This window comes from Copidosoma floridanum, unplaced genomic scaffold (assembly GCF_036245765.1).
Source record: "Copidosoma floridanum isolate Cflo_tuat_1 unplaced genomic scaffold, Cflo_Japanese_pri ptg000014l, whole genome shotgun sequence".
Taxonomy (NCBI): Eukaryota; Metazoa; Arthropoda; class Insecta; order Hymenoptera; family Encyrtidae; genus Copidosoma; species Copidosoma floridanum.
Window position 1 is genome coordinate 8222594 of NW_028321891.1, and position 103248 is coordinate 8325841.

The following is a 103248-nucleotide window of genomic DNA, read 5'->3' on the forward strand; positions in this document are numbered from 1 at the left end:
CGTTCAAAACAAAACGAGAAAAAAAAGAAAAAAAAAATCGAACTGTCAAAATTATCGTGAGCTGCATCATTCGCTCCACGTACACACATTTTGTGTACATAATGATATTTGCGACACTTCTTCGGACGCTATCGCTCTTCCCCTTCTGCTCGGAAGCTTTTTAAAGTCGTTTCCCCCCCCCCCTGGCTGACCTGGTTGTGTGTTTTTCTTCCCCCGTACATATATATGTATATACAGGACACATACCTACATACACCCGCGTATACATCTCTCCTCCACCTAGTTCTTTTATTCCCTTCTTTTTTTTTATACCCCCTCCCACCCTACCCTCGTTTCATCGGAAGAAGAGCACGGATGTGCAGGCTTTTTCTGTGCGAACTACCACTTCTTGCAGCAATCCGATGACACCTGTCGTGGGGTCACGCGGTGCTGGTGGTATAGTAGCGTTTAAACCACCCCCCCCCCCCGCCCCCAAGTTCATTTACCGCGTGTGTCGCCTTTTCAGACATTTATTTTCTTTTACTTTCCATTTGTTGGAGGATTACGCGAGGTCTCTTGTACATACTTTTCTTTCTTTTACAAATAAGTTGCGGCCGTCAATGGTACTGTGGTACGCGAATATATGATGGACGTTGTTTTTTTTTTTTTTTTTTTTTTTTTTTGCCATATAAGTATACTATTGGTGATTCTAGGGGGGTGGAGGTGTAAAAACACCCTTTTCATTAGCAAAGAGACAACAGTACAGTATGTCGGTCGTTCAATTCCAAAGGTATATAATAACAAGGGGTGCTATCACTCGTCTCGTGCGCCAAATTATATCGCAGAATAGAGTATAAGTACACGCACGCGTGACTCGGCCGCGCCTTGTAATAAATACACTTTCGGGGGAGTTTGTGTCTCGGTGACGCATGTGTATACACGTACATGCCTTTTTACCCTAATGGCCTCCCTTGACGACTTGACCTTCCTACCCCCGAAAAAAAAAACACACACACGCACACAAAAATGATTCCCCATCTTTTATTCCACTTCTGATAACGAAACAATCGAAGCTTCGTGCCTTGCATATTCTTTGCGTGGGTTAATACAAAAAATAATAATAATAATAATAATAATAATAATAATAATAAGTCTCTTTGAGTTTATTCCACGCGTCAATTTATCGATGTAACTTATGTATTACGTATACAATTTCGATGCGACGATACGGGTTATTTGGCCTATCTGCGGTGCGAGTGAAGGGAACAGGTGCGTTGTATCGTATTGATTTATTTACTCGCGCTATACATCGCGTATTGTATTATTGTGGATGGAAAAAAGGAAAAAAAAAAAAAAAAACTTTTGCCAATGAATTTGAAAAACGATTTACGAATTTCAGTGCTTCGACGAGATAAACGAGATCAAAAGCTCCGGAGATCGTCAAGTGGACGTTGCGTTGAAAAAAAAAAAAAAATAAATTCCGGATGAGCAAAAAAATATTTGGTAGAACAAACTCGCGAGACGAAATTGTACTTGAAGAAAAGAAAGTTCTTGAAAGGTCAATCATACATGTGATTGATCGAAACTACCGTGTTACACTTTACAACCCTATACTTATAACCCGTGAGATCAAGTTCTCTCCCCTATTTTCAAAATTACATTTCCCCGATAAGACCGAATATTGTCCACTCGTATTCCCCAAATCCAGTCCATATAGTACGAAACAAAAAATTATTTTGAAATCCCAAAAATGGAAAAAAAACCACGCGGATTTGTTTTATGTTTCAGAAGCGGCCGTTGCCAAAGTGGTGGTAATAACAATAAAAGTAGTAATCAGCACTAATAGTAAAGAAAACCAGGAAATCACGACGGACGGCCACGCGGAGGATGACTCGAGGCTCGTGATCTCGGCCTGGGAGATCGGCAGGGCAATCGGCACCTGTACCAGAAGCAACAGTAGCAGCAGCCTCGGTAGCCGTAGTCGTAGCAGCCTCGGCGCGGGCAGTAGTCGGGAGAGCAGCAGCTGTAAGATCGTCGCCGAGAAAAAAGAGGAGAAGCGGAAGAAGCGGGGAAGGAGAAAAGCCGGGCAGTACTACCGGTTGCAGCGTAGGCGAGCTCGATCGGGCGTCGCATCGGGGGGCTCATTCGCGGGGCCAGGAGGAGCCGTGGAACGACTCGGGGACAGCTGCAGCAGCAGTGGCAGCAGCAGCAGCGTCGCCGCCTGCATCACCAGGCCCCGGCGAGGCTGCACCGCTGGGCCTACGGGCGCGCGCTGGTGGCGGGGCAGACGCCGCAAACGCAGACGACTCGCCTACCACGAGGGTAACGAGCCTTTGCATATCTCTCTCTCTCTCTTTTTTACCCAGTCCAATATGACGTATTTATATTCATGTCGAGTCATTAAAATGTATTTGCCGTGGCCTGATTCCACATAAAATTTGTTTACCGATGATGATTTTGTCATTGACTATTTAATTGAAGTTTGTAGTCACCGGTCGCGTGCGAGAGAAAAATATCAAGGTCACAAAAGTTGTAGGTAAAAATTACCCCTGGGCTTGGGTGCAGAGCAAAGAGAGTGTCCATATGTAGGAAAAAAAAAAAGGGAAAAACGTGTACTGTTTGACGCAGGCAAGCGCAGGTGACGCGGATTGACGGTCGGTGGTGGCGCAGGCGGCGGAAAAGGAGCCGGCGAAAGGGTCGAGGGAGTCAGGATGTTCAGCGGGGCGATATGCAGGCGGGCCAATTGGCTGCTGAGGCTGTCGATAGTGTTGAACGTGTGCGTGGTGCTGTTGTTCGTGGGCACGCACTTTAGGTCGTCGGGGCCGTGGGTCGAGGAGCCGCCGGCAGGTTGGGCCGGCTCGACCCAGGACGCGCTCCTGGGCACGGCCATGAGGCCCGGCGCCACGGGCACCAGCGGCAGTAGCGTCACGGCCGAGACGAGCAAGACCGAGGGCGCCAGGACCAAGACCTCGCTGTCCTCCTTGGCGACGTCCTCCTCCTTGGCATCATCCTCGTCGTCCTTGGCTGCCCAGGTCGAAGCTAACAGGACCAAACTCGCGTCCGCAGAGACTGCCAGCGAGGTGGACCGAGCGAAAGCCAACCAGACGGTGAGGAAAGAGTTTTTTTTTTTTTTTTCGTTAAAGCTCGTGATTGCATATACCTATACTTTTGGCATGAAAAAAAAAAAAAAAAAAAAGTTGGCGCCGTATACGCACACGGTATTTGAATAATGTAAAATTGTTCGGCACGAGTTTCCTCGTACACACACGGGAGCATTGCACTCGCTTGTTGTTTGTAAATAACAAAAAGAAGTTTCTGCAAACGTGGTCTTCCAAAACTGGGCGTGTTCGGTTAATAAGTACACCAATATAATATATTCCTCTCGAAATAGTAAAAACAAAAAAGGTTTCTCTTGTAAATGACTCCTCGTTTCAAACTGTGCGGTGCGTGCAAATTTATACAAAATTTACGAAAATGCGTCACCGAGCGCTCAATAAACAATCAAATCGATCGACTATTTGGCCAAGCTTATATGATGGATGAAAATTTGAACAGAACGAAAAGAATGGCCATTGCAGTAGACGAGAAATATGAAAATTCATTAGATTGTTAAATTTGTTGGAAATGTAATGTGTAAAAGAAACCATATCTGACGAGAACGATTGTGGATTATTCCGTCGCAGGCGAACCAGAAACCCGAGCTCACGCTGCAAGAGGCGATTGAGTGCAACGACAAGCCCTTGAATCGGAAAACGTCCCAGCGCGGCGACTACTGGGTGCTCTACAACTACGTGCCGATGAGCGAAAAGGTACGCACACCGACGTTCTTCCATTATCTTTTTTTTTTTTTATATAACCCATCCAGAGACGTTAAAAAAAAAAAAAAAAAAAAAATTTTCAGCCTCACTGCTGGGAAAGCGTCACGTACACGACGCACGCCGACTACACGTTTCTGGACAACCTGGAGCCATTGCTGGACAGGTGGCGGGCACCGATCTCCATAGCCCTCCACGCGCCCGGCGGCGATTTCCCGCCCACCATCGAGGCTATCAAGTACGCGCGTACCTGCGCCGGTCCGCTCGTCTCGCGCTACGTCACCTTTCACGTCTACTTCAGCAGCAAGCACATGCCCAAATACGTGAGCATACGCATTACTATCATTACTTTATCATGTGCCTGTGTGTATATATATATGTATAATATTTATGGGCGCGGAAACACACCCCCCTACAATCAGCGACAAAGCAAGTGTACGCCTTCAATTCCATATTTTCTCGGTCGACCTCTATATACTTGGTCAATGGATTACACGCAGGGGCTATTATACACTGCTGGTATAAACAACGCACTTAAACTCGCGGTCCATGCCCGTTTGTTTGTATATATTTCACGTGTGATTAATTATATAGATATGAGAGAAGGAGAGCTTTTGTAACGCGTATACGTAAATTTATGCAGTGAGAGAGAGAGAGAGATGTATGTAGCGCGCGATCGAGGTCGACGATCTCGCTCGCTCTTCCCCCGATCCCCCGTGTTATCGTATCATCTGCAGTCCGTCTTGATTTGTTGTTTCGTTGCCATGTACATTATAGGCACTTGCTCGTCTCTCGCGCGTGTGTGCAAGTACTATGTGGATCAGAGTGTTAATTGAACGCTTTTTGCGCGCTCTGCTTGTTTTTAGGAAAAGACGAGACAAATTTCCTCTTTTTTTTTTTTTTTTTTTTTCCTCCAATCAGGATGTATACGTGTACGTATACGCATACGGAAAATGTGTGTCGTTACGCTCGTCTCTTTGGGCTTGACGATTCCTTCCAAAGTTTCGACAGTGTGTATATAATATGAGCCCGTCAAATTAAACGTACGTGTAGGTATACATCTCTTTCAAAATATATAGTATATAATACGTAGTATTCGTGTTAAATGTGATGCTTCAAGTATGAAAAACCTCCATCTCAAACTTATGGTCCTTCTCCCGTCACGTCGTCAGAGTCACTCCTCTACTCCCGCAATTTTGGCCCTTGTGATATTATTGTGTCGAGGACACGTCTCGATTTCTCGATCATCCGAAGAGCGCGTCTCGTCGCCGGAACATTTCATGCACTTTAACTGTTATAAAGTAAGCGTGTGTGTAAAAGGGTGATTGTCAAGCAAACGGCTCCTCCTCTCTTTTATCCATATGTGCGTAAGTACAGGCACACGAGAGAGCGCCTACTTTTACTTATAGGTGTACTCTCTCGCGGGGAAGAATGTGTATATATATCAGCTGTATAGGTACATTGAGGTGAGATGATAACGTGGAGTATACATTTACGAGGCAATTAGTCCACATCCGCGTCCCAACGAGACAATGGAGGAGAGATTTCTCTCGTAGAGGGAAAAGAGGATAAAATATGGCTTTATTGATTTATGGGACGATCATCTTGGAGGAGAAAGAAACATTATCCTGTATTATTACGAGCACTACTTTCCTCCCATATGTATATATATTTTACCAAGTTTTTCACCCCTTTTTCCAAAAAGTGATGGATCAATGAAGATACATAGAATCGTTTGTCAGCTCGCAATGAATGATTTAAAATGAATTAGGTACTTTGTCGATTTATCGGCCGATTCAGGAAAACCGATCGCGTCTCGCGTCTTCTCGACGTAAAAGCCGATCAGAAAATCGTGGGCTCTTTTCTCTCCATAAACGCCATCAGAGGGAGATCGAGTCGGGGCACCAAGTGCTGCCGATCCAGTTTCCCCGTCACCTGTACTTATATGTATACACCCACTTCCCTTTTATGCTACACTTGTAGAAATAAAGTCGTAAAGGACGAGCAACTCCGTTAAAAAAAAAAAAAAAAAAAAAAAAAGGTCAATCGCACGCACGTGGAGGATGATGGGAGATGAGGTGGGGGGAGGTTCGTTTTTCCATGACCTCGATCATCGATCCAACGCGAACAAATAGTCGGAGAGAAACTGCAGATGCTGTCGTGATTTTTTTTTTCAATGCATAGGATACTCGTGCGTCATACGGACGACTGAAACGTTAAAATACTTGGTTTGGCTGTTTTGTAATTATGAATGTCGTTGCTTTTTTTTTTTTTTTTTTTTAAATCATGCATATCAGTCAATTAATGCAAAAAGTTGCCCATTAGATCTTTTTATCAATATTTCTTAAAATACGAATTGTAAACAAAAAAAAATTTTAATATATTAATGGCTGTTATTAAAAAAAACAAAAAAAAAACATCTTTGAATTTGTATTTTGATATTATATTATGTTTACCGAATCAGTGGCAGAAGTAATAATTTATGTCCTTCGCCTCCTTTTCCCTCGGATGTTCACAAAAGTGCAGATATATCATTTTATCGAGGTATCTATTGTTCTTTCTACCGCACAGTAGGTCAACTCTGTTATTATTCCCCTCTGGTGCTCTTTTTCTTTTTCATTCGCATAGCAAACCCAAAATATATATGTATATACATAATTGGGAGGATCAAGTACGCTCGCACGGCGTGAAATTCTTTTTTTTTTTTTTTTTTTTTTCACGAGTTTGTCTTTTTTTTTCTTCTCATAAGCATTATGATTGGCACGTACGGAATTTGAGATGTAAAATGTCTATTGTAGTTAATTTAAAAAAAAATCCTTTTGCGCGTACTGTTGGAACAATAGCGTTAAAAAAAAAAAAAAAAAAAAAAACAGAGCCACAGATAAACCACACAGTCCCTTGCATTGTTTCTCGCGAAACTGGGTTGAAAAAAAAAAAAAAAATGTGCATACGTATAATATATACACTCTGATTAACGCGTTTGTCGCTAAACGGGAGTATTATGCCCTTTTCAACGGTGCTGTATTTCTAGAATTACGTAATAATCCGTGGAAAAAAAACATTTGTTCTTTCCATCGAGACAGAAGGGGAAAGTTTATTCCTGACTCTCGTTGAGGAAAGAAAGAAAGAGGGTGTAAAACGGCACTTGTACCAAGTGAAAATTGAATGTTTCACCACGTCGCTAATTGTTGTTTTCGCAGCGCCGAATAACTCTCACTTCGCCTCACCGGTGCTTTTGACATTTTGTAACGAGCGCGTTTGCGCACCCTTTGGGAGTATTTGGAGAGTCTCTGAAACTCTGCTAGGAAGTTTTAAATAATCGCACGTTGTAAATGCTCTTATTATCGAACAATAATCATGTAACGGAGGATTTAATATCTCGTTTGTTAAAAAACGGAAGAGAAAATAAAATAAATTGTTTCACACGTTTGGTCAATTTTATTCGTCATGCGATTTTTTTTTTTCATTACAGTTCTTCAAATTATCATTGATTTTATCATGAATCGACTGTTTTGTTTGAAAAAAAATTCATCTCGATGATCTGTCCTTATTTTGGTTAACCGATGTAATTCATCTGTACGCAAAAGTGCGTAACTAAACAGAGGCAATAAGTCATCTTTAAATTATGTATCAATCATTGTCACAATACAAAGTATACTCGTGCACTTTTTTCAAGCAAAATACAACATTGTACAAGACGAACAAACAACGAAACATCAAATCGGTTCAGCGCGAAATTTTCAGTCAATTTTGCAATGTTAGGCAGTGACTCGGCAAAGCCGATTATTAAAGTTGCATCAGCACGAAATCGGTGCCTCCTGCAAACGATGACGAGAAAACTCAAATCTATACGTACATATAATAAGTGTGTGTGCAATATTGCATGGGGAAGACATTCGCAACAATGACTGTATACCCAACGGGAGCCAACGACGACAATTTTTTCCGTAATCGTCGATCGTTATATATATGTTAAGTAACGCCGATCGTAATTCATCGAACGGGCTCCACGTGAAATTTTTTTGCTCTTGCGGTTGGAATAACGATTTTTTTTTTTTTTTTTTTTTTTTTTTTTTTTAACCGGTAGTTTTGATGCGTAATACGGTCGGACTTGAGAGTAATAAATCCACTTTATTCGTTGGCATAACAGCCTTATTTTTATTTACGTAACAATACAAGCCCACAGTCTTTGTTCGACGCACGTACGGGTACGAGATCGGTAATTTACAAAATCCGATCTGTACAAGAGATCGTTTTATCGGGTTTAGTGTGATTCGCGGCAATTATATGGTTATGGAAACAGTGATTTTATTCTTCATTTAGTTATAACAACGTACAGCTGGGGAAAAAAAAAAAAATATTACACTGCAGTAGGTGATTCTTTGGAATGTCACTTTTGCCGTGTGCCCCCAATTACTTTTCCAAAACGATCGCACGATATACTTCAAACTTGATTCATGTATCATGTACAAATGGAATGGAAAACGTTTAAAAATAAATACACACCATATCCGCTCCACTAACCTGTCTCTCTTCCTTCCAAAAATGAACCATCGTCCGGAAATCGGTCAAGTAGAAAAACTCCACAAGCTCGACTTTCCCGAGTCCTCGTAGTCGTAGTGCAGCAATAAAACACGTCCCTCTCGGGGAACGTTACTTTCATCACAAATCTGCGCCGCGGATCTCTTCCGTATACTTTATTTAGTCTCATCGCGTAATTAACGATACTGACTTTTCTTATATTATTCTCATTCCACAACCATACCCTACAAAATGTATTCCAATCACCTCGAGATTCGACTTGAATAGACATTGAAAACACATGGATGTTTCATCATTTTGAAAGTTGTTTTTTTTTTTGTCCCCCAAAATGCAACGTAAAGAAAACAAACGAAAAAAATTAATTTCCAGATCCCATCCGGCGACAGGGTGTCGAACGATCGGGCCAACTGCAGCAAACCGGCGCCCTGGGCGAACGTGAGCGTCGCCTCGATGTACAAGACCGAGCGCAAGCTCCTCTACCCGGTCAACGTCGGCCGCAACGTGGCCCGCGAATCGGCGAGCACCCGCTACGTCCTCGCCAGCGACATCGAGCTCTACCCGAGTCCCGAGCTCCCGGCCAACTTCCTCGAGATGGTCAGGCGCAAGGCGCACCCGGCCCTGAGCCGACCCAACCCCAAGGTCTTTGTCCTCTCGATCTTCGAGGTTGACGAGAAGAGCCAACCGCCCAGAAACAAGACCGCACTGGTGAGTTGACTTTTCCTCCCCAGCTCTTACCGATGTGGCTTGTACATCTGATCTCTTTGGGGGCGGGCAGATGCAAATGCTGAAGACGGGCTCGCTGATACCGTTCCACAAGAAGCTGTGCTCGGGCTGCCACAACGTCCCAAGGGCCAAAGAGTGGCAGGAGGCCAAGGAGACCAGGAGCCTCAGCGTCTTCCACATCGGCAAGCGCACGGGCTCGTTCGTCCACTGGGAGCCGATCTACATCGGCACCAACGACGACCCTCTCTACGACGAGCGGCTCAGCTGGGAGGGCAAAAGCGACAAGATGACCCAGGTATATTTGTTTGTCCCTTTCCCCTCTTCTTGAATTTTACCAATTTTTTCACCACCAAATGATGCAACTTGCAGGGTTACGCGTTGTGCGTCCTGAACTACGACTTTTTGATCTTGGACAACGCGTTCCTGGTGCACAGGCCGGGCATCAAGGTCTACAAGAAGGACGCCTACAGGGACACCCTCACCGCGAAGACGAACGTCCTCATCAAGAAGATCATCACGCCCGAGCTGAAGGTGCTCTACGGCACCAAAAAGGGCTGCGCCGTCTAGTTGACGGGGGGGAGGAGGAGGAAACGAAAAAATAATCATGTGTGCCAAACTCTCCGCCCCTCTTTTTTTTTTTCTTTTTTTTTTTTTTTTTTTCCTTACCATACGTCATTATCGTTGTTATTGTTGCTCTTGTTGTTGATTGTGCCCCTTCGCGCGGCCACGCTTCTTTGTATATTCCCCGCTCGCAAGTGGCGAGGATTTTTTTTTTTCCAATACGTATGCGTATACCACATAGGAAGGCTGGCTCAGGTGATTGTCTTTCTGGCGATACCGAGGGGATCTTGGCCGTTAGATTATTTCCTTGCACCGCACTTTGTTCTCGTTGTTGGTGTTGTTCGTTTTAATTGGCACGTCTTGGAACACACAGTACAATCAAATTTGTACTTGGCGTACGTAAGTTGAAGGCTTTTCAAAAAAAAAAAAAAAAAAAAAAAAAAACAAAGAAATGCGGAACGTCACGTAATTCAATACGTGCACTTCTAAAAAGTTTGACAGTGCATTGGAGGAGTAAGAAATCGTGGGTGATTATTTTTGGAAAATACTATAGGATGTAAGGCGCTTGGAGGTGAACAAAAACAAAAACAAAAAAAGTTTGCGAGAACGTGCGACTTGGGTTCGATGAAATGAGGAGCACACGCATGGATACATATATATTTTTCTACATCTGCCGAGGAAAGAAAAATCGCGTTCCAGGATATACAATCGGCGAGGGATAAAGTCACGAAGAAGCCGTTCGATTTTCTTTTACGTTCCACGAGTTTAAAAGAGTGAAAGACAAGTACGAAGATTCAAACGAACTTTTCCCCTATACCGACAACTTTCCACTTTCGACTTTACATACATACACATATGCATTAGGTCGTCGCACTGTATATCTATCTACTTCTCTATTACCGTGTAGATTCTTAACTAGACTTAGGTATATATCGACGCATGAAGTAGGTGGCAATCGATTGAGTTTTTTTTTAATTTTTTTATTATTATTATATTGCCTTTGCGGAGTGTACTAGTTTTTTCACGTATGGCGAATAAGCGATTCATCGCAGCATTTGTTCGTTTGTAAGATTAACTAGAGAATCATGAAAAAAAAAAAAAAAAAAAATTACACGCATACTCGCTAAGAAATATTGTTGAATCTTGATACGTAAATTAACACTTTTCCTTTCAAGTATCGTCAGCGCATAGAATAGAGGAATTTATTTTTCAAGAAATTTCAATGATTCAAGACATTTCTTTTATCGCTGCTGTAGCATCTCTGAAAGAGATGTGAAAATGTGGATGATCAATTATACACCAAGTGAGCAAACACTACGAATAATATATTGTGCAATGGAAGTGATGGCATTGTAAATGCACGATATATATCATGTTTTTTCCAAGTTACGAGGCGTCTGTGACGCGATGGGAGTTTAGTCGTTCAATAGCATGTTAGCGTGTATCTATATACATGAATATGAATATTTTTTTAATAACTACGAAACGAAAATGTGTACATTGTAATATACATCACGTCTTTTCCCCTTAGGGTTTGTATTTTATTTGTCGATTGGGTGTACATTTTTTTTATATGTAAAAACGATACAAACGCGAGCGGAGACATTACTTTTGAAAGTATTTTTATAGAACCCGACGGTCTGACGATCGTATGTAGATGAAAAAAAAAAAAACCAAAAAAAAAACAAAAAAAACAAAAAAAAAACTAGAGAACAAAACAGGTCCCAGTTGAAATTATTTACTTGTACTTTCAATGACTATATCGAGTAGGTAAACACACCACTGAGCACCAACGCGATTATTATTCTCGATCGGATCGCGAGTTCCTAGTGGGTGACCCTTTTCGTTTAAAAAATATCGACACAGACATATTCGGCTGTGCAAAGCTGAATCATGTTTCAACTGCTGTTAAACAAAAGTAAGTGTAACTGAACAAAAAAAAAAAGAGTATACGATGATTGTGTACAATAAAGAAAAAAAAAGGGAATAAAAGTATGACGTGTAAATATTCTGTGTGCCTTACGAGAGACAAAAAAATCTCAAAGCTTTAGAAGACGTGTTTTAAATACCTACGTATTAAGCCGTTGCCGCGATCGCGTATCATCGCACTAGTTGTTTGCACTTCTTTCATTATTACTGTTCGCGTAACCATAATGCGCCACCTGCTCCTACGAAAAAAAAAAAAAAGTCCCTTTCTTCTCGAATTTTTGACGAATGAGTAGACATTGTTTTAGAGACGACCTTACATTCGTAATCTGTTGATTATTTAAGACACTTATCGTTTAAGCGGTTATTTTTTTAATGTTTAAGACATACCTACTTTGTATACTGTTTAATTATGCTAAGGAAAAAAAAAAATAGTATCAGTTTGGCTTTAAGCTTGGTGGATCGGATACTGCGTTCCGAGGATCCCGGTTGTTTAAACAATCATGAGTAAGACTCACTTTTTTCCCCGTGTATAGGTATTATCAAACTGCGGACACGAATAATTCGTCGTATACTTAATTATTAGTATTTTTTTTTTTTCTTTTCCATGATTTGCCATTTATATGATACGTATAAAACTACACAACAAACTACGAGATTTCTCGGAAAATTTTTGTAATCACTGGTCAATAATACTTTTATCTAATTTTCTAAGTATGCTGTAGGTATATTTGAACATAACACGTAATATGTTTGATTCGATTTTCTGAGAAATCTCTTTGCCAAAGTAACTTACCATTTACTTTTTCATGGTATATGTATCTCTAAAAACAATCAAAATGTAGAAAAATTTTTCTGAAAAATACGTTGCAAGTTCCGTTAACAGAGCTGAATACATTATGATTGGTTTTTTTTTTTTTTTTTTTTTAATCTCTGGCACTACTGTATTACATCCGTGTGTACGTAAGTTTTGTAAATGGCTATAATTGGCTAATCGACTGACCAGTATATGTAATATAATCACAAAAGAGTTGGCTTTAGAACGAAAAAAGAGAAAAAAAGTAGTATTTGTAGATGAACGACAAAGAGAAGATATACAAATATGATAAATATTAAAATCAGAGACGTACTTGGTAGACTTAATTATTATTATTATTATTATTATCATTATTGTTTCTTATTATTATATGCGTGCTCTTATCAATGTGCCACACTCACGCGAGAGTCCCGTAAACACGATGAACAAAAAAAACCATTTTATGTACATGTATATTACATTTTTTATAAACGAAGGACTGTTTTGAGAAAAAAGTGAAAGCAAAACTAATAAAGTTTACACCATTTTGTCATTGTATTTTTATCCGAATGAAATTATAATTAATTGCGTATTGAAACCTAAGCTGTCTCAAGTGACGTTATTATTGGGTTTTTTTTTTTTTAATATTTCAAAACTTTGAATTGAAAAATTCTATTTTATTTAAAACTTTGATAATGAAAACAATGCCATAAAACTATAATTAGGTCTTGTTATTGAAAACTGAGTTGCAAGGATTGTTGTATGGTCTTAAAAAAATCATTACTTTTTTTTTATAAATTCAGGTGTCTAAAGGAAAAGCTCATGTTTACAATTCAATAGTTTTTACGAAAAAAGTGATGATGTATATGTATTTTTTTTTATAATTTAATTTAAGTTGCCTGTAAACTACGTAATAATGTAAGAAAAAAAAAAAAAACAATGTAATGGGGTACCGAAATATTGAACTTCTTGTGTAAGTAGGAAAAGGTGCGAATTAAATAAGATTTATTTGGAGCTACGATCGCTATAAATACAAAAATGTCTCATTGTTGTTTCTATCTTTTGAAAGAAAAAGAAAAAAAAAATAGGGCACTCACATTTTAGATGTATCATTTTTACCATTGTGCTTCACCCGTGAGGTGTAATGGAAAATAAGTGCGGCAGAATAGAAAAAAAAAAAAAAAAAAAAGTGCAGGTGATAGACAAAGAACGAAATTTTTTTACTGTTGAAACTGATAAAACTGATCAAGCACTGTCTTTATTGAAAATTCATAATCGTTGTAAGAGAAAATAATGCTCTTAATGATTATCGTGATTAATACAAGTGATGACGAATACAATGATGATCATGAGCCTGTGAGGTGGCAACTTAATTCAAATGAAACTATTGAAAAATATAGAGATTATCAAAGATAAAACTATCGTTTCAATTGATATTTGACCTCCCATCATTCATCAAAATCCTGCTACTTATATTCGTCTACACAAATTTTACTTTTCAGCTTAAATCACATATACTATCTAGCCTACTGAAATATCATTCGAGCTCCTGGTTTCACATTGTTTATCACTTTGACTCTCTTGACGTAATCAACCAAGTTGTCCACGTCTCTGGTTTCACCTTTGACTATGAGCCGGTGTTTTTTCTGAATCGTTTTATAAGCACTCGTGAGAAGATAGCTGGCAACGACGATCCTGTAACGTTTCTGAAGATCCAAAATCTCAAATTCCTCCGTACATTGGGAACACCTGGGCAAAGGAAAATAATCGCGTTGACACAAAAGTTTACCCTACACGTATACGTTTAAACAAAATTGTGCCCATATACCTGACTTTCACATCGACAACCTTAGAATTCGTGTTCTTCAGATTGTACGTGACTTTCAAGCCAGACCAGTGCAGTAGCTTGTAATTGACAAAACTAGTGTTGCTCACGCTGGCTGCAACGTTTTCTTCGAGGACCTGACAACAGTTTTAATTATTAATATATAAATATTGTACTTGATGCGTGTGAGTCAAGAGAGTAAACAAATCCAACAACCTTCAGCAAGTCCGATCCTGCGAGTTCGATCAAATCCCAGGTATTGTTGTACGGCAGAGTCATGTAAATGTCCTCGTAAACGATTTCACCCGCGGGTATGCTGTTCTGGATGTTGAGCGCACTATTTAGACTGATGTTTGCACTACCTGCGTACTGTGTGAGTGTAAAAATAAATGCAATCGAAAATCCATCACAAGCAAGTGATTGATACGTGTATGTACCTTGTCGACCATAACATCCGTGATAAAATCGGCAAAACTACAATCGCCCGTAGAGCAGGTGCCGTTCAAAAAAACCCTCGTTTCGCCGACGTGGACTTTGCCGACTTTGTCGACGCCGATTTTCCACGGTCGCAATTTCTCGAGGATCGCGGGATCTTCAATACAAGGAAATAAGATTTTTTTTTTTTTTACGCATGATTATCACGAGTTAAGCATTTGGATGACGTGCACCTTCTTTGACTGCCCTGTCCAAATATATGGGATTCCCGGACCAAGTAACGATTTCGTTTCTCTCGTTGAATACCACTTTAAGGTCGCCCACGTATCTGCAATGATTGGCGAATTTATATCGATTCGTTACCGTTTTACCATAAATTGTACATACTTGGTGTAGGCACCAGCGTGAACGATAAGGACCGTTTTATTGGTGTTATCCCTTTGGGTGACAGCGATCGGATACTTGTCGTAGGCGAGCTCGCCCGAGGGTGGTGAATCTGTATAACAAAACAATCGAGGTGTGACACTGTATACTATATATATATATTTACAGATGAGTCTACAGGTACATGGGAACAACTCACTGGCGCCGGACCACAAGAGAATGTGAGAGTGTCCACCGACAATGACGTTTATGTCCGGGCACTCTTTGGCCATTAATTTGTCCCGGTCTATGCCGCAGTGACTCAACACGACTACTATGTCCACCCCCTGGGCTTTGAGCTTTTTCGCTTCGGCGTTGACGGTCTCGACTTCGTCCAGGAATTTCAACTTCCCCGTTGTCTTTGATATTTTCTGAGGGAAAAGTAAACGCGTCCAACACGACGTTTACAATATTTATAAGTACAGAGTGTTTTAATCGCCCTCGCACGCGCGTATGTATATACACGTACGTCTGTGTCGGAGAATATGACGCCGATGATACCGATGCGCTTGCCGCCCTTGACGATTGTCGTGCTGTTGGTGTAGACGTTCTATAGAAATCATCATTCCACATCGTCAGTTTTGTGTTGAATCAGATTTTTTTTTTCTTTACCTTCATCGACGGCTCTTTGCTGGTGTCAATGTTGGCGACGACCACGGGTGCTCTCAGTTGCCTCGCGAACGACGCAAAACCCGACACTCCGTCGTCGAAATCGTGATTACCGATGGTCTGCAAAGTGAAAACGTGACGGATCACGGAAGAAAAAAACAAATGGTTGCATGCATATTACCATGGCATCGTGGGGCAGGTCGTTCATGAAGGGCGCCGTGATGTTGCCGCGGTACAGGTCGTAGTAGAGCGTACCCTGGAAGTTATCCCCGGCGTTGAGAAACAGGGCGTTCGGCTGGTTTTCCTTGTACCGCTTGACGATCCGCGCGACCCTGGCTATGCCACCCACGCACTTGTCCGCGTCGTAGCACAGGCTACCACTTGGCGGTGAGACTGGCTCGTATCTGCAAACGCGGACATATACATTATACATATGGAGATACGTACAATATATCTTTCGACGAATTTTCAATGCGAGGTAGTACCTGGAATGAAAATCGCTCAGGTGGACGATGGACAGCTCGTATAAATCGGGCTTCTCGACGACCGCAGCACCGGATTGTGCTGTTACGGTGCAGAGTACTGTGAGGATGGCGAGCGAAGATTTTTTGGGAAACTTCATACTTCCGGACCTTTTTTTTTTTTTCTTTTTAAATGCAAGGGGGTCGTCTGAATTTTACGTTAGAGATCGGTACAACTGAGCTTTTAGATGTAATCGGTTCGAGAGTCGACACGGCAGTGCTCGAAATAAAACTGCTCCGCACGTGCAACCACCAGTATCAGTATGAACTTTAGAAAGTTTCCCTATAGTGTTTTTGTTGTGTCGACGGGGGGAACATTATCTCTACGCCGATGCAGCATGAGTACTTGCGTTACCATGCCTGATTAATTTATAAAATTATTGCTGTCGTGAGCTGAACAATAAATGTTTCGAGACATTTTTTTTTTTTTTTTTTTAGTTAAACAAATGGAGCTGTTAAATGTTTGAAAGTAACGTACTTACTTCGATGAGCTAAGGTGACATTGTATGATTTTCGATACTTCTAGTACGTACTTACACCAGAGATAAGTAGTTCGTCGAATCGGCCAAAATAGTAAATAAACGCGAAAGTCATCAAAACTTGGACTGTGTATTAGAAATACAAAGGGAATGGGGGAACAATCAGTTGAAGGGTGTACGTGAATAATAAGACCACAAACATTGTTTTATGAACAAATCCAAGGAAAAAGAGAACTAAAAAAGTTTTTTTTTTTATTCATATTTTATTTAAAAAATGGAAAATCTTAGAAAAATTAAAAATTTACCTTTTCCTTGTTTTTCAGTTTATTGTATTAACCTTCTTTCATTATAAAATATAATGTAAATACGCTTTATTCAATATCTCACTTTAAATTAACCCATTTGTAATCGTACTCCAACCCGTAATATATATATATACTTGATTCGCGCGGTACAACTCGGTTTCCTCGTTACAAAAATATTCATTTCAGAGGCGAGTGGACAATAAGGATACAATTTTCTTTTCTTTTAAATCCTTTTGCAATTATGTACACGAATAAACTATACATCAAAGCATGTAACTATACTCTTTGTAACATAGTACTTTCCCAACAATGCTTTACTTGGTTTTAATCAAGATTCATGAAATACAAAAGTTCATCTTTAACTTAATTCAAATATTTATATTTATTTGAAATTTAGATTTAAATTAATAATGTATACATATATTTGTATATAAAAATATCTTTCATCTGATCTTTCACATCAGTAATGCACAAAGGATCTTTGTATTTCATGTGAATTAAATACATCATACATATGTTTATCACAATGTTCAATTTTTTTTTTTTTTTTTTTATATTTCTTACATCTTTTAAAACAGTACAATGTAGTCAGTTTTTTTAAAACTGTTATTGCTTATACTATAATTGATTTCATACAAAAAAAGAATACTATCTACAGTTAAGACAATTTTAAAACTAAAGACTACAGTATAATAAAGATATTCATCTCTTGTGCTATTAATTCTGATGGATTATCTTGATCAATGCTTAAAATGAAACCAAGTGAAATATACTAACATTTGCGCAACAGTTTACGCAAAGTTATTTTAACTTTCATGTACAATAATTTAATATTAATTTCATACTTATTTTTAAAAGTCGAGCATGTATTTGAATGCCGTTAAAGTACATGCACGATTTCTTTGAATTCCATAGCGCCTGCATCAAACACATCCATAGCTTTGATTAGCAAAAGAACTACTACACGTCTTAAATTCGAGATGGCTTTCAACGAGGTCGCATATCAAACAGTTAAGCGAGTGAGGAAGATTAACATATTTTACGAAATAATGATTAACAGGGTACAAAAAGAATTACTGTTTACGTTTGTGGTGGTCACAACGTTCCAGTGTCACATACAAATGTAGATAAAACCATAACAAATTATGATCAGCTTCGATCAATTCGTTCCTGTAAAGTGTGAACATAGCAAACAAGTATCCACTCGCAAAGCGTAACGTGTGTTAGGATATAGAATTACTATTCTAAATTTTGCGAGTAAAATTTAATTTAAAATTAAGTTTAGTTATTATTTAAAAATAACGTGTATAGGAAGATAAGAAAAACTCTTGGAAGATGTCTGTACTAAGTTTATGTAGCGACGTTTTAAAATTTTAGAGGAATATTTGTCTTGTTAATTTTTTTCATTTAATTTTACCGAGTAATTCGACACATGTTATTTTTTAGCCTTCAATATAAAAATAACTTTGAATTATTAGTACATAAAAGTTAAATAACTGGGCAAAAATCGTTGAGAACACTAGTATACATTTTCTTTTTTACCTTTGCAACAACTGTAGTAAGGATAATAGAAATTTGAATATTTTTATTTTCACAAGGTATTTTCTAATAGCGAGACTTTTGCTGCGCATACCGACCAGAGTTTTGTGGATTGCACGGTATCGCAGTTAATAGAATACTCTCGTTCAGCACAGGTTGTTTACTGAGTTTTTGCGCCTGCATGAGTATCCTATTCGATTTCATAACGTCATACTGCCTAGCAATGGGAGCCGGCACTGTATGCCCCGCGATGTCGACATTTCTCGATCTCAGAGTCTTTATTGGCGTCGCTGCTATCGTGTCAGACCTGAGCCAACGTTTGGGCGTCGACGACGATGATTTCGTCGACGTGGACTCCGAGGCATATTCAATCATACTCATAACCGATTGTCTATGGCTGGTCGCGCAACTTACTCCTGTTCTGCTGGCACGACCCTGGTCCCAAAAGCTGTCACGCGTAATTTGAATACGACTCGTTGATCGATTAAAAGATGGACGTCTGATGGTTTTTACGGGAGTCGACTTCTTTTCCAGACTGCGACGTTTAAACGAGTTGGGCGAAGAGTGGCGTCTCTCCCGAATTCCATTTGTACTGGGATTCAGTACTCCATCTAACAATTAATAATTGAAAGTTAAAGCAAAATCCAAATCAATACTATACATGTATGCCTTATTACGACTTACTTGTTCTGGATGTAGACGCATCGCCGACGGACCACCGCATTTTATTGCGCAACTGATTCTCGACCTTCTGATTCGTTGGGTTGTTCTCGTCTTGCGTATTTCTCTGATCTTCAGATCTTGTTTTCCTCTTAAGACATAGTTCCCCGCTAACGCTATTTTTGGTTTCGTACTTGCAACTACTCGCGCTTTGCGTTCTAACACCAACTCTAAGATCTCCAGGTTCATTTCCCAACATAACTCTGCAACTTCTTTTCAAAGATTTGCTAACGTTTGTAACAGACAGACAGGACGTCGCCTTGGACGTAAGAGATTTTCTCTGTTGTCTCTGATTGTTTTGCGATACGTCAGTGCTGTGACGCCGCTTACGACCAGTTTGACGCATAATAGCGCTACCACTGTAGTTTTTCGAGACATACACTCTCTTTGTCAGTAGGCTATTGGTCGTAGTTTCATTTACGCAACTTCGTCTTAGCCTTGGACCATGAGGTTGAGGCTCGTTACATGTGATCGACTGTAAATCCTCATGGCTTAGATCGCTGGAAAATTGCTCGGCTTTCGGTACCTCTTGCAACCAACTCTTACGCTCCAGCAGGAACTTAGTATCTGATGCGTCAGATTCTTCGGATGCAATATTTGAGTCATCCTCTTTGCAAATGCTGCTTTCAACAATACTATGATCCAAATCAATTATCGACTCATTCAACATACCCGTGGAGGAATTATTGAGCTCATCGCTCACATTACTGGACGATATTTCGGCTACTTGGATGCTTTCTCCCACTACTGTGTCAACTTGGCTTAGATTTGACGTGTCTTTGGCTGGACTGGTCGTATTTTTGTTAATTTTTTCGCTTGAATGCTCTTTTGGTTCAGTAACGTTTTGATTAGAAGAGTCTGGATACTTGTGAACATCAAGGTTTGTGGCAGAAGAGATTTTTGGTTCAACAGATGCACAAGAAATAATTGGAGACTGACGAGTAGGACTTGGCGATGTAGATTTGTGGGTAGTTCGCACCATAGGCGTGTACTGAGATTCTGACACTGGTCGAGAGACTTGATTTGATTGCATTTGTTCTCGCTTTTGACTTAGTAGGATCTAAAAGTATGAACAAAATATTTTCTTAGTCATGATGTTTTAACGTACTTAAAAAATATAATCAAAGTATGCGTATTTATGATGCAATTTTCTATTAAATTAATGAAATATGATCACTTTGTAAGCTTAACGAAAAAAAAAAAAAAAAAAAAACAATTCCAAGGTCAGATAAAAAAGATTTTCTGCAATCACCTCACTGTGAGTTGGTCCTGGTGGATCAAGCATAAGGGTAACAACACTGGTATTATCAGCTCTCAATCTGGTAGAGGACCACTTGTCAAGAGCGCGATCTACTAAGCTTTTTGATGGGTTGATCCACATTTGTGCTTCTCCTTGCTGGAATTGTAGTGAATGGAAAACAATTTTTAATTCAAGTCATATTAAGTATTTCATATGCAAAAATTTTAACTTTACCTCATTTCCTGTCTGTTGCGAAGCAATTAAATGCTTTTCATTATGCTTTTCAGCTGCTTGGGCAATGGCTACTGCAGCTTGTGCAGAAAGCATGTTCCATAAGCCATCAGTACCAAAGATAAGACATCTATGTGTCTTGACATCAATTTCAATAACCTTAACATCAGGTTCTGGTGAGACCACAAATGTATTTTTGTCGGAATTATAGCTCCACAAGTCACCTTAAGCCATGTATGAGACGAAAATTAGTTTTCTTTGTATAAATTATACATAATGTACAAATAATATACAAAAGAAAGACGCTATTCACCTAGAGATCGAGCTACAGCTAAAAATGGAATTTCATCTATTTGAGTTGATCTACGAACAGGACCCTTGTGACCTAGCCTGGGCCTGTTCCATACGACTCTTGGAACTCCAGACTTGCTGACAACCTTTCCCCCAGACTCCTGAATCCTACTCATTTCAATTCCACACTCTGGCTTGTGATCTCTAGTCAGAGCTTTCGACTTCCATACTTGATCATCATTATCCTGGTATCCCAGAATTATAGCAGAGTCACCAACATGACCGATATAAATTTTGCCTTTGCGTATGAAAGCTATGCTGGCAGTCGTACCAGCGGTCGATGGCAGACCAGAAGCTGTTCTTGGCCACTTTTCTGTGGAAAATTGTTGTCATGAGTAAAAAAAAAAAAATTCCTCACTTTTTACAAATATCGATTAATTTATGTTTTAACTTTGACGTCAGTTCCAATTATACTTTGGTCTTGACAATTATTTGGTAGCAACAAAAGCTTAAAAAAGACAAGAAAGATGGCACATTTTACATTTCTTCCCAACCAAAACAAAACTTAAAAAATCCCGCTTTTCGATAGAGCAGTAGACGACGTTTTTTTCCACAGCGCGCAAGAATACATATTTATATATATATAGCAGAGAGACAGAGACACTAAACTAGACAGTTTTGCTCTGTCGGAGGTGTTACATAACCTAGATTAATTTACTGGACCAATAGGTGGGAGATAATAAAAAAAAAAAAGATAACTTGGACAATCGAAGGAGCAGCCTACACTTGAGCTTTCTATCTCTTGAAGTGTCTCCCTGCTGCAGAAGCGCTCGCGCGTGAACCGTTATATGAAGACGGAAGATCACCCACACACATGCAAACGTTACACTTGACGTGCGCGCCTTGCTGGCGACGGAAAATACGCGGGACACACGGAGTACGTGGACATTATATCTATACCTATACGTGTGCATTCTTTCGTTCGTCTCTCCGTTATTTCATGTTCTCGCTGAAAACAGAGAAATCTGTGTTGTGTGCATTGTAGGCTGGCTCTGTTTTTATTCCCAAAAACGATAACAGAAGGGTGGAGCTCTTAGCTCTTATCTATAGAAGCCACGAGTACTCGCCAATAACAATCGAGTATAGGAAAACAAGGAGTATTACCCGAAGCATAATAGAAGAAAAGACGTACCAAGCTCCTTCCACATAGCGTAGTGCGTGTTGACATAGCCGTCGCGAATGGCTTTGAGGACGTCCTCGTCGTTGTCGCTCCAAAAATTTTTCTGTTTTATGATGATATCCATGAGATTCTCCTTGGCGAAGGTCGCGGCCTCGCCACCACCGTGTCCATCGAATATGCCGAAAAAGGCGTACTCGAGCTCCCGGTCGTTCGACGACTGCTGGTACGCCACGCTGAACGTGTCCTCCATGTATTTGCGGCCACCCTGGTTACAGTGGCCCGTAACTCGCAGATTCACTCCGATACCCATCGGCATTTTTAACGGGCTTGATTTACTCCTCCGTTGTTCTAACCCACTTTGTTCGCGCTTCTAATTGATTGTACCTTTTTAACAACTTTTGAACTTTCAACGAACGCAACGGCAAACTTTGGCGTGACACACAGGCAGGCGTTAACCTGCGCTCTTGTTCGTTCGAGGTTCGGGTCTAGAACTGACGACTGCGTTGTGTGTATGACGATCTTGTGACGTCTCTCCGTGAGACGCGCAGCTGCCACTGATCAACTGATGTTACGATTCAAGATTCAAGATAATCAAGATTGCCTCTCTTGAGTCTCACACACAAAGTGTATGAGGAATACTCAAGGATCCAGGCTCCAGGCAGGATCTATACTGAGTTCATCAAACGATCAATGTCCAATGATGATACTTGTGTATTTTTTTTACGCACACACGCACAACAGCAGCAGAAGCCTCGCGTTATACGTTAATTCAGCATTCAGCATAATATATATGATGCGGTTGCTCTAAGTATTATATACATCTCTGAATGCTATACGACTTTCTATATGCTTTGCGCTCCTCGAACTGGCAAGGTTTGTGGGAGAGCGAACAAGTACAGACTCGAATGGAAGATCGAAGTATATATAGGTATACCTACTTTGTGTGTCCGCACCGCACTGTCCAGTGTCCACAATGTGGACTGTGGACTGCACACTCGTCCATCACGTCCGCATGGCAAGTATATTGCACACGAGATATGTGCGCGCAGCTATAAATCACATTATTTTCGATTTTCGAATGAAATAAAACGAATTTCAGGTTTTTCGTGAAAATCGTGAAACATGCGCAGACGTATAGTAAACGAAGTGAATGGAAATTAACGTAATAGTATTAAATAAGTATTGTATAATTAGTAGAATAATAGTGTTACTATTACAGGTGGCAAAAAAACAAATTAAAACTAAATGTATTGTAATGAAATGATCCATATGTTATATATATATATATATATATATATATATATATATATACTAGCAGCTAAGTGTACCCATGGAGTACCCTACCATACCAACAACAGATACTCTTCATAGCCTGCCGTATCGACGGCTAACAATGGACACAGTTTTTTTTAGGGATTTTTTAATTTGAAACCACCTGCGCGAGATGGCGCTGACTCTGAGTTAAATGAAATTCAGTCAAATTATTGGATTCAAGATTCAAGGTAATAATCGGAATAATCCGTCCTTTATTAATGCCCTTAAAAGAGCCTTTATTTATATTACCAACGTAAATATTTAAACATGTATTCTCCGCTGCGTCAAAAGTTTGATAGATATATTTTTGTCAATAAACTATCAAACATAAGAAATACTTATTATAAGTATCAATGTATTACATGTGAAATATTGTATGTGTATATATCTAACTCCAGTATTATATACTGACAAATGCAATATCTCGAATAAAAGGCCTACAAATTAAATTAAATTAATACGTCAAATTCTATTAATTGAAAATTGAAATATTGAATATAGCACTATCGACGGGGGACAGGATCCGACTGCGTCCCCGAGACGAAAGAAAAGCGTCCCAACTGTCCCAAGTCCCAAGCCTCCGGTAAACCCGCGCACGGAGTCACAATTATGAATCCTCGAGGTTTCCCGCAAAAGAGGCTATACTTATTGATTTTAATTTACGGTAATTCACACGTGCATTGTGGGCCCAGTACTTAATAGTATTAGCTAGGTGTTTTGCCATCACAACATTTGAATGTATTTATGTGACAAAACATCACAAACAACAGTTGTAACTTATTAAATGAAAAGGTACTTTGGCAAATCGGTAACTAGAATTTTTTGGTGGAGTTCTTGGAAAACACAAGTAGTTTTTTTCTTGGATACTCATTGATGTAAAAATTTGAGTAACTTTATCAATATTTCCATTTGTTTATTCACTTATCCACTACATGTACACATACACCACACATGCAAACATTCAATGCCAGGCCCTTAACATTGTAGCGCGAGATAAACCGAATAATACACAATGGGACCTCCTCGTTTCTTTGTCCCGCTATAGTTTGCAATGCCCCGTTCATCAGGGCTTAATGGCTCTTTTATAATCGAACGACGTGCAGCGGCAGCGACGACGTCGAGGATTAAATTTTTCTCTCGTCTCCTTTTTTTTTTTTTTTTTCTGTCTCTCCGTCGATGTTCGGGTCACGGGCGCGCTTCATTGTTGTATATTATATGGGCTTCGTTCGGATCCCATCGGTGATCGCAGAGGCTGGGGCGGAGCTCTGAAAATTTTCAAGTGCGGCCTTTTACTTTATTACCTATATTATTATTGTTATTATTATTACTATTATTATTGCATCGGTGCTCGTTCGTCCGCGCCGGGTCGCTAATGAGCCCGTGAATATGCGCGTGATGGTACATACAATATAATATGTTATGCTCTTATTGAGCCTTGGTCATGACTATCATTGTTATTTTATTGTTATTTCGTGGGAGTTTATGAGTAAAGTACAAAATGCACGAATCGTTTTATTATTCAACTTTATACAAATTTGATCTTTTCATTGCATCACTTTGTGATGTATGTAAGTAGTTTTTTTAAGAAGCTATACTTTATATTTGGCAAATTAGCGTGATGATGTTTTGTTGGTGCTTAATGATTTTTCCTTACTTTGGCTAAGAGTGCACTTCAAGTCCATTAGATGAGTAAAAAGTCTGAGATTCATAATGGCCTTTGGGCATTTGGAATAAAAAATTATTAAACATGCTATATGTATGCCTATGTATGTAAATCGACGACGGCACTCACAACCGCACGTTAGCTGATGAAATTTAAATTGGAGTTTCAGCACTCATTTTGAAGTTCCAAGTTGATTTTGAATTTGTATCGTAAATATTTTTTGAATTTTAAAGTTCGTGAAACCGTATAAAGATGTATTTATTGTACGTCTCTTAAATGTTAAAATTCTATCACTCTATTTTTTAACAAGTCTTATTTCAGTTCAACATATGTTAATTTATCATTATAGTTCAAGCCATACTAATTCGGAATAAAAAATGCAATGCTAGCAAGTTGAAAAATATGCAGAATTCAGCATCAAACGTAGTGTTGTGCAGTAGAAGTAAAAATGGCACCTAAAAAGTAATCACTGGATTAGCACTGACCTAATTTCAATCTAGATTTAGATTATTAGCTTCACTAAAAACTCAGTGCATAACACGTTTAATTGGCAAAAAAAACTCCAAGTCGCTGCATTTTAAAATTCAATTCACATCCACACGTAAATGTAGCTGATCAAATGCTACACATGCTAATTCAATGTTATTTGCATAATATCCCGCGTTACATGAAAATCATCTGGATCTAAAAATCCAAGTGGACGATGTGTATTTTTTGTTCCTTATAATAGACACACATCAGCCTCTCTATTAATATCTTCTCGCATCACCCGTGCGTAATTTTATCATAAAATCGCGTGGTACATTTTTAAATAGCCCTGATAGGCCAAAACCTTTCAAAAACTTTATTTTTACTACTTGATATATAATTTCTGGACTCACTTATGGTGATGCCATCCAAGTGCCACAAAACGTAGCATGTATAGTTCCACATTTAAATGAAAAGAATCCAGAAGTGATTTTTTACAACAAAAAAAAGTATCAGGATTTACTGCACTTTTTTTAACATTTCAAACTTTTTGAAAACAGGGTTTTTTTTTGTAACATTACGCGCTAAGAGAGAGACGGCTCAAGCAACAGTAATAGCCATGCCCAAGCCAACAGCCGAGAATCCCCGACGTATCCAACATTTTCAATAGAAGAAGAAAAAAAAAAAAAAAAAAATCCTAATTAAGTACCCGGAAACATATATACCCTGCAAAAAAGGCCCCCACGCTCCGCGCATAGCGTTTTTTCCACCCTCCCTTTGTTTTAACGATCGAAAAATCTCTTCCGTGTATACATACTCTTAGCTGTACTCGTAAAGAGCGAGTCTACGGGCAAAGTACACCCGGGATTCTTAAAGAAGCCACGGAACCTCGTAAACTCAGCTCAGCCGGAGACAAAGTTCCGTGGATGCCTTATCCTCTCCCGAAGCTGCAAGCCCTCAGGGGGAGGATTTGCGACTCGAGTTTGTCTCGCGCCCGCCGCTCTTTCTCCTTGTCCCTTGCGCAGCAGCGTTGGAGCTTCTTTTTCCCTATTCTTACTTACTCCTTCTCCTCTTTCGCTCCGATCCTCTGTCTCTCGATTTCCTTCGCTCCTGCATGTACTTACCCACTTGTGATTACTCATTCGTCGTCTTTCGCAATAATTGCCAGTACAACGTTGACGAGAAAATTTTGCGCATTAACAAGTACTGAAAACCAATCATTGGCATGAGCAATGTTATAATGCTCATTAGTTTACATAAATATATTGGTATGTAAGAAAGATATCATGGCAAGTTTGTGCGTTTATCCCACCGATATTACTTACTATCGGTAAATCGGTTTCTTCCAGTGCACGGAATAATTCGTTCTGTGTGCTGTATATAATATAAATATACATCAGCTGCAAAAATGCTGACCGCATCTGGCTTATTGATTTTTTTCGAAATGACACGAGGGTGGACATATCATCGTTATTTCACGTTATATACATATACATATAAGAGCCGCGTGTAGCGTTACGTCCCGCTCATCTGATTACACGCCCCTCCCTCCCTCTTTGCTCACCCTTGCCACGAACACGACACTTTTCCACCGTCTCCTTTTAGGGTTTTATGTGTCCATTATATCGTACAATGGCACGTGCACCCGGACTGTCGGTCACCAACAACCGCACGATGATTAGTTGAAAAACATTTGTAACCCATCGCAATGACTATCAACGCCACAATTATAAACAATAATAATCGTTGCTCTTCCTCGGTGTGACTCAAAAAAGGTTTTCCGGCGATACCGTGGCTTTGTTGTGCGTCAGATGCTTGTTTAGTTTTACAAGGCAAAAACGAACAAACCCCCGTGAATAATTATATATCATGTGTACCTATATGGCGCTTCTGCGCGGGCTCCAAAAGTGTATCGAGACTTTTCCCGTAGGCATCAGTATATAGGGACGGGACCCAAGTTTGATGTGTGATGTAAATAATTATGAGGTTTCGGGTTGTGCGAGCGATTCTTGCGTATACGCGACGGCGATTGTTCAGTTCCCGGTCCAAGTGGAGGATTTTTCGTGTTTCGTATACGCATTTGTGTATTGGCGGGGAGGGGGAAGAAGAAAAAGAAGAAGAAAAACAAACTATGTCGGTTTCGGCCGGATTTCTTGCGCAACTACCTCCCGATGGGGCTCCGAACGAGGGACAAATTTATGAGAAGCTCTTGCGTCTAGGTTTCTTTTTTTTTTTTTTTTTTTCATTCTCAAATACCAGTCAAACACTCGGTGAAACAACAATGAGATAAATAATTTATAAGCGCAGTAAAACACAGAGAGAGACGTACCATTGTCCAACGCTCTCTTTCCCGCAGCATCATCCTTTTTTCGTACACACACAAAGAGACAATTATGTTAATTTTACCCACATCCACGCGAAATTATTCATGCACTTGTGTGTTTATCCAATCGTGTGTACATGTGTGTGTGTTATGTTAATCGCCGGTGGTAAATATATATCATTTAAACGCGCTGTGAGAGACAAAAAAAAAAACTGTCAAATATAACGTCTCTTACATCAGGTATAAATAAAGTATAATAAGGGCATTAATATACGAGTCTTTGAGACGATGTTTTTTTTTTTTTTTTTTTCATTCATCGAGGATCACGATATTGTCTCGAAATCCATAGATGTTTATAAATACGCATAGTACGAGAAGCGCCTGTCGTAATATTTATCATTAGAGCGTATTCGATTTCGCACAGTGAAAAAAAAAAAAAAAAAAAAAAAAAAAAAAAAAAAAAAAAAAAACAACTAACGCACTATCAATTATACTATACGTACGAACAAATGGTAATGAAACTAATCATCGTTTGCTATGTACATTTTTATACCATAGGCGCCTCGATCACTAAATCACTTCCAAATCGTTGGCAGAGAGGAAACCATCGTGACATCATCACTTTGAAGGACTATTAATTTGGTGCTAAGCTGTGACGCCATCGCGACTCTTTTTTTTTTTTTTTTTTTTTTTTTTTCTTCAACGCCCATACTTAATACGAACGGACGCACGCGTGTAGTCAAAAAACGATATTTAAGAGGCCCAGGAAGATTCGTGAATCGATCGATTGAAATCGACTTTGCAAATCAAATGTATATATATATACACCATATCAGCCGAGATAAGACACTCATTTTTATTTTTATTTTTTTATGAAACCTTATACAGTTCTCCTCTTATGACTTCCTGCCGATCCCTCGAGCCGATCTGTCAAACAAAACAACTTCCCCGAAAGCTCGTGGTTCGGCAGACTCGGGCACAATCATCTTATGGATTTTCAAACGCTTAAAAACAGTTTCTTTACTGGGGCAGATAAATTGTGCAATTAAATTTTATTGTAAAGTGTTAAATAAAACATTTAAATACTTTCTCATTTAATTTTTTTTTTTTCCAAAATTGTTTAGTCTTAATGTAAAAAATTTTGTCGAGCAATCTGTTAAGCGTAAACAGTCCATTAAACTATGGAAACATTATATTGTAAAAAAAAAAAAAAAAAAAAAAAAAAAAACTACAATTATGAGCCCAAGTACGTGGGTGAGCCAATTATTTCCGATGTAAACTTTAATTTTTTGTTTTTAGGCACTTTGCTGCGTGAATTAACGAAGTATATTATATATTTGATGAGAAGTCAGTTGACGGGGAATCGATGCCATTGCGATACTCGCGCGCCTTCTTATCAGCGCACACGTGGGTATAACGGTGCGAGTGTCTTATTTGATGTAGCGAGATAGCGCGAAGGTAAAATTGAGCAATAATACGAAACGTTGTGCAGCGTCGTCGCGGTACTTTTATTGTTTTATATACATATCTCGCTCAATCGGCGTCTCTCTCGCAGCGATAGTCGAGTGAGAAAACTGTTGAAAAAGACAATAATATAAATATATGTAATGTACGAGGAGGGTCTCAATATACAAGTAAACGCTATACACGGGGCGTATACTATGGCGAACAAATAAATTCCCCGTAAATTACAATCATATTACATATTTATTTATGACTACATGTACGTCGGATCCTATACTTATAACAAGTATTTCAATAACGCGTTGCTCAACCACGCGTGCGGATAGTATAGCCGCGTGCCTTTGATATACTCCGCGCGGTCCCTTCTCCCCCGTGACAATTACACCCCCATGCCTTATTGTTATATGTGTACTCCTTATACACGCGTAACATACGGATCTCCGGACAAATCACGGGCAGTCGTTCCTCGACGATGACGTGTACGGTCGAGGTGTTGTATGGGTGGTTTAAAATAACATTTGTATAATTATATATCCACGCATCATACCATAATATGTTATTAATGGTCGCCACGAGAAATGTACATGTATATGAAAAAGAGGAAGACGAATATTATAATATACATAATATGTGATCTCGTGTGTGCCTCCAAAAAGGATGACGGTGACGCGGGAGGCGAGTCGAACGCGGAGGGGGAGAGAGAAGGCCCCGCCGCTCGCTCGGGAATCGTGTATACTCAGCAGCTCAGTCGCCGATGCAACACCGTGTGCGTCGCGGACCCGCGCTTCTGGCTCGAATTTACTTTTTTTTTTTTTTTTTCTTTCTTCTCCTTCATTCATTGGCTCTCGGTGAGTTTGGATGGTATACCATTGCTGTTGGAGTGGCTTTCACGTGGTTTTGTTCCTTATTAATCGGTTATAGTGTCGAGTGATTTGTTTCGATCCCGCGGTGGTCGGGAGGATGATCGGCGAGCTTGACGATCGCGCAAGAGGTGAGTTGGTTCTCTTTCCTTTCCAAGTCGAACGCTCGTGTAGCGCGGTAAGGAGAATATATAGTTTACCCGAATTGCGAAAAATTATACAATGCAGTGAGGCGGAAAATCGGCACCACGTTGTACGACTGCGGTTGGCGCAGGTGGTTGACTGTCGAATAAAGTGCCGCCGGAGCATATATTTTCGAAGGAAAAAAAGACAAAAGGCGCCGAGAGAGAGAGAGAGAGAGATAAAAGCGCAATTAAGATAAGTACGAGCGATTATAAATACAGAATGTTGTTGGCACCGAAATTGTCGCTCGGTTATTATTATTATCATGTTCATATACACTTGTTGAAAGAGCGCGGGAGTTATCTTTTTTTTTTTTTTTTTTTGATTCGTAAAAATAAATGAATATCCGACACGCTTATTTAGAGTGGAAATTTGGGATTGACAATTTGTTTGGCGTGCAAGACAAGCGCACGAGCGATGCATGAATCATCACCTCTCGCGAGTAAAAAAAAAAAAAAAAAAAAAATCGTACCCATGTAGATATACTTGATTTCGATGTTGAGAGTACATCGCATGTGTACAACACAGCGTGAACGTGACAGTTCGCGAGTTGGAAAGAGAAAAAAAAAAAGAAATCGGAGCAATCGCGAGAAAAAGAGGAAGTAGGACGCGCGCACGTGTCACGTGGATACACTCGTGGTGTAAAAAATAAGACACTTGATTATCTGCTTCAAACTCGATGAAAACTGTACCGAAAAGGTATAAGTACCAAATTCGAGTGACATCGAAGATTGATGATGAAAAAATACTAGAGGAGACGCATCGCGTACAACGCAGTACAAAAAGTATCACAGCGTTGGTTGAGAAACAACCAAAGACGTGAGATAGGAATCTCCCTTTTATCCCCCCCTCGTGATTTAGATGGAAAATTTCGCCGTTAACAATACATAATGAAGAAACCTCTTTATACGTATAAGTAGATATAGGCTCTTGTGTATTGAAAAAGGCGCCGATGGGTTGGTATATGAAAAAAGAGTACACGTACCCACGGGTGGGTGAATTCTCGAGGTGAAGAGATCGTGACTCGATCGTCGATGGCTTTTCTTTTTCATTCTTAGCGGTTCTTTTTTTTTTTTTTTTCTTTCCATCCTCGTTGTGAAAGCGCGCGAAAGAAACTATGCAGCTTTTCCAACAGATACGTAAGTACCGAGTGCACGTATATAATATACTTTGGGCACTCGATTGTTTTTGAAGAATAGTTAATTGTCGGGCGGGCGAACGGGAAGAAAAAAACGAGCCACTGTTCTCAGCCTTGCATATGGATACTTTTTCTAAAAATCTTGAGCATCGATTGTGATGGAAAGGTTTTTTTTTTTTTTTTTTTTTTTTCAAATCACATTGTATTAGGCAAAAAACAAATTGCGACAAAAAACAATAGATAAAATCGGTTAGATCGGTATGTGTTTAGTGTGAAGAAATGATAGCGCCACACCCACCGTTTGCGGAAGTACTGATGAGTAAACATCTTGTCGTTTATGTGGGCGATTTTCAGAAAAATTAACTCGCGACAACAGACCTTTAGCCATATGTATATATACGACATTCAAACGAATACTGTTTGTACATATGCTGCACCGATCGACCCTCTCACTCGACGACCATAACATTTATATCCCACGAAATCCCGTGACCCCAAAAAAGCCCACAAGGTTACAGCGCACACATACATACACGAGTAAGGCTCGGCGAGTGAGCTTCTCGTAAAAATTTGATTCGACAAACAGATTGAGGCATTCAAGTTTCCCCCCCCCCTTCCGCCAAATACAATGATACCCGTGATTTCACACGCTGACGAATTGCAAAATAACAAAAATAAAAAAAAAACCCTCGCTTGGCAGAATAAATATTCGTTCGGAAAATCCGACTAAACTGCTGTCGATTCCGTGCAGATGAGCGATTTCGGAGCAATATCTTATCGCTCGGAAAAGTTATTAAGAGTATAATTCAATATCGTTATCGCGTACAATTTTTTTACCACCCCCCCCCCCTGTATTACTGTAGATACATGTATACGTGAACACACCCACGTGAGGCTCAGAGTAAAAAACAAAGACATAGCGTCCGAAACAAATCGGGCTTAATTGTTTCCCCCAAAAAAAGCCACGAGCAATTATTATTTTCAAAGTGTATACGTATGCAATACACCTACAACACGTATTGTGCACATGGTCAAGGTGACGGGGGGAGGGGATCTGGAAAAATTTATAGCACCATTACCCGCGTACATATATATATACACGTTCCTCCGCTCCTCGAGGACGCTCGTTTCTTACATGCGTTGCACGTGTGCGTCCGAGCGTGTGATATTTGTATCTCCGAGGGAGATGGACACGACAATGGCTTTTACCCTCTGTGGGTGCACGGGTATGAAATAAAATATGTATATACGAGGGGTACTCTTAAGCTTAAAGGTCACGGGGAGTTGATTTGGACGTAGCGTCCATTGGGCGCGTTAATTGTCGAGGGAAACGCAAGAAGAAGAAAAATGTACGGGTGTATATGGAGTTTATCTCAAAGTCACGTCTGAAAGCTGCCCTTGTAATGTACTTATTTTTGGGTTCAAGTGAAATTTGAGGGAAATAAAAAACAGATAATGTGTCTAGTATGACACGAGGTATCCACAACTTATGTAAATCGTGGAATGTAAAAAAGTGATACCAGCAAGCCTTGCGCTGTACAAAAAATTTTCAAACTTTCGTGCGTTTACTAAATATTGTATATACTTTCACGTTTACTCACGCATATTGCATTGTTACATAATAAGCTGACGTAGATATTATTTGTTTCGTTGTGTTGGAGTGATGTGGTTTATTGTAACAATGAATCATTAAAAAAAAAAAAAAAAAATCAAAGAGTCACTGTCTTTGTAAGATAACAAACAATTCATTTGAGGAGTATGCGTATTTTCAGGCGTTAAAACGGCTGTCACTTGATAATCTACTTATTAAACGCAATTCTCACTTTTATACATGATTTTGGTGCGTTAAATAATTACGGCTATTGGAGTTTTCGAAGAATTTAAGTTAATGTCTACTAACTCAAACTTAGTGCCGAAGAAGCTATTCCATTTTTAGAATGTATTGTACATATACCAGAGGTTCACGGTATAAAATCACAAAAATTATTTTAACAAAGTGTTTAAATAAGTCGTAATTTATCCTCTTGCAACTAGATATGTAAAAATCCCATTTTTTTTTGCTATCCCTGAAATAATAACTCAAGCACCATTGTTCTTATTACTTATTGTTACTATAATTAATTTTTTTTTTTTTTTTTTTTTTTGATGAGCAAATTGTATACCACTGCTTCACTATCGTCAATATTTAAAAGCACATTGTATTCGGCGATGCGAGAAAAGTGCAGTGTGTAGTGTATATTATGTGTATGGACACGGGGATTACTCACGCGACTGATTCCCAAAGCTGGTGTCGCTCTTGATACGCGTGTGTATGTGTGTGCTTATGGAGCATTGGCTATTGGAAACTTTTGTTTCAAAAAAAGAAGAAGAAAAAAAAAAAAAAAGACACGACGAGTTTCAAAGTGGAAAAATAAACTTTGCACTCTCGAAGCTTACATATTTACGAGCACTTGCGCTCCGCAGAGAGCACCGCTTTTGGAGTTGATGGACGGCTGTTTTTCTTATCGGGCACTCGATTTTCCTCGGAACGCCCGTAAGTTATCGGGTCCTTTTCATTTCTTTTTCAAACGAGAGATGTTTATACATTGTCTCCTTTCTCATCTTTAATCTCCCGCTCAAGGAAACACCTCGAAACTGTTGGATTTTGCACGAAAACAAAAAAAAATCGACAACAACGCAGCGTTATGAATGAATAAATTATTCGTAGCACTCGTTAATAATAAACATGGATCAGAGGAAGCGTCGCGTCGTTGAAAAATAACAAAAAAAAAAAAAAAATCCTTGCCATGGCTATACATCGAGTCTAATTTTCCGCGACGACAAAGAAAAAACAAACTTATTACGTGATCGCGAAAATCCGCTCGACCTGCAACACATCCTTGTTCCTCGAACAATATCGTCCATCCAAGGTTACAAGCCATCAGAGATCGGTAGAGCATGAAAAACATATATGTGCACGTACCTATAATAATATCAGTATGTAGTCTTTATTATGCTAATGACTAAGTGCAGTTGGTCCACGCATACACACGTGTATATAATACATTCGCGCGCGTGTGTGTGTGGATACGAAGACAGAACCGAGCGATCGGCAAGCCGCGAAAGGAATCGACGCGCGTGCGACTATGCGTCGTCGTCGTCGGCGCGCGCGTGTCTCTCTTTGGGTGCAGTAGTCGGTCGAGCGGCGCAATTAGAAAATTACTCACAATCGCTATGCAATGTGCAACACCTATGCGCGTACCACTCATGGCGAATATGTTTTTTCCAATTGTTTGCGCAAGCCGCACGGAGATGGATACACTGTCCTTTTCTCTTTCTTTTCTTCAAAGTCCGATCACGACTTTGGAGTTACGTGTACACGTACCTGCCCTCGGTACTTCCCAAGATTCCGCGAGTTTCTCGAGGTTTTGCGCTTTTTTTTTTCCTGCGATCGACCGCCGATTTTTCTATACTCGTGACATACCGATCTCGTCCCTTCGGACGGAACTCCGCGATCGGCTCCTGAATACGCACTGTCACTTTCATAATAAGCATCATCAAAGTACTTGTGTATAAAACACCATCGTCTAAAATAAGCGACACCTCGTTAGCCTCTTGAAGTTTTCTCGGTCGCACCCGAGCATTTATAAATATATTTATCCGTTGGTGCAGGTATTCCCCGAACTTGTTACTTCAATTTGCAATGTACCGAAGAGACACTCGCACGCTGCAATAATAATAATAATAATAATAATATGTACCTATTTAAAATTTGCGAATCAAGCAGCAATGTATAGTGCTCCGTGAAATGTATGTAATTACAGGGGCTCGCTTCCAAGAAAATTCATTACGAGCGTCGCTCTTGTCCGCCGTCATTTTTTTACGCCCGAGGAGTTATGGTTCAACGAGAAACCCCCCCCCCTCCTCCATTTACTTCCCTCCCCTTTTGTTCAACGAGAACAAGCAAAAAAAAAACTACATGTAGACCGTTAGAGATCGGATCTGAGTTCCCGAAGTACCGATTCTTGAGTATAGTGTATCTACGGAGAGAAAAAAGAATGGGTCTGTGACGAATGCAATTGCATGACAAGAGCCTCGTGCACAACAAATACTTTCGGCAAGTCCTGGTGAGCGCAACTTTTTAAAAACCGATATCGGCGAGTCGCGCGAGCGTGTGTTTAAAAAAAAAAAAAAAAAAAAAAAAGAAATAACCTTCCGTGCCATATGGTCCGCTGCCTGCGGAGGAGATCCAGAAAACACACACTCTGCCGACAGACGTGCAAGCGTGTAAAAGAACGACCTCAGCGGCAGCGCAGAGAGAATAAGTTTTCAGGTCAGAAGCTGCTGTAGCAGCCGGTCCCTCTCTCTCCCTCCTTTCCCTCGTCTCTCAAGGTGCAACGCACGCTTCTTCTTCTTCTTCCTTCTTTTTCCCCCTCCCATATACGCTCGAGCTTCCATGGATATTGGCGAGCGCAGCTGTCGAAAATGTGTTTTTTTTTGTTTGTTTTTTCGGCAAAAATTTCGCCGATTGCGCCCACGGAGGGCGAAAAATCGGCAAGTCAAGCCTTTCTGATGATACTAAACGGGCAACGAGTCAGTTTGTATAGCCGTGCGTATATGAGAATAAAACTCGTGCAACAACAACAATAATACATAACAGCATCGGAGAGAGGTAAGCGTAGCAGCTCTGTACTTGCACTTCCTCGTCTCTCTCGCGTGCTTATGATATGCCCCGACGACGGCGGCAACAAGTGGCTCCTCTCTTGGCTTTATAGGTATATCCACTTTGGCTTCTATTATATGGCAGGATATCCCTGTGAACACGTGAAGTACACCACTTTTTAAGCGAAAAGACTGGGGTGTGGATATGATAGATGAAAGAGAGAGAAAAATCTGTTGAAAATCGGTTGATGGTCCGTTCGGCGTATGTATGGGTATCGCGAGGCACTTGACACCAAAGTCAAGAGAGAGATGGGAAAAAAAAGGAGAGAGAATATATATATAATTCGAGAGCAGCAGCATCTGAGAGAAAGAGATGGAGAAAGGCGAGAGAGAGAGAGAGAGAGAGATATATACTGCGGGCATTATATATATGTATATATCATAAGAGGCGACCGGTTGCACATGGGGAGTCGATGGTTGTACATGATGGGGCATGGGGCGCGAGAGAGCGAGTTTATATACATAGCAACGAGAGACTTTCACGGCGAAGCTATATACCTAACGGAGAGCCGATCTTGCCTCTGTGTGTGTCCATGAATGCTCCTTCTTTCTTTCTTTCTCGCTCTCTCGGTCTTCTTGCGACGTCCTCTGCGGAGAGCGGCAAACTAGAGGTACACCATCAGCGGAGCGTGGCAGTGGCTCCGGGACGAGAGTAAGAGACGCACGAATCGTTGCAGCCATAGCCATCTCTGCCGTCAGTAGCCGCGCGATAATAATAACAATAATAATCGGTACTTTACTCTCGCTAGCGAGTCTCGCGTGGACCACGGGATTCTGTGTTTATGCTCTTCTGTGTGTGTGTGTGCGTGCGTGCGTGCGTGTGTACATAAGAGTATAAAAAAAAAAAAAATAAAAAAATAAAATAAAAAAAGAAAGAAAGAAAGTATCGAGATCGTTATCGTTTCTTTTTGTATTCATAATATTGTATACCTGTTTGGTTTTTCACGCAAACAGTTTGAACGAAACAATAGATAAGTCGATAAGCGAAAAATCGTTAAACTGACGGTGGTGGATTATCATGACCGTATAAGTACTGGACCAAGTGAAAAAAAAAAATCAATTCATCAGCGGATAAGACTGTGGCGGTTGTACCTCTTATACCCACGGAAGAGGAGATGAGCGTCCGCGAGTTCATGCGCTTTTGATTATCCAAGACGTTTATGTAGGTATACTCACATATACGGAGTGAGTGCAATGCACACTATTATCACGCGATATACATACGCCAACGCTTGGGTATGCATAAATACATCTTGTACCTGATGCGCATGGGGTTTTATTAGGGTAACAACTAGTGTATGTATAGGTATACATCATATAAGAAGCGAGTGAAGTACAGTAGCCGAGTAAACGGCCTCCTTTCGCCGCTCTCTCTCTCGCGTGAGTCTCTGCACTACTTAGTTACTTATTGCATTCGAACATAATAATACATCAGGCACTGCGGTGCTCTGATAAACTCGCGTAGGTCGGAAATACGCGAAAAGAGGGTTTAAGGAAGAAAAGTGCCTGTTGTGTTTCTCGATCTTACCTATTTTGTCACCGTAACAAAGAGCCAAAAGGGGTGTGATTTTGATGTATAGATACGAGAAAATTTTTTTTTTTTTTAACTCACCCTTAGGCGAGCGTGGTGGTTGCATGCTACAGTTCGGTAGCGAGCGAGCGGTGCTTTTATGGAATTTTACGAGGGATTAACATAATGTATGTTTTACTTTGTAAATGTGTATATACATTAGTATGCGTATAACATGTGTTTGTAACGGTTGACTGTATATGATATATATATATATATACATATACATCATGGCACGGTGTGCGATGGTGCAACGGTCGTTTGATTGAATCGTCGTGTCGTGTGCGTGGATCTTTAAAAATTGGTGAATTGTATACTCAAATGTTTTTTTGATCAATCGTTATTGTGGAGATGGCAGTAGTGTCATTTGATGCGAATCTATATCATTATTGTGGTCACGTGTATTGTTGAAAACAGTATCACCGTAAAGCCAGTGTCTGCAGAGTTTTAAGTAAGGCTGTATTATGATTTTGTATGTTTATCGCCATAAGGTAAAAAATTTAATTGCAACTGAGGTGCAATGAGAAAAAATTGTTTTTTTCCCCTCTAGAAACCTGTATTTAATGCTCTAATGACAACTGAGATAATTTTTAACCCAAAAAATTTCATACAAACGAGTTGGGTATACTTTTCAACGATTTTTCGGCCAATAAAACTTTGTTTTTGTAGTTCATAACGGTGGAATATATCGTAGAGATAGTGTTAGTTTGCGGAGTATAATAGCAAAGATTTTCTATTTTTCCCTGTTGGATATAAACTCATGATTTGTCACCCTTCATAAAACCTTTCCGATTTCAAACCGCAAATCATCAAGGATGAACTATAATTTGTACAATTTTATGCAGATAACTTGAGTTTGTTTGGAAACTTGATAATGCAAAAATGGTCTCAATTAAAAATCAAATTATTTTCACGCCTCCCCCTCTTTAATTCACGCACATTTTTTTTATATAACGTAGCTTCTATAGAAATCAGAGTAGTGCCAAAAATTAAACAATCAAACGATCCGTCGAGTGGTTGTTATTTTATTCAAGAGTGTTTTTCTTTCATAAAAATATAGTAAGCGATTGAAATTTTCTTGCGGTGCACCTAGACTGTTAGTCTGTATTCTTGAAAAAATAGCAACAATCGACCACTATTTTTTTTTCCACGCACTGCACGTGTAAATGTCGGAAAAAAAGAAAAAGAAAAATCAAGTCCGACCACGAACAGTTTTAATCGTCGCGCTCCAGATTACATTAACAGCTCGAGAAGAAGACAAAGTGAGAGCTAGATTTGGAACCCCATCCATCGCACAATATACGCGTAACTACGACAACTGCGTCGGGAAGAACGTGACTCTGTACCGCACATTTATTTTTTTTTTCTTCAATCGAGCATCTTTTCTAAAAGCTTTTTTACCATGATATAATGTCGACCATCATATGTATGGGCACAGTGCGAAAGGGAACGAGGTGCGAGACGCGCTCGAGAGCGCGTGCTTGCGTATAAATAAGCGCGTGGGTGGTGTGACGCGACGTCTGTAGGCTTTTAGTTTCGTCGCCTGCCGTTTTTTTTTTTTTTTTTTTTTTTTTTTTGTTTTTTTTTCCACAAAGCACTGCCGAATACATATCATTTTTAATGGGCTCATGGTGCCAATAATGCCCACGCGTTGGAACGAAACGAGTGTGACTTGGCTTGATTTTACCCATCTTATCTCAGAGCACGCGGTTGTCACAATCGACCATCCCTACCCCGAGCGAATCAACGAGACGCAAACCTTGAAACCCCGCGAGGACAAACAAACCATTCCTCTATATATGTGCATATTTGCGCTTGATTTGGGTCATCGACCGCACTTTGGCGCGATCAAAACAGTAAAATCTCAATTCTCACTCGTTCACGCGCTCCCAACCGTTTGTCAAAACCTTTGTAAAAACTATACGCCTCTAACCGAGTTTATGTATTTTTCCGTTTGTGCAGAAGCAACGGCTGAAATCAACGGTGCGAAGGAGACGAGCACCAGCCACTGACCCTCGGCCGGCGCCAGGGTTAATGAGCCCCTTGTCCGTCACCAGCGAGGATACCATTACTGCCTACCAGTGACCATGATGAAGTTCAAATCCCTCTTCCGCCGAGGACAGCAGAGCCACTCGTCCCACCAGAAACAACAGCGCAGCCAAAAGTCGTCCAATCCGCAGCAGCAGGTGGCCGCGCCTCAGATACAACCTGCCGCGACCACCGCCGTTGTCCCCGAGGGCAACAAGCCCAGGAGATCGAGCAACGACAGGCTCTCCTCGTCCTCGACCTCGCTCACTTACTACGATGCCAGGAGCAACGGGCCCCAGACCGGCGCTTCAGCGGCTGGAAAAAACCCGGCAGCCGTACAGGTATGCCACACATTACTGCCACATATGTATATGTATATATACTTACACTTGACATGAATTCGCTGGGTCGTAGGGTTCGAACTCGTCGGGTGCGACGACCGCGGGTGGTTGGAGGCAATCGGCAGTCATCCCGTCGGACTACTTGGCTCGGATGCAGGAGCTGGAGCTCGAAAACGAGGCCCTCAGGATGGAGAGGGCGAGACTCGAAGCCGGGTACAGGAACGCGGCCAATTGCGTGGAGAGCCGGCGATTCGAGGAACAGCTCGCCGAGATCGCCCATCTGAAGGTTCGACTCTCTCTCTCTCTTTTTGTTCGTACCGGAAAATGACGTCTTTGGGCCCCATTTTTCATCCGACGATGTGTGATGATGTGAGCTGTGTGATCTAGGAGTGCAAAAATATTATGTTGGAAGATCACGAGAATACAAATTAATTTAAATGAAAACTATGTTTGAAGACATATCATCTGTGTTGCAAATGCGTCAAAGATAAGATTGGTCATTGGTTGCATCGTAGAGGACAGGTGTACACCAAAGTGTCGAAATGTTTCAATGCCGTGCCTACACTGTAAATCCAAGTAATTGTCACTTGAAGCGTTTGCTTCAGAAACGCCCATGCGAGTTTCATTTGCGACGCTTGAAATGTGTTTAAATTAAATGTCTGACCGTTTTAAACTGTAGGTCAATGCTTTGCATACTCGAAGTTATCAATTTTAACGTTTTAGTACTCCATAAGTGAACAGACGGAAGTGTTTCAAATCTGTAACGGAGAATAAAAGATCTGAGTACAGTTCTGTTTTGAAACACTTGGATTTACAGTGTTTTTTTTTCATCCACACGACCAACAAGTGGAGGATGACCTTTTCATATGAGTTTTATTTCTTGTCTGTGTTATCTTTGCTACAATTATTTTCATACTTGGGTACGTTTTAAATTTATTGTTAGAAATGTAATGCTTTAATTATGCTACAGTAACTTTTTTCAATTACTACGTACAACACAATAAATCATAAATTTTTTTTACAGAAATAACGATGCATTACAATTTATGAGAAAAAAATTGTTTGGAAAACTATTTGAAAAAATGTTAAAATATTTGAGTTCACATACATTGTGAAATAAATTTTAATGTATACAATGCATTACACTTATACATGTTATAAAAAATTTGTCTCTAAATTTTTAACTGCGAGTAGTGACGAATGAAAAATTTCTTCAGCATAAAAAATGCACTTTAACTAAAAAAAAAAAAAATGTTTGTATAAGTTTTTTAACATTCCATAAAATAATTGTGCCCAAGTCATGAATGTATTGTGCAGTTGCACATGGACGAGAAAAGAAGGACCAATCTCAACGAATATACCTATCATAAAATAATTCCAACTGTTTGACACTCTTAACTTGTTTCAAAGATACAATTACACGAGAATTAAATTTCCAAAGCATTTATAATTATCTGCAAGGAAAAAAAATTCTTTCAAGCGCACATAAATTCAAAGCAAAGTGCCTGATCGAAACAGTTATACCAGATGCTAATATTGATACCGCAATACTTAACGATCTTTAATCGAAATTCTCCTCGTGATTCCAACAAAAAACAAACAAACAAAAAACTCAACTTCGATCCCACCGAGAGTACATTCCAATTAAATTTTGTAAATTATCGGAGCAAAATCGTAAAAAAAAAAAAAAAAACCACCAGCCGTAATAAAATTGACTCGTTTCCACTCGCCGCAGTGTTGTACAAAGCGAGAGAGCTCACCCGAACAATTCGCGAGTACAGTTATATATCTTTGCGCGATAAAATCCTATTTTCGCGGTAAGCCCACAGGCCCCGCAAATAATACATCCCTCGCGTCCATTATTTCTTGTTTTTCCGTTCGTTTATATTTCTCATAGAGCCCATAAATTTTACACCCCAGCCCTACACGTGCCCCTTGCACTTGTACAATATATATGTATCGTCACGCCAAAGTGCACAGCAATAAAAAAACAAAATAAATAAAAAAAAATATCACCACGAAGAAAAAATCCCCAGTGAAAGACCACTTAAAAAAACGCCGTAGTGTAAATAGTTTTACAGCCCTACTTTTAATGACCATACCGATTTATTTTCTTTCTTTTTTTTTTCCGTTTCAAGAGCCACGAAGACACGACACCTCAACGCGCTCTCCGTTGTTTATTTCCTCGAGTCGTTCCTATTGTTCTTTTTCGAAGCGCGGTACGATTATATCATACGGCGAAGCGTGCAATGATAATATACACTCACTTGAAAATAGTAGTTATTATCATTTTGAGGAAGCTCGACGTGCTGTTGGGTGCGAAAATTTTTCGCGCTAACGTGTGTTGCAAAAACGGTTGTGATAGTGTGCGCTTTGGCTAGTTGTATATAACGGTGATTGCGCGAGATCGCGGTAATTGTTTCGAATAATATGTTTATGGGGTTTTGTTTTCAATTTTTCTTTTTTTTTTTTTTTTTCTAAGTACTTGTCTGTATAGGTGACTCGGGGCTATTGTGAGAAAACTTTTTTTTTTTTTTTTTTTTTGTTGAATTAACGGTATCGACTATTTTGAGCATATTATATATCCGAATTGACTCGCATGTGGTTGTTCGCGAGTACAGTATTGTGGGACAGGCGATGATGATAATGATGATGATGGTTCACCGGAAAATTTTCTATAAATAAGCGTATACTTGTATCGAGAAACTTGGAGATTATACTGAAAGCGTGAGAAGGGAAATTTGGTTGAAAAAATGATTAAGAAATTTAAATTAAAAATTGATGTTCTGCATCTTATTCTAATAATGATTTGAAAAAATTTTGATTTCTCAAAGAAAAAGCGTTTTGTTAAATCTACATGTTCAAACGTGTCATTTTTTTTTTTTTATTTCTCTGAATTACAATGACAAATAAAATTGTATAAAATTTATACGTTTTGAAATTACGTAAAAAAATTTTGCATGACTGGCTTGTAAAATAACACATTTTTTGCACGTACATAATGAAGTGCGGTAATTAAGAATTATTTATAGACCTCAGCAATACAAAAAAACTCAAAAATGGTAGTAGTAGATTCATAAACGTCATCTTTTCATTTTAATTCTTTATAAATATTAATTTTCCTGAAGTATTTTTACAGATTTTTTGAAAATGTTTTGTGAAAATTTTTAATAAAAAAAAAAAAATAAATAAAAAAAAAAAATAGTGATAATAATGAATTCAATTTTACTCACAATGAATTTTTAGTTACCATATGATTAAAATATTCTTTGTTAATTAAATTTTTTTTTTTTCTGAAGACAAGATAATTGTTTTAATATATGAACTGTACTTTTTACCCGTTTTACAAAAAAGATTTCTTATGATAACTATAACTTTTTTGCGAAATAATGCAATCCTATTTGAAAATTTATATTTATTCATAAAGATAAAAATACATTATTCGAAGAAACTAAATTTCATATACAAAAATATTCAAAAACATTTAATAAACATTTATATTGTACAAAGTATTAATTTTTATAGTAAAGAAGAATTATCACGCAAAACACCAATTTATATTTAAAAAAAAATTAATTAACTTATTACAGTTATTGCTCCAAATAGATTTATTTCTCCGGGAAACTAAAATAATTTGCACTCCGAAAACCATCACTTATTTTCTTATTTTTACTAATTTCACAATAAGCAATATTCAACTAAAAACCAATCCATCAAAATGTTTAGGGGGGGGGGGGGGTTAAACGAAGCCGCAAAAGAATAAGGGAATGCTCGAGAAACCCTCTAAAGATTTTCCAGAGAGTAAAAACTGGAGTAAAGGGTCGCTCGCTTTAGTGCATGAAATAATCGCGGTGGGAAAACGAGACTGTTCGGGGGGAATCATAAAGTTGTAAAAGTTATTTTGTGCTAAGGGAATTTTTTTTAAAAGCAAAATCTTTGAGTGGAAAGTTTGTGTTCACCCCATCAAGGCGGTAAGTAACGAAAACTCTTGATTTTTGTCTTTGCCTCTTGTACCGACTGTGCTATATACTCCATTATTTTTTCTCACGTTCATAAATATGTAAAGGTAATGCGCGGTTCTCTTGTGTCTCGATGACAAAAATCTTTAACTTTTTAAAAATTTTTATTCAAACTCCGTAATGATAAAATCGGTAAAATCTTTAATACAATCGATTATCGCTTGGTTCAGTGAAAAAACAAAAAGGCTCGCGCTGACATTTATTCTTTAATAAGAAAAACACAAACCGATCCCCGTCTCGATTTCCATAAAGACAAAACAAACCATTCGTATCGCGGCTCGTATCACTACTACACTGTCATTCATGTGTACATAATGCAAAAACACACAAACAGCCCAACGAAAGAACAACAGCAGGTGAAAACGCAACCGATATAATATTTAATTCTCTGTGCTTCGGAGCGCACCTTTTTTTTTCTTTCCCTCCCCCCGCACGCAGTTTCCTCTCCGATGTTTAAGACAATGTACAAATAAGTATATATTTATATATTATATCGAGATACCAATGCGCGCCAGCCTCCTCGCTCATCACCCTTGATCTCGTGCCTTCAATATTGATTGCTTCTTTGTTTTTTTTCTCGGACTAGCCGTGCCGATTCCGCGAAAAGTGCCGGCGATCGGCTTCGGTCAAAGACGATCGTGCGCGTGTATAACATAATATATATAACATAAGGATTGTAATTGACGATCGATGGTCTCGTCATTTGTTAACCGTGCATGGCCTTTATACTTTGCCGGTGAGTATGATAATTTGCATTGTAGCACCTAACGGTTATCTACAACTGTCCTCTGTGTTTTTTATTTTTTCCAATTTTAATAAATGACTCGTTACCGATCACCTTTTTTCTTTACGTTTGAGCAATCGTCGATCCATTCGTATGGAGCACGCTTTTCTTCGACGTTTCATTAAATAATGTTGAGCAATACACGCGCACCTAAACCCCATAATTATGATGGGCTTTCCCCTTGTTTTGTAACAAAAACTCCATACGTTTCTTTACTTCCGCATAACAATCAAGTGCAAGCGGCAACGCAATTACGGATAAATTATAACACAATGTGTATAATAAGACGTTGTGCGTACCCTAACTACATGTATTTTTGCGTGAATGATGTGTGCACAATATTTATAATGTCCGTATTCAAATTTGTATAAACGATGTAGGTACACGTGTGTACGGCTATACTCCTGCACTGAAAAAAAAGTGTTTCTAACAAAAATTATCGCATCATTTTTTAAAAATTATAGGGATGACATCCCCGATTGCTTTAAAAATAGATGGGTACAGCATTTTTTGGTCAGACCCCACTATATTTGTATTCTTGGTGCGCAAACTAACGCTCTGCACGTCGCGCTCGGAGCTTTAATAGAGACATATACCGATAAAGCTCGCAACATTCGAAGAAGCTATACTCGCGTAAGCTCCGCGAAATAAGTGGCAAAAAAAAAGCAAATGCATTTACTGCTCCGTTACCCATCCGCGATCGCGTGCTAAGGTCCCTATGCAGCGCGAAAATCCGTCATTAGGCACGCGGTACTCAGGTATACCCATAATAGCCTTTGCGGTACAACATTATACACAATACATAGGTACAGAGACATGGTAGCGTTGTAGCGTTGTAACAGTCCACTTTTAACGAAACGTCTCTAAAAACCCTAATACATTCGTCTCACTTGGAGCGCGAAGGCGAGCAGTACAGCATCCGCGCGGTTAACTATATGTTTAAACGTAACTATGCACGAGAAGCATCAGAGCGTATATAACATACACATACACATATATGTATATATTGTAAATTAAAAGTTATATATGTACATTAGCAGCAGGGGGGAATCCGGGGAAAAAACACGTGGTGTGCGTTTATATTACCACCTCTATATGTAATTCACATTTATACGTGTAGATATATAATATGACGCGTCCGCGCGCAGATTAGCGCAAAAGTCGTGTATGTATAATATATATTGCTGATGGTGTGCGAGCGCGAAAAGTATCTCTCTTGCGTTTTATATATATAGCCCCGTCGTCGTCGGCGACGTCGGCGTCAACGAGTATATAGGTGTATGTATACATTTAAACGTTGGAGAGGGGCTCTGTCCCTCGTGTGCAACTCATATACGTGTATAAAACACACGCCAAGTACCATTACTCTCGACGTATACGCGAGTTCTCCCTGCAGCCGCTCGTACTTATACCGGTCATTTAGTTGCCGTGGAAGAACAGTGCTCGCCGCATCCGCGCTTGTGGTGTTTTTCATTTTTTTTCCCCACCCCATCCACTAGTTGAAGCTCTTCATTTTACGTCAAGTGCGCGGCATCGAGTGTGGGTTGTCGACGCTACCGCAGGCATGTACATCATTATTTGCGCGCAAAAGTCGGTGCTCGAAGACATCGAAAAGCCCATCTGTAGTCTTATACTCTGTCGATCGTTGGTTTTGTATATTTCCATGGTGTAAATAAAGTGTGGTGTCTCGAGACGAAGCGCCAGATGCGCTGGTTGATTGGTAGGGACGAATTTTTGGGAAGCTAACGAAAAAGGGCCAATTTGAAAATGACTTGCGCTTTCGCGAATTCAAGGGGCTATATTTACTTTTTGCGGGACCCCTCGTTTCGTGCATTATACGTTGTTACAACGGCTCCGGAAGGGAGAGCTAACGAGCTGGGCTTGACAGAAACGCGGTGGGGGTGCTCGAAAAATCGAGCTGGACGACGATTTTTTTTTTTTTTTTCCCTTTCTGTCCATATGAGAAGAGGGTGGGGGATAATCGTTAAAATAATTGTTGCGCAACGCGATTGGAAAACGCGTGTATAAACATGTGCTCAAAAATAGTTCGGGATGAAAAAAACAACAAAAATAGTAAGCGCGTGCAAAAGCGAGGTCGATCGCGAAAAAAAAAGAGGCGTTGATTCGCTCTTTGAAAATATTTGTACCTCGTTCGCCGAACCAATAAATTATTGCCTTCGTGCGACTCTAAGCATGATTGATTTCCCGTGTCGCGCGAACGTAACGTGAGAGAACTCGATGATGCTAAATGTTTCTTTTTTTTGTATTTTCAGTTGAAACATTTTTTTCTTTTTTATCTGTATTCGTAAGAGTTATGTTATTATTATTATTATTATTTATTATTATTTTTTTTTTTCGCTACAACAATACGCAGTGCACTCTTACTTTCGAGTTTTTTAAATTACACGGTTTGTTATATGAGACGCATTAGAAAGCGTGTATATTAACATTGAGAGCAGAAAGCGTGTCATCAATTAAATCTATTCGCGCTTTCGTTTGTAAGACCATCAATTATCATCTCGTGAATAGTTGCAAGACAAAAAAAAATAGTTAATTTTTTCAACACATATATCTGATAAAAGGTGCACGATTTTTGTGTTTTTCTCAATCAATTGAACATTTTAACGGAGGGTTTGCAAAATTTTTAGTCGCTCGTATGTATGTACCGATTAAAAGAACACGCACATAATGCATTTCGAATGAATAATGATTTTGTTTTCGCGGCAGTTTTGCCAAATGAAACACTTGGCGCTAAAAGTTCCTCGACGCACGAACACGCGTGTATCCGCATACATTGTGGAATTAAAATTAAATCGAATCCCCAACATGACAGTACAGACGGCGAATTTTTGTAAATTTTGTTTTCAATCGCGGCACGCAACAGCTCGCATAGTTGAATAAAAAGAGCCACAGTCCAACACGCGTGTATATACACATAGCGCGATCGAGAGCTTAAACTCGATCAAATGGTATAGGTAATAAATAGAGAAAACTGAGCGAGACGACCCCGGGAGAGGGGTATTGCGCAACGACGCGACGCCTATATGTGTACGCGCGACGACGACGACGACAATCGATCGCCATCGTCCGAATGTACCACCTATTCTTTTATTATTGCGTGCACTACGTCTGATCAAGTATATAATATTATAGTGTCGTATACGTGTCGAGTGCATAAATATAAACGTATAGTGAATTATATACCAGAAGAGCGACGTCACAGTGTATATACTCTATATTTATAGAAAACAGCACAATTACCGTTAAGTAGTATGAGGATTTGTATCAATTATAATTACGTTTTCGCTCAATATTTTACGTTACTGCGTAAAGTGTTTAGCTGGTATTTTTTTTTTTTTTTTTTTTTTTTTTTTCCATACGTGAACTGTATAAATTAAATTCGTGCCTTTTTTCCATTCATTTGAAAACAGAATAATCATAGCATATATTTAGCAAGTAATTTAATTACAAAATATATAGATAATGTTGTGAAAAGAAGTGATACCGGTTGGTTTAATTGTATCAACATCTTTGAGGATTATTGTAATGTGCACTTGTTCATTATAATACTTTTAAAGATACTAGTTCGTAACTATTTTTTATAAATATCAAATTATAAATACACTGCTTGGGAAGGACGTGAAATAAGAAAGACTGTTAGGGTGTACCATCTTATAAGAAACCGGTGTTTCGAAGCTAAATTAATTTTGTTTTTTGGTACACCACACTATATTCAATCGGATCGGTTATACTATCTCGGCAATCGCTGTTTGAACAATAAATTATGCCAAGCAAATATTTGATCGCGACGTACTACGGGCACGTGTTATATACGTATACGCCGTATCGAAAGGTGCGTTAGTCCCGTTAGAATTCAAAAGCGATCAAAAACCCGATAATGCCTTAATGCCCCCCATACACATCTAACGAATTCTTCCGCTTGTATGTATATGTTACATGTATTCCCCATAAACGCACATTTTATCGCATTTATAAATACATACAATATCCGATCTCTCTCTCAATATTTTCCGACCAAACGTTAGAGAAATAAAAAAATGCAAAGCACACGAGTACGCCCATACAGGTATCTCCTTTTTTTTCAAGGAGCAGAGCAGCTAATAAAAGACAGGAAGGGAAATAAAAACACAGCATCAGCAAGCTCTCCGCGCGCTCCTTTTCCCTCCGTTTGTTCGTATATGCATGTATAAAAAGGGCTGAAATGCCTGAAATAAAAAAAAAGAGAGAGAGGAGAGAATGTATCGAAGCGCCTCTCCCGCCGCATATAAAATTCCCTCTCTCTCTCTCTCTCTCTCTCTTTCCATACTATCCTTGTTTGAAGAAGAACGTGGTATGTTATACGTATACTCATAGAGGCGCACACACGCACGTTGTAGGTACGTACCTTATGGCACGAGTGTACACACGGATCATTTCGCGAAAATTGCATTGATGTTTCATTTCGCCGTCATTATTATACCCTGGATCCTATCAATTTCAAAGGGTTACTGTACTTTTGATTCAACGGTATCTCTAAAAAAATAATTGCGCAAGTACAAATTACCAAAATTAACGAAATTCGTGTGATTAGCACAGATTGTTAAACATTTTTCCAAAGAATTGGCATTTTGAAATCGACATTAAGTAAAAATCGATGCACACTTTTTTTATCGCAGTTTTGATTATGAAATTTTATTCATAATGATAAAAGATTGATACGAATTTCGGCTATACTTTTCGGGTCGTGTAGACGATGCAATTAGTTGAAACTGCTATAATATAATTAATTTATACTTGTAAAGCTCCTTTTGATAACTGCGTGTGAACAAATGTACGAGTTCATTGAACGAGCTGGGGCTCATTTGGTCCTGGTGAAACAATTTGAAAAGAAAAAAAAATTGTTAAAAAATGTTGATATCTCATTGAATGGATTGTATTTTTCGTGAAACAACCCATATGTATGTATTAACCAACGGTTAAGGCAATGAGCGCGTAGTGGAGCGGATAGGGCGGAGGGAAAGAGAGGATAGGAGGGAAGAAGCGAATTGAGCCTAGAAAGAGAGATAGAGAGAGAAGGAATAAAACGAGGAGGTGGAGGAGAAAAGGAGATCAGTACGAAGGCGAGGAGCGTCTCGATATGATTAAACAACCTTTGCTGTCTCCAACGGTATAACTATAAATAATATATACATATATACGTATACATACCTTACATTAAAATATACAAAGCACACACACCCTAGACAAAGTTTCCTTCTATTTAATTAAATTATATCCATATGAATATCCATCAGGAGGGTGATGAAAAAATCGTTAGTGCAATAGTGCAGTATAAACAACGAAGAGTACAGGTACTTATACCTATAATGTGTATATAATAACGGTCAAAAGAAAAGTGTGAAAAAGAAAAAAGGGAGGAGAAATATAAAGGAGCAAGCACGTTTTGTACAACCTATGAATATAGAACAGAACGTGTCTTCCTCTTCCTCGAAGCATATATATGGTATTTACTTACCCAGTGGGCTCTCTCTGTATACACTCGTTTTCCACTCCTGGAGTATACTTACTTGTCAAGTACACCTACTGCAGAGGGTTTCAAAGGGTTTTAGTTTCCGTAGCTCTCCACCGAGATGAAGCTGTAGATGTGGGTAGTAAGTAGTGCGAGTTACATAACCTTGAAGGGGGAAAGAGGGATACCCTGTATTGCGTGAACGCGTGCATATTTGTGCAAATATAAAATATAAACTTAATTTACCGTACAATCAGTGGAGAAGCGGCTTTTTTTCTCGACTCCATCTGCTCCATCAACGTACAATCAACGTACGTACTTCAAGAAGTGTTCCTACTTACGTGTTCATAGAAAAAAACAAAAAACAAAAAAAAGGTAACAGAAACCGCTAAGTGCATTCGCACGAAATAGCGCGAGAAGGCGCCGGAAAGCCCATACCTATATAATAATACCTACCCTACCCCCTTGTCGCGCTGCTTTTCTCCAAGAATAATCGTCCCCGCTGCTGCTGGCCGTCGACTCTTCTTCTTCCTCGTCTTTCGTAGGTATAAGGATGGCCTAGCCATAGTGTGTTATTTGATTTGCATGGATAATCCGCTTCTCTCTCTCTCTCTCTACCTACATCTCCTCTTCGTTGGTCGTGGTCATCTTCTTACATAAGAAGTTTTTTTTCTTTTTTCTCTCTCATCGCGTTTCCCCCTTATACGTATATAGTCTCGATGGTTGTTTTTAGTTAGTCTGCTCCGATTTTTTCTTCTCGTGTGCTTCGGAGCTACGTAAACAAATAGTAGGACTCTCTCAATACTTACCTACACTTACACCGCACGGTTCGCTCGATCGGCAGGCTTTTGTGTTGTTGCCGCCACTGATTTGGGTGCTCTCCTCTTTTCTCTCCCCCTTGGCTTGCGCTCAAAGGAATTTTTTACGCGCCGTACGTTTAGAGCTTTTGATACTTTTTCTTTTTTTTGCTGCAAGTATACTTACCCTGTTAAGTAAGTACTGCTGGCAGACTTGAGTGGACGAAATTCTTGTTGATTGCTGAATCGTGTCTTTTCTGTCTTCCAAGAAGCTGACGGGGTTTTTTTTTTTTTTTTTAAAGAGGGACTTTTGTTGGAGTAGTCTGCCAGCTGCATTAAAAGTTGGTGTTTAAATGTCACTTTGAAAGGTACATATACCATTGGTTGCTTGCATAGTAAAGTTCTTGCTTCTCTTTTATACTGCAGTTCTTGATAAATTATTTTAAAGAGCTTAGATTTAATGTAGAACAAATACATTTGCCTACTGTCAATCTATTTTTATGTTGTGCAATTATTTTGCTTTCTCGTGCTACATTATATTATACACATCTCAAAGGTTTTGTGTGAAAAACAGCTGCCAACACTGATTTACAAATTTTTTTTTGGTTTAAAGGAAAAAAATTAGTTTGCCATGTATAAAGCGTTAATTTGTTCCATAAATCAATTAATCCTTGTACTTTTTTATTCAAAACTTTTAGGAACAGCATAGCCTAGACCTGGAGCGTCTTGCCAAAGAGAATGAGGCCCTACGGACCAGACTGCACGACGTTGTACACTCGCCACTCTCGGATTCACAGAAGCAGCAGCTTCTAGATGCATCACGACTGCACAATTCAGCGCCAGCTTCCATTGCAGCTCTGCAAGAGGACAGCTGTGCTGGATCTGCTAATATGACTCAAGAAAATGCAAGGAGCACCACACCTGAATGGGATAAAAGATCTTCTAGCTCAGAGGTGTCTGTTGCCTGCTTGCAAGACAGAATCTTACAGATGGAGGAAACACATTACTCTACAAACGAGGAGTTGCAAGCCACCATACAAGAACTCAGTGACTTACAGGTAATTGTTTAACAGTTGCTCTCGTGTTATAGGTTAGAATTTATGGGATGGTTGATGGTGTATTGAGTATGTATCCATTACTCCTACAGAGTTTTGTTGATACTTGATTTAACTTATGTGTTACATGTTTGATAACTTGGCTAACTCAATTTATAAATAGTTCAGTATCTACTTGTTTTGTTAGGCTCATTATTTAAAGGCTGTAGTTAGAGATTTAGGCATTTGTCACTGGATAATAGATGGTTAAAATGTATATTTGCATTACAGGCACAGTTAACAGAACTGCAAGCAGACAATGAAAGGCTTACAGAGGAAAAAGGTGTACTGCTGGAATCTCTTTGTAGGCAAACAGAAAAGTTGGAAGACTCTCGATCACAGGTTGATACACTACACGGTCTGCTTCTAAGAGATGAGCCACCTCAAGAATCAAAGGGCTACAACACAGAAAGGGAACAAAAACTGGTGGACTTACTCAAGGTATCATTAATTGTCATTGTTTGTATTTTTTCAATCATCTAAAGTACAGCTGAAATTATTTCCAATATCGAAATTACTATTTTATAATTCCTGCATTAGATGGTAAAAAATAAATGGCAAATGGCACCATTCCCTAACATTTTAACTTGATTTTCATGACAGAGTGCACAAGAAGAGCGTGAAAGTCTTTTGCAAAAGCAAGAAGAATTGACCACCGAACTAAAGGCACTACGTTCAAGCGCAGATTCTAGCTCAGTGGAGGTCGAGCGGTTGACGAAGCGCGTTCAGCTCCTCGAATCGACGATAGATTCGGCTAACATTGAGCGCAAACTCCTTGATATTGAACTCGCAGAGTCCAAACAGGAAGGCGCAAATCGTAGTATCGAGATCAGTCGGTTGGCAACGTTACTGGATAATGCGCGCGCCAAGATCGAGGAGCTGGAGCAGTCCAGGCAGCTAGAAACTAAGAGCGAAGCTGATGAGATGCTAGATGCGGCTCGTAGAGAGAAGGATACCTTGGAGACACAGGCTGCAGCGTTACAGGAACAGCTTGCCAGGTCTCACTGTGATCACGATCGTCTGAGGGACCAGTACTCACAGCTTCAGGAGGAGTTCAAAGTTAGTAATTTAGATTCATAGGTTGAAAATTGAAGGTATTTTTATTTGAAATGACTAACAATTTTGCCAACTTAAAAAAAAAAAAAAAAAGTTCACACTCTAAAGTTTCTTGTGATATCATGTAGCATAATGAATATTTGATCCCGCGTGCAAGGTAGCCTCGGAGAAAAGTTGATTGCTCAGCACATTATGAAAATTAAAGTGATGACTGTGCAAATTCGTTTGGAGGGTTTGCATCAAACTATGTCGTTAACACTAACTTCTGGAATTGTGATGTATTATTATTTTCTTGATGCACCAAGCAGCAGATGTTATTAATAATAGAAAGTTTAGAAAGTAAACATTTTTACATAGTTAACATTAAAAAATTGTTAAGTTTCGTCGAAAATATCGCAGTTTCGTTATTCTTTTTTTTTTATCAACGTCTTAAAAGCAAACCATTCTCATAAACCACCAATTATGGCAATGCCGTAGGTTGCTCGTAACAACGCAAAATCAGCGATCGAGGATCTGGAATATCGGCTAAGCCAAATCAAGGAAGAGCGGGTCTCAGTGAATGCGGAACTTCAACTGGTTCGTGATTCGTTGGCCGAACTGCAGTCCCAGTGCCAAAGGCACCTCGAGGACAAGCGTGAGATGAAGACCGCGCTCAGTGAGCTGCAGCGCCGGGAACGCGAGGCGCAGAGTCGTCAGCACGAGCTGGAGTGCGCCCTGGCTGAAGAGCGCAAACTCAGGCAAGAAGAGAGCGCCGAGTGGCAGCAGTTTCAGTCTGATTTGCTGATGACGGTGCGCGTCGCCAATGATTTCAAAACCGAGGCTCAGAGCGAATTGGAACGCGTCGTGCTGGAGAACAAGACACAGAGAGATAAGCTGAGGGCATTGGAGGCTCAGTTAGACAAGCTCAACAATACGAGTAAGTGTTTAAATACGCACTAAGTTTTTTTTTTTTTTTTTTTTTTTTTTTTTTCAGTAGATGTAGCTCAGTAGCTCGCCAGCTGTAATGACGTTCTTTTCTTCGAAATATTGAAATTGGTTTTTTTTTTTTTTTTTTTTCATTATAACAATTTTTTTATGATCCTTGAAAAGTTTAATGGGTTCTTGGAAGCTTTGGTAGATTAGTCATTGGCAAGTTATGATTAGCGACACATTCACCTTTGTAAATTATTTTTTCAATATTTCGACAACTAAATAAACACCATCAATGTCGCACAAGAGTAATCAATGTTACTAAAATTTGAATAAATTATTGTCGCATGGCAGCTACTATTCTTTTGTAACGCTAAAATTTTTAAATTGCACATTAGGCAGTGGCGTTAAAAAACCAGGAAGCACAGCGTTAAAGCGCGGACGCACTATTGTTAAAAAGCGTATCGAGGTGAGGAAATGCTTTGCAAAACCGGAAGTAGCAAAATCAAAAAGTATCTCTAAAATTTCAAACAGCAGCCCATCAAAGACCAAAATGACTCAACAAAAATGTAATAACCAAAAGCCAGAAAATAGCACTTGGTTCGATCTTCCCGATCCAGTGAATTCAAATTTCAATACTATCGTTAACAATAAGTCAGAAGTTGATGCCAGTGTGCACAGCAATGGCTTAAATGTCCCCCCGGATAATATAGTTTTGACAAAACCACCACATTCGCCTCAACTGTCTAGAGATAGGCAAAGGCCACGGATTATTGAGTCGACTCCTAAGCGCTCGTCAGATGTACCACTAAATTTGAACAATGATACCAGTGATAACAAGAAATTTTATGACGTTAACGATGCCGTGGATAAATCCTGTAATGGAATATGTCAAACGATAAAAGAAAAATGCGCTCCAAAAATAATCGATTCCATACCTAAGGTAAATGGAGAGATGCCTAGTACACCTAATGCTATTCAAAGATCTAAATTTTACATATACGACGACGACGACAACGACAACTATGACAATAACGAAGATGAACCCAAGCGCGTAAACAATACGAACGTCATTTCTTGTGATTCTAACTCGCAAAGTAGTTTGCAAGATAAGATAACGGGTATCCAGAACGTGGACAAAGACATTTATAGCATCAGTGTGTCCAATAGTCGGTTTTTCGTGCCAAATAGTTATGTTTTCACGGACTACGGGAACTCAATGAATGATCTGAATTTCCAAGTTGACCCCGAAATGACAAAGACTTTGAGAAAAAGTTTAGAAGCAACGGCGAAGAGTACCGAAGATATTGCCAAAGAACTTGCCCTAGAAGCCGAAAGCAATGTTGTCACAGACATTGATGTACTGAAGAGGCCTTTATTCAATGAAGATACGACTGATTATGTTAAAAAAGACTACAAAATCTTGCATAACTTTGATACAAAGTTAGAGCCAAAGATGAGTCCTGCAATAATCAACTTCAGTGATAGAAACTTTGAGAACAAAGAGTCCACCACAGTTGATTCAAAAAAGCCCGTGGCCAAAGATACAGTTCTAATAGATGAAGTCGTTACATTTACGGAATCCAAAGCAGTTGAATCAAAGAAGCCTTTGAATAACGGATTTATTTCAAAGGATGATTTGTGGAGTAAAAGACCCGTGACGGAAAATTTGCAAGTGTCAAGAGCGAATTTTTTGAGGAACTCCATACACGAAATACAGCCGGCTACTGTAGCGATGAGAAGGTACTAATCAATTTATTGTTGGCTTTTTTGGATTTTGTGCGGATATTTCTGTATTTTGGAATTGATTGTGTGGCAAAAATTTTGGTTTTTTTTGTGTATATGAAAAAAAAAAAAAAAAGAAAAAAAAAAGAAAAAAAAATTCTCAATGAAATACAAAACTCAGCATTTAAAAAAATAGTAGGGACTTAATGTCACGGAAATCGGATGTCACACCACTGGCAGTTTCGAGATTTCCCTTGACAGTGACGAAACTAGTCTCAGCCATGCGTCAGAAGTTTGAGGATCTACCGACTCTCAGAATGAAAGATGAAAACTCTCAATCCAGACAAAACAATCCGTTGGTAGCGCGAAAACGCTACGCTGGAAATTTCGAGGATGTCGTCATAGCCTCAAACAACATTCCTAAGCCTTTGCCACGACGCTTGATCGGTTGTAAGTCGCACTTAATAATGACAACGGCAAAAAAGCTGCCAGAGTGGAATTCAACAAAATTTGGGGATTTTATTGAACATAACATATGTGACTTGTGTGTTGCTGCTACTACTGCTGCTGCTGCTCCTGGATCCGATCTCTCCGTCCTCTTCTGTGTTTTTATCTTCTGTCTCGGTACTTTTTGATGCCACCAGTGAATAAAAATATCCAAAAAGTACCTTTGTCATTTTTATGTGTGTGCAGGACTTTTTATCTGCTATCCAAGTGTTCGGAATTATTGAGTGGACCCCTTGTTACCAATTTAGCTTGCTGATATTTGACCTGCAAAGCTTCAAATCCTGCGTTTAAAAAAAAATAAAGGGAAATCTATATGTTTACATGGATTTTGCAATTTCCGATTTGCTTTTTGCTGTACAAATGATTTTTTTACAGATACGGACAAATTATATGAAAAAAATCTCTTGGGTGCTTTATTTGATGAAAATATAAATGTGTGCTTGTACAAATATAAGATTTTAGATGTTTTTTCCTCAGTAGAATGTAAATATTTGGTTTTGCTTTTTAGCTTCGATGCATTTTAAAAATGTTTTGAATGGTTGTGCCTATGATATTATTTGTTAATTAAAATATTGAAATTTTTTTAGAAGCCAAACGATTGAAGTGTATAACAAAAGATTTTGTGTTTATTAATGCCTATTCCTTGCTTTTACGCTTGATAAATAATCAATCATGAAATGCAATGATAACAGTAATCTCTCACCTTTTCAGCGACACAAAAAACTGCACCTCCAACGACGAGAATAGCAACCACGCCTACAGAAACACAGCAATCTGTCATTACGAGTGTTCAAAACGAAATGGCAGCTCGACGCAAGGCCAACATCACCCGTCAGGATTCCAGACTCTCCGTAAAGTGTCTCATCGAAAGTATCGAAAACGCAACAAAACAAGCTAAAGCTGGTTAGCGTCTTTATTCGACATTATATTAAAAATTGTAATTATTTATCTTAGTTGCAGCAAACAAAAATTGATTTTTCATTTTTCAGGTCCTGGAAGTCGTAGTAGTTCAACCTCGTCTCTTAACTCTATTGGCACCAATGACGTCATAACACTAAAAGCTCCTCTACGAGATCAGCAGATAAATCTCATTTGCACGACAAATACGACGAACAATAATAATAAAACTCAATCGACTAATGCGAAAAAAACGTTTTCTGGTAAATAAAAAAAACTTAAATTCACAATAATACACTTATTGTAATTTTAGTTTGATGACGTATCGATAATGCTTTTTCTTTTTTTAGAAACGAAAAATACCTCTTCAAACGTTATCAGTTCGAGTCAGCTGCTCGATACAACGACGCTCAACTCGAAGACGATCGACTTTGTGCGGCGTAACAGCGTAACAGATTTATCAGCCGACCGTAAGGATCCACTTTGTGGGCTGGTGAAAAATGGCGGTTCGCGACGCAACGCTTTTCTCAAATGGTGCCAGAACAAGACCGTCGGCTACCGGAACATCGATATCACGAATTTCAGCAGCTCGTGGAATGATGGCCTGGCCCTTTGCGCCATCATGCACACTTACCTGCCCGATAAGATACCCTACGATTCGCTCACGCCAAATGAAAAGAAGAGAAACTTCTCGTTGGCATTTGCCGCAGCTGAAAGTGTCGGTATACCTACTACTTTGGTAAGTTTGATTTTTACTAATATATATCATTTGATATTTATTTCAAATGTCACTTTTTACAACTTACCATTTTAGAACATTGGCGATATGTGTCAACTCGAACGACCCGACTGGCAGCAAGTAATGACCTACGTGACGAGCATCTACAAGCATTTTGAAACCTGATTTTCATGAAATTGAAATTGAAAATTCAGGTTGACAGTTGATTTTTAGCTCGCGGGGCTCATCTTTTTCAGATCGTTTTTTTTACCTTGGTCTCTTTCTTTTATTATCATTAACTAAAAAACTTGACAACGAGGAAATAAGCAACGTCGTCTAGTCAACTTTAATACCAGGAAAAAGGTAATTTCTTGCTTTTGTAAGAAACGTAGAGCAGCTTCCTCGAGAGTTCTCGATAAAAAAAAAATAAAAAGAAAGCAGTAATATTTTGAGCAGAGAATAAAAGACAATAGTAGAGACGCAGGGCTCAAAATAAACGTATAAATTTACAATCACGTCCAATAAAGAAAGTAACTGCGTGAAAACGTCCTCACGAGCCCATTATTTTTTATAATATTTTGCACTGCGCAAAACTCTTTTATTCAACGCTTTGAAGAAAACTGAGAAAATCAAGTGGGAATGTTAATTAAGGATACGATTGACACACGAATAATTCCTTATTAACATTATGAGACTGAAAATTATTTCATACAGTATATGTTTTTATATATATAAATGTTGTGAAAATTAAAAAAAGTAAACAGAAAAACAAAAAACCAATAACCACATAATGTGTGACCGGTTAATTATATTGTAAGGCAATTAAAATGTATTTAGATGATAGATTGCGAGTCATCATACATAAAAACGCTCTTTTTTATGAAATGCCGATTATTTCGATGTAAAACGCTAGCAAGTGAATCAATGTGATGGTGAATCGTGAGTTGTGATGCATGTTTCTCTCAGCATATTGTAAGTATTTTTTTTACGTGTATTTTTGTTAAGTGTTATTTCTTTTTTCGCTTCAAGTTACATATATTATATACCTAAACGCTATTATATTTGTACAGGAGAGAACAATTAGATCGTGTGAACATGAGAAAGAATGTGCACGCGTGAAGAGACGCATTTAACTTGTAAGGAATCCTAATTTATTCTTATTGATCGTGCAGTAAGGAAATAAAAATGAAGAAAAAAAATGTAAGCAAGCAACGGCTTAAGTTCTCTGTGATATAGCATTGATAGTCTCAACAGCAGAGATACACACGCGATTAATATTATTTGCATTGATTAATTATTTTTCACTCACTTGTGCGTGCGTTCGTAGCATCTCTCACTCCCCTTGCCCTTGTTGCCGGCTTCTTCGCCCTGGTGGCGTATAGGAATTTGAAATAATACTTCATGCTATTCGAAAATTAACGAAGCGTGAGTTTTTTTTAGTTTGAGTCTACATAGTAATTGATTAATTATCTGCTTATTCATTATAACGCGAAACTTGAGTTTGCGACAATTTTGAGGAGAGTGCTTGGTTTCAAAATAAAAAAAAAATATTTATCTAATTGTTACAGTTAATGTTTTGTAAAGAGTCTAAAAATTTTATAGTGATAAAACCAACATTTTCTACTTTGGAATATTAAATACAATGCAGTTCAGTAGAGTAATATTAAATTATCGAAAGTATATGAAAGCATTAGCAGACACTATAACTAATGAAATGCCAATCATGTTTTTTATTTGTTTTGAAAAGTTAATAAGGTTATTTCAATAATCGTACATTGAACCTTTTATTTTCATGTAAAAATTAAGTAGGTTTAAAAAAAAACACAAATATGTACCTTAACAAACACGTAAAATTGAATAATTGATTGTTATCATATTAATATTAACTTTATAATATCAGTTTAATCAATGTTACGATCTAAATCGTGAAAACCATAAAAAATGCATATATTCTAAGCAATTCGCTATACATAATCATTGCATATACCATTAGTACGTATTGAACTTGATTAAGCACTTAACTCAAGATTGTCAATTTTTCAATACCAAGCCATTACAATAAAAAATTATTTGTTTCCAACTCGCGAAAATTCATCGTAGTTAAAATAAAGTTTTTAATCAATACTGACGAGATCAATGCCTTGTTTTTCCTTTTGTAAATCATAAGGTGCTGTTTTTTTTATACACGCGACTGTTCACACTATTTTATGCAAACGAAATACAGATGCGGTAAAATTTTGTATAACCTGAGAAAGATTTTTGAAATCAAAGGTCGTTACTAGAATTTTTTACTATTTACGACATTATGAAAGTACTTTTCTTCTATATATTGATCATGTTGACATTTATAAGAAGGCGAGAGAGTAACGCTAAGAGATGCGCTTTTCATATATATCTTGTATTTTCGTATGAATATTCTACTGAGATCTATATGTAGGAATTGTGACTTTAAAAAAATGAATTGAAACTTGTAATACAATTAATTGTGTATAAATCTTTATTTTTTGTTTACCATTTCATTAATATAGAGTCCTTTCCTTTCTATATACAGTTCCTTCTTATACATATAAATTTCTCTCATGTAAGTTTCAAAAATCAATTACTTGTTACATCATTGCATGATTTTTTTATTCTTACCATTAGCGTCACTTAGTTAAGCAAATATCTTTTTACAGTAACTTATAAAAATACCACAAAATAAGTAATTTTTTTTTTATTTACATAACTCACAAAGAAAGTTCATAAGTTTGGTTTAATTTTAAAACAAACTTACTTGTCTTTTCAGAATTATAATTTAAAGTACGTCTTGTGTAAATAAAATGTGCTTACTAGTTCACATGATACGAATTTTTTAAACTGATTAAAATTAAAGTATGAATGATAAAATAACTTTCTTTTGCAATTAATTTAATAATTCCTGAAGTACTGAGTAAAAATTAAATAAAACTTTGAGACGGATGTTTTTCGTTTTTTGTTACCAAATTCCACGAAATCACGAGTCCGCGGTATCCATTTTGTCCTGATCCTTTTCTCCCGAGTAATATTCGTTTGCTGGTTCGACAATTTTATCGAGGTCCTGCGTGTTTGTCCTAGAATCAGGATCAGGCTCTGGTTGTCTCTCATCTACAGGTAGCAGCAAATCACAGGGCACATCCTGCATCTGAACGCTGGGCGAGTGTTGCAGCATCTTTAGATTATCATAGACATGTCGCGTTATAGCCTCAAGATACTGCTTGCTGTTGGCATTGTCCTGTCTCGTAACGACTTCCGGGTGTAGCACAAAGTCTGGTCCAAAGTACTCGATGTACTCGGTAAGGGGAAGTTCATTACTGATTTGTTCATCCACGAGCAACGAGGTCTCGTATGTCCAACATCGCGCAACGTTACGTAGTGTGTAGCCGCCACCTCCAACGGTCAGTAACGGCACGTTGAGATCCCGAACGAAACGCACACACTCGCCATGACCTTTGGTGCTGAGGCTGAAGCAGCCCAGCCGGTCGTTGGCTAAGGAATCTGCACCGCACTGTAGCACTATAGCTGTGGGTCGAAAGAACTCTATGACATGGTTAATCACGGGCTTAAATACTTGGATGTAGGAGGCATCATCGATGCCTTCTTTTAGAGGTACGTTCACCGAGTAGTAGCGTCCACTCTCGGCTCCGATCTCATACATATCGCCAGTGCCTGGAAAAAAATAGTTGCCGTATTTGTGGAAAGACACAGTCATCACCCGATCCGTAAGGTAAAAAGCCTCTTGGACGCCGTCCCCGTGGTGTACGTCGATATCGATGTAAAGGACACGAGCATGGTACTTCAGTAGCTCGAGAATGGCAATCACTATGTCATTGATGTAACAAAAACCCGAAGCCTCAAATTTTTTTGCGTGATGCAGTCCTCCGCTCCAATTAATGGCTATATCACAACTCTTTGTGTTCAATTTGGTGGCACCTGCAGAGTAAGAAAAAAAAGAGATTTCAATCATTAATTGTTCGAATAAAGATATTGTTGCTATCTCTGAATGTTTTTTCAATCAAAGTATCAGAGATCAGACCAAGAACCGTGTAAAACTATAGCTGTACAAGAAAAATTATTGCACCTTCTAAGGATGCTCCTGTGTACATGGAGCAAAAGTCGAAAAGACCTTCAAAAACTGGACAGTCATCACCCACGTTGAAATTGGAGAGAAATTTTGTATAATTTTGTAGATTTTGCGGCGTGACCCTTTGCAAAAAGTCTACATAGTCCTCGGAATGAAAACGACACATATCGTGCGTGCTGGCCCTGTAAGGTCTGTAAATCTGCATTTTTTTGTGTAGATCGTATTCAAGCACGAGACTGTGAATGACTGAAAGTCTGTGAGGCTTCATAGGGTGTCCAGGGCCATAGTGGAAATTGCCCACATCTGGATTATAAAAGTAAGATACTCTCTTGTTGGAACTCATTCTGACAAAATTTATTTCTCTAAAAAAATAATAAACAAGTACTTTATGGATGCTTCTTTATCAAAAAAAGTCTTTAAACAAGCAATGGAAATGTATTTCCTCATTACAGGTAACTAGAAAAACAATCGGTGATCAAATTACCTGTATAACAATCAATCATTCCATGGAGACTGATAGGTATACAAAATTTTTGTCAATTATGAAGTCCAGAGTTCTTATAAAATTTGCGATTAAAGGAACTTCCCAATCATTAAGTGGGAAAACTTGTGAAAAACTTAGGTACGTAGCCACATCGTTATGCACTGCTTAAGGTATTAAGAATATGTTTACAAAAAACAAATTAATACCATTTTTGCAATTAATTAAATCAAATGTTTACTACAGGTTAGGATAGCCAAATTAGGCTCTCAGTGACTGTTGAGAGTATTGAGACTGTCGGCAAAGCACTAGACACTAGACTATGGGTGTATTCCGCAAATGCTGCCAGCAGTTAAGTTACGTAGGTCGTGGTAACGCCGCATGGTCGGGTGGCGCTAGCGTCAACCTGTACTAACTGTCGGTGGGTTCCGCATGTCAACAAACTCCGAACTCCGAAATATCAGATGGCATGGGAGCGAAAACAGTAAAAAATATCGAAGTTTGTGAAAATCTAAAATTATCAAAAGTATAAATATATAGAAGGTCAATTTTTAGGTAAAAGATAGATTGTAAGCTTGCCGCAAACAGCACAAACGATGTTAACTTTTTGTTTAATATCCATACGCATAGCGCTTTTTGGCGGAGAATTAATTTTATTAAATTACTGAGAGTTTAAAGGCAAAGGCACTTTTTAGTTTGGAATCAGCCACGCTAGATGGCGCTGTTTGTAAAATAAACATAAATAATTTAATACCATTAAATTATTTAATTAATAGTAGTATTGTAGTATACTGGCAAATGTAAAAAATACAAGGCCTTCAAACTAAATTAAAATCAAGATTAAGATTAAGAATAATTTAATAAATTAATGAACTTTTTTTTATATTACAGATATATTACATAGTACTATTCACATCAAAATATGAATACTTACATTACTTAACGATAAAATAAAATAGCCAACGACAAATTTACGTCATGCTTATTAGCAAGGAGCAACTGTAATAATTCTTTTTTTATCAACAAGCAGACACTGTAAGATAAAGTTTCAGCCCTAGTTGATAAAAAGTAATAGTTTTTTGGTTTAAATGTATGTATACCAAAGAATGTTACTTTTTTTTTAGTCAGAGCAATCGTTTAAAAAAAATTTTTATTGACAATCGATTGTCAACGAATTACAAGAGACACCTTTGTCCATTTAATAAAGTAAAAATGTATTGAATAAAACAATGTGTATGTACATTCATGGACCTCAATAAGCCCCAGTACATAATATATAGGTACCTACTAAAAGAGCAAAAGGAAATTATATACACCCAGTTATATATTATCAAGGTTTCTTGAAAAAAGGTGTTTACTGGCCTACTGGGTATGTTGGACATGTTGGTATATTGTAATATTGTACAAAATTTAAACCTGCCGCTATCTGATGGCTAAAAAAGGTAAAAGGGGGAAGTGGCATTCGCGGCAAAGTTTGGATTTATCATCTACCCAAAAATCGACTATTGAGCGCATGGACCCCCTTACAAAAAAAAACATATTGGCTGTCACCACGCCAAACATTTTTTTACGATAGTTAATGTTCGGCTCGGAACCCGAGTGTCGATACATTTTTTTTGCCGAATAATCGCCAGTATTTGGTAAAAAAAAAGTTGATTTTTCCTTTACTAAATATCTATTACTTTGTAATAAATAACTAAACATTTTTTAATTTAGTCAGATTCTTTATTTTGTTGTTTTTATTTCATAATGTACAATTGTGTACGAATTCGTGTACAAGGTATACTTGTCCATAGTCACTAATAATCAATTTGTGAATCGTACATTTATAAATTCAACGATTTCAGTGATTAGTACTTTGAGACGTTGCAGATGACATATAAGGTATGGGACACCGAAGAACAGGCAAATTATTGTTAACAGTGTGTAACCACAAATTAGCACAACTCGCATGATAACTGTTATTGTTCCATATGATTTGTTCATTAGATATTAAAGTCAAACACAGTGCACAAGTAATACCATCTTTTGGACAAAGAGGCCATGATGGTAACTCAGTAATAATCTATATGAAAAAACATGCAGGATTGGATTATATTTTTTTTTGTAAACTTCTAAAATTATTTTTCATACGTTTTAATAAATATTTTTGATCTACCTACCGGAATGTCGGTATAAAATGGTTCCATTTCAGACCATATTCTATCAATATCCATCAACAAATCATCAAAACCCATTATGTTAATATCTATTTCTTTGTGAGAAAAGTTAACTCTTCTGCAAACAGCTGCCACCTCTGCTAAATCTACAAATACAGTATTTTATTCGCATTTGCATTGAGTAGTTGAATATTTAAGTTCATGATTTTTTTTTATACTATAGCTTACTGCAGAGAAAATTGTAGCCTTGCGCTGATGACAATACTTCCTTTAAAATAATCTCAGAAGTAATGTTATTAAACACATTAGTAGTAACTTGCAATAATAAAAGACAACTTTCCATGTACTGCTTCCATTCCCAATAAATTATCTAAAAAATAAGAAAAGGCAATTTTTCATATGATTATTCAACTTTATGTAAGGGAAAGTTGTAAATATCCTACTTGATGCATATTTTCAATGTGTTGTTCATCTTCTTGCACAGAAGGTGTAAATGACTTCAGATTCAAGCTTAAAACAGATCCTGATCGAGTTAAAATTTCAGATGCAAGAGGATTACATTCTCCACTATCTACTGAAACAATATTTGTTGGTTGAACATTGTCTATACAAAAAAAAAAAAAAAAAAAAAAAACACGAAAATTTTTTTTTATCTGTTTTAGTAAATTAAATTTTTGAATCCTAATTAATCAAAAATTTTCGTTTATAATCAAACCCAAGGTATTTTTATTTATTTTACCTCTGTTAAAATTATTAGTGCTTTTTTCTATCGTTTGTTGATCCACAGGCACATCTTCACACACAAGAGCATCAAAGGCATCTGAAATTTCTTGAACCAAGGAAGGACTAGACTTTCTATTAGTTCCTATTGTACTATTTGTATTAAAATCGAATTCACTTAATAAATCTACTGAGATTTGACCATGATTTGGGCTTGCAGAAATAAATTGCTCTGCAGATATAAATTCTCCAAAATCATCCAGAACTGGGAATGTACTTGATGATTCTGTAGGTTCTAAAGGATTTATGACAGATGGCTTATCATCTAAGGCTCTCAATGCACTGTATTTATCCTCTGTAGGTTGCAGGTTCATCAAGTCTTGCTGTATATCTTTTGAATTTTTAGCAGATTCAACAGTTTTTGCATGAGCTAATCCTGGCATAGTAAGACCAACTTTGTTAAAAACTGTCTTTTCAGAGTTGTGCAAATCTTTTGTAATAGGTTTGATTACTTCAACACTATTGCTATGCCTTATGATGGTATCCTTTAAAATGATTGTGTTGGACTGACTCTTCTGCAAGCACTTTGGGAACAGCTCTGACAATTGTTCATTGAACTGGTTCTCTCTGTTATGCATCATCACAGGATTAACAGAAGTTAATAAGCCACGAATTTCACCAGTTGTACTGCTGTTGTTTTTATTAGCAGAGGTTTTCTTCATTTTATCGTAGGACTTCTTAATACCAAGATTATGATTAGCCAGACGACTACCAATAGCAGAGCCTTGCCTTGAATCCCACAAGTTTGGAATCATAGGCACATTACTTTGTACCGGGGCACTTTGAAAGTCTGAATATTCATCATTATCTACAGTGTAAGACGAAATCACTTGACTCTTGATGTCTGTTAACTGAGCATTCACATTATGCCAACTGGACTCCATGCAGGAAGCTGCTGCTGCAGTTGACTGGGTAATGTCGGCGATGTCGTTGGACAAAGATTTTATTTCTTTCAAGTCAGATAAGTGGCTATGATTTCGGGACTGCAAACCATCCAGCTTTGTGGTAGTGGTGGTTGTGGGTTTACCCAGATGTGTGTGTTTCCTGCTCACTATAGATGAAGAATTACAGCTAGCTTTCGATGACTCGACAGGCAATAAGGTAAGGCTGTTGTTGAGTTCGGTCTTAATTTCATCATTGCCAAGGAGAGCCAGGTTGAGGTTTGGGGTTGGCGGCGTGCGAATGTACGTGAGGACCTCAAGACTGTTGAATGGGTAGGAGGCCTGGGCAAGCGCGACGAGAGCAAGGACGATGTAGAGCTCTTGCTCCGTCAGCTGGCCCGCGTACTTCTGATTTGCCAGGCTCCAGATGTAGCCGAGAACTTCGGTGGGCAGTTGGCTTGTCAGTAGTAGCGGAAATATTTTGTTAGTGTCAACGAGTACCTCGACATTCGGCCTGCTAGGGTGCTTCTCTTGTACTGCCTCCCAGATCCCTTTGTACAAAGGTGAGAGCACGTTAGAGTTTGGCCAGAGCCAACCAGGCAGCTTCAACATCTTTTCAGCTGCTGCTGCCACTGTGTGGGCTGTGTTGCTGCTCATTGTTTACATATACAAAGTGCAGCTGCAGCTAAAGCAGCGGCTCCTTTAATTACGTCATCTAAGCAGATGCACGGAATTGGCTTGCTCTGTATATCATTTTTACACTGTTCAACAGAATATTTATTGATTATGAGCAGCAGTGAAAAACCAAAATGAAGACGGATTAAAAGACGTAAATGACATCTCCAAATATGTCTCATGATAACGTCACCAAAGCCGTAGTTAACGACGTAGCTGTTGATGTCTTTGGTTGATTGTTATTTTCACTAACTATTCTTTGACAATATGAATTAGCCCTAATACATGCTACCATCTGGATGGTGACGCCAAAACAGAAGGGCTCAAAAAGGAAAAAAAAAAAATTATTTTCATTATCATCGAAATATATTTGAACTCCCTGTTTTGAGGGTGCCATCCATATGGTATAGTAACAAATCTAGTTCTATGTATAAACATTGTCAAACAACACTTTGTAAAAATAACAACTTACCAGAGACATCGACAGCTACGTCTTTGGAGACGTCATTTGAGTCGTCTTTACTTATAAGACCCTGTCGTAGGGGCATCACGAGACAATTGACCACCTGTAGTCCAGCATTTAACGAGGAAGCCTATCGTAGTCCCTTGCGCTCCAGATGATCCTTCTTTCTTTGGCTGGTGCTCTAATAACTCCAGCCCAGACGAGCTCAAGTTCCATGTTAGTCTTGCTACTCATTAAAACATATAAATAACTGGCACATGTATAATATGTGCAATGGTATTAGGGTTACATTATTACAGAGAGATCAGATTATTATGGGTAGTCAGTTAGTCACTTGCGGTCGGGTAGCGTGATGAGGGTGTACTCATGAATTCCATATAAAAGATGACACACTTTTGGCACTATACCATGTATATACAGATATATATATATATATATATATATATATATATACTTAAAAAATTGGACCAACTAAACGACCGAAAAAAAACACGTACCATGAACGTACCTACCCAAAAAAATTTGACCGTAAGCCGTATAAGTACACCCCTAAAGTATACTATACCCCTTACGGGGGGGTGTGTGTTAAGTGTTAAGTGCGCAGAAGAGTGCTGCGGGCAGGGCTGCCGCATCAGTTTGCCAGAGTATTTGTAGTCCCCCCTTGAAAATGCCTGAAAAATGCACGCTGCGGCTGCACTGTCTAAAACCGCGCGGGATTCAAACGGTTCCTCTAAACCACCCACTTTGGTAGCACGGATATTGATAATTTATTCATTTAATGCGATGGCGAAATTAATTGTATAAGGGAGTAAGTAGGCCTGGAACGCAACTCTACTATGGCTTCTACCAGACAAAGAGAGAGCTGGAGGGGTATTCCGGAACTAGTTTGCTGGCAACATAGGCAGACATCGTGAAAAAAAGTTATAGAATACCACACCCCTTGTAATGGGAAAATTTGTAATATGCTATAATAATACTGCAGTAGTATAGTGATGAGTAAGTTTATGAGTCCTAGTCAACTGTATCAACTGAAGAAGAAGAATTCTTGGTTCAGAGTTCGCCGGAGGGTGGTTGGTTATATACGGAGGTGCTTGAACTGCTTGGGGTTTTTTTTAACAGACTTAACAGACCTATCAGATCTGAGTCCAATACACGTATCGGACAACCAGTATTTTTAAACGACGCTCAAAGATCACGTTATAGACATACTTTTGAACTGATGCTGGGTCGGGGGACGGGGAGTGCGGACGGTTATATATGGGTTAGACTATATATATGTAAACATATATATAAATTTGGCAGTTATGGCAGACGGCACTGCATAGGCTGTTGCTCCGAAAATCTCACTGCATTTTTGTTCATCGAAGAGATAAACAAACGCTAACGTAAGTTTACCGGCTTGGTTGTTATATTATTTATACTTTGCATTATCACTTCTATCATAATTTCAATGTATATCCTTGTGCAGGTTTTTTATAAGATTGACTTCTCGAATTTGCATGCATAATTTTCACTTAAATTAATTACCCTTCACAGTATATTAAAATTATATATTTACAGTGTATCAATTAAAATAGTCTTCAAGCTTTAGTATGGCCTATAATAATTGTCATACATTCTTATTTACTACATTAAATTGCGTGGCTCTCATTCATGAGTACAAGTAGGTACTTTAACTTGATTACAGTTGATTTACTGGAAGTATATAGTACTTATACATCTCTCTCTACTCGGTGTCCTCATTGACTCCGAGTGGGAACACATCCTGTTGCGGATGCTGCCATGCATGCACTGTGTCCTCTCTTTAACATTGTTCTAGTATACAACATTATATTCGTGTAGTTCGTCGAAATTATAAATTATAAATTAGTAGCTGCCGGAACTTCAAAGGTGTAGATAAGCTGAAGGCGCCGGGTACTTATATATTGGTTCGTTTTGTGATTATTTAAGTGCCTGCTTAGCGTTTGCCCTGAAATTAGGGTTAATTGGGCGCTTTACTTATGTGCGGCCCTGTCGCCTCTTCCTGGATCTTTTGTAACTTTAAGGCGCTGCGAGATTAATTAGACATGTTTCGTTCATTAGTGTGGCTGCATCTGGTTGAGTCGTATTTAATGCTTGCTGTTGTGTTTTAGTTCAAAACGTTCGTCTTACCTTATTAATGATACGGGGATAATTGCTATCTTGTCGTTGATAAATAATTCAAGCGTATAAATAAATAAATAAACAATTCTTACATTGAGAAAAATGTTATGAGTGTATAAGAGTAGTGTATGGCCATTGTGATTTAGGTCTTCACCCCCGCCCCCCTTAACAGCTGGAAATGAGATAAAATATGTGGGGCTATTAATTTTTGCAAGTGTACGTTTAAATAAACTAGTGTGTAATATTTTCTTGTATTTGCTCGACTTGGAACATATCTATTTACTCTCTGAAAACAAATAGCACACCGAATTCCTCTCATTCTCATCTCAAATACAAACTGCTGCTTTGTGTCTGAGATAAATATAGAATATAATCATAGAAGACACAGTGTGACAGAATAATTTAACTTATTTAACGATGTGGCTGATGTGCGTCGTGAATTTTTGAATTTTGTTCATTTTGTTTCAGTTTTAGAAACAAGATAGACAACATGCCACCAGATTCAAGAAGTGTGTCTTTCATCTTCCATCGTGATGCAGTCAATGCACGGAGTACTCCAGATGAGAGTAAAATTCAAAAGAATTTCAGGAGAAGGCTGCAAGACAAATTTGACAAAGAGAAAGTTGATGGCTTAAAAGATAGATCAGACAAGGACACTTCTGACAAGCTGTGGCACAATCTCAGTCTTGGTCAGGTTTCCACGGATTCGAAAAAGGCTTTTAGAAGTGGAGCAGATAAAATATCCAAGACTATCTCGTCTGTCAGGACAACTCTGGGTTCTATATCACAAGTTTGTACTTTTGATTTACTATTTTTCATTAATTATTTAATCAATTACTCATGTTTAAAATAATTGATAATTTTTTTTATTACCATTACCGTAAGAAATACCATGGCAGAATTATGTAATTAAATTTTATGATGCACTTGTCCCTTCCTTTAAACCACATATACTTACGTCTAGTTACCCTCATATCCTGTAACCATATTCATACGTATTCGCATTAAATTGAGCAGCAATAGTAGTAAGTACTACACGTTTTGTCCTAATTATAGAAATTCAAAAGTTCGACTCGCCGACGCCAGCGGCTCGAGGAACAGCAGTCGCCCACAAGTAGCGCGTGCAAATCGCAAACGCCACAATCGCGCTCGCGCAATCTCTTGGGCCGCACGCCGACAAAGCTTTACAGTCCGTTCGGAATCGAGTCACCGAGAAACGCTTGGGGCAAGGAAAACGACCGTTTTGGGGTTGCCAGCACGCCTACCAACGCCTTCAGAGAATCACCCGAAATCGGAAATTGTACGAGCACCAACGCTGGCAGGCGCCATCGGTTTTTCCGCCTTTCCAAGGTGAATGGGTTCTGCGCCTTAAGATAAACGAGAGTTCTGATCTTTGCATTTTTTTTTCTCCAAGGTTGCGGCAAAATAGTTTAATCAGAATTTATTTTCTTTTCTCGAAGAGCAACGATCAAATGTGTGGTGCGGTAATTATTGTGACGTTTGTCAATAATTGCGCGTCCGCTTTGATCGAGCGTCTGTTGTAGCATTGTACACAAATCATTAATTTTTCGTTTTTTTAGCAACGAATTTTTTCAAACAATGAACGACAGCTGAATTAACTTTTTTTTTTTTTTTTACTATTTATTTCCGTAATTTTTATGTTTTGATAGGACTATTTATAATATTTATTCCACTTGTACATGTATTTTTAAGTTGTGTCGTTCTATATGATTTTTAGTATATTTACTTACAGTAGGTTGATAAATCAGTATTTGAGAAAACGAACTTAAATAAAAATTACAAAATTCATTGAATCTAACATATCAGTGATATGAATTCCATTGAATTTAGAAAAAAGTAACAACGAATTTAGAAGTCGGAGATTTAAATTTAAGCTTTGTTAACCCATAGTCTGCCTTTTTGTTATGAGCTGATTTAAATACATTTATTAGTACATAAAAAAAAAATTGCTAATTAAGAAGCGGATCGAACAATCGAGCTATTTTAATAAAAAATGTACTCGTACACGCAGGTGTTTTAGCTAGAGAATCAGAAATTCAGATTGCTGTAGCTTGTGTAAAAAATTGTCTCCAAACTCACCCTTTTCTACTTTTATATTTTTATAAGGTATAGCATGATTCTTTATGTATGTATTGGCCCTAGGTACTCTAAATAAAGTACTGTATTGATAAGCTGATCGGCTCGTAAATTTTACTATACTCGTACACTATTTATATTTTCTTTCAAAACTCTTTTACCATTCCCCCAGGTACTCTACAACCTTATTCAACACCAGCGTTATTTTTTAAGCGGACAATATTGCATGGATGAAAAATAATTAGTCACGTTTCAACGCTTTATTCTCAAGAATTTCCGCCCTAGCTTTTAGGTTGCCCGTAAAAATCAGTATTGATTAATTTTTTTACTTTTAATTTTCCGTACAAGATAAAAAAAAAATTTTTCGGTTCACTTTTGCTATGCCCATTTTGGCGTTCGTCCATGAATTGAACGCGAAACAAAAGATAAGCGCGGCTAACTTAATAGCCGTTTGTTTACTAATCGTTTTTCATTAGCAAAAAGAAAAAATACTCAAGGCGCTTTCTTCCTGCGAGGAAAAAAATACGTCAATTGCGATTTCTTGTCACCACTAATTGGTGATATTTCGACGGAGCCACAAGATTTTTTGAGCGTGATGTTTTCCGGCTGGGAATGCACTTGCAGGTAAATAAATTTTCATGGTACTTGATAGTTGATTTTGATAATATAAATATTGGTGTGCAGATTTGTCAACCGTTTGATTTGATTTGATTTTGCCTATCGAATACTTGCTATATTATTAGAAATCATAGTGTTTGACACTTATTTACTTGTTTAAACATTTAAATACACGCCTCAGCACCATAAGAAACATAAGCTCGTGAATGTCATTTAACAATGCATTTATATTTAAAAAAATGCCACTTTTCCGTCTATAGAGATATTTCCAAGTTATTTTTCTTACATAAATAAATGAATAAATATAAAACTTATGGTGTCCTCACACATGTAAATGATGCCCGAATAAACTGGAAAATCCGTTTCGTTACAGGAATAAATATTCAAAGTACTCGAATGAGTTTCTGAATTAGATACGCTAATGTAATTACTCCTAATAAATCTTAATGAAATTAAAATTTTTTCGTCCCTAATGAAATTACCATCGAAAATAGATATCCTCTCGCGTACGTGTGAGCCAAAAAATATCCCATATAGTTTTACATATATGGTACGGGCTTATAAAGTGCACTCTCGTACTAAATATAATTTACTTGTATGAAATTATACCCATATTCTCGCGTCAAGCCATTTACTTGAATTACGTAGCTATCATAGGCCAGTAATTATTGCAAAATTTTGTATACTATATTCGATTTCTCGCAATAACATTAAAGAGGAGGCTAAAATAAAATGAAATCAAAGAGGTACATGCGCTAAGGAATGCATGTACGTGCTCTGGTGTTATCGCGTTTTCACAAAAATTTTAATACATTTATTTCCGTTAAATATGGAAAAAAATTTAGGTACGCTGATTTTGTCCAACAGCAGATGAAAAAATCGAACGGAAAAGATTCTGGCAAAAATAATAATTACAAAAATATCAGTGTCAACGCCATATTGTAATACTAACTACAAATGTCTCTTTCGCACAATACGATTATCAGAATAAAAGGTTTTTTGTCTTCATCTCTATTCTTTTTCATTGAACTTTTTCGTCTACAAGTGCAAAGATAGTAAAACGGTTTTATACGTTACTTTTTTTCTTTTATTGTCTTTTTACTTTAATGTTGCGTGACTTAATACATAGTAATCATATTATACTAAAAACCCTCAACAAATAAGATTCTCATGAAATCATAATATATATAAACAAGAACAGCAGTAATTATATTTACATGTATAACTCGGTTTTTATAACTCTTTTAATTGTGACCAGAGTAGAAAACAAAAAATGACAAAATATCTATAATAATTATACAAATGTATACAATAAACATCAAAGTACCTAATTATTTTTACGTACATGCATGTACATTCAGTATTTCATGATCACATACTTATCGTAATACGTGCACATAAAAATATACTTTAAACTGTACAAAAAGATATTATTCCAACTAAAGTTTTGCCGTATAAAAAACAGCGTAAATAAGTTGTCAAAGTATATATGTACTAGGTAGAAACATAAAAAAAATCGAATCGATTGCTCGCTCCCTAAAATTACAACAAACATCCAGTTATCCCCCTTCGCTAAAATAACGATTTTCAATTTTTCACTTTCCCGTAGGGCACGCACCCTTGTACCAAAAGTCCCACGTCCCATCACCAATCACCACCCGTCACCCTACCAACACAAAAATAAACCCTCCAAGTAATTGCATCGGGAATTTCCCGATTGGGAAAACGTCCGTTGCACACACACGACGTATTTCCCTCCTCGGAAAAGCTAAAAGCTCTCCGGACACCGCGTGTTTTTTTTTTTTTCTTTCTCTCTCCCTCTCCTACTTTCGTAGTGCCCACAAGTGCCGCAGAGCGCTGCAGTCGGGCAGTGCACTGCGTGCATACGTGGTTTCCGTCCTCAGTCGGTGTTGTAGTCATCGACAGCACCGGACCCCGGACCTGACCGGACAATACACGACGGAATCGAGCAGTATACAGTTTGTGTCCTGTGTGTGATCTTCGCGTCAGTCTCTCCATTATTATTTGCTCTCGTTCGTATACGATTTCTCGTCATCGTCGCCGCCACCATCGCCACCATCATCTAGTACGTGCTATTTGTTTCAATCGAAATCAATAATTTGCATTTGCGCTCGATCATTCATTGTTTGTGACACGATTTTTGCGATAATGAAACAGTGCGCGAGTGCGGTGCAGTATATATAACCAGCAGAGCAGCAGCATTACCTACACCTATACACCCGTACCCAGTGCACGCGCGCGCGCCTGCCTCCATTTTTCCCTAATCTTACCTTTTTTTCTCTCTCTCCCTCTCTCCCCGATTTCTTTTTCGAGCGGCTGTTCTTCGTCCTCTTTTTTTCTGCTCACCAAATGTTTATTGCCACACCTTTTTTTTTTTCTCTCTCATCGAAGTCTATAGGTGTACACGCCATAGGTACTTGGGGCAATAATTCACGAGAATCTCGTTGTAGGAGCGACCCGGCGTTTTCGTCGTCCGCGCGTTTGGTCTCGACACCCCGACATTTGCAGTCACGCTGTCACACAATTTGTTGCTCTACTTATACGTGTGTACTTATGTATACATCAAATACCCACTTCATTTATACCTATGTACATACACAAGTGCACATGCATGCACTGCAGACATTCCTGTGGCTTATATAACTTATTCGGTTTGTGGAGTAAATAAGTAAAAGAAAAACTTGATCGAGGGCTGCTGTGTGCATATATATGTTATAATTTTTAATGTGCTCTGCTCGTGTGGCGCTTAGGAGCAGAGGGGGAGGGGCGGTGGAACTAAAAGTTGCGTGAACGTATATATACACACGCACACACACATGACTAGATGTATGTATCACACTGCGTGTCCTGCAGATGAATGCGTATTAAGTAAATGTTTAATAAATTATCTGCAGTGTAACTTCTATAGAACGCGTGGTTGATTTTGTGTATCGATAGGAATATCTGGATGGTGACCGCACACAACACCACCCGAGATGACGTATTCGGCTAGCTATATAGTTTTCCTCCTGCTCTTCTGCATACTAAATCGTCTATGCGTGTTCACACGAATATTCACTCTATATACCTTCCTGCAGGCGAGACGCAAGTTTTCATATTTTTATTTGTCGCCACTTTAGGGTGACTGATAAGTATACGAGGGGGTCGTGCTCTGAAATTTTGACAGTATTTACTTATTAGTAGTGATGCATTCTATGATGCAGATTCACGTTTGATAGCCAATATTTACTTATGACTTTTTATTTCTCTCGGAGAAGTATATATAAATGTAGTTTAAAATACGTTACTTGTTTGAGAAAACTCGTTAAAATATTCATATTTGTAATTTAACATTATTTTTTTTGCATTCTTGCATTTTTTTATTTTTATTGTGAATCGTCCAAGAAGTACGTTATTTAATTTTAACTGATTTTCCGAAGCGCGTTTGGATTATTTTAAGATTCACTTGTAGTACTTGTAATTGCTGCAAATAAATCAAAGGTCTTAAATCAATGTGATACCTTTCTAATTTAAGATAAACCGTTTATAGACACACTAGCCTATTAATCAATCTGGTTAGAACAATGCTGCTTCTAATGGCTGTTCGAGAAATAAGTATGTGTACATCGTAGAGTGCAGCTCCGAAAATTTTGTAATTTATTGATTTTTTTTTTTTTTTTTTTTTTTTACTCATGTACCGCGGAATTTTATAAAAACTAATGAAAATAAAAATTTCTATTTGGAATTTCCGCGGACGATGCAAGTGTGAAGAGAGTAGCTTTTGGATCATCCTCCCCCATAAATTTTTAATTCATTAAACAGACGAGCACGTCATTCTAAAAAGAGCAGGGGGAAGATAAGAAAAGAAGAGATCTTAACATCTTCCTGCTTCCCTCTCTTGGTTCATCTCTTTCGACAAAAGCAGCCACCCCTCGCTTGAGGGTGTATAAAAACTAAAGAACAGAATGGGGTTGCTGCATTGGCTTCTCTCTGACGCGCTCGTGAGCTTCTGTTAGGGCTGAATATGTGTGCGCAGTATATACTTACAACATACGCCAGCTTACCTGAGGCAACCAAGTTTTTAAAAAATGTCAATGGTCGCGACTGACGTTTTTTTTTTTACACACTTCCATTGAATTTCTTTTGTTTGCGTGACTTCGTCGACCCCTCGCTTGTTTTGGATCATATTTCACAGAATTTTATAAATAGTTAAACAATATTTTGTCCAGTTTTCATTTTTATTTATGAATTTTTTTCTTTCTTTTCTCTGAATCCGTAGGTTGACGCTGCTGTGTTAGGGTTCGAGACTGTCACTCGTTGATAAACGAGCTACTGCGCTTTATTTTCTCCTGTTCCGCGTGGCTAACCTAATTTTTTGTAACTCGTACAGGTATTTTTTTTATTTTTTATACATTTTTTTCTTTAAACCATTTGTTTACCCATATAAATAATTACTTTTGTATTTGTAATGTACTCCTCAATTGATTTACATGAACAAGTGCTTTTGACATTAAAAAAAAATCATATTCATGAAATGAAAAGTTACTTGTTTTAACAGCCTTTAGAGGCTTAGTATATAATTATGTGGTCCATCAAGCATGTTTGCACTTTTTTTGCTTATTTTCATCATTAAAATGAACCTCTAGCTTTGATAGGTTCCTTCATAGTGTTAGATTAAGTTTTAAATGCAAATAGTTGAATTTTCTGTCTCAAACTTTATAAGTTTTTCATCTAGTTGAAGATATCATCATCAACTATTTATCTTTCAACTAATTGCATAAAATTAGTTTAATTTTGAATTTTAATGTTGGTATACAAAACTTTTGCTTTAGCCCTAAAAAAATATAGTAAAATTTATTCAAAACTGTAGTAAAAGAAACAATGAAATAATTGATTTGTGCAAATACTTTACATATCAACGTTAAACTTTATATAACATGCAAACATTCTTACCCAAGCTTGGTCCTTATGCACTTTTGTTTGTTTGTTTCTGATAAACAGGTCTGACAACGTGTATTTTAACTATCACATTTGTTTTATATTTTATTTTTTTTAATAATTCTTTTATTAAATCAACAAAGATCGAAAGAAAAAAAACCAGCTGCCTGGATAATAGCCATGGCAGTACCCGTGAGAGTAATGCATTTGTTTATATTTTTTGTATTTGCCGACCATACGGATTATTGTCGATGGAAACAGTGGAAGTCCGCATATTCACCAGACACCGTCGGTGAATCTCAAAGAGAGCGACGTTACAACGACATTGTGTATTCAATTAAACCAAGAACCAAGTATCCAACAAGATAACAAGATGAATGACCAACAACAGCAATTACCTAAATGCGATAGCATTGATCAAACAAATCTGATAATTAACTATTTGCCACAGAGCATGACTGAGAAGGAGCTTTACAGTATGTTTGTAACCATTGGTGCAGTCGAATCTTGTCGAATAATGAAAGATTACAAAGTAAGTTTCTTTATTTTTAAAAGTTTTTTAAAATTGTTTTCTTGCATCGTCATGTTATGTTCTTTGAATTTATAGTATTATTTTGCATAAAAATAATCTTTGGTGATTTTTTTCTTTAGACTGGATACAGTTATGGTTTTGGATTTGTAAATTATGCAAAAGCTGAACATGCAGCCGCTGCTATCAGTACGTTGAATGGCCTCCAGGTCCAAAATAAAAGACTCAAAGTCTCTTTTGCTCGACCATCTGGAGAGGAGATTAAAGAAACTAATCTCTATGTCACAAACTTACCAAGGCAAGTTAAATTCATAAAGTTTGAAACTATCGTAGAACAAATTGTGTTTGCATGAGAGTAATGCTAATAATTATTATCCACAGGAACATCACAGAAAAACAGATTGAAGATATGTTCAGTCAGTTTGGTCAAATCGTCCAGAAAAACATACTCAAAGACAAGTTTACGGGATTACCACGAGGAGTCGCCTTTGTGAGGTAAACTAATTCTCTTTTCTCTTCTCCATTCCTTTTCTTTCCAACTCGAGTTAGTAAATTACAAGCGGTCGTTCGATCCAACGGAATTTCTCGGATTTAACGGCACGCTCGACGTACCGTAATGAGGAATAAATTTTCCAAAACACGCATATTAAAACTTCAAACAGCCAGTTTATCTGTCGTAAGTTGGCATAAAATTGGAACAATTTCAACTATTTCGCGTTGCACGGATATTTATGAGAAATACGCACTTGATAGTATTAGTTGGCCGGTGTTTTTACCTCGATATAATTGAAGAAAATATTATGCAATGACAATGCCCAACAATTTCGCGACTGCAGTATTTGTCCACTGTCGGCGTTCTTCTGCCCACTGCCAGGGAACGCGTGTATTTCTATCACTCTTGCTGGATCTTCGCGCTATGGTCTGACCCATTTTGAATATTAAATTTATAGCACGAATCTTCATGTATGAATTTCGCTTGCCGCCCAACGTACAGTCAAAGCTGCAGTGTCCTGGCCTTATTTTACTCACGGAGATGTAATTAAAATTTTTTATTTGATAATTACAACGAGATTTATCGTTTGGGAGTATTTTCGCTTGTTTCCCGAAATTTATTTTTGGAGCTGCTAAAACGTACGTTTTATTGTTCGTTCTACTTATGTGGATCAGCATAATGTTTAGTAGCCGAGTATTTTCGACCGAATCACATCAAATTAAACACTGTTAATTTTAGTAGGCTTAGCCCAAACAACCGTTAGTCTGTCATTTCTTTATGCATTTCTGACACTCTCGCAGTTTGTCAGGCTAATGCACGTACCATTTACATTGCTTTGAAACAATATTTCATAAAAATGAGAAGAAAAAAAGTAAGTGACGAAAACAAAATTACACTCGTAGGTACGACAAACGCGAAGAAGCGCAAGATGCCATAAACACCCTCAATGGTACGATACCAGAAGGCGGCTCCGAGCCTCTTTGTGTCAAAATTGCCGAAGAGCATGGCAAGCAAAAGGCGGCCTACTATGCTGGTTGGCAAGCTGGATACAATCAGAGCCGTGGTAAGATACCCCAAATACTAATCACTCGATAGAAAAAAACATTGCTTTTTCATTTCCCGTTGAGTATTTGTTAAACGTTAATTAAAAATTTTATCTTGTCTACAGCGTTGTTTGATTCGAATGACTTATGATTGTTCAAAACGCACGATATTGCTTTATTATTTCTTACTTTATTAACGTCAACACCAAATTTTTTTTCAATACACGTCAATTCAATGATAGTTTTCAAAGTTATCATAGTTGTTCAAACTGTCAAGTAGCTTTGTTTTCTTTAAATATCAAGTATACATTTTTTAAAAGCTGCATTGATCTTGGTTTCAGATTAATCAAAATGAATCCATTCAAAGTTGTGAAAAGAAAAAAAATGTTTAACTTGTAGTTCTGTATAAAAATGAATTCCAAAGACGCAGTTGTTTATTAATGTTTAGATCTAAGACGAAAACTTTAATAACTCTGTAATTGTTCTAAAGCCTAGATCAAAAATCACAGTATTTCGAAATGTTAGTATTCCCTATGTATTATTGTGAAAATTAAACATTTTCATTATGCTTTACCTTATCTAAGTTATTGTAATAAAAAAAATCATCTAATCGTTGTTAGCATTATTCTACAAAAAAATTTCTAAAAAAAAAATCTAACAGAAAATAAATTTAGCGATGCTTGAGGAAGAATTCGGAAATCTCAATTTTAGAGAGTACAGAAGGTATCCCACCAAAAAATCACGCAGGAAGACTAGTGAGTCTTAGTTATACCTTTACAATTTTCGTGATTTAAGCTGTATACACGGAAATTTAAAACTAATTATAATTTATTTTCTCTTTTTTTTCTTTTTGTTTTTTTTAAATCTGTTTCCATCACAGATAAATATGACAGCTCTACGACAAAGTCAGAATTCCGTAACATCTGGCATTGAGAAAATCTTCATAGATGCATTACGCAAAATATGTAATTTTTACAACTTTTCAAATAGCTTTCTTTTTACTTTCGTATCACAGAACTTGTACAGAAAATTAACAGTGCGTAAAAGTTAGGACACATTGTAAATTGTTATGTTTTCATTTTTTATTTTTTTTCGTACTGTAAAAAGTTTTTTTTGCGTTGTCTTTGGAACTTGATTTATTTGTCAAACAGAATATACGTTTGATTATACGCTAGTAACAAAGAGAATTACGTCCAAAGTTAGTAACATATATTTCCCGTCGTTTAGCTAGTCCAGTGCTTTATTTATTTAAATTGTATTTATTCTTCGTGACGCTATTCTCATTGTTCATAACACAATATTGTCATGAATGAAAAAGGAGAATTTTTTGTATCCAAAAAATATTGAAATCAGTTGAGCTAATAGTTGTGTTAAATCGAAATACATTTTTTCTCTCACGAACGAAATTATTTTTACTTTTGTTTAATTTTCATTTGAATTAACGCACAACAGCAGATTGAAAGTATTTAATGGATTCAAGAAAGTTTCTCGTCAATCTAGCGATCCATTGTGCAATTAACACTGAAACAAGCATATCAAATTGTTGTACATAAATTCTATTTGTACATCATTTGTTTTGTAAGTAATCTAATACTCATACTTAAGAGTTTTCGTGTTAGAAAATACAATATTTCTGTGTACGTATCTGTACATGCAAAGTGTTTATGTATCTTTTATTCTGTACTTATTTTTTCATTTCCTTGAAATTTCCTTTGCGAAAATGATTCTTTCATTTTTTTAAATTTATACGCCCTGATCCTCTTTAGCTTGTTCTCGCTTTGTTTTTACAGGTTATCCCTTACAACTTTTTTTTTTTCATAGCACTTTTAAAGAGAGATAAAAATTGTCTTTAGAAACCCTTGATTTTTTAAAACTATCTACATGTCTGTAACGTCTCAAGTAAATGAAATTACTTTTATACTATAATTTTAATGTTTTAAAATTCTAAATTTTTTATTTTTCAAATTTAAAAGCAATTAAAAGAAAGATTAATATCAACATCATTTATATGCTTTGGCCCAATACTTTTTCCTAAGTTAACGTAATTAAAACTCCCACACATTGACCGGATACAAAAATTGTGTTGTTGTTTGGATTAGTTACTTACGTATTTAGCAATTGTTAAAAAAATTATATATGTCATGTATTAGCCAAAGGTGCTATACAGCCTTTTCCGAACCATTTGAGATCATATGGGGTAGCTTTAAGTGTAGTTCTCGTGCCACTTGGAAATAAAGATAGTTAATATTTGAACACGCAATATCGGCATATAACTAAAAATTGTAATCCTACAACTTGAAAGAAAACGTTAGTCTTGCATTGGCATTGTGGTCGATGAAAAAAAAAAAAAAAAAAAAAAAAAAAGGTATATATAATGATGCAACTATTCCTTGAATTGACAGATTTCAAATCCATTTGGTATAGCAACACTATTTTGTATAAAAACATGGCTTTTAAATAAACCCACGAATAACTAAAACTTATCCATTTAATCATCATTGCCATTATCAACATCACAATTATCATTCAATACCTAAATCGTCACCTCCAAATCTTGACTAAATTATTTAAAAAATAAACGAAAAATTACCCAGTGACTAAAAAAAGTAACACCGATTCCGCACGTACAGACCCGGCGCGCGTTACAGGTGGCGGCGTTGTGGGCCGTGGCCGAGGTGGTTACGGAGGCGTGCCGCCGATTGGTATGGGACTCGGGGCCGGTGTCGGCCTAGCAACGGGCGGACCCCCGGGTGCTATGATAGCCGGGCGCGGTGGCTTCGGCGGACCAAGGGGAGCCGGCACTGGAGCCGGCCATCACGGCTTCGGAGGCGGTCCCGGAGCCGTGCGCATGGAGAAGCTGCACCCGCATCGCTTCAACCCCTTGGGAATGAGTGGAGCCGCGGCTAGTGCGGCCGGAGGTGCTAGCGCGTCCGGTGGCTACGCCCCGCAACATTTCTGGTGACGGACCAATATCATTGGCAGCGACTGTGTGCAGCAGCAGGTGCCGGCTAGTGTTCTAGTCGGCGAGTTTTAGTGTGAGTACATCAGAGATGACTTTGCTTTGCTTTGCTTTGCTTCGAACCGCTTGGTGGGACCGGACGAGTTAGTAATGGTGAACATTTATGTTGACAGAAATTCAAGAATGTGGCAATGTGTTCCGAATCAGCGACCTGGAGTTAGTCTGTGTCCACAATGCAGAGGGACAGTTTTCATTTCCTTATTAGCCGCCTGCCTGCGTCCGTCCGTCGATGCTTATTCAAATATTTAGTTGCAAACAGGATAATACTTATAAGCGACAAGTTTTTTTTTTCTTCCTTTCCCTTTTCTCTCTTTCTTTCTTTCTTTCTCATTATCCATAAGCGCACAGAAGACCATCTAGATGCACGTACAATCATTTTTTTGTCGCATTTCTTCATCTTCTCTTTCAATTTTCTCGCGTAAACCAAGCGACAGACTATAGAGCTAAGTATTCTACTCGTTGTGGATTCGTCTTTTTGTACTCTTAGTCGGAGCAGTTTAACGATGAACGGCCGAGGCGGGATTGAAGCGTCTCGTTAAATGAATTTTTACTGTTAGAAATTTCGGTAAAGAGAAAAAAAATTAATTTGTCTGCATTAAATATTCCTGTGTGAGAGAGCAATTTTAATTTCTAGATTTGTAGAGTATTTGTATATCATCGATTTTAAGTTAAATTAGCTAAGCGAGTTCTGATCGTTCATTTTTTTCTTTTCTTTTCTTTTTTTTTTTTTTTTTTTTTTTTCCTTTTTTTCTTATCAAGCGATTGTATAATTACATCTAGTGAACGACATGAGCTTTATGGAATAAACATTTATAGATTTGGCAAATTTACAAGAAATGAATTTTAAAAAAATTCGGCTCATTGCATTGTAACTTTAGCACTTTGAATTCTTGAACCGGCCTATCGCGCCTGAGTTAGGCCGTTATACATTTTTAATTAATTTTATAGTAGCAAATAAACTACTTTGCATGAGGCCAACTATTGTTAGTGTTATTTAAAAGATAATTTTTTATTTAAATTTTAATAATACTGACTTGCGGTGTATAACAATTGTATATGTATGTATACTGAGAGAAAATTACGGCTCCCAAATATTGGGATAAACTTTCTTTTCGGTTACTTCAGTGTTGCGAGTACAAACATTAATTCAATTATAGTAACTTTTTCTCAGTTTGTCAATTAAATAAGAATTAAATAACAAATTTGAATTAATACATAGAAGGATATAATTACATTATTCTAATTCTCATAGCAATGCAATGGAATGTTAGAATTCTCCAAAGATGCGCAATCCGCTCATCCTTTTTTTTCTTTTTTTTTTTTTTTTTTAATGCCGCGTCGTTGTTTAAAAAAAGTAAGACTGACTTTTTACATAAGAGTTAAAGGTAAGTGACACATATGTATGCGCGCACTACTGTCTCGAATAATTGGGAGTCAAGGGAAAAAGAAAAAAAAATACCAAAAAATCTAATAACTTCTTTCCGATGAATTGTGTACGCGTACAGAGGTTGTTACGACTTGGTCATTGTAAACACGAGTTAAAAAAATATTTAAAAGTGAAAAATTGATTAGTAAAAATATTCTCTTGGAAAGAGAGTTAAAAAAATCGAGTATTGTAAAGCGCTTGTGAGTTATACGTCACAAGTCGATAAATCAATTGTAGTATGTATATCTTCATGAGAAATGTTGCATTGCGTCACTGTTATTTAATACTTGCTATTAAGAATTAAAGCAATAGTTAATCAATTATACAATTCATAAGAATGCACCAAATTGTAAGCTTTCGGTAGTTCCAACTTAAGAGTTTACCAAGTTATATTTCAGTATTAGATTGCAGTGTCACTAGAACATTTTGTTAATGTTGGTATTTACTTATTAAAAAAAAAAACAGAATTAAATACCCGAGGTGGTTAAAATAATTGTGTGCTCTTTGAGAGTAAAGTTATTGTGCATAAAGTTTCGAGTACAGTGCGTGTGTACATTGTTTCGTATATCCTCTCCCGTTTCGGAACGACGGCATGGGGTAAATAATGACATGTCCCATAAAACGATGTAAAGTTTAGTTACGTGTCGTTGGACATCTGTAATTACTTGGATAAAGATTTTTTTTGTTTCCCTCTCTGTAGTCGCTCGCTTTCAAATCGCTTGATTCTCCAGTCTTTGTAACTAACAATAATAATGATAATGTTAAAATTCATTTACTAGTATTAAAGTAAAATTTATTTCTTAATTTTTTTTTGTTTTTTTTTTTTTTTTTTTTTTTTTTTTATGTGTACTCGAACTTTTAATGGAGCTGATGATTGCATATGTAACGTTTGATCTGTTTAAAGGGAAAGTACAATACAAGTAGAAAGAGTTTATGAATTCAGTGCAATGACTTTTAATTCGTTCTACTCAAAACTCTTACTACAATGATAAAAATTGAAAATAATTTTTTAATTTATAAAAATTGGGTAATTTTATTTAACAATTTTTTGAAATGACAATCAGATTTCGTTTTAAGGTAAACACATATGCAATTATATCCTTAAGTTATGCTAAGAATCGAAGATAATGAAACTATGTTTTGCATGATATACAAATTTTTTGTGTATGTAAAAACTTTTAATAATATAAACAATTATGATGATATTTATTTATTATTTTTTTATTGTTAAACATCCATATCTTTAGCCACATATTCATAAATTTTTCTTCATCATACACCACACACTATGAATTTTCTAGGGTTCCGTCAATGCAACAACAGTTGATTTTTACATTTAGTATTTCTGTAGTGATCAAAATTGGAAAAAAAAAAAATGGTATACTAGTGCCAAGATTGCAGTAATTTTATTGTTTGCTGAGACATTTGCACATCTTTTTCTAATCAATTTAAGATGTCCAACAGATATAATTGATGAAACGAAGAATAAAAAAATCTAATGAAATTGTCTTGAATAATCTTAAATTCCTCGCGCTTCATCATGGGTATCGTAAAAGCCTATAGAGATGTACTACCCAAGGTAGCCGAATCAAACTTTCCTAGCGAAACATTTTACGTAAGTCAAAGTGTGCAAATAATCCATTTTTAATTCTAATTGTCTTCGATCAAATTTTCATAATTGATGTACGATTTATTAAGTAAATTGAGAATGAAAAAAGGATGATCGGGGTTACCATAGGCATCGTTGATTGTAAATACCAAACGATACGTGTACAAGTAGGCTCACTGATATACTTTTTCATAAACCCTCCAAGGGGGATACCAATCATCTCTTTTTTCACCGACGCCCTGGTTATCATATTTTATTTAACCAATCGAATATTTGTATCGTAGCGGTGCGAGTTTTTGCGTCGCCGCTGCTACAGCTGACGTGTTTTGTAAATACATATAACAATGATAATAATGTCGAAGAATCGGGAAAAAATATTACTGCCCGAAGAAAAAAAAAAAAAAAAAATGAAATAATGGTCGATAAAATTTATTACCGACTTAACAATACAGTTGTGAAATTTATTAAAGATAAATGAAACCAAACTAAAGTGTAATAATTGCGTTACTTACTATACTTGCGAAGTTTTTTAGAAATATTGATCCTAACGATGTAATATGGATGTTTTGGATGCAAAGATGTTATGAATTATGACTTGAAGAAGGAAAAAAATAAAGAAGACATTACTATTGTTACATAAATAACGTATAAAAATGCATAAAGATTTAGTACACATATAATATACATATATACTATATATTTACGCTTAAGTATAAATAGATCACAAATGTAAGAGTGCAAATTTTATAAAGCTTCCATGAGAACATTGACATTTATTTTTAATTTTTTTCACAATGATTAATCGTATAACGATGCGTGTACACCTTATTACACACTGACTGGAAAATACGTAAATTTTCACTAAATAATATCGATTGGCAGATCGTTGACTATTTTCGTTCACGGCGATGCCCATCAGGGGGCAGCTGGCATTTGTAATAATTTAAGCAAAGTTGCCCTGTGACGAGCCGCGCCGTAATCGTAACGTGAATTCATTTCTTGCTCCGGAGAATTTTGCCTCCCTTGGAGTTGATGAATAGACGACCCGTTCCTTTTCTTCGTAAAACATTGAACTCGATGAGAGAAATGTGTCGATGATGCCGATCTTGGGAAATCTTACGTTTACACCTTTCTCGTGACCGATGATGACTGGAATTTTCCATAGCTAAGAGAAAATTTTCACATTAAGAGACAACAGCTTACAAGAAATGATATAAATTCAAGTTTAAGCATACAACAACAACAAAAAAGTAAGATCGATTTTCCGCTCCAATCTCTACCCACAAAAATGATTACAGGATGCTGCTGCGACGAATGTGCGTGACGAGTGAGGAAGAATCGGACACGAAGCGCGTTCTTTTTTGGCCTCGCCTCCGTTCCTTTTTTTTCCGTCAGCCAGACAGGAAGAGGGCGGTTTTCGATACGAGGAAGCTCTTTTCTTTTTATTTTCAAGATAGACAGTGACGATTATCTTTTCGTCTCTGTGTCCAACGTTGCAACTGTAGGTGATGAAGTAAAAATACTGAAAAAAAAAAAATTAGATCTTTGGTTTCAATGATTTTCTCAAATTGTTGAAAAAGTTGCGAAACTTTCAACAATAACTATTCAGAGTGTCATGAAAATGGGTGAATTTTCCAATATTTTTAACTCCAAATTTATGGACTAATGAAATTTCAACTGTCAATACACGCTCTGAGAGGCAGTAATATATTTAGGCTCCTTTTTCATTAATAAATTGTGCTTCAAACGATTTTTTCACTCAAACTTTGTGGATCAAAAGATGTTTTTGTGCCAAATTTCAGGTTTCCAAACCACGCCCGGTAAATTTTATCGGTGAAAATGTGTTTTTACATAAATGCACTTTTAAATAAAAAATGTACAAAAATTGTTTGAAATTTTTTTACTACAAATTCAAATTTTCAGAGGTTGTAAATTAAAAAAAAAAATTTTAGAAAAAGTATTTTTTTATAGTGGTAGAATATAAAAATTTTTTAAACAAACCACACATTTTTTCTATTACCGTGAAATTTTTTTGATTTTTAAAAGTGGTGGGACTAAAAAAAATAAATCTGCAATTTTTGGCGTTTTACTGTATTGTGACAACGAAAGATAAATGCAAAAATGGCCCCGTAAACTTTTACTTAAAATAGATTTTCAATATTTACAGAGCCTTTTTTCCATTTATTTGTTGTAATTATGCAGAAAAATTCCATAAATGGAAGTTTTTTATTATTTTTCCAGACCTGTTCCAGTACTTTCAAAAACTTGAAAAAATTTGTTGTGATACAAAAAAATGTGTGGTTTGTTAAAAAAAATTTTTCCTCATACCACTCGTAAAAGGGTTTTTTCTAGAATTTTTTTAAAATTTCGAACGGGTTACGTGGTGCCTTCGCTCTCCCTTTCCTATCACTTCGTCTCTCTATTCCCCTACCTTTCGGGCCCAAGCCAGCGGAGGTGCACGCACGCATAGCTGCCGTACGTAACTAACGTCTCTAAAAATTTAAATTTGGTGACGAAAATTAAACAAAAAAAAAATTTTGTATATTTTTTATTTAAAAGTGTACGTTTACAAACTTTTTCGTTTTTTTTTGCCTAAAAAATTTTTAAAAAACTGAAAAACACGTAATCGATCACACCAAAAATGGTCTAGAGACCTCTCTTTTGGCAAAATAACTTTTTTTTGTATACTACCTTTCGATCCACAAAGTTTAAGTGGAAAAACCGCTCGGGGCACTTTTACCCCCTTACCCAGACTCTTTGTGGTAAAAATATTGGAAAAATCCTTACAGTCTCCTGACACTTGAAATAGTTGTTGAAACTTTTACTGCATATCCTGGATTTTGAAAAAATCATTGAACCTTCTGAAAAAAAATTTTACACTAAGCGTCTTTCAAAGTACAAGGAAAGCTGCACATTTTCAAAAAACAATGATCTTGATTTTTTTGATCGTGCGTGTTTCATTGACACTTTATTAAATAACAAATTATATAAACCTACATATAATATATTTATGTAATGTAATGGTTTGTGTTACTGATCAGTTGCTATTACAAAGTCTTTGATTAATACTTTGGGGTACAATATAATTTTACAATCTCACCAGGACAGCAGATAATTTTGTTTTTCCTATACTTGATTTCAAATTAACGTGTGTACCGTTGATCTCCAAGTATTGCCTTTGAGCCGCAATTTTAAAAATTAAAAATCCGAGTGCTTTCTTTTCTCGAAAAAAAACTCGGCACTGCACAACGTGACCACCAAAACTCGACTGATCTCGTCTCGCGTACATTATATACTACATTATACCACACACATCCTTTCTGCCACCACGTGGGCTCCCTGTATCTCTCATTATTCTTATCTGCTTCCTTTCGACGTTGCGGCATTTGAGTTTATCTTGTACGAACATACGCACAAATATATTTTAAAAAACACATCGTCGAACAAACCGATGAGGCCCACCACTTTCTATGCCTAAAATAAAAATTAAATAAATCGTCTCGCTCTACTCTCTTCGGTATCCATCACCGAAGACGATAACTCACGGTGAATATGAAAATATAGTTATCCGTGAGTTTAACAAATCCAAATCCGTACACGAATTGGGTACTTGCCAAAAATTCACCAGAGTTGTACATACCAAACAATAAATAATTTTCTCATCATCTTGATTAACCGGTCGTTTCTCGTTTGCTCTTGCAAGCCCCAACCCCGTATCCTTTGCAAGGGAGAGAGATGCGAAAAAAAAAAAAAAAAAAAAAAAAAAAAAAAAATTGCATGGACTCTGCAAGTGTATAGGTACATCGTGTAATGTATGCTTTTCCCATGCCATAAACGATACACATAAGTAGGTATTACGTAGTGTTACCCAAGTATAATATTTAAGTAGGTACACGCACTGGCAACCGGTTTTTCCTCACGATGCATCCAGTGCATTTTTTTTTTATCATCACCCGTCGAGGATGACAGTGAAACTCCGTTGAAACGGCTCTTGCAGTCGCCGACCCTTTTTCGTGTACCTACATGCATACTTACCCGAAAACACATCCGAATACATGCTCACGCGAGTACGTTTGAAAATATTTTTCAAGAAAACCGGATGCACAAAGCGATGAGACATGCACATATACACAATTTATTATTTTTTCTTTTTTAAGATAAAAAATTCAATGCTTTTTTCTCATTTTTTTTCTTTCTCCGTGGGTGGTATATTAGGTACATTCAGTAGCCGCCTAAATGACCGTGAGCAAAGTACTTATTTTCGAGCATATACCGAAGTAAATGAAAGTACCTGGCTTTGGTCCCCCGAAGAACTGGATAATAGTTGCATCAATCTCCCTCCCCTGACTGAGGGTTAGCGATGCACAAAGGACAACGCAACTGCATCAGCACGCGCTCGATGTACTTACATTTTCATGTATTTAAAGTTATCTATCGATTAATTTGATTTATGATGATCATTTGTGCAACGTCACAATGATGTATATATACCATTTGGGTCATTTTATTGTCCTTTTTTAATACTCAATCGACATCACCTGTACAGTGTAAATAAATAAATATGAAACTATAGCGGAAATCTAGCGCATCAAAAGTCGGTTCTGTACTTACGGTGTCGTACCTTCAATTTGCACTTGCAATTTCCACGAGGTCCACAAATGACTGCACTAGGAAAAATCATAATTTTAAAAAGCTTTCAACCTCCTCGTCTTTCTGCCATTGAAAATAAATCGTACAATTGTAATGTTCACTAGTCTTTTTATTATTTAAAGTATCGTACTCTGCTTAAACTATATACATGAACATATACGTATATAATAAAATTATACAACACGGCTCAAAAAGTTAATTTTCCGACACTCAATGCAGGTGTTTATTGTTATTAACCGTGAAATGTAATGGCAAAAATTATACATCCGTAATATACATATCAGATGTTTTTTAATCCGCGCAACATAACGATGTATGGTGTCGCGTATGTTTGATTAATACATAAATAGTTGGAGAAGTAGTAGAAAAATATATAAATAAATTCAAAGAAATCTCATGAAGTAATCTTCACAAAAATATATAATATCTACATAGAAATGGATAGGACGTAGCATAACTCTATACGCTTCAGTAACAATAATAACGTGTTTTTTATATTTATGAAAAAAAAAAAAAAAAAGAAACAACTTTTATTTCGTATCGATATATAGGTACTATGGAAAACGCAAATAAACAACTCGATACGAGAAAAGGAAAAAAAAAAAAAAAAAAAAAAAAAAAAAAAAAAAAAAAAAAAAAAAAAAAGAATCAGTACATGAACAACGAAGCTTTCCCCTCTGCAGTGACAGAGAGAGACTCTCCCGTCTAGTACTCGATGGTGATGGTCTTGGTCTTGAGGTACTCGTTGAGCGCCTCCTGTCCGAGATCCTTCCCGAAGCCGGACCTCTTGAAGCCGCCAAAGGGAGCGGCGACGTCCGTCTTGTTGTACGTGTTGACAAAAACCGTGCCCGCCTCGATTTTCTCGGCAAACCTGAGGGCCCGGCCAATGTCCTTGGTGAGCACGCCCGAGGCGAGCCCGTACTCGGTGGCGTTGGCCCGGCGCAGCACGTCGTCGAGGTTTTGGGAGCTAAAGCGCGAGACGATCATCACGGGGCCGAAGGACTCCTCGCGCGCCAAGTAACTCCCGTCCTCGACTTCGGTGAATATCGTCGGCTCGAAGTAGTAGCCCGGCCGGTCGAGCCGCTTACCGCCGAGGACGAGCTGGGCGCCCTCCTTTATGCCCCGGTCGACGAACTCGAGGAGCTTCTCGAGGTGGGCCTTGTGGTTCTGGGGCCCGTGGGAGGTCGCGCGGTTCAGGGGATCCCCGATCTTTATCTTTCGCGTCTCCGCCACCACGCGCTCGATGAACTCGTCGTGGATGCTGCTCTCCACGAAGATGCGACCTGTTCGGGAGACAACGTTTACATTCATTATTGGTGTTAAAATACCTACATCACCTCTCCCGGCCATCCTCCTCTCGAGTATGCATGAACATTACCTGCATTTACCGGAAGAATTCAACATTGTTTTTCAACCATGCACATACCTTCTACCCATGCCTATACTCTTAATTAATTAATTCACGTATTTAAAAGAATAATACCTTACCTGACCACGCAATTTATTGGAAAAAAAAAAAAAAAAGGAAAAATACCAACCAGCGGCGATGCAGTTCTCGCCCTTGTTGAAGAAGACGCTGCTCATGGCGAGCCTGACCGCCTGCTGCATGTCCGCGTCCTCGAAGATGACGAGGGGACTCTTGCCCCCGAGTTCCAGGGACACCTTCTTCAAGTTGCTCTCGGCGCAAGTTTTCATGATCACCTGGCCTATCTCCGTCGAGCCGGTGAAGCCGAGCTTCCTCACCATCGGGTGCTTCACTATCGCGTTGCCCGCCACCGACCCACTGCCCGGGACTATGTTGATCACACCTGCCAAATAAAAAAGAGAAAATAAAAGTAATCCTCGAAGTAATAAAAGTGCTCGAGCACATAATTATCCTATGTACACATATGTATATACCCGGTGGTATGCCGGCCTTGGCCGATAGCTCGGCGAACTTGAGGGCGGTGAGGGGCGAGGTCTGCGCCGGCTTCATGACGACGGTGTTGCCGGCTGCCAGGCACGCGGCCATCTTCCACGAGAGCATCATCAGGGGGTAGTTCCAGGGGGTGACGAGGCCGCACACGCCGATCGGCTCCTTGCGGGTGATGGTGAGGTTGCGCCTCGGCCGGGCGTGGCTTATGGGCACCGTCGCGCCTTGTATCTTGTCGCACCAGCCGGCAAAGTAACGCCAACTCTCCACCGACATGCCCACGTGGGTCTTCAGGGCCAGGGTGTACACGGCCCCCGAGTCCAGGCTCTCGAGGGTCGCCAACTCCTCCCGGTGCGCCTCCATCAGATCGGCCAGCCTGCAATCCACGGTCACACACGCGCAAATTGCTTTTTTGTGATCCAAGTATGGGTAACGCTCTCTCGCGTGTGTATACAACTCACTTGAAGAGGAGGGACGCGCGCTCGCGGGCGCTGATTTTGCTCCACTCGCCCTCGTCGAAGGCCCGTTTGGCCGCTTGGACGGCCAAATCGACGTCCTCGGTGGAGGCACTCTCGACCTCGCAAATGAGGCTCTCGTCGTGGGGGTTGAGACTCGGGATGGGCTTGGCCCGCCCGTTGACGAACTTGCCGTCGATGAACAGTTGGCGGGGAAAGCTGAGCTCGAGGCCGTTGGCTTGGGCGACTACCGGCTCGTAATCGACGCTCCGGCTAGCCGTGGCCCCGCGTCTCGCCAGAACTGCCACGCTCGCGAACTCGATGAACGTCGGGGCCATGAACACGTCCGTGTTTTGCAGGTGGATGTCCAAGCTGTCCTTGACCTCCTCGACCAGCCGGACCACGTCCATACTGCTGGCACCTTTTTTTTTTTTCAGACATATTAGTGATCATGTACGGCGATAATTGGGCTTGCAAATCCGCGATGTGCGTACATAGAGTTATAGGTGAAACAAAACAAAAACAAAAAAAGAATTTAAATCTGTACTCTTAGAGTTGTCGGTGCGAGAAAAAAAAAAAAAAAAAGATTTGATATCGGAAGTGAGTATAGATGTATACATGGAAGAATCGAAAAATATTCAAACACACGAGTCCAACGCGCATCTATACAAACGCGGGCATGTGGATGGGTATATAATATTATGTACACGAAAGTTTAAGTATCTCCCCGACGCACACATACACACATGCATATATACCATTTACAATATATCGGCATGAGAAAACAACACGAGCGATAAGCCGCACTTATCTGTCTTTCTTGGGCACACATCTGTCTACTACGTGCAGTATACATTATCTTGAATATACGTAAGAATCGTCAGTCGCTCGCGAGCTTGCGTAGTCGGGGGGAAACAGAAAAAAAAAAAAAAAAAAAAAAAAATACAGCCCAAGCGTTTTCTTTGCGCTGAACAGTTTCTCGAGACGAGAGAGGGAGGGCCCTTCTTGCGCACACACACGTCAGTCGCGCCCGGACCTTCGCAGGGCTAGTGGAGAAAACCACGTGCTCCGCCGAGACCATGGATCCCGAGGTGGAGGAAAACATCAGCAGGAGACTCGGCCTCGTCGACCAGTTGGCTGGACTGATCAAGGCGCTCAACGAAAATGGCAAGTTATACACATATATACCTATACTATTTCTTTTTGTTCACTTTTACTGGATCAAACTGTCGCTTCAAAACGAACAGTGGGCGCTACGACGGCGCTTCGACCCCTCGAAAATGTTTATGCTAATGATGTAGGTATAGGTTGCGCCTCATGAATAACAAATGGCTTGGGTGGTTTCTTTGTCGTTTGAAATGAAAACAAAAGAAAAAAAAAAGAAAAAAAAAAGAAAAAAAAAAGAAAAAAGGAAACAACGTGAGCCACGGTGTAACTTGGATTTCCAGGTGACGCGGGAAAGTACAAAGTATCGAGCAAACCGGAGCCGAAGCGGCAAATGGGCCCGGCGTGCACGTCGAGCTGCCGGCGCCGTTGCTTCGAGCGGTTGAGCGAGGAGGAGCGCGAGACCCTGTACACCGAGTTCTGGTCGTTGTCGAGCCGCATGGCCCAGTGGGAGTACGTAGCGGCGAGCCTGTTCGTCAAGCCAAAGGGCAAAGCGACGACCAAGGACCGCGTGGTCACCTCGAGGAGGAACAACTCGAGGGTGTACTTTTTCACTGTGCCGGACCGTGTAGAGCAGGTCTGCAAGACCATGTTCCTCAACACCCTGGGCATCAACAACTCGTGGACCTTCACCGTTTGCAAGAAGCTTAGGATCAACGGGTACATCAAGGCCGACGAGAGGGGCAATTTTACCCACAGGCCCAGGAAAAAGGCCAATTGACACCACCACTGGAGGCCCGACGTCGCGTGTAATACCACATCGTGTACGAGTGTGCCTTTGTACATACATATACCGTTATAATTGTTAAGGAGTTGATATTTTTTTACAATAAATGTTCTAGTGTTTGTCCAGTTGGACCAGAAAATGAAAAAAAAAAAAATCTCGCATTTTCTTTCCATTGAGAGATTGTTAGTCGCTTATCGAGTTCAACAAGAGTGTATTTATGATGTGTATTGGTATCCAAGTTATTCGATAACTTTGAGGCGCAGCGATACACCCAATATATAAAAAAAAAAAAAAAACATTGTTTGCCGTGTCGGTATCGTAAATATATACATACACGTATATAAAAAATGTCCCAGTCGATGTCGCGATTAGCTTATCGCGGTGGAAAATAACACGACGGCCCACTCACCACAGGCGAAGAAATCGGTGTCGTCCTCGATCTCGAGATTGAGTATGCCCCCCCAGGTGTTGCGCATGGCTTGGACGGCCTCCCTCTCGTCCTCCGTGAACTCGACGCTGCGGGTGCCATTTTCCATCGACTTGGCGCCGTACTTGCTGGCACTGATGGTCCGCGTGCCCAGCTTGAGCACCTCCACGTTCACCCAATTGCCGTCCTCGGCCTGGATCAGGAGACCAGCCCCGTGCACCACAGCCGGCCGCCCGTTCACGTCCACCCTGTCACCTTCCGGTACATCCTTACCTGCCCCACACACGCGCGCACGCTTAATTACTTCATGATAAAAATATATGGTGTATAGTGCATCTTGTGATCCATCCCGGTAATCAATACAACGTACGGTGAGAAGCAACTATTTTTTTGTCTTTCTTACCGATAACTTTGTTTTTACCCTTTGATTGGGTTATTGGGTTGCGCTAGCTTGAGAAAATAAAAAAATTAAAAAAAAAAACGCAACGAAAAGTACGGGTGGAATAAAATATCTCCGTCACGCAGGTATTTTGTTGCGATGGGAGGGGTAAAAATCGCACCCTCGAACAAGCTGCTTTTGTAGAGCTTGGCCTCCTCGTTGTTGACGAGGGTCCACGCGCCGGGGGTCGAGTCGAGGGCGCGTATGAAGTTGTGGACCTGCCGGGCAGATTTTCCGGCCCACTTGATCTCCTGGAGGTCCTTTTTGTTGAGCATGGGGTCGTACGAGGCGCCCTCGTGGGGTTGGGCCACGGCGGGTGCTTTGCCCTCGGCCACGAGGTCAACCGCCTTGGCCATGGCAGCTACGCCCTCGGGGAACATAAAGTCCTTGTAGAGGCTGTCGAGGGTGTCGTTCGGCTTGACGGGACAGCTGCGCTGGAGGAGGATCGGTCCCGTGTCCAGTCCGTCGTCGGCCCAGAATACCGAGAACCCGGCGACCTTGTCGTCCTCGATCAGGGTCCTGGGGACGAGAAAACTCATGGTTTCATACTTTTTGACTTCGGTTGTCACGCGCGGATGGGAAATTTAGATGGGTATCTTGAAATAAACCGGTTGGTTGGTCGCTTTCGAGAGAAATCGCGTGGATTCGACGATTTCTTACTTACGTTTTTGCAAAAGCTTTCACTTTGAGTGAAACAAGGAAAAAAAACCAATAATTACGTTTAAAGATAACATGGGAAAAAAGTGTTGAGAGTTGTCCATACCGTCTGATAAATGGGTTAAAAAATCAGCTCTTTTTTGATTATTTTTCAATTTAAGCTTTTTTCTATTTTTTTTTTTCTTTTTTTTATTTCATCATGCCGAAAGTTAATAAATACATCACTATTTAAACATAATTTTTTCAATACTTTACACGTTCATAAACAGAGTAAAAAATAGAAACTTTATCAATCTCTTTTTGGATGATGCAAATGTCTGTCTTTTTTACTTGTGAATAATTGTGTTTCTAAAATTAGGATCCACAAAATGATTAGAATCTTTTTTTTTTTTTTAAATCATCTTCGAAAAAAAAAAATAATAATGAAAAATAAAAAAAAAAGTAAAAATTAAAAAATGAACAAGAATGTAGTTTTTTTTAAAGAAAAGTTTGTGTTTTTCATATTGTTTACTCATTTGAATATTGTAAAAATACAATTGAATCGTCCTGGGGCCTTTAATTTATCATTGGACTTGGTAAATGAAAAAGATGTTTATATAAAATAAATAAAAATTTTGGCAAACAGTTAAAAAATACACGTTACACGTGAATAACCATTATTACATGAAATACAAGTTCTTTACACGGGGTTTAAAAGAGACACATGGAATCGCAAATATACGTAAAAGATGTCGCAATCGGTTCCGATGAGCCAACGCGAATCAATAATGAGAACAACAACAATAACTCACCAGCTGATAGCGCTGGCGCCCCTGTGCCTGGGCAGTATCGACGGATGGTAGCATATACTCCTGTGCTTCGGGTGGTTGATCACCTCCATCGGTATGAATTGCGTGCAAAAGGGCAAAACGTTGAGATCGACCTCGATGCTGCGGTAGAGATCGAGTACCTCGGGCAGGGGCACGCCCTTGCACCGCCAGGCCTTGATCTTGAACACCGGCGTGCCATTCGCCTTGGCTGTTATTGCTGAAACAAAAATAGACATTTTTGGGTAAATTTTAATTAGTTCTCATTAGCTCATCTGTAAATAATGACAGTTTTTGTGGGGGTCTTACAAAGTGCAAGGAAATAATTCAATCTATTTGCCGTTCGAATGGTATAAAAAATAATTTTCCTCGAAAAAGCTAGACGTACAATGATTACTTGGAAAAGTTTGCTTTGGATAAAATATAATCGCTCGCGTGATTGCTTACGATTTTGAGATTTGTGATAACGATTTTTTTTTTTTTTAATGACATCCTACTGCTGGATAGTGGTTGAATATTTATATTTATCACGTAATTTTATTAATTTTTCCTCGAGCCGTTTAAAAATAATAAAAATTTTCGTTTAATAATTTGAAAATGTTAGTTCCTGGTAGACACTTATTAATTAAATATTCACCAACATGTAGCAATAATAAAACTGTTTGATGACAAAAAAATGCATGTTTTTTAAATTAAAATTAGTGCTCTAAATACCACTTGGATTTTTAAAAATTTTCATGATAAACTTGAAGTTGAAGTACACTACTTGAATTTTTTTTTTTTTTTCATTTTTCAAGTTCCTAAGTATTGGTGAAATATCAATGATTTTCATTAGCAGTATAAAGTATTGAGTAATGCATAGTTTTTAAATCTATAAAAAATTTGTTGACCCTGTTACCGTTTTTAAAGAGAAATAAAATATTTTCTATTTAGTCATTGAAAGTAGTAAGTTATTTCAATGTTAAAAAAATATGATTAAAAAAATTATTATACACAATTTTTTTTCTCAATTGGTGGTCACAACTTACACCCGCTGGTGAACATTAAATGAAAAAATATAATAGTGAATGAAAATATGAACACACAAAAATTGTATACGCAAAAAAGGAGTAGTAGCAAAAAAAAACGTGTACCATAAAGTCGTCATCCCGATTTCTAAAAATCTGATCGTGAGAAAATTTTCAGAAGAAGAAGAAAAAAATGACAATCTAATCTCTCTGGCTCGAAAAAAAATGCCGAGTACACCACGTATACGCGTGCGCCTTTCGTTGACTACGAGCTATCACAATTATGCAAGCTATCAATTATACAATTACCGACGATAAGTCACATATATTTGTACCATAGTTGGATAGAGTGTCAGTGATGCGCGCACTTATAAATAATTTACGTTCGAGTACTTACCTAATGGATCTTCGCGGTTGTTTTTATCTGGAATTGTAAAAACGCCAGTTATCTCGTGTCCATTTTTCCTGAGGAGACTGTAAACTTCGGCCGCAAAGTTGCTCTGCCCTATTATGGCGACCTTCAGCTTTCCCATGGTTACCTAGATTATCTATTTTTTTTTTTTTTCTGTTAATGAAATTATTTGTATTACTTACAAATATGATTTAAATTAATTAGACATGTTCAGTAATAGTAACTGTGTAGCTATATACAGACATTTTTCAGGGATTAATAATTTACGTTAAATAGCTTCATTTATTACTAAAAGTAAACCGATTCCCATACCGATTTTTTTTTTTTTTTTTTTTCATTTGTCTTTATTTGGGCAATAACTTGAAGGTATGTTGTACAGCTGATCTGTCTACGAATCAGCTACAAGCAATAATAATTGAACTTCCCATACTTTAGTATAGTCATCAAAATTAAATTGTTGTTAAAAAACGAAAAAAAGAAAAAAAAAAAATCATCACTAAAATTCAACGTTCTAGTAAGCATGCATAAAATTATTACTTCGAATGAGAGTATACAAAATCGATACCTGTACGATACGATTAAACGCAGAATAATCAACAGACGAAGGGAAATTCGAACCGAGACAGGTACACGCGCGAGAGTGTAGGTGAGCCAGTGAAAGGAAATTCGTATCGTTTTCGAAAGTCCCAGCAAGCATATATACCTATAATATACTTACTGCGAATCTCTAAATTCGCGTTTTTGCCACGATTGGTATACCTACCTGTAGCCATGTCACGCGTTAAATTATCAAATTTCGTAGCGCTCAATACGTGGATTTTTACATCGTGTTATCACAAATGCCCTCACCCCGTAATTCCTTGTACACGAAAAATCCAAAGACGAACGAGCGAGCGAGCGATGAATCAGTGGGCACAAAACACAAACACGAGGGAGAGCTCGTTGCTCACATGTGTTGTATACCGTATACAAATAAATTTGCCGATTACACCTAATGCGTCAATGATAACATAATCGCCCGACACGAGACGCACGCGTGAAGCCGCTATTGTGTACTTGTGCGCACCGTATCCTTCCGCGCCGTTTGTTCGCCAAATTATCTATGTGTATACGAATATGATATGTTGAGGGAATAAATTAATCCCATACCTGCTTCGGCCGAAGGAAAACGCAAGGATCGTCAATGGAAAAAGCGCGACTCTTTCAGGATTGCAAACAAACTAAGTAGTACTCATTCCCGGAGTGGGTGCACAGGGACACTGCTCTTTTCTCCTCTGCTCGTGTTTTCGCGATGGTTTTCGAGACAAATTGTTATTTATCTTTTTGTCCTTCTCAAACTAACTGTACACCGACCGCGTGTACGTCTCCGCACGGCACCGGCGACACTGTACGTATAGGGAAAATTCGTGTACTCTCCCGAGAGGAGAAAGATTATGCTCGAGCGAGCATGTATATTACTTATATACGTCGTGGAAGAAATTTTTCGAGTCTCGGGGAGTGAGGGAAAAACCGGCTCCCATGACCGGCAGAGTTTACTGAACTAGAGAGAGCCTCTCATTCTCTCTCTCCAACGCGACGACCGGCAGTCGCGAGCGTTTATATAATATCGCGCTCGTGTGTACGTACCGAGTACATATAAATGAAACAATAAGGAGGGATGATTTTTCGATTGCTTCCATGGGTAAGTACTTTGTCTCGTTCGGAAAAGGATACCGATTTTTACCTGATGGTCCCCGACGGTGATTATTGATGGTTGCGCCATTTATCGGGGTTATCGCGCGTACGGAGCAAAAGGTCTTTGCTTTGTGTGGTTGATTAATGAGTCAATAAATGAATGAACGCGATATTGTGGCTGTGCTTGTAGAATTTATGGGATTTTTTTTTTTCTTTTGTTTTTTTTTTTTTTTTTTTTTTTTTTTTTTTTTTTTTTTTTTTTTTTTTTTTTTTTTTGCTTCAATCCGTCGATTTTTACTTGTTGGGTCGGAGAATACGAGCAGGTGTTTCTGGTTGTTTAATTGAGCTTAGTATATAGTTTGTTACTTTGAGGTTTGATGAAAAAAAAAAATAAAAAAATAAATAAATATAAATAGTTCTTGTACTTTTTTTTAAATCTGATTTGAATTGAATGATTCCCATCAAGATTATTTATCTCTTTTAACAGAATTATAAAAATTACTTTGATGGATACGGGTGTGTTTCAGTTTAATTACAATAATTTTGTTGAAAAATTTGGTAGCTCATAAGTATCTTGCGGTCGGTCATTTGTTTTTCCTTATAAGACTGCTTGTAGATATTTTTTTTTTTTTTTTTTGACAAGTGGACGGATTTTTGAAAATGTTTCTACTTCGGACATAAAAATTTACGTTCATGAAATTTTTGATAATAAAAACGATCATTTTACAGATATATTCCACTCTTCATTGTAATTTGTTGGACAGATTTACGACAATATTTTACTTGAACTTCTAAGAAAAATAGCACAAATAATTATTCCTCTAAAGGAACGTATATAAATACATATCTGATTGACAGAAAAAATTTTAAAGAATCGTAGTAACGAAAAAGTGATAGAAGTTTGGTAAATATATTAATTGTATGCTATTATTATCATCTAAAATATTTTCTTATATTTTTTATTTACTGTATATTTTCTATCTATTAATTTGCAATACAATCAATTGATCAAATGATAAAAATGCTCGTTCATTGTCCACCCTAGAAATCCATAGTATAGTTGGATAGTACACTTCACTTTTTATTTTAACTCGAATCTGATGATTGAGTTTTACGTCAGACGCAGGGAATTTGTCGTAGATTTTAAACATAAAAATAGTATTTCAATTCCATCACTCAAGGTTTGTACAAAATAAAAAAAAAAAAAAAAAAAAAAAAAAAAATTATAAATAGATAAAACATCGAAAACGATAAAGTTTCGGTAAAAATGTTTGAAAAAATTAATGATATGAAATAGCAGTAACAAAGCGCCAAGTCACGCGATCGACGAGCGCGCGTCCGTGAATTATCGCAAACGGTGAATAGTTGCCAAGTAACAGTGATACATGACTTTATTCCCATCCGTCATCCAAGTTTATAAAAACTTAGATGAAATGGCAAGTATATATTGGGAATCTTATCTTAATGGCAAAAAGGGTCATAGGCCATTGGATAAAACTACATTTATGTTGTAGAGTGTAATTACGCGTGCGTTCCAGGAAGAGAGCAGAGTACGATTATGATCGTGCGATACGGCTCATACGGTTGGCTTTCACATTTGGCCGATTAGTGATTGTAGATTTTTAAATTACAAAAAAGTCACGATTTTTATAAATTTTCATCGATCCAGTGTGTACAAAAATTTTCTCTAATCGAAAGGGCATTTGTTATTACCGAGATAATAGTTGTGCGAAAAATATAAACAGCAGCAACGAATTTAAAAAACACGTACTTGTTATTGTAATTCTGATTGTTCGACGTTACTACCTAAATGTATTAAAAGACAAGGACTTTAAACGCCAAAGGACTTGGAGTCGAGGAAAATTTCGAAATTCAAGTCCTCTCTGTTTTTACTACTTTCCTCTTCTCTCTGTCCGTTCGTATATACACGAGCGTCAGGCACAAGTGAACACATTTTTCGCGAAAATTCAGGACGTCTAAAGTAAGAATTCAAGCTTTCTCTCTCTCTCTCTCTCTTCCTGTTTTTTCCAGTCCCTTTCTTCCTACACCCATGTTCATCCACACGAACGTTGCCTGCACGTGAACTATACACCCGCCAACCTAATATATATTATCACCTTTTCCACAGGAAGGACCAACAAAGGTTCGTGGCACAGCTTCCACGTTTGCACACTAAAGTACAGCCGGTCTCGTAACTTTACCTATTACTTACCTTGGAATGACCTTTTCTGCGATGAACTTGGAGAAACCCTCGAATAATTTACGTCTTCATCTTTTACGAGCCATGTTGAAGAAAACTCGACAAAAATACTGAACGCAGTAGAACCTGCAGTTAAAAATATAATCTCGCGCATTATAATTTATTTATTGCTCCTTTTTTCCTCAGGGATCAAAAGGATGTATAGATGGTTGGAATCCCTATACCTGTCATATTGGTAAATTTAAAGACTGACTCGAATGTACCTGCGCACGTGTGTTCCCTTTATTTATTTTTTTATTAATACGAGTATTATTTACAACGATACACGATGAACCGCAACCGTGTGCACCGAGTACACACGTATTTGTACGCATGGACTCGAAAAATAAATTATTAATTTAAAACTTTACACAACGAATAAATTATTAATTTTAAACTTGGCCATTCTTTGAGCCGCTGTATCTTTTTTACATTTCTCGTAATTATTTTATTATGGTTTCATTGTTGAATTATCATTATTGTAATTACTACTGTACTTAAAATTTGCAGTATAATGATCAATTACCATTTTATCATTATACGTTCTATGGAGTAAATAGTGTTAAAATTACGATGTAAAATATGTATAATAACCGTCGTAAATAAAAATTAACAATTTTGTTAAATGACTAGAAAATATAAAATCGATTGAAAAAAAAAAAATCATATTTAGTTCATAAAAAATCTACGATACACCATAAGTTCTAACGGTATTGTGCAAAAGTATCATAACTTTTTATTATGTTGTTGTTAAACATTTCTTTTTTATACAATGTGCATGTTTTTTGTGATAAAAAATCCCTTAAGAACAATAGTTTGCAAGATAATTATCACATATTTTTCTTATCTTTGCACACATGCGCGCACCTTATGTAAGTTTTAAAACGCTCGTGCTAGATCGAAAAATATACTTATGCACATACAGCTCCAAGATTACGATGATTTTCCGTTGCCTCGTAAACTTTGCGGCGTACATTTTTTTCACGAGCGAATTTATCCAGAACAGAATGGAGCACACG

At 38.0% G+C, this 103248-nt stretch overlaps 10 protein-coding genes across 28 annotated transcripts; 5 read left to right on the forward strand and 5 right to left on the reverse strand.

The window, feature by feature from the left end:
• The first annotated feature begins 2659 nt into the window (after nt 1-2659).
• Nucleotides 2660-11312, forward strand: LOC106639238 (beta-1,4-glucuronyltransferase 1). The gene is made up of 6 exons (XM_089592225.1): nt 2660-3086; nt 3663-3788; nt 3881-4117; nt 8706-9041; nt 9112-9354; nt 9429-11312. The coding sequence occupies exons 1-6, from the start codon at nt 2691-2693 to the stop codon at nt 9624-9626; spliced, it is 1536 nt and encodes a 511-aa protein (XP_089448351.1). The 5' UTR covers nt 2660-2690; the 3' UTR covers nt 9627-11312.
• Nucleotides 11313-13265: 1953 nt separating this feature from the next.
• Nucleotides 13266-16533, reverse strand: LOC106639228 (apyrase). Its single transcript, XM_014352740.2, has 11 exons — nt 16120-16533; nt 15816-16038; nt 15638-15754; nt 15495-15575; nt 15186-15396; nt 14990-15098; nt 14836-14930; nt 14605-14759; nt 14384-14536; nt 14171-14304; nt 13266-14091 (listed from the first exon to the last, which is right to left on the reverse strand). The coding sequence occupies exons 1-11, from the start codon at nt 16254-16256 to the stop codon at nt 13869-13871; spliced, it is 1638 nt and encodes a 545-aa protein (XP_014208226.2). The 5' UTR covers nt 16257-16533; the 3' UTR covers nt 13266-13868.
• Nucleotides 16534-16842: 309 nt separating this feature from the next.
• Nucleotides 16843-23089, reverse strand: Pp2C1 (protein phosphatase 2C). Its single transcript, XM_014350014.2, has 7 exons — nt 22153-23089; nt 20983-21333; nt 20673-20893; nt 20451-20594; nt 19163-20258; nt 16940-19089; nt 16843-16868 (listed from the first exon to the last, which is right to left on the reverse strand). Exons 1-6 carry the CDS (start codon nt 22454-22456, stop codon nt 18545-18547), a joined length of 2661 nt encoding a protein of 886 aa, XP_014205500.2. The 5' UTR covers nt 22457-23089; the 3' UTR covers nt 16843-16868; nt 16940-18544.
• A 7094-nt stretch (nt 23090-30183) lies between these two features.
• On the forward strand, nt 30184-60687 carry LOC106639155 (uncharacterized). 5 transcript variants are annotated; one of them, XR_016293050.1, is made up of 14 exons: nt 30184-30363; nt 39787-40193; nt 40267-40479; nt 52001-52360; nt 52628-52837; nt 53000-53455; nt 53930-54368; nt 54760-56104; nt 56283-56536; nt 57305-57496; nt 57583-57753; nt 57841-58229; nt 58305-59180; nt 59279-60687. XR_016293050.1 is itself a non-coding variant. In XM_014352621.2 (13 exons), exons 2-13 carry the CDS (start codon nt 39912-39914, stop codon nt 58392-58394), a joined length of 4401 nt encoding a protein of 1466 aa, XP_014208107.2. In that variant the 5' UTR covers nt 30184-30363; nt 39787-39911; the 3' UTR covers nt 58395-60687. The 5 variants fall into 5 exon arrangements, 4 of the variants coding, with proteins under 4 accessions (XP_014208107.2, XP_089448278.1, XP_014208116.2 ...); XM_014352621.2 differs by having other exon boundaries at nt 58305-60687; XM_089592152.1 differs by lacking the exon at nt 30184-30363 and adding an exon at nt 37155-37416 and having other exon boundaries at nt 58305-60687.
• Nucleotides 60688-60691: 4 nt separating this feature from the next.
• Nucleotides 60692-63099, reverse strand: HDAC3 (histone deacetylase 3). The gene is made up of 3 exons (XM_089592154.1): nt 62792-63099; nt 62305-62669; nt 60692-62156 (listed from the first exon to the last, which is right to left on the reverse strand). Exons 2-3 carry the CDS (start codon nt 62648-62650, stop codon nt 61201-61203), a joined length of 1302 nt encoding a protein of 433 aa, XP_089448280.1. The 5' UTR covers nt 62651-62669; nt 62792-63099; the 3' UTR covers nt 60692-61200.
• Nucleotides 63100-64499: 1400 nt separating this feature from the next.
• Nucleotides 64500-68284, reverse strand: LOC106637339 (uncharacterized). 6 transcript variants are annotated; one of them, XM_089592068.1, is made up of 7 exons: nt 68259-68284; nt 67756-67972; nt 65687-67605; nt 65391-65551; nt 65176-65317; nt 64951-65093; nt 64500-64853 (listed from the first exon to the last, which is right to left on the reverse strand). In XM_089592068.1, exons 3-7 carry the CDS (start codon nt 67263-67265, stop codon nt 64632-64634), a joined length of 2247 nt encoding a protein of 748 aa, XP_089448194.1. In that variant the 5' UTR covers nt 67266-67605; nt 67756-67972; nt 68259-68284; the 3' UTR covers nt 64500-64631. The 6 variants fall into 6 exon arrangements, with proteins under 6 accessions (XP_089448194.1, XP_089448193.1, XP_014205575.2 ...); XM_089592067.1 differs by lacking the exon at nt 68259-68284 and adding an exon at nt 68044-68179; XM_014350089.2 differs by lacking the exon at nt 68259-68284 and having other exon boundaries at nt 65687-67369; nt 67850-68179.
• Nucleotides 68285-69059: 775 nt separating this feature from the next.
• Nucleotides 69060-71512, forward strand: LOC106636059 (uncharacterized). 3 transcript variants are annotated; one of them, XM_014348297.2, is made up of 3 exons: nt 69060-69131; nt 70357-70678; nt 70945-71511. In XM_014348297.2, the coding sequence occupies exons 2-3, from the start codon at nt 70379-70381 to the stop codon at nt 71263-71265; spliced, it is 621 nt and encodes a 206-aa protein (XP_014203783.2). In that variant the 5' UTR covers nt 69060-69131; nt 70357-70378; the 3' UTR covers nt 71266-71511. The 3 variants fall into 3 exon arrangements, with proteins under 3 accessions (XP_014203783.2, XP_089448120.1, XP_089448121.1); XM_089591994.1 differs by lacking the exon at nt 69060-69131 and adding an exon at nt 69542-69674 and having other exon boundaries at nt 70945-71512; XM_089591995.1 differs by lacking the exon at nt 69060-69131 and adding an exon at nt 69542-69660 and having other exon boundaries at nt 70945-71512.
• Nucleotides 71513-74522: 3010 nt separating this feature from the next.
• LOC106636746 (sex-lethal homolog) lies at nt 74523-86270 on the forward strand. 6 transcript variants are annotated; one of them, XM_014349245.2, is made up of 8 exons: nt 74523-74689; nt 76883-76993; nt 77803-78073; nt 78193-78368; nt 78452-78565; nt 79466-79626; nt 82237-82641; nt 82739-86270. In XM_014349245.2, exons 3-7 carry the CDS (start codon nt 77915-77917, stop codon nt 82566-82568), a joined length of 942 nt encoding a protein of 313 aa, XP_014204731.1. In that variant the 5' UTR covers nt 74523-74689; nt 76883-76993; nt 77803-77914; the 3' UTR covers nt 82569-82641; nt 82739-86270. The 6 variants fall into 6 exon arrangements, with proteins under 6 accessions (XP_014204731.1, XP_089447965.1, XP_089447963.1 ...); XM_089591839.1 differs by having other exon boundaries at nt 82255-82641; XM_089591837.1 differs by having other exon boundaries at nt 74523-74636.
• Nucleotides 86271-90818: 4548 nt separating this feature from the next.
• LOC106636051 (mitochondrial 10-formyltetrahydrofolate dehydrogenase) lies at nt 90819-100061 on the reverse strand. 3 transcript variants are annotated; one of them, XM_089591853.1, is made up of 9 exons: nt 100030-100061; nt 98302-98452; nt 96883-97117; nt 95556-95953; nt 94978-95268; nt 92684-93098; nt 92210-92598; nt 91849-92118; nt 90819-91593 (listed from the first exon to the last, which is right to left on the reverse strand). In XM_089591853.1, the coding sequence occupies exons 2-9, from the start codon at nt 98435-98437 to the stop codon at nt 91016-91018; spliced, it is 2712 nt and encodes a 903-aa protein (XP_089447979.1). In that variant the 5' UTR covers nt 98438-98452; nt 100030-100061; the 3' UTR covers nt 90819-91015. The 3 variants fall into 3 exon arrangements, with proteins under 3 accessions (XP_089447979.1, XP_089447978.1, XP_089447980.1); XM_089591852.1 differs by lacking the exon at nt 100030-100061 and adding an exon at nt 99466-99533; XM_089591854.1 differs by lacking the exon at nt 100030-100061 and having other exon boundaries at nt 94978-95263; nt 95554-95953; nt 98302-98459.
• LOC106646252 (uncharacterized) lies at nt 93645-94621 on the forward strand. Its single transcript, XM_014362296.2, has 2 exons — nt 93645-93844; nt 94126-94621. Exons 1-2 carry the CDS (start codon nt 93757-93759, stop codon nt 94560-94562), a joined length of 525 nt encoding a protein of 174 aa, XP_014217782.2. The 5' UTR covers nt 93645-93756; the 3' UTR covers nt 94563-94621.
• Nucleotides 100062-103248: the final 3187 nt, after the last annotated feature.

What these genes read in the sequence shown, in the direction of transcription:
- LOC106639238 (XM_089592225.1), top strand. Translation starts at nt 2,691, where the DNA reads ATGTTCAGCGGGGCGATATGCAGGCGGGCCAATTGGCTGCTGAGGCTG. An exon ending in GAGCGAAAGCCAACCAGACG is followed by an intron (nt 3,087 to 3,662) that starts GTGAGGAAAGAG and finishes ATTCCGTCGCAG; the next exon opens with GCGAACCAGAAACCCGAGCT. An exon ending in GCAAGCACATGCCCAAATAC is followed by an intron (nt 4,118 to 8,705) that starts GTGAGCATACGC and finishes ATTAATTTCCAG; the next exon opens with ATCCCATCCGGCGACAGGGT.
- LOC106639228 (XM_014352740.2), bottom strand. Translation starts at nt 16,256, where the DNA reads ATGAAGTTTCCCAAAAAATCTTCGCTCGCCATCCTCACAGTACTCTGC. An exon ending in ACCTGCCCCACGATGCCATG is followed by an intron (nt 15,755 to 15,815) that starts GTAATATGCATG and finishes TTCACTTTGCAG; the next exon opens with ACCATCGGTAATCACGATTT. An exon ending in GCAAAGAGCCGTCGATGAAG is followed by an intron (nt 15,576 to 15,637) that starts GTAAAGAAAAAA and finishes TGATTTCTATAG; the next exon opens with AACGTCTACACCAACAGCAC.
- Pp2C1 (XM_014350014.2), bottom strand. Translation starts at nt 22,456, where the DNA reads ATGCCGATGGGTATCGGAGTGAATCTGCGAGTTACGGGCCACTGTAAC. An exon ending in AGCTGTAGCTCGATCTCTAG is followed by an intron (nt 20,894 to 20,982) that starts GTGAATAGCGTC and finishes ACATGGCTTAAG; the next exon opens with GTGACTTGTGGAGCTATAAT. An exon ending in TGCGTCTACATCCAGAACAA is followed by an intron (nt 19,090 to 19,162) that starts GTAAGTCGTAAT and finishes ATTAATTGTTAG; the next exon opens with ATGGAGTACTGAATCCCAGT.
- LOC106639155 (XM_014352621.2), top strand. Translation starts at nt 39,912, where the DNA reads ATGATGAAGTTCAAATCCCTCTTCCGCCGAGGACAGCAGAGCCACTCG. An exon ending in GCCACGACGCTTGATCGGTT is followed by an intron (nt 56,537 to 57,304) that starts GTAAGTCGCACT and finishes TCACCTTTTCAG; the next exon opens with CGACACAAAAAACTGCACCT. An exon ending in TCGGTATACCTACTACTTTG is followed by an intron (nt 58,230 to 58,304) that starts GTAAGTTTGATT and finishes TTACCATTTTAG; the next exon opens with AACATTGGCGATATGTGTCA.
- HDAC3 (XM_089592154.1), bottom strand. Translation starts at nt 62,650, where the DNA reads ATGAGTTCCAACAAGAGAGTATCTTACTTTTATAATCCAGATGTGGGC. An exon ending in CACAGGAGCATCCTTAGAAG is followed by an intron (nt 62,157 to 62,304) that starts GTGCAATAATTT and finishes CTTACTCTGCAG; the next exon opens with GTGCCACCAAATTGAACACA.
- LOC106637339 (XM_089592068.1), bottom strand. Translation starts at nt 67,265, where the DNA reads ATGAGCAGCAACACAGCCCACACAGTGGCAGCAGCAGCTGAAAAGATG. An exon ending in AGGCTACAATTTTCTCTGCA is followed by an intron (nt 65,094 to 65,175) that starts GTAAGCTATAGT and finishes CTGTATTTGTAG; the next exon opens with ATTTAGCAGAGGTGGCAGCT. An exon ending in CATTTTATACCGACATTCCG is followed by an intron (nt 64,854 to 64,950) that starts GTAGGTAGATCA and finishes TTTTTCATATAG; the next exon opens with ATTATTACTGAGTTACCATC.
- LOC106636059 (XM_014348297.2), top strand. Translation starts at nt 70,379, where the DNA reads ATGCCACCAGATTCAAGAAGTGTGTCTTTCATCTTCCATCGTGATGCA. An exon ending in CTCTGGGTTCTATATCACAA is followed by an intron (nt 70,679 to 70,944) that starts GTTTGTACTTTT and finishes TCCTAATTATAG; the next exon opens with AAATTCAAAAGTTCGACTCG.
- LOC106636746 (XM_014349245.2), top strand. Translation starts at nt 77,915, where the DNA reads ATGAATGACCAACAACAGCAATTACCTAAATGCGATAGCATTGATCAA. An exon ending in TATGTCACAAACTTACCAAG is followed by an intron (nt 78,369 to 78,451) that starts GCAAGTTAAATT and finishes TATTATCCACAG; the next exon opens with GAACATCACAGAAAAACAGA. An exon ending in TGGATACAATCAGAGCCGTG is followed by an intron (nt 79,627 to 82,236) that starts GTAAGATACCCC and finishes CCGCACGTACAG; the next exon opens with ACCCGGCGCGCGTTACAGGT.
- LOC106646252 (XM_014362296.2), top strand. Translation starts at nt 93,757, where the DNA reads ATGGATCCCGAGGTGGAGGAAAACATCAGCAGGAGACTCGGCCTCGTC. An exon ending in CAAGGCGCTCAACGAAAATG is followed by an intron (nt 93,845 to 94,125) that starts GCAAGTTATACA and finishes TTGGATTTCCAG; the next exon opens with GTGACGCGGGAAAGTACAAA.
- LOC106636051 (XM_089591853.1), bottom strand. Translation starts at nt 98,437, where the DNA reads ATGGGAAAGCTGAAGGTCGCCATAATAGGGCAGAGCAACTTTGCGGCC. An exon ending in CACCGATTTCTTCGCCTGTG is followed by an intron (nt 93,099 to 94,977) that starts GTGAGTGGGCCG and finishes AAAAAAAAAAAG; the next exon opens with GTGCCAGCAGTATGGACGTG. An exon ending in CAAGGCCGGCATACCACCGG is followed by an intron (nt 92,119 to 92,209) that starts GTATATACATAT and finishes TTTATTTGGCAG; the next exon opens with GTGTGATCAACATAGTCCCG.